The following is a 130,171-nucleotide window of genomic DNA, read 5'->3' as shown; positions in this document are numbered from 1 at the left end:
CCATTTGGAACGATGTCTAACAGATAATGAAGGTGATCACTCAGAATCATGTTGTCATTAGTAATCAATCATTCCTTTTGCCATGACATCAGTATATAGATTTATAAAAACACACTTGCAGCTGCCCTATCCTACTGTGAGGAGATCATGCTTTTCGTCTTTAGACCACACCCTGTAGTTGTTTTAATAAGCCAGTGTTTGTTTTTAGAAAATTCAAATTAATGCCAGTATTGTTTATGTCTTTGTATTGGACACTGTCACAAATAACAATGACAATTTCTTCTGTGTTTGTAGGTACAATGCATGCATCATTTTTCTGTGAGTCATTTTTAAATCTCTCTTTTGTTGTGAGATACTAATCATATTGTAAAACACAAGGTGTACTATGAAACTAAGGCAGATTGTGTAAATGGTCCATTCAGATGTTATTAATAAATATTTCTATATATATAGCATGGGTTGGTTTATGGGGGGGGGGCAACAGAAACAGAAACAGAAATGTTTCAGAGAGAGTGAGAGATTGAACAAGGCAGATGATATAAACACAAACATATCCCCCCTCAGGCTTTTTATTTCTTCCACCTCACACCTGTGCTGTGAGCTCTCCCAACAGTCCGCTGTGATTGAAAGACCTATGAAAAGCTTCTGACAACATACATACACACCTTCACTAGTGCTGACACTGACATAGGACCTCACGGTGGCCGAGGTGCTGAAAGGCAAAGTATTGGTGTGTCTTGTGGTGTGTATGTGGAAATGTTCCTGGGATTTTTCCCAATAACCTAGAAGTCGAACTCATTAAAGATCCCCTCTAGGCATGGTTTAAGATACTGTATTAGTAATACTTTGAAAAATAATTTCTCTTTGACATGTTTCTCCGTAGCATTTTTCATTTCTGCTCCTTCATCATTGCAAAATCCAGAATATATAGAAATATTTTCATGTCAAAAGTTTAACTGCTATACACAAGATGTCACCTATTTAACTTTAAAGTCCATTCTTAGTGTGTGTACACCGCAGACTTCACAAGACTTTAGTATGTCCTCTGACCTCAATCCAATAGAACACTTTGAGTATTTTAAAGAGGAATATAGAGCAGCAAAACCCCTCCAGCAAAGAGCAGCTAAAAAGAATCATATATGAAGAACAACAGAACATCTGTCCACATATTGGTGCTAGGCTGGTATAGTCCCTGCCCAGGAAGATTGAAGACTGGCATAAAAATGTTGGAAAAAATAAAAGAATGGAGCCTCACTAATGAAGTGTGCTAACTTTTGCTACAGTTCGTTCTTAAATATGGACCTTGCATTATAGTTTAATTAATCAAACATTCTGTTTCTCAAGTGAATGGGCTTAATTCTTCTTGGGGTCTAAAAAAAATACAATGTCATTAAATGGAAAGGATTTATAATTATTTAATGGGAGAGAAAAGAAGAAAAAGTTCTGATACAAAAATGTGTTTTCAGTTTTTTTACTTTTTCTTTAATCTTTGATTTTTGCTGAAATATTGCATCATTTGAACATTTATTGAAATGAAACCATGTGAAAAGTTTAGAAGGAAAAATCACTATTTGGTGGAGCTGTTAACTCATAGTCATCTGAAATGTGAGCCTGACTACACACTGCTTTTTGTAAGACTTCAAAAGACAAAAAGGTTAGAAACCATTGGTTTCATCTTTAACAATGTGTTGTATTTTAAAAGCTTGTTATATTATCCATTGTGTCAAATCTTCATCTCAAAAGTAACTAAAGCTGTCAGATTAATGCAGTGGAGTATAATAGAGGGGTGGAAGTATAAAGTAGCATTAATTTTGTCCGTCTGCTGTTTGTGCTGGTGGTATAAAGTAGGTTTATCAGAGCCTCTTTTTTGCTGAAAGCAGCTGCATGTTGTGTCTAGAAGGAAGGTTGACAGCAGATAGAAAATGTTCCCTGTCTCGAAATGAAAACAGCCTAAAGATGCAAAAGAGAAGAGGGGAACTATAGATTTAGGTGAAAATTCTTTGAATGCACATCACTGAGTGACCCTTATCACATTACACATCATTTGATCCATAGTTTAGCCCTACAAAAATATTCGTCATTGCAGACTTTCACTCTGACCATCTCCATTCTGACAAATATATCTCAGCCCATAGTAGTAGGTAAAATGTATTTAGTTGGTGGTGGTTATTGCTTTTTCTAATGTCCTCAAACATCTGCATGCTCCCACTGTCACTTCCCGATCCATGTGCTTTTGTAGGTGTCTCATTGCTAGTCTCTCAGATTCAGTTTTATCAGCAGCTGCGGCGCAATCTGGGAGTTACAATCACAACATCATCAAGATTCTTCAGGCGGCATCCATATTTTCTTCTTTGGTAAACTGTTTCCACAGTAACTGAAGGTGAGTTTTTCTCCTTCAGGATGTTGGGTGGTTATTAGTGTGTGTCTCCAAAGGCAGGCTTTGTGTTGGATTTAGGATTTATGTTGTCCTTTGCTACCTAACCTCCAGTTTTATAATAGACAAAAGTTAATCAGTTAATCATAAATACAGGTCATTTTAATTTTAGTTTATCACATAACAGCATCATATATTTGTCTCCCAAATAAGGATAGATCTGCTGCATCAAACCAAGTCCCCCCTACTTACAGGTTAACTGCTGCTCTGACCAGTGGCAGGTATTTGTTTTCAGCACAGGATGATTAACAGTATGTGCTACACACACAGCAGCAACTGTAGGCGAGAGCCACCTGAAGTAAATGAGTAAGAGCTCGTTAGTGCAGCAGCAAGTTTACTGTGACTGCCAACACACAGCTCATTACAGGGAGGATTTCATTTTCACCAAATATCTTTTATAGATATTTTTGATCACTTGGTCTAACAGTGGTATTTGAAAATACAACTGAGACTAAACAACAGTACAAACTTTTGAGTACAAACACAAAAGATACAAAGGGATCTGTTATTTACTATTTGGTGGGAAACCATCAATCCTGGTAACACACCAGTTAAACTCCTCCTGCAAACAATAATTGTCCAGTCATAGCTTAGCAACTGATGCGTGGCATGCCTGGTCAATTTTGGTGTTGACGAGTACAATGTTGAAAATGAAAAAGATGGAGTTAGAGAGAAGTGAAGTAAGTAGACCTCTGTCGCCCATTTTTCATCACTGCTGGAGCACTGCTGACAGTCAGCACATCTTTCAAACAAATAATTTTCAATTAGAAGTATTTTTCATGCCTGCACTAGGTTTTTCTGCCAGCTGCAATTGGGAAACCATTACAAATCACTTATTAAAAATAATTATGTTATATGGTGTGACAATGCTGTGGTTAAGGTCTGGTTAGGTTTAGGCACAAAAACTACTTGGTTAGGGTTAGAGAAAGATCATGCTTTGGTTTAAAATGTTAAATGTTAAAATATTATTGAGGTTACTTCCTTAAAGTTGGGAAACCTTTGTCATCATGGCAACATAAACGCCACAACAACAAAAACTCACTGATGAAAACCTGCCACTTCCAAACATGGTAATTTGTATGTTATATAGATGATAGATAGCATCAGTCACTCAAACGTGGCGTGGACACAAAATATACTTCCAGTTCAAATACATTCGTTTCAAAGGTGTGTTAAGTGTCAAATAATTTTTCGACTCTTTCTCAAACTGCCGTAAGACTGGGCTGGCTGGAGGCTAGTAGCTTCAGGCTACATTAGCCGCTACCAGCATAACACACCAAGTACAGAGTGGTTGTCAAATCATGGACAAAAAAAAAACTAATTTTCTCAGTTCTGACTTAGAACAATGTGTGACACAAAGTTTTCTAAACATACTCTGCTCAATTATTTTTAGCACTGCAGCACATACAGAAATACATCTTTCTCATACAGAACAAAGGATCCTGTTGCTATGATATCTGCAGTATGATGGACACCAGTGAGTGCTTCATCTAATTTACTTAACATTACAAGTTTAATAAGACAGGTGGCATGCAGAGAAGTAGCAGCAGGGCCACAGAGTGTCAGATTAGGGGAAAGGTTAAAATCATGGTGCAGATCGAGAGAGAGGCACACAAAGCTGACACAAACTCAAATGGGATGCCTGCGCTGTATGTTTGAACAGTTTTTGCTGGCAAACAATCTTCACAGTTTACAACAATGGCTTGTCCTCTAAGATTAAAAAAAGGCTTTTCTCTTCACACCCTGCAAAAGACCTGCTGAAGAGGCACTTTTATGTTTGACCTGTAATAACACTCTCACTGTCTATTATTTTACCCCTGTGTAATATCATTGATAACCTGGTAGAGCAAAATGAGAAGAAAAGAATCTGAAAAATATATTAAGCCATTCAACAAGATTTCCCCTGTTGTCTTGCGGTTGAAAGTATGACAATGCAGGGAAGACAGGAACAAGACTCTCAGTCGAGTGAAAGCTGAGCCAACAGCGAGACTATAAAGCCACAATGATGTGGAGTCTGAGTGATGTTTGGGATAATATTCTGTCTGAGTCTTCCTGTGTTCCTAATACAATGAGGGTGACAGTTCAATTTCACAGTGTACAAAGGCTCCAAGAGACCTGAAAAGTGTTTCCATGATGAGACTGCTACAGATAAAACTAACCAGACAGAATGCTGACACAGTATTTATGCTGATTGTGATGAGATTATCCGTCATTTATTTCTGCAGTTCCAAATCTCAGCTCATACATATCTCTGAGGAATCTGCCTTGTTTACAAAATCGGGGGCATTAGTGAAGATAAAGTACATCTTGGATGTAATTCAACTTATCAAGAAGCACTAAAACTGATCCAACATTGAAGCACCTCTAGCCTGCATATGGGGCTCATTTGTCCATCTAATTTATCCCTCTTGAGCTCTCAAAGGCAATTTGCAGAAAGCTGCTGCCAAGCACTTTTGGTAAGGTGTGTATTGCTCTGTGGATTTTTTTTTGCACTCTTCTTACCAAGGCTGCTGTGGGCGCTCAGAGCGGATGAGACTCATGATAACATGTATCGTCCAAAAATGCCTCATGATAGGTTGAGCTGCTTTGCCACGGGCTAAACTCTAATTTATCAGTTCAAAGTCTGACCTCAATAAACTGCTGCATAACTGTGTGTTCAGACAGAATGCCAAACAAATTTTAGAAGCAGCACGATTACATACAAAGTCAATGCAAAGACGCAACTGAAAAAGTGACTTGCAACCAAGGTAAGACAATCAAGAAGTAGAGTACAGTGACTTTGAAGGAGCCATGGTACAAATTCTAGATTTGTAGACCAGGTACCAGCGCAATGAGATAGAGCGCTTGACAGGAGGTTTCTTTCTTTTTTTTCTTTTGTAGGTAAACAGCACTTACAGGAGCCCAATCCACAGAATGCTTAGCCTAAACTGACGCTGAGTCAAAGGACCAGTGTGTGGGATTTAGTGGCATCTAGCAGTGAGGTTGCAGATTGTAAACAGTTGAATACCCCTCCCACTGCCCTTCCAAGTCTCTATAGGAGAACCTGGTTGTGAAATGCAAAAGTAATGCAAAAGTAGCCAGTGTTTGGTTTGTCTCTTCTAGGCTACTGTAAAAACATGGCGGTGCAACATGGACTTATGGTGCACATGGGGACCCGCTCCCTATGTAGACATAAAGGGCAAATTCTAAGGAATGAAAACAACAATTCTCATTTTGAGGTGATAATACACTAATGAAAACATACTTGGAGTCACAGAGGTGCAGTCGTTAGCAGTGTCGCCTCACAGCAAGAGGGTTCTGTGTTCTGTGTAGAGTTTGCATGTTATCTCCGTGCCTGTGTCGGTTCTCTGTCGGTCGGCCAGCTTTCTCCTACAAACCAAAAACATTCAGGTTAGATTAATTGGTGACTCTCAATTGCCTGTAGGTCCATCCATCCATCCATCTTCTTGCCACTTATCCGGGGTCGGGTCGCGGGGGCAGCAGCCTAAGCAGGAAAGCCCAGACTTCCCTCTCCCCAGCCACTTCGTCCAGCTCTTCCCGGGGGATCCCGAGGCGTTCCCAGGCCAGCCGAGAGACATAGTCTTTCCAGCGTGTCCTGGGTCTTCCCCGGGGTCTCCTACCGGTGGGACGTGCCCTGAACACCTCACCAGGGAGGCGTCCGGGAGGCATCCTGATTAGATGCCCGAACCACCTCATCTGGCTCCTCTCGACGTGGAGGAGCAGCGGGTCTACTCCGAGCTCCCTCCGGATAGCTGAGCTTCTCACCCTATCTCTAAGGGAGAGCCCAGCCACCCTACGGAGGAAACTCATTTCGGCCGCTTGTACCCGCGATCTTGTTCTTTCGGTCACTACCCAAAGCTCATGACCATAGGTGAGGGTAGGAACGAAGATCGACTGGTAAATCGAGAGCTTCGCCTTTCGGCTCAGCTCTCTCTTCACCACGACGGATCTGTGCAGAGTCCACATTACTGCAGACGCCGCACCGATCCGCCTGTCGATCTCCCGTTCCATCCTTCCCTCACTCGTGAACAAGACCCCGAGGTACTTGAACTCCTCCACTTGAGGCAGAATCTCATCCCCGACCCGAAGAGTGCACTCCACCCTTTTCCGGTTGAGGACCATGGCCTCGGATTTGGAGGTGCTGATTCTCATCCCGGCCGCTTCACACTCGGCTGCGAACCGATCCAGTGAGAGTTGGAGGTCACGGTCTGATGAAGCCAACAGGACCACATCATCTGCAAAAAGCAGTGACCCAATCCTGAGGTCGCCAAACCGGACCCCCTCTACACCCTGGCTGCGCCTAGAAATCCTGTCCATAAAAATTATGAACAGGATCGGTGACAAAGGGACCTGTTTGCCATGGGAGACCCTACCAGGGGCATAAAGCCCACGACAACTGAGCTCCTGGGGTCAATGGGACACGCAAACCCCTCCACCACGGTAAGGTAGTAGCTCAGGGAGGGGAATTGCCTGTAGGTGTGGATGTGAATGTGAATGGAAGTCACTACAATACTTACTAGCTCTGTGAATTACTGGTGACCTGTCCAGGGTGTACCCCGCATCTCATCCCAGTGTCAGCTGAGATTGGCTTATCCTCCCTAGAAGATAAGTAGTAAAGAAAATAAAACATACTTAGGAATATCATGTTCCATTTCTGTCAAGTCCATTCCCCTTGATGTCTCAAAATTCTACACATTGCACCTTTAAATATACTTCAGAAGAGCGGGGAATATTCAGTGAGAAAAGCAAAACAGTGAGCTCCCCAAAACCATGCATGTATGCACACAAATTGAAAATGTTTCAACTTGACTGAAAACCAAATGGTCCAGCGGTGAAAAATCCATAAGTAATGTGAGGCAAAAACATTCTGTCTGAAAGACTGATCTGAAAACCAGGCACTTTGAAACATAATAAGTGCCATAATAAGCCACTTCACTTTTGTGTTTAAGTACTTACAGAAAGTTGCCGCCGTCGCTTCCAGTGTTTTTTTGCTGTAAACAAGATGGCAGCTACTGAGGAAAAGGCTATGGCAAGGAGAGAGAAGGCTTCTGCTGCTCTAATGAACGCACATGGTTATTAACCTCAAAGTCTGATTAGCCAATTTGGGCTGAAACACTTAATGAGAGCTACACTTGCCATATTGGTAGTCATTTCCTCTAGATCAAATTACAGCCCACTCTATTTTTCTACAGTACATGATGCAACATATGTGTAGAGGTATCTTTCAGTTGTTCCTGTAGTAACAATACAAGCTACAAGAAAGATGCAGACATATGTAAAATATCTACTTCTGGAATACCATAGTCAAGCTATAATATAGTTATGTTGCAGGTGTGACTCGAATGATGAATGAATGCACATCAATAACACATGATTCAGCTACCATAGTGATGGAAACTAAGATATGCAGTGTTTGGTGTTTGACTTAACGGGAGATAATAGTTAATTGCAAGTACTATCAGGATCAAAATACTGCATATTAAATTAAGAAACTCTACATCTATACTGGACTGCTGCACTAACCTGTGGGTTGAAAGGTACAGCTACAGTATGAACTTCCAGCCACAGATCACAGCTGGGTGTGGTTAATTGTGGGCTGTTGCACTTGTGACCGTACTGTGCTGTGATGCTGTGCTGACAGTGCATGTGAGGTGGTTTACTGCACAAGGCGTGGAAAGACTACCAATAATTAGTAGTGGATGTGATAATTAGCCTGGGTGTAGTTACTCCTTACGAGGGAGAAGGAAGATTGCCTCAAAGAAAATAATATTTAACTGGACAGGGACATCAGCTGTTTATCTCTATGGAAGCGTGTTTGTGTCTGTGTTCTTGTACTGGAAGAGTGTTTTTGAATTGCATCATATTGACACGACAGATTCTAAGCAAAAGTACTCAGAAATGACACCGACTTTATTATTGATGATTTTCTGTGTCTGAATATTTCAAGATTAAGGATGTTTCATTTGAGTCTCATAACAGTAAGCTCATTCTCACTTAAAATTCCTAGTAATATTAAATACAATCAGAGAGTATCCTTTTGAAATGTGAACCATGTTTTAATGTTAAGCATTAAAGTATTTAAGCTTTTAAAGTGAGCAAGAGTGTTACCTGAATAATGCTCTATTTTTGTATCAAAAGAGATAAAGATACATTGAGCAAATACAGATAAACAATGGACTGAAGAGGGAAAAAAAGAGTGGACAAATATAACTAACTAAACAGACGCTACCACACAAGGCAGAAGGGATTACTTAATGGTTTGATGATAATGAGAAATGTGAATAATCAGGAATGGCCTCGTCACCCCCGTTTGAACTCCTGCTTCTGTTGCTCAAGTTTTCGAGTTAATCAGCTCTCTCCACCACCACCATCAAAACACCAAACGAAGGAATATCTTTTTGAAGAATGTTATTCTTCCCTCCAGCAGAGTTCAAAAACTCAAGGGGTACTGAGGCTGTGCTTTAGTTTTACTGGTGAATCAACACCTTCCTACTTGTTGGTATTTCAGATGATTTGTTATCCATCGGTGCACAGATGGATAATAAATGATGCTAGCTGAAATAGCAGGGTAATGATATGCCAAAAGCAAAGCAGGAGAGTTAAAGCGATGAAGAATCCTGTCAGTAATGACAGAAGAACAGCAGGCAAACATTGTTATACATTATTAATTTAAAAAATGTATATTGGCACAGGCTTTGATTTTGTATCTTCTGTAGGTGTTGTCCATATGTGGATACAGGACCAAAAATGGCGTCCATTCAGTTCTATGAAAATCGGTTGGCGCATACGCCAAAAGAAGTTTGTACTTTCCAGGTTTACTTCCACATTACGTGGCCCACCGAATATGCTCAGTAGTGCTTCCCCTGCTGGCCCTGCCTGCAAGTTCCTACTCAGCCCATAGACTTTGTGATGACGTCAATGATCTTAATTGTAATTCTCAGCTAAAGGAAGGTTTTACAAATACAAAAGCTCCATGGATCAAAAGTATGCTGTGGGAGATGTCCTGTTGAAAGTTTTACAGATGTCTCTTTTACAATTCAGGTCTATGGGGAAAATGCTTTTTGAGCCAGGGGGACAGGGTTTTTTTCTGCTGAAACACCACAAGCGACCATTGAGAAAAATCGTCTTATAGGCTAGGTGGTGGCACACCAGCTCTTAAAATACATCAAAGCCGGGCTGCCATGAAATTCTTTACAGACATTAAAGTTAAGATAAGGTCAAAGTTTAGATTTTCAAATACTTTGATTCACAACCAAACACTTACAAAACTGACATTTCTATCAGCCTCAGCTGTACAGTAGTTAAACATTTGATATGTCAATATGGTAAAATATAATGACAACCATGTGGTAAGCAGAACAGCTTGTAAAAATATTGGGAGGTCCATCGTTATAATCATGCTAACATGCTGATATTAGCATTTAGCTCAAAGCACAGCTGTGCTCATACAGCCTCATAGAGCTGTTAGCATGACTGTAGACTCTCCTTTCCACCCTCATCATTCTGTGTTGGCTCATGTAACTTAATTGTGTTGCAGTCTCAGCAAAGACTTTATTAGAAACACATTCTCAATGAGCCTCTGTAGAACAATTAAATAAATACATATATATCTGTGCACTTGTTTCAGCTTTGGTCAGCTCAGGAGACCCCTGCTGTATAAAACTAACTACAGACCTGTCCTCTTTAAACACTTGAGACAGATTGTAATATTATGTACTGTTTGATTGAGAGAGGGGTCTGCAGTATTTGGATGTCCTTATCATAAATATTGTCAGTTACAGTTGAGCCTGTTGTTAATTCTGCTTATGCAGACGTGTAGGTGTTTAGCTACAGCTTAATTTGAATACACTCCCACACACTGTTGCTTTGTGCTGTTTATCCCCACATTCCCATTTTAACAGATCGCTAAGGATGCCACATCCAACCAGCGATAGATCTATTTTAATCAGTCAAACATTTAATGTAGGGTGGAAGCAAGCGTCTGATTAAACAGAAAAGCAACACTATTAACTTTTAATTGCTTAAGAGACTCCTTTACTCAAACCTTTGAATATACTTGATAATGGACTGAATCGAATTACTGGTTTTCAATTGATTGTTTTTTCTGGGGGTTTTGTGTTTGTGTGTTACCCTGTCTCAATTTATCCCTCCAGGCTGTAAAAGTCCAGCCCTTTCTCATTGCCAGGGTGTCATATAGTGCTATTTTGTCATGCCTCTCTTCTTAATGCATTGGTTACTCCTTAGCATCATTTTTCAATGTGCAGGGTAGTTTAATAGACTTCTGTAGAACTCCCGCAACTTCAATAATAGATGTCATGAAACCAATTATGTCTATATAAGGTGACAAATGTCCTTTTTTTGGAGGCGGCAGGTTGGGTGGATGGCTAGATAAATAGTTAGAAAGTTGGACTTCTGCAAGAGACTACTGTTCACTTCCTGCCTCCAACCTCCTTTTAATGGTTGTAAAATGCATCTAATAATGAGGCTGATGAGTTTACATCATAGCTGAAAGCCAGATGCGTTGCCTTGTGCATCAGTATCAGATGCTGAGGGGCGCGACGAAATAATAAACCTCAAGCAGCAGTGTAAATCAATGGTAATTTGATGTTCTGTATGTTTTTGCCAAAGAGGGATGAATGAATGAATATTTGGGTGGTTTGTCTGAAAGCTCATCACCAGAGGATAGTGGAGATGCTCTGTTTTCACCATCTCATCTTAATGGAGACACTGCTCCCCCTGCATTTATATGTGTGTATGCCTGTGTGTGCCTGATCACAAAAAGAATAAGGAAAAAGAGAGAGGGAAGGGCGGGTGGAGGTTGTCCTGAGATCGTCCCACCAGTAAGAAGCACTTAGTTGAAAGAGCAGCAAATGAGGTCAATTAGTCTGCAACCGCACCACCATCAATTGGATTCCAACGAGCCTCAACTGCGATACACACAAACATGTGCACACACTTACACGTACTGAAATTGCTCAGGCATGCTGCTAATGGTACCAATATGGAGACCTATTCTCTTCTTCCTGTCATTGAGCGGTGAGTTACTGAGTTGTTTGTGGAAAAAATGCATAAACATGAGCTGGATGCACGATAATAACCCTCAGTAACTCTAAAATGCAGTCATACTGAACATAAACTGAATGCATGGAAAAATGGACATTCAACAACACAATGCAAACATGTAACCATGTAATGAAAGAAGTAGCTTGCACAGTTGATTCTGAGGTATACATATACATTTTTGTAACATGAGTTGCTTATTTACCCACCCAGCAGACTTGGAGCCACATTAGCATTCTTTTGGAGCCATGTTTGTGTCCAACTGATGAATTTAAGTCCAATACAATACTTTCTTTGAAGCTCTGTTTTGGTCTAAATGCTTAACTATGATAACCAGCTAGTTGCAAGTCTGTAATTTGGTGTGGGACAGATAGCATACAGTGGGTTTATCGGAGCCTTTTCACTGAAAACAGCCGTTGGAAACAAGGTTGAGAGCAAACCAAACAGTATGGTTTGGACTCTTTTCCAGCATCACCTTGAATAATTACAAGTACTGTGCAATATCACGGAAATTCTAATTTTCTTTTGTTGTAGTACAGAGCTGATTGGTTTCTTAAAGACTTTGGTGGTGAATACAAATCACAGGACTTACTGTAAGATAGCATGTTTAAAGAGGAAAAGTGATCCTTTTTGTGATTTCCTGTTATACTGTTATGATGCCAGATGTCCATATCAAACATGGAGAATATTCTGAACACTGTGTTTGCAATGTTTGTTGTTTAAAAAAAAACTTTTCTGGATCTGATTTGGACTGAGTACAGATGTACTGTATGTGAGAAATTGTTAATTTGAGTAAAGGACGTGAAATACCGCTACTATTGTTTGTTTACTTTCAAGTCCTCAATGCCAAATGTAATTAATTAGTACATTTCTCTCTCTGTGGTAGTGTGTCAATCAGTTGAATCCATACAGGCAAGTAGCAACACCTAATGCAAAGAGGGAAAGAGAATGTGTTTCATTAGCCTAGTGAACCAACAGTCAATGAAAGAAATGTGGCAAAAATATAGGCAAATGATAGCATCATCTTTTTTGAAAATGCCTAAAAGCAATCTAACAAGGACATTGTTGCTATGGAGCCTCAAAGTCCAAAAAGAAGGAGGTTGGGGTTGATGGATGGGTGAGGCCGGAACTTCTCAACCTCGCGCACTAGTTCAGGCTCCTTCCCCACCAGAGAGGTGACGTTCCATGTCCCTAGAGCTAGCTTCTGCAGCCGAGGGTCGGACCGCCAAGGTCCCAGCCTTCGGCTGCCGCCCAGCTCGCATCGCACCCGACCCCTTTGGCCCCTCCTGCGGGTGGTGGGTCCACTGGAAGGGGGTCCCATGGGTGAAGGCCCAGCCACCAGGCACTCGCCATCGAGCCCCACCCCTAGGCCTGGCTCCAGGGGGCGTCCAGGCAAGGGAACCGTAGAACCAAATATTGTGCTTATCATAAGGTTTACTGTGAGCTACGTTTTGTCTGTTTGCCTTGGGTGACCCTACCAGGGGCATAAAGCCCCCGACAACTGAGCTCCTGGGGTCATTGGGACACGCAAACCCCTCCACCACGATAAGGTAGTAGCGGAGGGGAGTTCCCTAACCTTCACAAAGTAATTATTTGAACCCGATTAACTCTCTATCCCTCTCTCCCTAACCAGGTTGTTTTGGTGCCTAAATTGAGCCAAACCTCAACCAAAGCTATGTCAGATTAGAAAAGTCACATGTTTCTGTAATGATTTTGGTTGGCACAAATGATGTTCTGCTAAGGCTGTCCATTTAGAAAAACATGGGTCAATTGTAAAGGCAATGACAACACTATGTCTTTTGTGATACAGTTTTGAGGACTTGCTGATAATATAGCATTGGGTGGGGTTCGGGTCTCAAATTTAGCCAAATTCAGTCAGGTCCAGCTTGGTTTTAAGGGTTTTTGGATTTGTCAGAATATGAAATCTATATCTAAAGGCTTTAGAAACGCAGAATAACTCCTGTCATTGAGGCTGGATTGAACCTGGCTTTCATTTACTTTTCAACAGCGTTCAAACAATTCTACAATGTACTACTTCCCTGCAACACCTCCTTCTCTTTCTTTGTGTTTATTAATGATAAATGAAGGATAATGCCTTTCACCTGCTTGGACTCACATCGTCCTTGTACTTCATCAACAGTAACGGTCAAAATGCTTTGTATTCATTTTGCACAACTGTGAATAGGAATGACAAAGCAACAATAGAGTGTCTTTTGGAGCCTCACTTGATTATTCAGTATCTCATAATACACAGTCATTACTCAATTGTTCATCTTGCTACTGAATGCACGCACTGGATCCCCTCTGTCTTTACTGAATCACATCCTCTAAATTGTTTTACAGATATATTTCCAGTCTGTAGTGACGAGTTATAGAGGAAATCTCTAATTCAACAGATGAAACATTTACATGCCAATCAGTCTATAGATTGATGTACAACAAATAAATCCCTTGTGGTAAGAAAATACAGAGGCATATATGTTTATTTTTATATTGTGTCATGAAATATGTAGACAATAGATTTATGCAGATGGGACCATTAATATTTCACATTTGCTGGCAAATCAGAGCACCCCTATAGACTTTGAGCTGTCAGTTGCTTTCAGCTGTCCACCAAACACAGCCGACAAACGTAACTAGATAAAGCTGAACCTATTGGGACTGCCTGACTGTCAACGGAGAGCATGCTGGGAAGGAACCCCTGAATAAAGCCCAGACTTCAAGAAATCTTTTGCTGTACCAGAGTTTCAAGGAGATGCATATTTACATATGTGTACTCAATATGCATACTGTATATAGACTGGCTGTTTGAACACAGTCTTCTCTAGGGAACATGGCTCAGTTTTACATATTACCTAATCTGCATCCTATAACATGTTAGTATTTGCTTGAAGGCTGTGCGCCAAACCTCCAACAGCTGAAAATTGGCCAACAAAGCTTTACACATTCCCAAGCCTTGGTGTTTTTACAGGACTTACAAGGAATCTCTCTTTGGTAGAATAAAGATCTTTATCATCTGATAAAGCACAAAGGCCTCATACTGCCTCATTACTCTGAAACTTAAAATCCTTAAGATTGTTATGAAACCAAACCCAATTTTTTATGCTATTTATGGTCTGCATTTTTTCTGAAATAGCCATTCAATTTTTCATTCACTAATTACCTCTCTATATAGTAGTTTTCATTGTTTGTGGTGCGCACCATTCCTGCACTGAATTCAAATTGCCTTCACATGCACACAAGGGATATAGAGGAAACAATGTTGCATGTAATCAGTGTATACATATCTCATTGATAACAGACACAATATTTACTGTTCACTTTCCTAATGCTGTGTCAGAGCTGTATTATGTTACTGCTAATATAAACACAATATCCTACTGCCACTGTTTCACGTCAAAATAAATTAGACTGGCGAAGAAACACAGATTGGCTTTTATTATGAAGCAGCCAAGGGAAACGCAAAAGGCTATTTGTCATAGCTGTTGGTGCTTACTGTGATCTGTAGGCCTGTCACAATAACTACATTCAAACTTATTGTACAATAATGTAATTATCATCATCATCATGTCTGTACAGTATATGGACTTATTGTATGATAGGTGACATTGACATGACCTTGATCAGTATTGCCACACTTCACATTAGCAGCTAAGATGCTATTCGTGTCACATGGCCTAGTGATCGCTCATGAAAAATGCATCCACAAAACAAGACAGCAGACATTTTTTAGCATTCTGTCACCAGGTCAGTTTTAAATATCGCAGAGAGTAAAACAAGGAGACTTTGTTATAGTGCGTATGTTTGGCTGCACTATAAACAGATACACAAGTTGCTCTGCTGCTGTTCTATTAAATACAGTGTTGAATCAGCTTGCTCAACCTCACACGTTAACATGCTATTTTTAAGTTTATGGCCTATTTTCTTCTTTGCTGTATCATCTTACTAGTGATGTTGCAATGTACCAGTTTCTCCATGGGGACCTCACAAGTTTCTTCTTATCTTTACAAGCAAAATGGGGAAACAGGCAGACTGACATGGGACATAATTAAAGAAGGGCAAGAGTAACACTTTGAAGTGCAGTTTCGTTGCTGTAGTACACTACTTTTCATTCATCTATTCAACTACTCCTGTCCCTTTGGCACTGCTATGTGCAGTGTGGCGGGCATGGTGCCAAAATGTGAGGAGAGCATTGAAGAAACGGGACTTTCATTAGAAGGAGGCAGCAGGAGGCATGTTCCCCGGGTCCTATGTTCCTAGTTCCTAGTTGCTAGCTCAGTGCTAACTCCGCTGTTAGCTCGGCGGCTAACTCGGCTGCTAGCTCGGTTGCTAGCTCGGCGGCTATCTCATCTGCTAACTCGGCGGCTAACTGAGCTAACAGAGCTCACATACAAAGCGGAGAACATATGACCTGGGGGAACATAGGGATGATCCCTGTTTATGTTAGCTACCTACTGACTCTCCCTGTGACTGTGGCCTCAGGTGAGAGGAGCTTTTCAGCTTTGAAGCTGATAAAGACATATATGAGGTCCACCATGAGCCAAGAGAGACCCACAGGACTGGCCGTTATGTCAATTGAGCGTGATGTTCGCCGGTCTTTGGACATGGAGGACATTGTGGTTCGCAAACAGCAGATGTAGATATTTTGCATATTTTTTAAAGGTTAATCTTATATGTGTGTGTGTGTACTTTTATCTATGTTGGATTTTATATTTAATACCGAATTTGCACTTTGTTTATATGTTGATTGCAAATGTTCAAATAAAATAAGTAAACATACTATGTGTGCAGTGGCCTATATGCAACATTTGTAAGCAGTATTTGCACTGTTAAGAAATATTTTATTGATATAATGTATGGTTGAACTTCAACAGTGTGTCTATGCTGTGGTTCCTGTAGGCTTTGGGCGCGCGGGGTGGGATGGTGAGGCGTAGGTTTTTTTGCTGTGGTCCAGGTCCATTTTGCTTGGGGCCCCCAAATTCCTTGAAACGGCCCTGTGTATTACCATAGCATATCGCTCCCTAGTCTTAGCAGTTATAGCATTAAAATGGAGCACATAGCGTTTAGATGGATGAATAAAGTTAAGGTGAATGCTGACTGTAGGCGTAACTGACAAGATTTACACCTTGTACAGACTACTGTACAAAGGTTGTCAACCATTCACATCACGTTAACTTTGTACTCACAACTTCCCTTCAATTTTGACAGATTCAGAATTTTTTTAATGAGAGAGAGAGGGAGTTGACGTCATTCAAATCCTTTTTTTTCCACCTTAAAAAAATGTCTGGAGGGCAGATTTAACTATAAGTGCAAGATCAGAAAACTGATTTTTGGAACAGCAATGTTGTCCTCTCGATCGGGGTGTCAGATAAGGAAACTCTACTATGTGTTGTTCTGTAGTGCATGCTACAGAATAGCATGCATGTTTAATTTGGATGACGTGTTGGAAAGAAAATAAGACTTATAAAAGGTAGAAATATGTTAGAATTTCCCTTTAAATCTTAAATTTGTCTCATTGAATTTGTTAAAGGAGTTGTATACAGATCTCTGGCTGCAGTTTTTGAACTCTGTCTTACCGTCTATCCATCTCCTCCTCCTCTTTAGCTATCTTATAACCCCCCTCGCTTTTAAGGAGGGATGCTGATCCCAAGGGTAATTTTGTATTCCCTGGAAAAGTCCCAGTAAAGCAATTTAGTATACAGAGGCCCCAGAACAACAGGAATGTGAGGGAGGGATGGTAATAGAGGACAGAATTGGAGGAAGTACACATACACAGGAGGAAAAAGACAAGACAGGGAGAGCAGTACAAAGCATCTCCTTTTTTACCACGACGTGTTATGTAATACTTAACTCATTATAAGCCTTTTAAAAATGGAGCATCAGAATCGTGTATCCCAGCCTGGAACAAACAGATATTGAATAACAGATGTTGTACGCTTCCCCATAGAATAATTCCTGTTTTGGGTGATCTCCTGAGGTTTAATCTAGCACCACAATGAGGCTGAAGCTTCCCCTTAACCAATACGCTACTCCATAGGTATCTAAAACATGAATGGCTAGATTTCCATTATATTTTTTGTGAATATTGGTGGTTGACATGGTTGGCTTTGTACAAAAACAGGCCAATGACATTTCAGATTTTTAGGTTAGAGTAGGCTCACTGCTGTTAATGACATTAACCCTTTAGATTATAATGACACCATGACCCACTTTCCCCGCTCTTGAATAAAGGTGTGATACCTGCAACTGTAATGGATATAAAAATGTGCACTAAAAGAAACAATGGTTGAGACAACAGTTAAAATGCACTCTAATTTTCTTTCTTTGATGTTTTGAGAAAATGTTTTAAATTTTAAAATGTTCTTTATTTCTCCAGGTTTAATTATCAGGTGTTTGAGTTATCTGTAATCCATTATTTCAGTAGAGATATATGATTTGATTGATTGCTCTGGTCTTCCGGGTTCTGCCTGTAGGGGGCATGTTGCTTGCTGACTGAACGTTCAGTGTCCTGCTTCATTTCTATTTCCCCTTTCAGGTGAGGAAAATGATTGTAAATAATGTTTAGCTGAGTATACATGTTTCTATGTTACAATGAACACACTGCTGATAAAATATCTGTGTCGAGAGTAACTTTAGCGAGTGAATTTGTCCAGCTTTAGCATGCTTGCTAGTTTGAGTCACGTAGACGTCACAGAGACGTGCTCAGCGTGCGTTGCTTTGAAAGCGGGTTTAGTCTATATTCATTTTGTAACGTGTGAGTAAAATAACTGAATATGTTTCAGTTTAAATAATATTGTGTTTGTTGAATGTGCAAATGCTTCGTTGATATGTGTGACAAAGTTAAAGCAAGAGCAAAGTTTGTGTCTTTCTGTATAGTAGGGACAGTAGCCTACACATTTTGAGTTGTAGTTTATTTAAGAGAAAGTATGTGTATTTTCTTTAATGTTAGCTGTTAAAAGATACAGTGATATTTTCTATTGTGTATTTTGAAAGTGAGGTGTAAACATTTGGAGTTTGGTAAACACGTAATGTGTGTATTGGGTTATGTATTACAGTACAGTTTGAACCTGAAGCCAGCTATTTCCCCTTTCAGGGGCATAACACAGCAAACTGTAGGGGTCTTCGTGGCCTGAGCTATGTTTCACTAAGTTAACGAGAATTGAAACTGAATGTGAATTTCAGTGCATTCATATATTGATTTGATTGGGGTAATATACATTTTGGTAAGCAGTTGCTAAGATGCGAAAAAAAAGTGCACTGATAATTGAAGACATTGACATTAGACACCCACATGCTTGTGCAAACACGTGCACAGTGAGCACAGGAACCATTTGGACCAAATTTGATCAATTTTACAATCAATAGGGAATCTGTCAAACTGCAACTCATCAGAACAAATCCTCATCTGAACTAGATCTAATTCTACATTTCTACACTCAAGGAGGTAAAAGTTCATCACACTGACCTTTGAGTCCTCTTCACTAACAGATTCAGACTCTTTCTCAGAGTGGAAATAATTTAACAATTAAAACTGTTCATGGTCTTCATTGTCCTGCTTCAGCTGGAACAGACAGGAAACTGCAAACAGATGTGGAATGGAAAGAGAAGGAAGAGGGAGTCTACCTTAAAGTTGGCTTTAATATAGCCTGCAGCTAATCGCTTCAGTGGCATCTTCAAGCCTGTCTTCACAAAAAGCCCTTGGAGCCTGTATACTGCTGTTAACAGAAGAGCTGCCAAAGGAGGGAAGGAAACAAGAGGTAAGGAGTAAGGAGGAGAGGAAAAGAGATATCCAAATAGATGACCATGAAATGCGTATTTATTTGTTTCACTTGCCTGAAAAAGGAATTAACTAGCCTACCACTCATTTTCAATGACAATGCTATTTTACACCAGACAAGTTTATTGTTGTTAAGCTTCATGGTGTAAAATAGCATTGTCATTGAAAATGAGTGGTAGGCACACGTTAGGCTTGTAGCTATATTGAGATGTTTTAATAGTGGTTTTATTGTTATGCTGTATGCAGGTATTGTAGTAAAAAAGTACAGGTGCTCATGTATAAATTAACTTTCCTTTTATTCGAAAAGTAATAAAAATAGAAAGAGAAGTACATTTAATAAAGACCTGCAGGGAGTGAGTGGATGAACCCGATTAAAGAGTACCCACCCATATGGGATGCTCTAAGAAGCAAAGCAAACATGCCCGCAAAGAGGGATCATTTCATTGGTCAACACTACACCTAGCTTTCTATCGGTTGGGGAAGTTTGACAGTGTTGTTGTACAAAAAATCCAAGAGCAGAACTGAGTGTGAAGAGAAGAGCTTCAGCTGCAACAATAAATCTGAGTGCAAGCACACAGCCTGAGCAGAAACAGAATAAATCTAATCAAAAGCAGAGGCTATCTTTGAATACCAAGGCAGGTTTTTCAGGGACAATTTTACAAAATCTGAATATGAAATCAATAAATCATGCTCTCAAATTGATATACACGATCTTGAATAAGGGCAGGAACAAAGCTCCATAACACAGGGGCTTGTGCTGTCTTGCACCAGAACACAAATGCAGCCATCAGATATTACAACATGCTCTTAATTGAGAATTGAAGAAATATCCTGTATGATTACTTATTAGTCATTATAGACATTTGTTTGAACTTAATATATAACATTATTGAATATGGATTTATTTTTTTATTACTGATGGTGTTTCACTTATTGTTTTGTTAAGTGTTGATAGATTTTTGTGTGTGGGACTTCAATTCTGAATTTTTTCCTTTATTGATTTTAAGGTAATTAAGTTTGATCTCACAACCAAAAAAGGGAGACCTTTGGGGGTTGTTTTTTGGTCATTTTCTATCCTGGGAGCAGTAGGTCATGACCTGTCTCTTTCAGAGCAGTTCATCTCCCTGACGTTGGCTGGGGGAAGTCTTGATAAGGTTGGTCGTCTCTTATGGTAACCAAGGTGGGGTGTGGTGGGGGGTTGGGCTGTGCTTTGTGAAGATGGTCAGGCTGGTCTCCTCTTAGAATGGATTGCAAATGACCTGTATACAGTCTACGTGATTCCAGTTAACATGAGTCAGCATAGTGTCTTGTTTATCGTTTGATAACCAATGGGGTTTAAACACTCTTCTCTGGAGGTAGACTGTAGAATTGAGTGGTATTGCACAGTGTTTTCACTTGTACTATAACTCTGATCTCATCAATTGAGTTTCAGTTGAGGTTCCTGTACAAGACATCTTGGTCTTCTTACAAGTTTCTCACTATGGGTTAACCAGCTATTCATCAACCATTTATCTAGTCACAGGCCAAAAGGGCAGGTGCTTGAGCCCCACCTATCTGTACACAAACCTGGTTCAATTTAACCAGAGTTCTATTAAAAGTTTTTTTTTGGCAACTTAGGGTCAACTGAAAACATAACAGTGGAACATTACCTCACACAATTATCACAATATACACAGAGAGCAGACAGAGAGCAACATTAGCATTTGTTTGGGCTCATTTTTCTGTCCACCTGATGAAAGTGAGTCCTATATTCACTTTGGTTTGCTCTCACGAACTGAGGGAAATATGTGGCTCTTTATCTGCTAAATGTTCCAGGTTTGAAAATGTATACAGACAGTGAAGAAGTGGAAGAAGCTACATGTATGTTTTGTTTCTACAAACACTTTCTGTCACAGGTGTATACTGAGCAAACATGAGGAGGACCTACAGCAGACACAAGGGCGGGACAGGTTGATAAAAAGGAGTTTTCTAAACCGGCGAACAAGCTCAAAAAGCCAAGATACATGGACAGGTCAGAAACAGAGGTCAAAAACAGAGGTAGCAGATAATTAGATGGAGGAATACGGAATAGTGAAAGAGGTTCACAGTAGCAGGAATGGGTAACTAAGCAACACTGACAAACTGTCAAACAAGGGTATAGCTGCCTTTGGGGAGGATGTGATAATGAGCAGCATGTGAAGATAATTGAAGAGTGGCAACAGCTGAGCAGGTGGGTGTGGGAATCAGGCAAGGTCAGTGGACAGGTGGAGAGTGGCAAAATCAATGGGGGAGAATGGTTGTGGCTGTGGGAAAATTGATCATTAGTAGATATAAAAGCTGTTGTACTTCATTGAGCATTATTACCCTTTACTTGTGATATGTGGGCTGACTTAATTACATTTATAGTGTCACTGTGTGCCACCATTCTCTTCAACAGGTTGCTGAGTGGAAAAGGTGCAACATCAGAAACCTTAGATTCAACAGGTTTATGAGATGTAACTTCTATGTAATGTGCACAAAATTTAAGATTAGACTTAAATGACAGGTTCACGGTTTTTCAAGTCTGTCTTAAAACAACAGTGAAGTCTCCATATGAACACTGAAGTAAGTTTTTTACTCACTGTAATCATTCTTCCTGTTCATACTGACTAGGCCTATTAAAAGATCTTCAAATGTGCTTTCAATGTAGGTGATGGGGGACAAAATCCACAGTGTGTCCACACAGTTATTTAAAGGTTGATCTAAAGCTTATGCGAGGCTTCAGCAGTCTGAGTTAGTCATATCAAGTGGATAGCTACTATTTGTATTTATATTTCAGTTATCTCTGCCCCTGCTGTACTTACTTTTATCTTCTTTTTTAATCTGTCACTCACAAGCCCCAAAATGTGATGGAAGTGCAACAATACATTGATGGAATGCACCTTAAATAAGATATGTCAACATATTGATTCAACTCGTATTGTGGTTTTAATTGATTTATTGTAATGTGTGGGAAATGTTAGTGAAAACAGTATCCAAAAAATAATGTAAGTTCAAGATAAATGATAAATGAATGATAAACTTCTCTATCAGTAGATCTACAGACAAGGTCGAGCTCTATTTCAAGCTATTTCTTATACTCCTGGTATCATTATGACCATGATTTCCTCATGAAATACATTATTTTACATTCTTTTGTCTCCATCTAGTGGAGTGAAGTTGTAAATACACTTTTGTGGCCAGAGGAAACTGTAAATGGCCACCCAATCATCCAAAAAGGGGTATACGTTCTTTTCCAACAACCAAAAAATTCTATGTCAATGCACAGTTATGCTAAAACACAATTAGCTGCATTTGAGTGCTTACCTGTTGTGGTTTAATGATTACTCCTATTTTGTTGACATCAGTTTTACATCCTCGTTTGAGCTCACACAGATGGCCATACTGTAAAAGTAATAATAATGATTGCAAATTCAACACAATTTTCCTTCAAATGTTTTTTTTCTGAGCTCATTACAACCCAATATGTAGAAAACATATTGAGGTGGGAAAATACAGAGATGCCGATGACAAGCATTTTTATTACAAAAATGTAGTAGATATTTGAGAAATGTATTAAGATATATATCATCATATAAAGATTGTGTATTCTGCAGCGTCATCAGTTCAAAATCATGTTTACAAGAAATGAAATTCTTCAAAGACAATGTATATAAAAAGTCAACAGACAGTACCTGAGGTCTCCTGGATCCCGAACAGAACAAAACCACTTCAGAGATGTTATGATTTTAACATTTACTTTTTTTTTTTATTGTAAAGGTGGTTTCTTACAAAACAGTCATGTTATACAGCGGCAAAGAAAGAGGCCAGAACACAAAACAAAAAGAGTGAGGGCAAGAAAGTCAGAGAAGACAAAAACAGAACTTTGGCGGTGACAAAAGAAAACAGCAACATAATCTGCTACGCAGTAATCCAAAAAAGATTTTACGAATCATTTATTAGCATGGCAACACAATGGAAAGCACAATAAAAATAATAATAAAAAAAGAAACAAATATAGGAATAAAGTGTGTTGTAACCAAGGCCCCGGTAACAGTCTACTGTATGTTGAGCTGTCCTGCAGTTTGTAATACTGTAGGAACCATCTCTTTTGCACCCACAACACTGCATCAATGCAGCACAGCACGTGTAAGACATGACACTTGTAAGGCTCCATCTGTCTGTGTTTTTAAGGAGCCAACAAAGGCAGATATAGTCATTTAGCTATCTGTTTTTAGACAACAACTACAGCTGAGAAAGCATACTGTCCAATCAAAAATAATCATCTTTGCACATGCTAAAATAAAGTCTTCTGACAGAGTGAGAGCTATCGCAGGTTTAATGCTACATCAGCTGAAACGACAGAGAAACAGCAGTACAGTATATAAAGACTAATTTTAACAGTATAAAACATCTCCATTTAAATGTATCTGTTTATTAGGGAAAGTGGTTTTTAGTAATTACATAGTAGTGTCATTTATAAGTGTTGGTTAGATAGTAGATATACAGTACATCCACGAGTCTTGACAGACTTCCTGTGTTAACATCTATGTCTTGCAAAAAAAAGAAAAAAGTCTAACATCTTTCCAGTTTAGTCTGTTTATGAATGTTTCACTCAAGTGAGTAACTGTTTCCAACTTACAGTACATAATTTAAAAGTTGAGGGTTTTCTTATGATTTTAAAATTATGATTTCCTGGGAAATATATCACTTAGCAACACTCACTAATGTTGTAATATAGGCCTATTTAAAGTGGAAAAAAACCTGCAAATGTTAACAAACTGAATCTTCTGTTCTTCTGTTTTTCCAGCACACCGTGTTAAAGTTTAGAAAACATGCATATTCACTTTCTTGATAAAAGTTTGAGAAGATTGATATCATTCTAATGTCCCTACGCTAAAATTGAAGCTAAAGCTAGCCGGCGGTTAGCACAGCTTAGCAAGAAGCAGCTATCATTCAGCCTTTGTAGAGATTTTTAAAAAAACAAAACAACAATGATGTAATTAGTGAGCTGTAGTGATGCTGGTAGGTGAAAAAGCCTAGTTAGCGATTTACCTGTTTTCACTCTTTATGTTAAGCTACATTAACTGACTGCCACCTGTAGCTTCATATATAAGACGGGACATTTACTTATTCTGAAAATACTTGGACATTCTAGCATGAAAAATTGTTGAAGTAACTTCTACAGCTAATTCATTTATATGACCACTGTTATGTCATTTCAGGGTCAGACTACAGCTAAGACAGTTGCATGATAGCATTAATGACATTTGTAAAAGGGCGTCTTTGTTGACATGCCTAAAATTCAGGGCTTTTTCAGAAGCCTATTTCATTGACAATTCCTGGTCAATAATGGATTCCTTTTCAAAATTAAAAATACTTGCAAGGAAATATGTTGATGGGAAAGCTACTGCACTATTTTGTCTCAAAATTCTTAAAAAGGACTTTTCTTTTTGCAGGACACAGACATCACTCTCTAATACTTCCATAGTGGTCTAAAGTAAAATGTCTACAATGGCTTGACTAACAAAACACATCATCTTCTCCTCTATTCCTCCTCTTAAGTCTTCCTTCTTCCTTCTCAACTCAACTTGATCCAGCTCCTTTTTTCTCCATGACAAACTATCTCGTCATCAATCCCTCACCTTCCCTGTACACAAAAAAGTGAACCCCCCTCTTCCTCATCTCTTATCAAATAAACCCAGATTACAATCCGCTCCCCTCCTCTCCTCTGTAGCTCAGTAGTGCCCCCTAGCAGGGATGAACGTTACAGGCACGGATCTCCTTCCGGTCCTTACAGCTGGCCGTCATGGCGCCCTTAGCTCTTTTCTTCACCAACATGTAACGCTCCTGGATCCCCCCTCCGCATGGTTTGGTACAGTCCGTCCAGTTGGTCCACGGCTGCATCCTGCAACCTGTCGCAACAAATGCAAAGACATCTCACATGCAGTCTCATGTAGCTGCTTTAATTAGCTACTAAAAGTGCAAAACTAATAATCACCACCAACCTGCCTGTTCTTCCACGGCTGCATCTTTTCCCTGTTTGCCCCTTCTTCTCCTCTTGCCTCCACCACCACCTCCTCCTCCTCCTCCTCCTCCTCTCTCCTCCTTCGTTTTTGTCCGGCACTTCCTAACCTTGCATTTCTTCCTCTGGATGGTTTCGGGACAAGCGCTGCCCCCGAGTTGAGGCTCCAGTTTGATCATGCGGGTCCTGATGGTGTGTCCTTTACCGCAGGACTTGTTGCACTCTGACCACTCCGACCACTCAGACACCATGCAGTCGATGGCTGGATGGAGGAAGAGAAAGAAGACAAAGAATAGACAGAGGGGGACAAAAGAAAAGGGGGAAATGATAGAAACAGAGGAATAAAGGAGAGGCAGACAATAAAAAAAAATGAGATTGAAAGACTAAGACCAAATATAGGTACAGAGGAAAATGTTGTGAACTGTTGGGTGCATGTTAAATAAATGTTAAAATGCACTATAGGCAGTGGTGGAATGGAACTAAGTACATTTATTTATATTAATATAGTTTATTATAATAACACCTATTAGTAGCATAATAAGCACATTTAGTTATGATACTTCCTGTATATTTTCTCACCTACTTTTACTTACAATAAATCAAATGTTAAATAGAACTTTTATTTATAATGGAGTATTTTAACACTGTGGTATTGCTACTTCTACTTCTGTAAAGGATCAGAATACTTCTTCCTTCTTCACTGTCTAATTGTGTCGAATAAATGTGGTCAACTGAAGTACAGCAGGCTTGGAGAACATGAACCCATTATAACATAATTCCTTTATGTAGTTTAAATAAATAATGTGATTGTACATCTTCTCGCCATTATAATATCTGAGTGCTGAGGATGTAGAGCAGAGTCTGTTAGAGAGAGCAACATGAGCAGGCAGATAGCTGGGCAGGTTATTGGTGTTAACACTACCGTGAATGCATCACAAATGTACATTTCTATAGTCCATTGGTTTCTATAGTCTGAAACCAACTGCGTGTAGAAAGTTTGATAAAGAAAGTTATTCAAAAGTTGAACCACAAAATGAAATTGATATTTATAACAAAGTCTGAGTGACTATGCTACTCCCATGAAGTGGTTTAAATAATATGGTGAAATCAGAGCACACCAGGAGGCTTATATTAATCATGAAGGTCCCGCTCACCCACACATGGGTTTTAGCTTTTCAAAAGCTGCCGATTAGGCCTCTGCTTAGGGGGAGTTACACATTGTGTGCAGACCACATATGCTCTACTCATAAGTATAATAAAAGTGTCATTTTCCCTCTGTGTGACAGGTGCAACAAAGCTTACAGAACAGTGAGGAAGACGTCAGTCAACCCTAACCCCACAGTCTGCACTCATGTGAAGGGAATTTTAAAAATGAGTCATCACTTTTGGTTTTACCTTCCTATTTATGTAATGAATCTTCACTTACGACACTCGGGCAGCATGCACTTCTCTGTCTGCTCCAGCTCCTCCGTGCACTGTGCAGGATCAGACTTCAGCATCCTCTGACGTGTTCGAATGCCCCGGCCGCACGTCACGCTACACTCAGTCCAGTCCGACCAGGGAGACAGCATGCACGGGATGGTATCTGTGAGCAAATAAAAACAAGCATCATATCATATCAGCTCATGTGTTACACTCACAATATGATCAAACTGTTAGAAGTAAGTCATTGTGAACTCACGGCACTCTGGCATCATGCATTTCTCCACTTCCTCCACCTCCGTCTTACACATCGATCCGTCTATAGGAGGCATCTTCACCATGCGCTCACGTCTCCTCATGCCCAACCCACAGGTGACACTGCAGGGATCCCACTCAGCCCACTCAGTCACAACACAGCTGCTGGGAGCTTTGGAGCAAATATAAAATGACACAGGAAAAGAACAATATCAGTGTTGCTCACATCAAGTTTCAAGGTTGTTGAATTGTGAGGGAATGTATTCATCATCACTATTATCTGTCTTTATCAGAGTTTTACTCAAATGACTGAATGATAGTGAGTATAACAAATTAAGTCTCATATTTTAGTTTTAGCTTTAGCTTCCCATTATGTATAATAATGAGCATGCATAAATGCAGTGGGAGGCTAATAGTGGTCTGTGGGTCAAATCCAGCCTGCAGCCAAAATACTTGGCTCCCTGATGAAAGTTTTGACTTTAATAGTTTACATCAAAACTTACATAGTGGTTCACACATCTTTTGTAGATAACGAAAATTAACCCATGGTTCCTTAAAATCCCAATTATTGTAATATAGCCTTGTTACATCTAATATTGTCCCGAAACAAGGACAGACATCAAAACTATGGTTATGCTATGCTATTTAAACATTGAATTATGCTGAAATGAAGTCTAATAAGCCAACCATGAATTATGCTTTAGCCTGTGTGACCAGAACAGATTTGTTCTTCACAAACAAAAGTGGTTATCATTTCCCCCCTAAACAGTATTATAAATACATTTAATTCTTAAATGAATTAAAAGAAATAAACACAACATATAAGGCCTGCCTCTCCACTGTACTGGTTAACAGCCCCGCCATGACAAGAGAGGTCCATGGTTGAACCTAAAAGTGCAGCTTTCTTTAATTATGCTGCAAAATAATGGAATTTTCTGCCGAAAGCTAAAAGCATATTTATTTAATCTGGCTTTTAATTAGTGTCATTTTAACTTATTTTACTAAATGTCTAGTTTTATTATTTTATTATTTCTATTTGTTTAGTTGCTGTTTTATAACTGTATTGTATTTTTCTTTTTCTCTGTGAAGAACTTTGAGCTTCATCCCTTGTATGAAAGGTGCTCTATAAATAAAGGCTATTATTATTTTGAATAGCTGACCCCTGCAGTAATGCTTGTGGGTTTGTTGGCTGTTCCTCTCTTCAGACTGAAATCTAAAGGAGACTGTGGAGCATGGAGGTTTAAAAAGCAGCTCAGGTCTAGTTTATGAACCACTCAAATGTTTGAACATAGGACCTACTGTGTTTGAACATTCATGATTCATGATCAGGCTTCATGATAATACAATAGTAAGGTTTTAAATGTGACATTTTAAAACAGCCACCAGCAGTGTGTTATATGTGGGTTACATATTAACACACTTTAGAACAAAAATTTAAACGCGCTCCACTTCATGCACCTGTAGGGGTGAATGTAACTCACAGTTGGAAGTTCAATTCATTAGAAGATGTAACAGCTGAATCAAGTTAAAAGCACAGTGGATTTGGCCGACTCAGAAAAAAAATCATTTAGATAATTAGAGCTTCTTGTGCATGTTGCTTTGATTGGTTCAAGTTTTTTAAATGTTACGCTCCTGGAAAGAAAAAAAAAAACACTCACACACCCACACACACACACACAGAGCATTAGGAGGGACTCACAGCACTCCTCGTTGACGATACACTTCTCTGTCTCCTCAGTCTGGAGCTGGCACAGCGAGCCGTCCTCAGGATACTGTTTTACATAACGCTCTCTGGACCTCATCCCCATCCCACAGGACACACTGCAGGCTGACCAGCTGATCCACTCTGACATCATGCATGTTGAAGGCTCTGTCCACCGAGAACGGGGGGAGAAAAGGAGCAAAATCTATTTAGCAACACATACTATAAGAATATCTCATTTCTCTTTGTTACACATTGGTTATTTAAGTTCTGCATTCTTTGTATCTCAGCTGTACTTAAAACTTGTTTGTACTGCTGTGGTATGCAGGTGCAGCTTCCTTGTTGCCATTTCTCATTACAACCAGTACATAAGTAGGCCTACTGCTGGACTGCACCATTTATTTCAATGAGTAATACCAATTAACCAGTTTTGGTCCAACAAAACAAAAGAGTGTTCCACAGAGATTTAATTAAAGACAGGTGATGTATTAAATAGTATGTTATCACTCAGTGTGACTCCCTCCAGTGACCCTCACACTTTTTGTTAATGTTAGTTATACTGGATTGAGTGTGAGAAGGCTCTTTTACAAGACCCAATGTTATTTTTTTCCCAGTATGGTGATGTCATGACCCGCCCTACTCTGCCTCTGATTGGGTGATAACCTTACTCCTCACGCCTAAACCTAACTGAATCCAACCGACTAAGGCAACAAGTACCAGCAAATCAAAGGCAGAGTAGGGCAGGTCATGACATCGCCATCCTAGGAGAGTTTGCTTTCACACAAGTGGTAAAATGTGACTGTGGGTTGGGCTGTGTCTTTCTGCTAACAGTCCCACAGTCCCACAATGCAATGCTCCACATTTTAAAGATGTGAAAACTACTGTCATGTGACTCTACAGCTGATGATGATGATGACACAAAATGACAAAAACATTTTTAGTGTCTGTTCACTGTTGATTTAACTAACTAATGTTTATTATAAAGCCCTATATCAATAGGTGGACCACAGTCCTGATCCAGACCCAGACGCCGTCCTGTCTGGACCCGGAACTGTAACTCATGAAATATTGAGGATTGTTACATTTTGTCTGAACATTTCTATTTTAACGGGCACAGCTTCACCAGTTATTACGGTAAAAGTGGAGCGGCCCTCAGAAACTCCCAGATCACTAATCAGTCAATCAAATCTGTGCATTCAGACACGTGGAGAGACTTGACTGTCAGTGAGATACACACGGAGAAAATAGTTCATGTGTTGATATGTTGTTAGAAAGTTATTAGATGTGAAGTTAAGTTTATGGTTTAAGTTAAAAGTAAAAAGGGATTCAATTTATTTAAGAAGCACGATCAAGAGCTTTCTGTAATGCACTTTATTTTAAAATGCCATCTTTAATATAAGAAAAGAACATGTACTTATCTTCTTTTTTTATTGATTTTATTATTGATTTGAATCCCACAAGTTGAGTGTAAATACTAATAAATGTTATTGCTAGATTCTAGAATACTACTGTATTTATATGAGTTTACAATCTAGCCAGAGATGCTGATGGAACTACAATGCTACTTCAAGCTACTTCAAGCTACTGAAGAATAACACAGTCATTATGATGTTCACGACCCTACTGATAGAGACATAAAAAATGAATGCCACTTCATTTTAAATTTGATCTCTCATTCATCTATAAGCTTTTTATACATTTGTTCTGAATTCTATCCAAGAGAAGCTAAGTTCATATTTCTGTATGAATAATTTGTCATAATACATCTGAGAAAACATGGTCAACTTAAGTCTGTTGTTCATTAATAATAGTAATATTGACCCCGTTTGGCCCTCGACTTGGACCTAGTTTTTAATTGTGGCCCCCTCTGTGAATGAGTTTGACCCCCCTGATACAGGGAGTACTGATTGAGTGAATAAGGGAGAGATTTGGGACACAGCCGAGGAGTTTAACATTTATTTTTTGTAGATTTGAGTCATTTGCAGCTTCTGTGTGCCACATTTACACTGCATCATCAATACATTATAAATCAGAGAGTTTGCAGGTTATAGTGTAGCTATGTATTTACATTATATATTAATGTTTATTCTTGGAGAGGTCTAAGAGGATTCTGTTTTCTGAGGGTTTTTTTTCCTCTGCCTTTGCCTCCACACCTCCCCTGCACACCTGTTCAGTGTTTAGTCTCATTAGTGTCGCCCTGCTTGCTGCCTGTCACACCCTCGTTGTCTTCATTGTTAACCACTGCTTGCTTTTCCCTCCTTTTCCAGTGCCTGCTCCACTCCAGCTGTGTCTCATGCTGTGATTAGTTCCTAGTATATTTACACTTTAGTGTTCTTCGTCAGTTCGTGATCAATGTATCCTGGTGTTTGCAGCTGTTGTTTTTAACTTCTCGTGTTTCTGTTTTTTTTTTTAACTTCATCTGCCTGTAACTAGACTCTGGCAATCTCTAGTTATTTTCTTCAGTTCCTGTCGCTTTCTGCATTTAGGTCAATCTGCTTTGATTTAGTACCAAGTGCCAGGCATGATAACAACTGGATGAATGATTTACAAGCTAAGGATCCTTCAGCTGTGCATATCATATGTTTAATGAAAGGACAGTAGATATTTATACAATTGGAAAATTATAGTAGAGTATAGTAATATATATAGAGTTTAATTTTCCATTTGCACTTAAGTGGTCATTTCATATCACTACACTTTGCTTGGTCACATGTTTCTTTGGTCTATAAAAGCATCAGAAAACTGTCAGAGAAAAATGTCCCTTCCAGTTTCCCAGACAACAAAGTGACATCTACAAATGTCTCGTTTTTACTGACTAAAAGTCCACAATGCAAAGGTGTTCCATTTACTATAATAATGTAAGGTCTAGAAACACCTGTCACAGCTGAATTCTTGACATGTTTTTGACTGATTGACTAATCATTGCAGCTCTAGTGTTTTAACTTACCTTCTCAGATCAAGCTCTGTATTATATTTACTAAGCTGGACACATTTGCCAAAGGTGATTTTACATCTTTCTCCCATACACATTCTTTACATGAAGAGCAAGTTCATTGTTTTTTTAAGAACACCTTCACACGTGTACATTGGGATCCAACCAACACCACTCCCACCTTCAATGACAAACCCACTCTACCACCTCCCACAAAGAACATGAGGACAAAATATGACTAATTAATGAGCATATAAAAACAAATCCTGAAATGAAATGCATTTATTCTTTTTTTCTTTCTTTTTATTCTTTCTTTCAGTCTTTGGTATTCCTCGCTAACCTCATCATGTGTATTTATTCTTGTATGAGTCTGTGTGTGTATATTGACATGTATGATCTATGTGGAGCCCAGGAAGAGAAGCTGTTAGTATTTGTAATAGCTAATGAAGATCCTAATAAAATAAATGAAATGTACATATGCACTGTGTATAAACTAATGCTGAAATATGACTAAACAGATAATGAAGAAGTATATAATATTAAATCATGTTGGTAATTCATGCACAAAATAATGCTTTATGATTTATTCTACATTTCTATACATATACATGTATTGATTTGTGTTTGCTGCTGAGGGAGGTGCTGCTAACCTCCCTGTAAAGTAGAATTGATTACCTTGCCTTACCTAGTGGAGTATAAAGCTGAGCTGCCTCTTACACCTGCTACAGGTGTCAGCTAGCTGCAAGATCAATCATCCTACAGGGAGACTGGTTCAAAGTTGGAAGGTACCATTTCCCCCCCAAAAAAAAGCTCTTCCTCAGAAACTGCTTCAGCTCTCCTTTTTTTAATAAGGTAGTAGCCTGAGGGACAGTCAGCGTGGGGCTGAGGGAGTGGAAGTCAATATGTATGACCCTGGCTTGTATCAGCTGTAAAGTGAACTTCAGCTTTTCAGGCTTAACAAGGCTTCACTCTGGTGTATTTTATCACTATTAGCCAGCATGGCGTTTCAAGATCTCCCTATTCTTCACTTAGAGGGAGCCGCTGTGCAAGTCCAACTGTGCCTCTTCTTTAAAAAAAGCTTCTCTTAGAGTGGAGCGTCGGTTGGATATAGTAGGCCTACATTATAATGAGAAAAGTGATGATCATGCCAGAAAAGACCTTGTACACAGATTTATTTATTTATTTTAAATGATGGATGAACTTTGAGCAATTTAGCTTTTTTTTTTTAACTCCAAAACACTTGACTCTCCTCTACTCTCTGCCTCCTGCAACAAACGTGAGAGCAGAGCTGCTTACCGGTTGTGGCCTAATCAAGCAGAACTAAGTGAATCATTAATAAAAGATACAGGTATCTCCAGCTCGGATGAGGCCTCCAGAGAGCCAAAACGTTACCCGGGAATATTAATCACCCTGGGCGTCGGGCCCTCGTCCTGCCCTAGCGTGAACCCCGCAATTATCAATCTCCCGGTGCACGCTAACGGAGCGCTAAATGAAAACAAAGGAGAGGTGCTCGGGAACAAAAAGCTATCCGTGTTGCTGTCTGATAATCGATATGAAGAGCAGTGGAGGGTGGGAGCATGTCTTAGTGTATGTGTATGTGTGTGTGTGTGTGTGTGTGTGTGTGTGTGTGTGTGAGGAGCTTCTACAGCCGGAGCTTCACTCTCATCTGATGACTTGTAGACATATTGTGGGAACGAGGGAGGAAGAGCGAGGAAGAGGAAGACAGACGCTGCCTCTCAGCGTTTGTTCCAAATTGACAACTTCACTGGAAATTGGACAAAAGGAAACTCCAGGGGTTTTGTGCTAATGTGAGTTTGTTTGCAGGACAGTAAAAGGAGCATCAAACTGGTAACTTTGACAGAAATCAGAGGGGAAAAGTTCCTCCTTTTGACGACAACACAGAGAGACCGAGAGAAGCGGGAGAAAACAATGGAGGGAAAGTCGACGCTAATTAGCTTCAAACACCTCCGTCATCAGCTTTGACACTTGGATTAGCGTGAAGTGTGAACGTACGCTTTAATTAACATGTTTGTGTCTTTGGATCAGTCTTAATTAGCCCATCATACACAATCCTCCTGTTATCTTTAACACAACAATGAAAGCATGGCGTGTTGATTTCCTTTTAGTTAAAAGACAAACACAATCCCAGTTTAAGCATCCTGGTTGCAGGAGGCTGCTCAGCATTAACAGCTAATCCACATAATCTTTTATGTTTCAGTGCAGTAATTAGGCTATCCAATCAGCAGTGTTTACTCTGTCTAATTAGGGATTTACTGTATTTTGTGACATATCGTGTTGTTGTAAACGTATCATCTTCAGGGATCTATCCCATCAGCTCCTGGTTACATATTCTCCTTTCTTTTTAAGTCACACAACTGCCACCCGTTTTCTTCACTGTGGATAATCCCTCACAACAATAACCCCAATTGTCATCTAATGGCTACACAATTAAATTCCTGGATAAAATCATTCCACCGGGCCGTGAAACACAAACGAGGCAGCGGCTTTGCGTCCTCACCGCAGATTCCATCGATTTAAGCCAAAATGAACCAGCAGTCGCCCAGGCTGGGGTTTTTTTTGTGGTCACGATGAGATAAACACCTCAGCTTTAATCTGCTTATTATTTTGAGGGTTCGCTCATCGCTCCTTCTTGTTAATAAGAAATGAACGCCCCCAAGTCTGAGAAGATTAGAACGGAAGGGAAATGTAATATTTGTTAGTTTGATGCTTCTCTGTGTGATGTATTGAAGCAGCAGAGAAGGATGTCAGTGTGTTTATAGTCATCCAATAAAATGTTTTTTTAAAGTTGGAGGTTAAAGAGTTCTGTTAGCAAAAGCACATCTTTCTCAGAGGGAGTTTAGCAGTTTACGCTCTGAAACTACTTGGTAAGTGTGTGCTTGTGTGTGTGTGTGTGTGTGTGTGTGTGTGTGTATAAATTACAGTTAGGGGCCTACGTTTTGCATAAATGCAACTTTTTTAACATGGCAAGTTATTTACTAAGACTACAGCAGGAAGTGAGCCAAACCGCAGTTGAAGTGATTTGCATAAAGTACATATATAAATAAGATCTGATGTTGGACTGTATTGGCAAGTGTAGAGAGCAATCAAACTCAAAAGAAAGGCGATGCTGTATGTGATGAGATGTGAGTTAAATATCCTGATGCTGTCAGCTCAACAAAGAAGACACATGATTGAAGGAGTTATGGAAGATACATGTGGGAATTTTCTGATTAATTCTTGAATTAAATTGTGTTATTAGTGTAAAAAAACAACATAACAGCAACATCTAATATGTATTAATGAGCCATGTCTCACTCATTGTTTCCATCTGACTGTAATCCCTGTGTGTGTGTGTGTGTGTGTGTGTGTGTGTGTGTGAGTGTGTCTGATAAAACAATATGTTTACCAGACTTTACACTTACACTTTTCCTCTGAGGCTCTTGTCAGTGTTTCAGAGATTTGTCTTTGAAAATAACTGTCTACTGCTGGAAATGAAGTTGATAACAGCTGTGAGACTGAGCCAAAGAATATCATTTGAGTCAATGTTAATATAAAACCATTCATATGCAGCTTTTTAATGGTCTGTGTGTGTGTTTTTAGGGTTAAAAAAACAAACAAAAAACACTCAAGACTTCTAAATCAGAGAGCTGTCAGCTTGAATGTAGCATTTTATATTCTATTTCTTAACCCTTACATACTGTTCAGGTCAAATTGGACCCGTTTTGACATCAGACAGCTGTAAAAATACTAACTAACCCTTTCATGCATATTGGTCACTACAGTGGACAGCTACGTACGAGTAGTGTCAAATCTCTGTCGTACGAGTTCTACTGACTTACTTCCCTTTTCAAATTCCCCAAACGACCATTGATGAACCTTTTCATCACAAGAAATGAGGAAGTAATGTTTGTCGCTGCATCGCTTGCGTAATACGGGCCACGGGCCTGTCGGACACTTTGGATAGATGTGCATTGTCAAATTCACACTTCCACGTTCCCTGTCCCTCTGTGTGTGTGTGTGTGTATGTGTGTGTGTGTGTGTGTGAGAGAGAGAGAACTCGTCATAAGTGGTAAAAGCATATACTTGTGACATGACAAACTCATGAAAATCCAAATGGCTCTTTTAAAGGCACAGTTTATGAACACTGTGTGCATTTTGATACAGTATACTTATATATAAAATCCAAACTATTCCATAAAGGGTTCATGTGGCTGCTGGTTTTCATTCCAACCAAACAGGAGCACACCAGACTTCACTCATCTGATCAGCTGATCTAAGTCTTCTCTCAGTTGATTGTGTGTCTTGATTGGTTGGAACAAAAACCTGCAGGAACATGAACCTTTATGGAACAGTTTGGACCTGACTTAGCACCTAGACCTGCTTTAGAATAAAAAAAGCCTTCCCTTTCTACAAGATGTCACTTTTAATACATGACCTTCAGAACCTGGAGCACCAGTTAAGTGCTTCAATACCCTAAAATAAATCTTACTAATGGAAGGAAAACAAACCTCCTAATCCTCCATTGTTTATTTGATTTGATAAATGAACTGCATCCCACACAACCACAGCTAAAGACTCAGAAGTGGTTGTTAAGCAAAGGTAGACTGTACAGATCACCTTCCCTAGCTAGATGATTGAAAACTGTGCTTCTGTTACTTTCTGTTACCTTTATACATGTCCGTGTGTGTTTGTGTGTGCTCACCCTCAATACTGCATCCCTGGCCCATGCAGGGCTGGAAATCTTGAGTGTGGGGACACGGGACACTGAGGTCCAGCTGGGCTTTAAGCATCCTCTGCCTCATCCTGCGACCTTTTTCACAGGTGGCGCTGCTGCATGCCGACCATGGAGACCAGCCTGAGTAGATGCACGTCTCCGGTGTGTCGTCTGAGAGAGGAATACAAAGGGATGGTGAGACGATGGAGGGTGGACAAAAGAAGAAGAAGAAGAAGAGGAAATGTAACACTTTCATTACGTTTCTCTCACATGGCCATCTTTAGCATCTTCTGTTTTTACAAAGCTTCATTTTCTACTTCCAATAAAGCATGTGAGCTCATTTGTCAGATGGGTGGGGAGGGGGTGAGGAATGGGGGCTGAGCTGACATTGATTATTTAACATTGTATCCAAAGGTGATTACAGCTGGTGGAGGACCACAACAGAGTGGCATGTAAAGGGGGGGGAAAGAGAGAGCAGAGGGGAAAGAGTTGGAGAGAAAGAGAAGGGAGTGATTTGTGAATGTCTCGTCCAATTATCAGCAGTAGCAGCACTACAAGAAGTACTGGCGGAACTGGCTTGAATTAATAATGCTCTCTTGGGGGTTGAGAGAGGCAGAGAAAATGAGAGGAGAGGCGAGAGAGAATATACCGTCAGGCCTCAGGGACGAACCTGAGCGGGTCCAATTCCCTAGGATAAGGGTTTAATGACAGAGGGGAGAAAAGAGGATGAAAGGAGCTGGAAAAATATAGAGAGGAAGGTAAGAAAAGAGTTGGGTTGATGTGTTAGTGAAAAGCAGTGACGCTCCATACGGACCACCATGAATGGATACTAGCTCCCTGTAGTGTCATCTCACACAGAGCAGAGGGGGAATGAGGGAGAAAGAGAGGACGGGTAGAGTGAGAAAAGGAGGAGGGAAAAGAAGCAAATGGTTTCTGACTGACTGAGGAAGACATTTATTAGGCAGCATGAGATCCTTGTTAAGAAATCTGCTGGGTGAGCAAAATCCTGGACCATACCAGACACTTCAAGTAAAAATAGGAACAATGCATGTGTGTGACTTTTTTTGTTGGACGATGTTGTCCTACAAATAATCATGTTTTTTATCTGGTCTTAGCTCTGTTATAAAAGTCTTGTCAAAGCTTATATCTCTTTATATAAGTCAAGTCTTTTCATGGTTAATGTAACGTATGCAAAAGATGTGGCAGAGACAATATTTCAGTATTACTTTGAATAGACATGATAATGCTGATAATTACGTTATTGTACGATAAGTTGATGATGTAATTATTGTGACAGGCCTAAACCCATTTGCAGAGCGTCAAGTGTACTTTTCACACCATAAGAACACAAGATAAGAGATGGGCCTGTTCCAAAAACAAAACTGGTACTGTATACTAATTTGGTTTAACACATTTATTTGGCAGGAAGTGTAATGCATTCTTTTCGTTGGCAAGGTTTGTCTATTCTGAGACCTTTGACATCTTTACACAGCAGAGAAGTCGACGGGAGGAGGCGGAGTTGGAAGGTGGGCAAATGAAGTGCAGCACTTTGACATCAGCGACCGGGGGTTAATGTCCCATAGCCTCTGTGCTGCTTTGGATACTAAAACATTTGCTTTGACCCCTTGAAAGATTGTGGTTCTAGTTCAGTATTAAACAAGTATTAAAGAACACTCCCTAACATTAATGTAATAGTTTGTAGATAAGTTCCATATAATCACTTAGAAACAGTAATCTGGACAGCCTTCTGCATCTAGAGCAGGTAATGTAGTTTTTAGCCTGTGCTGACTGGTTAAAATGACAAACATTAACCACCTCAGATTATATCAATTGTTGCTAATTAACTCAAATTACAGAGGAGCTAAAATGAAACTTGGCTGTCATTTGTTTAATGTGCTCTCAGCAAGCTGGTGTGTGTATTCAGCCACAAACTGGAAACATCACACTGTGGACTGTGTGTTCTTGTAGTTCAACGACTCCAACAGAGCGATGAGCCTTAAGATCTGTTCCACATTAAATTACTCAGTTAAACTTTTGTGCATATCACATCAATATCTTATCAATTTAATAGTCATACATAAAGATCTCCACTGTTTGAAGAAAATAGCTTGTGAAAAATAATTTGCAGAAGTCCAGCAGGCTACATCTCGTTAGATATAATCAACATCTCATATTTGATGCTGCTCATCTTATTTTCAGGTTGAAATTACAGGTTGTGAAAATTAGTTTTTTAGAACTTTAGTTATTTCCAAACATTGAGAGCTAAACCTCATCAGGTTCAATAAGACATTCAAATGGATTTCCTTGCTAAGCGGATTTAATACTGGGTCTAGATGAAACAACTGAACCCTGAACCCTTATAATTATCAGGAGACAGGGTTGAAAAACATATCAATGCTTTGGTTCAGGTGAGATCTATTTATTTATTCTCCTCCTATAATGAGAAAATGAGAGGAGAAAGGTGTGAGACAGGAAGAAATCAAGACAAACTGAAACTTAACTTCTTAATTGGGATTATTTACTACATTACAGGTAAACCTAGATATTTTGTACAGGTGAAGGCAGAATGCTTCAGAATTCAAAGGATCTGTGATGCATCATAAATATTAAACATGTTGAATGAGGACAGATTTGATATGAAACAGCAGGGTTCCAACCTTCTCACAGGAGGGTGGATAGAAAGACCTGCCAGATGTGTGTTCTGACTGTCTGACCTGAGCTTACTTGAGACTCAGCCTGAACCAGTTGTGGCCGTAATGAGCAGTCAGCTTAACAGTCGATACATGTCAGCAGATTACGTGTGTGCCCTTGAGCATCCCGAGACACCGAATTCCTGCAGTATCTACTTAGTTTGAGAGCTACATGACTTGACAGGACAAGTGAATGTTTAGCAAACACAGAGTGGACCGTGAAAATAGTCAAGTGCAAATAGTCCAAAGGAATGCAATATCATATAATGATAGGGTTTGAATAATTAGTTTAACAGCCCATTAAGTCCTTCAATTTCAACTACTGGAACTTGTTTGGGGTTTTTACCTGAAGAACTATAATCAGGTGTGTGTGTGTGTGTGTGTGTGTGTGTGTGTGTGTGCTTTGACTGTACCTTCCTCCTTCTCCTCCTGTCCAATATCAGCTACAATGTCGTCTATGCTGTCTGGCACCACGTTACATTGTTCTCCCTATGCAGACAAGGGAAATTGGGGTCACACACTAACATACACAAACAAGCACAACGTCTATTAATCTAGAGTTTTGATCTCAGCAAAACAATCTTTGAGCGGGAAAGTTCATATTTGACATTGGAAATAGTGGTTTGTCTGAAAAAAACAACTCAACGTCAACACACAGAATTAGCTTCTTTCAAAGCCCTAAATCTTATCTCACTGCCTTCATCAGAGTTGGCTTGGTTGACATGGAAATTGTTTAGTTGTCATCCCGTAACTTAAGCATGGAACCTCACTTACATGATAACAGGTGGTTGCATATGGTTGAGAGCTCTGTCAAAATCAAGTAAGTAGATTGTCAAAGAACCATCTTTTAAAGTAATTAGTTTTATACTGACTAATAGTTTTGCAGGTATTTGGTCATGGACAAATTAGAATTTGATGTGATGATGGTGTTTTGGTGATGCCCAAAGCTCTTAGAATACAAATTTCATAGTATCCATCAATAATTATCAGGAAATTTGGCTTAAATCCACAAGTATTAACCTCATGGTGGCACTAAAAATTGGGATCCCCAAAATCAAAATCATCACCTGGAAACCGTGAATGTCTGCCTAAATTTTGATGCAAAGCCATCCAGTAGATGTTAAGATACTTTAATGGGTCAGTCATGGGATCACCAAAGCAGTTTGGTTTCATATTTTTGGACCATCTTGGACCAAATGTCAAATGTCCTAGCATCTAAAGGTGAGATATTTCAGTCTGGAGTGATGGACTGACCAACAGACACACAAACACATACTGTACACATTCTAATGGACTACATTGTACCTTCCTAGCAATGCGTTCCACCACCACCTTGGCCAGAGGGGTAATTGCCCCTCCTTCAGGGTCATAGAAGGGACTCTGGGGATGATCCAAACTGGTTAGGGGTCTAATCTTCTCCTGAGGAAGGGTGGGTTTGTTCGGTGACTGAAAGAGTCCGAAAAGGAGGTAAGTGAGCAAATACGATATCAAGTCCTGTACAGTATAAACAAAAGTTAAAGCAGCAACAATCAAATAGCTACATATAATGTGAACTGCGACAAAGCAAAAGATAATTATCTTATTTTGCAGTTCTCATCAGCTCTACTGGCAGGCAGGCAGTTGTTTTCAGCAATGAAGCTCAATAAACCAACTGTAACTACATGCTCAGCACTAAATGGCATATAGAAAATGCTAGTGCATAAGTGGTGGACTTAATTGAGCATATAGCAGCTAAAAAGCTAGACATTTTCCAATGGAATTGGTGGAGATCACTACAGAGCTTTAAATGCATTCTCCAGATGGCCAAAAAAATCTAATAACATACTGTAAATAAAGCTGATGCTTCTGGGACATTTCAAGCTTTTAGTAACAATATTACTAAACAAAATGAGACACCAGGTGGACTTGAATTTATCACCCAGCAGAAGCCCCCGTTTGCTCAGGTTTCACTGTCGTCTCCCTAGGTGGTTGCCTTTGAATTTGCAACGTGATTCTAAAGGTGAATTAACTCTGACGGCCTTTTAACAATCAGAGGGAAAAGAACGTGCATAAATAAGACGCCACGGGTGAAGATCAGGTCATGATTTGAAGGAGAGCTACTCCCAACCTCCTACATTAGTACTGTGCAAATCACGCTTGATGGTTGATGTCCTCAAGGAAATATCTGCTTCAATATATTAGGTATCAAATTTGCCTGAGGGAGGAGAGTCTTAGTCTTCCTCTGAGGAATGGTTAGAGTAATCAAAGTTAAACAGACAAAATTTAAGGCATGGGAATTATTTGTGGGACAAGAATATTAATCCAATAGCAGCATATAGTGTGTGCATGTCTGTGAAACAGGCTTTTAAAAAGAGAATAACATTATTTCTCTTGAGGGAAAGAACAGTAGAGCGGCAGTAAATTCACTGATGGAAACTGAAAGTAATATAAAGTAATAGCATGACAATTGCTGCATTGATTTTATGCTTAATTCTGCCCAAAATGGTGAGGTAGGTAGGTTTTCAAGTGCCTGACAGAGTCCTGTGCAGTCACTGTTTCTCCCATCCACCATCTGGTCGAGTCTCTTTTCTGTTTGATCTCACTATGCATGATTTATATATCTATTTTAACAGCTTTTTAACAGGAGATGTGTGGCATTGTTCCAAGCTGTGTGTGTGACAGCATGTGTGTCCATGTATTGTTAAAGCTTTAAAAAAAAAAAAAAAAAAAAACTTCCACAGAGAGAAAAGGTAAAAAACACATGACAAACATGAATCATTCTCTTTGTACTTTCAGGTTAACTCAACTTTGTTGTTTCAAGTTTCAAACCAACTTTTGATTTAATATATTCAGCAGTCCTGAATAAGACAAAAGGAAGATATCTACAAAGGGAGTATTAGGGAGATATGAAGTTATATCCGCAGTGCTATAACAACAACGCCAACAATACTCCTTTTGTAATTTCAAGTTCACTTAGAGTTTCTTCTCTGATGTTTTGGTTTAAAATATCTTGTGCCAAACGAGACCAAAGAGAATACATCCATCACTTGCTTGAGACAATTAGAAACTACATCACTTATAATGACTGGATTGCAAATGAAAAGTAAATGACTTGCTTTTCATACAGTGCAAAAACATACAAGCATCAGTCTTGTAGACGTGTACTTCCACATCTCCGTCTGTAGGTGGCAGTCATTTAATTTCTGCTCTATAGCATGGTGTGTGCATTACATGGTGGCAAACCTTCAAAAACTACACACTGTGTTTCCAGGAAGCCACTTACCAGAGCCAGAGGACAGGAAGCAGACTGTATTGGCTAGAAAACTGTAGTTTATAAGACTGCCCAGGTCTTCAAAAGTATATCAGTGTTTAAAGCAATGCAGGGTTATAGGAATGAGTTGTATTCCATTTATGTGAAGGCTGGTTCACATACATATTGCACAATACAAATGACACAAAAGCACTGAAATATGAAAAATATTTGTGGATAAAAAAATATATTAATAACAAATTCATCTAATGGAGAATAAAATCCTGACTCTCATACACATACTGGACAAAATGCAAGTAAATTGAGTACCAGAGAGCTGTGGAGACCAAACAAAGGGACTGTTTGATATGAGACTAAAATCAGGGCCATAACAGCTGAGAAACCACGTTTAAAAAGTAACACAAGATGAATTAGAAGAGCTCTGGTTTTATATTAGTTAAGCTTTTGAAAAGTATTTACCTCCTTCCCTCAGCAGGATGAGCTATTTGCTTATTCATGAGGTTGTAAACTATAAATAAATTGCTGTGGTCTCCAAACAGTAGGTGAATATGGATGAGCACCTTTCATTCCAAGGATGTATAAAACTAAAGAGGATGTCTGTCACAATAACAGACAAGTGGAAGTCAAGTGTATTGTGACGTGAGGGGTACATATAAATTCAGCTACACAGTCGACAGCTATAGTTAGCAATATAACTTATAATTATACGTGATGCACTTAATGATAACTGTCACATTTGATTTATCTCCTGCAGTCCCACCACTAGTATATCTTTGATGAGACACAGCCAACATTTGTGCCTCATATGCAGTAGTATCAGGTGATGTAATATATTTGAATGAATCTTTTGCAGAAAAACAGCAAATTAACAAAGGAAGCTTGGTTATGGTAGCAACGCTTACATTTTCAAGCTAATTATACTAATGCACACAGTTCTTTGGGGTCAAAGGTGCTGAAAAGAGAAATATAACATTGCAAATATGAAAAACAATAGCTTCTGTGATTATGTAATTATTTAGATAACAAGGACAACTTTATTTATGGTGGTTAACTAGACTGACATATCTCAAGCTAACGTTACAGCTAATGGACAGTGTTTGGGGCTAGAGCTAACATGACCAATCTGACATACTGTAGGCAGCAAACATAAAAATCTGTATCCCATTTAGCTAGCTTTTGTTTGGAAACAGCAAACTCATAAAAAACTTATAAAACTTGGTGCTTTGACCACTATATAGCTACTTAATAAAGACCATTTTTTATTTATGGTTTTCAACAACACTGGCATATCTCAAGCTAATGTCACAGCTAACGTACAGTGTTTGGGGTCAAAGAGCTGCTGGCAGGACAGTAAAAATGACACACTGACATTTCTAAAGCTAATGTTAGAGCCAGTATACAGAGTGTCAGACTGAGTTGTTGACACTATAATGAAACTGACCTCTGACTAAAATCATTCACTTCTTTTAGCTTATTTCGCCATTTTATGTTTTACAGTGAATTCTCCAGGGGTCCTGCATGATGGAAGCAGCTAGTAGATTTTGATACAACTGTTAAGTGCCAACTTGATGTTACTCATTCCAGGTTTCTACATCTAACAACATAAAGTACCAGTCAAAAGTTTGGACACGCGTTGGGATAGTTTGTTCTAACTATTGACTGGTATTGTACATTTGAACTAAAAAATGCAGATTATAATATACCTCATATGTGACACCATTGTCAGTTCCTGCATCCCAGGGAATAAGGTCTGTCACAAGCCTCTGGACCCAGCCACAGTCCTTGGTACAGAGGTCCTCTCCTGAAAGCCCCACGTTCCAGTCCGGACTGGGCCCGAGCATGGTGAGGAAGGACATCAGGTGACGGGTGCGGTCCACTGAAAACTCTGCTGATGGAGCTGCTCGCCTGATGGTGAGGATGAATATAAGGAATAGAGAACAAAAGAGAAAAACTAAGTATCTATCCATTTATAAATTTAATTTTTCATATTATTTTATTGAGACTCAAGTATGGCTGCATGTTTTGAAAATCATCTCAGGAGAAATATTTCCCTATAACACTTTGCTATTGCATAACTCAGTTAATTACTTTCAAAATTTCTGATGTCACGACCTCTGACCTTTGTCATGGTCAGCTAATTGCTGCATAACTGAAGCTCCAAAATATCCAATTAGTGTCAGGAACACTGTAGCTCATGGCATATTCTCTCTGAATGTTAAATACCTGTAGAGAATAATCAGATGTTTTGAAGATATGGTATCTTAATAATCACATCTTAACTAAGTCATAAGTACAAACAATGATTTTATAAACTTCTCACAACTTTGTATGCAAAATTGAACAAAATTAGCTAATATTTCATACATCACACTGACAATGTGAGTACGTTATTATGGGAGCCTATTCTGGTGTGTGAGTGTTCTCATTAGTAAAAATAATAGTGGCACAATATATCGCAAATGACAGACAATGCTAGAAGGGGTAATTAAACAGATGTTTGGTGAAAGATACCGCACATTAGTGTGCGCTTGTGTGTGTGTGTAGGTATGTGTGTGTGTCTGTGTGTTCATGCACATGCAGTGCTGAGGGCTAGAATTGCGATAAGTTTGTAATTGCTCTTGAACTAATTCAAAAGAGTGCACAGGATGCCAAAGCATGTGAGTATTCAGACAGCCGGGCTTTTGAGAGGTTCATAAAGGAAGGCATCCTAAAACAATTAAGACTACTTTAGAATAAATAAATAAATCATACAATAGTTTCAGAATTTTAATTATAATATATTTGTTAAGTCTGTCAGATATTGAACAATTTCCAACTTAAGTGCTTATTCTGCTAATTAAGAATTTGATACTGCACACAATGAAGTTGAAGTATTATTGTTCATGGACAGGTCGTGCTATCAAGGATTTCTGGAACAAAGTTTTTTGTTGATCATCCAGTATGTTCTAAATTATGTAAATCTAGTATTTTTAATTTATTACAATATATCACTAAACAAGTATTGTGTTTGGCTTGGAGGAGCGCTGAGGCTGCTTCTCAGTGCCAAAAACTGACATACATGTTTTGTTTTGTGTATCATCAAAATATCAACTTTTGAACAAGGCCGCCAGACCAAAAAAACCTTTTAGAAAACAGTTTTTGTACAATGTTCTCCTATGTAGAAGCTAAATAAAGGCAGTATCAAAGTTGTAGCAGTTTCATGCGGCAGGAACACACAACATTGACTTTTTAAAGCATAGTCATGTTGAAAACATGAAGAATAAATGATGAACACATCTGTCAGGAACTAGGGCGTGGATGACGTGCTCATGGCTAACCAGTCAAAATATAATACATCCATTAGGTCAAAATGGGATTTAATGGTGACCTGTAATTTGAACTCTCCCTGCTTTTTGTGTAAGGAAGAACTACAATGATACTGAAGCTATTGTGCATATTTTTACATTTTTCAAGAGGATTAAACTGATTTTGGAGATATGTTTGGAAATACTGAGTAAGCTCCAAGCCTCTTTGGGCGTTTCCCATGACAGCGGTTGCTAGGAGACTAAATTGTATTTGTTTCTTTTTTCAATGAGTCCAAATAATTGAAGCTGTCAGCAAGTTAGTTAATAAAGTGTAACTAGCATTAGGTGTCTCTATGTGACTGACCTGTAACCTCAGGTACAAGATGTTACACTCAATTACTTGAATAACGACACGGATTAATGTTAAGAGTGCTGAAATTACAGATGGGAGAAAGCAGTAACATCACCCCCTATATTGGTGACCTATTTTTATTTTCTGTCCACACAGATATGAAACCAATCAAATTACAGAGCTGACATCATCATTTGCTTATTTTTATTTTTTATTTTCAATCAGTATCTCACAGAAATGTTTTTTCCTTTTAGTGCAACTGACATTGAGCGATACTCACAGGTTGAGGGGCTGCCACGCCGGCCACTGAGCCTTAGTTTTAATGACAGTCAGTACTTCATCTCCCTGGGGGGGGGGGGGGGGGCACAGAGAGAGAGAGACAGAGTGAGAGAGAGACAAGAAGCAATTTGTCACTAAATGGATGACTATACAAGGAGAGAAAAAACATTGACAGAAAAAAGTCAAAAATTGACATGACTGAGGGTGAGTACTCTCATCCAAGGACAGTAAAGTGTATTCGACTTTTCAAAGGCTTAAGAGCCTGGACAAAGTGTGTCTCTTATCAGGACAAAATTGCTCTGTGCTGTTTTATAATAGCCGTCTGTCATTCTAGCCAGGAACCGCACTTGGCACTCTGTACAGCACCCACAACTAGTTTCTCTGCAGCATTAGGGACACTTTATGGACAACACAACACATTATCTATCATAATGGATCGGATGTAATTATTCAGCCAAAAGCTGGAAGACAAATGGTGGATTTAGTGTGGCGCAGCAGTTGATTAGAACTGAATAGGAAAGACCAAATGTGCCCTTTTCTGGTTTAATAAGAGCCTTTATTGTGTTTTCTCTTCTTCTCCATTTATTGTCTCTTTCTCTTTTAAACGCTCACACACATCTACTAACACACACTCACAAACACACACAATAACTCCAGTTTGGGATATGCCAAAAAAAGAAGAAAAATCCTTTTTTCTGGTTGACTGAAGGTTCCATAGGCTCCTCTTTTCCCTGGAGCAGTGTGGAAAAAACGAGTGTGTGTGCATGTGTGGTCGGGTGGGTGTCTGCATGTATGTGTGTTTGTGTATGTGTGTGTGGGTAAAAACAAGTTTACAAGTCAATGTCCATCTTCTCTTCAAAACCGCCGGAGCTCTGTGGCCTCCCCTGGCTCAGACCTCACTCCATCCTCTCACACATACAGACACAGATATGTATATTAATATAGACAGCCACAGGGACAAAAACACAAAAGCCAGCATGGAAGCAAGAAGACCCAAAAATAGAATGACCGATGTGCAATGGACAAATATTCATACAAGTGAGATGCGATAACAGCCCATATGTGGAAGAAACAGAGGATCAGTGGTGAACTGGATTTTGATTTAAATTTGTAACTTGTGATCAATTTAGTAGTGATTTGTAGTTATGATGTTGTTTTATCAAACCACATGAACATGTTCTCACACATACATCTTAACTGGAATGTGTGCTGCTAAAAACAATCATCTGAATGTTTTTGAAAGTTTCAGCATAATAATAATTGTGCAATAAACTGCACAATTGGATTTTAAACAGGTAACAAGCTTTGTCCCCTTTCTGTAGTTGAGAGGAAATCATACAAGCCATGCACCAGTGGACCTCACCATTAAATGAGCTATGACTGCAAAATGTATTAATTGTATTTATATCTATATTTTTTCTGAGCTGTCTTTAGACTTGTTTTACCATCGTCTGATACTCCATTAACATGTGGCATTAAAACTGCATGTTAATACAAGGTGTAAATACATGCAGAACACATTGGGATTGGTTCTCAGCTGTCTCACCTAAAGAACCTTCTAAAGCAAGTTGAAAAGTCATTTAACTCCACCTCTGCCTCAAGACACAAGTGGTACTAGTAACTAGCAAGTGTTCTCTGGCAAGAAAGTGATTGAGGATGTCGGTCTCTTATACGCCTTCCCCACCTCGGTGTTGAGATTCAATCAAAAATGTATTTTAAAACAAAAAACCCTGTGGTTCAGATATATGTCATATCCAGATAGAGACCACATGTTAACTCCAGGTATAAATGTGACCTGAGACTGTAATCCCAAGAAAAATTACCTGAAAGGACTTCTAGTGGGCACATGAGTGATGACTGTTGTTCATGAGTAACAAAGGCAGGAGTAGCATAATGTTGTTGGATCAATAAATGAAGTCACACGACTGTGACATATGAGGCATCTACCCGTTTCTGACTTTTCCCCAGTTAACCATGACAACGATCATCCCCTTACTTTAACCGAGTAGTGTTTGGTCACTCTAGACTAGAGGCTGGGCTTTAGGAAAAGTATCTGTTTGACACTTGATCCAGAACACTTATTACAGCTTTAACACATTATCGGGCGATGGATCCTACTGATTGTTTGGATCCCCTGACTCTACTATTTTTCGGTGAAATATACAATTTACTGGATGGATTAAGGTAGCCAAAGTTGTTAGATCCTCAATTTGAATGACTCTGGGAAATGACTCACTTACTCTATCACCAACCTGAGTGAATTGTCTCAACAAATATTGGATGGATCGCCATGAAGTCTGGTTTAGACATTCACATACCCTCTTGATAAATTGTAATAACTGTAGTGATCTTCTGACTTTGCTTCTACCACCATCATCAGATGTCCCTAATACTTTGACTTATGTCCATATACCTGCAGAACTAATGATATTCCTACTTTGCGGTTGGTGTGAATTCGAAAACAACTAAGATGGCAACCTGTTAAACATCAACATGGTGTTTCTGTAACTTTAACATATTAGTTTGACAAAAAGTCTTAACTCAATGTCCACTTGTTTTGTCCAGATCTGTCAATTGCATTTCACCATCTTCCCCACTGGATGGAGCTCATCTTTGTGCCTAAATCTAATGAAACTCTATCCTGAGCAGTGGTAGATCCGAAAACAGTTATCTGAATCATTTTGTAACAATCATTGTACATAATTATTATGTTGTTGTGTTATGTTGCTGCTGACAGGAGCGTCAGAGGAGAAAACACTCCAAAACATTGCTTGTTTCAGATGGCAGTGACAAGATAACATATTCTGTTGTTTAGTTTGGGGGACTTGTTGCGCTGTCCATCATTTCTTTGCAATTTTGTACACGTTAATAATCAAGTTAACTTCATCTGTATAGCCCATCACATATAACTCAAAGTTCAAGTGTGTTTACAGGCCTTCAGCAATAGGTCCCATCCCAATTCTAGCCTCTTAAGAAGACAAAACAATCTACCACAAGACAGACAGACGCTTATAAAGTCCAATAAAATCAACCCAATGAAAGAGATTCAATATTAGTGCTATATAGGGGTGGGGGTGGGTGGGTGTCACTGGAGGAATTTTACCATTTTTCTGATATAATAGTACGATACAGTTCAATTACTGGTAGACACAACTAAAGATTTCAAAGCAGACATGTTTTCCAACCTTGGCTCAAATGCAAGAAATCCAGTAATTACATGTTTCCAACTTTCTGGATAAACACGATGAAAGGATTCAAACATTGAAAGTACTTTCTCAATCTTTTCACTTCCTCCACCATCTGCCAATACCAAGACCAGAAAGAAAGAAAGAAAGTTATTCCTGTGACCGAGACCTCAACCGGTATCATACAATACAGAATGCTTAGAGGAGGCTGGTGAAAAGCAAATCTTCCTGTAATGGTCTTGTTTGTTTATGGTAATTATAGCAATGGCACAAAATGACTGCTATTTATCACTGTTCAAATGTGCATTATGTTTTCATGAATGTTTTCAAGGAGGAGAGAAAGAGAAGGACAAAAGGAGTGGGAGGTGGAGGTAGAGAAGGTCGGCAGATGAAGACAGAGAAGAGGAAGATAAAAGTCGAGAAACAAGAAGAAAAAAATGATGAGTATGAGTACACAAACTGAGACGGAGATTGTGGGAGAGGGCAAGCATGAAAAAGGGACAGAAAACAAAGACATCAAAACAGTGAAGACGAGAAAATGACAACATGAGGGTGGAGGTTACAAATACACATATCCCTGTACTTTTACAATAAAAAATTCACTCTGTTGCTCTCCATATAACTCATTCCTCCATCATTATCTTATTTCTTTTACCTCCTCAGCTACATGTAACCCACATCTAAACATACACTAAATCCTACGTAATAGTTAATAATTGACAAAAAATATGATAACCAATTACTAATTTGAGTAATTGTCAAGCAAAAACAGCAAACAGCTTTTCAGTTCAATTAGCACTGAACACAAAGTACTGCTTTTGCAGGTATTTGGTCAGAAACCAAAGTGTCGGAACATTAATGTCTGTGCCAAATTTCATGGCAATGCATTCATCCATAGAATCATGCTAGGCCAAAAACTGATGGATTAATCAATTTGAAATTATTCGTTTCCGCCATAATCTCATTTACTCTAAAGAAGTGGGCATTGACCAGTAATCCACATGACGTAGACATAATTCATCTATCTTTGTATGTGTTTGGGCTCCTGTTTCACTGACTGAAGTCTACTACAGTGAGTCTCTCTTACTTGAGTGACTCTCTGTCAGAGATCCGCTGCTATTCATGTTCTGTCAGCAACTACTGCAGCAGGTGTGACAGCAGTAAAAATGAAGAGGAAAGAGCTGAAGCCTAGGACACATTTCACAAATAAATTACAAAGATTAGTAAGTGACACTACTGTCCAGCCACTCTGGAACATGGTGCTAAGGTGAAGGTGAAAATAAATAGTGCTGTGACTCACATCTGTTTATATAGCCTGTGAGCTATGATGGAAACATAAAATCTATATCTAGACCATGACAGGCTAACAGATAGGAAGGCGGTGACAGTGTAAAAGAGATAATACAGGCAGGCAAAGATGACAAGTATCAAAGCACTTGATACTGGATGGAAACAGGCTCAAACAGCAGCTGGGTTATAATCCACACATTTTTTGCTAATTAGAATGTATCCAATTAGAAGAGCTGAATGAATAAAGCAGAGGTCGGTAAAGTGCTTTCCCTATTATTGCCAACACATTTCATATCCTATTCAAATGTTAATATAGAAATAATGTGATAATCAGTGACAGAATTCAAACTGTTGAATGGCCCAATAGTATCCTGAATGTCTGAGCCTTGGATATCTTAACTCCACTAATCTTCTCTTTTTCTTGAGCTTTCAACCACGTCATGGTCTTTGCCAGTGAATGGAGTTTGCTAAATTATAAATTTCACGTAAGCAGGGAACCTCAGTCATATGATAATTGGGCAATAACATGACTTATTTGCATTTTAGTGATGATTAGTGTAAGGGATTACGATTTGAAATTCTACCTTCCAGTTAGTAATCCCAGTATTTCTCGATTAGCATCAACTAATGTGTTAGCAAGATTGCTGTCTCTCCAGGATTAATGGAGGGTTGATATCAGTGAAGTCTCTGTATTCAGCTGACAGACAACTCTGGAGGAGGAGAAATGTGACTTGCAGTAATTCCAAAGTCTTATTCTCATGTTGTGTGTTCTTAGCTGGCTAGGTGTGTCTGTGGCTAACATTAGCTACATTCAAGAGTGAGGCACGCTAATATTAAATGTTGAATGGTCAGTAAATCCTTACTGTCTGCTTGAGCTGCAACGATTAATCAATTAATCGATTTGTTGCCAACTATTAAAAGAATTGCCAACTATTTTGATAATTGATTCATCATCAAGTCATTATTTTAAGAGGATAATTTCCAGAAATTTTGATTCCAGCTTCCGAAATATGAGTATTTAGTCATCCATGATGGTAAAGCGAATATCTTTGGGTTGTGGACTGTTGGTTGGGACAAAATAGACTTGGGGACACTTTGGGAAACAGTGATCAACATTTTTGACCATTTTCTGGATCAAAAAGCTAATCAAGTTGTAGAGAAAAGAATCAACAGATGAATCAATAATTAAAGAATTTAAAAAGTTCTAGTTTCAGCTCTAAAAATATAATTTTTCTTTTTCTTTGTGTGTGATTTTGAATAGTTTGAAGGCAACTGAGATGGAGCTGATGGGTGTGAGTAAATGAGCTGTAATTACTTAAGTACTTAAGTACAATAAGTAATGTGTCATCAGTAATTGATTACAATTATCCAGTAACTTGTCCAACACTGGTGATAACAGGAGGTGGAGGTAAGTGTAAGATGGTAACTTCTGTCTGTATTCAAACATGGTCTTTGTTATCTAATGTTTCCGGTGTTCCCCACAGCTGTCACATGTGATGTTGAACAATCCGGTCTTCCTCTGAGGATTGTTCCTGTCTTTAGGGAGGATCAACTGAGATCTGACGGTGTTGAATGGCCGACTCCATCTATATGCGCTGACAGCCAGGTCACATAAGGAGTCTCAATGGGATGCTTCTGGCTGTTGACTGAGCAGTGTCCATTGTGGTCTTGAGTCTGGGTGGGATTCACACCATCCATTCTTTGTCCCCTGGATTACCCACTGGGCCTCTATCCTCCTCTTCACTTTGACATGTTCTGCTCTGTGTAGTAATATCCCTACCACTGAGTCTTTATATTGTAAGTAATCCTTGAAATTAATATTTTGATGAAGACTACTAATGAATGTCCTTGAGATATACTGAAGTTGAAAGTTCTGGAAAAAAGTGAGTGACCCTGGACCATTTCTACAGTCAAGAATAATCCTTCATGATCATCAGAAAATACTTGCTTCCACTTTTAAGCTGAATTTAGCATTAGCACTGTAATATTCCAAAATATATCTTTATCTTCAGATGGAAGCACGAATTTTGAAAAACACAAAATGACACCACAGAAAAAGAACAACTTACTCATTTAGAGAGATATCATTCATTTGCATAATTTTAAGCATTCCACTGCTGCTTTTTAAGTGACATTTCAAAATTTGGAAGACATTTTTCTTCGACAGCTGGCAGAAAACACACGTGTGAGCAGGAAAGTGCCACAAAGACAGACTGCACCATTCATTGGCAAATCCCCTCAATAGTCTCAATTCTGCCCACTTATCACTCGCTCACTTTGGAATGATGTTTCGCCTGGAGGGACTCCGCGCACGGCAGCCACGTGAGGTTCCGTATTGTCTTTCCAGACTTGGTCTAATAAAGGAAAATGAGCCTGGGGACTCTGGGAAAAGGTGTCTAATAAAAATCAACACTGCACTAATGCAATTACAATTGCATGGGGGCTGTGGAACAGATGGATGACCGGGCCAATACGTTGTAACTCAGTCAGATAAAATTCATAGCTTAGGTAAAAAATTTGGAACACATCCACATACATAACCACTCACACATGTAAGTATTCATTTAAGAGTCATGATTCACAAAAAACACAGCTTCTTCTAAAGTTGACCACATGATGAAACAATCTATCCTTGTGGAAATAAATTGAAATACCCTTCATCTAGCAAGGTGTCTTCAATCACTTGTCAAAAATGATATCACAAAGACACACACACACACACACATCAATTTCTGCTCAGCAGGTTATTTATCAACCACCTGTGATATGGTTATGAAGCCCTGAGCCGTGCTGTATCATCCATCCAATTACACTGTAATTTACTTGTCCCTCAAGCTAGTCGCTGTAATTGTACTGTACAAAATAACAACCTCTCTTCCTGTATAGCAAAACCATAAACAGATTGCAAATAAACAAAGCCCATATCTTCTCTCGCCTGAAGGCTTGCTAGTGTCAAATCACAATTTAATATTTCATAATCTAACATTTAATATGCAGTATTATCATTTCAAGTCATCTGAATAACTCTGACAGTGAAAAGCTCAGTGTTTGAAATGTTTCTAATTCTAGTGATAACTTGATAATTCTACGCTGCAGCCCCTGGAGATATGAGCGTGTTCAAACCCGTCTCCATGTAACCTTTAATAGCTCATATTCCACCAATCTGTGTTAAATTTTAATACCTAACATTAAACACGCACTTTGAGCTCCAGCGTAGTAAACAACGCAGAACCAGAACCCGCATTAAAACCGAGTTTTTATGATACTTTGATGACTGTGTTTCCAATTGTAACGATGGCAGCAGTGACGCTGCTGGCAAAGGTAGTAATATCAGGGTATAAAAACATGCAGTTTTATTTCATGCAGTTTTATAAAGTAGCCAATTAAAGTCTTGGTGCTGGTGTGGGAGATGAATTCCCTGATGGCTTCAGATTTATGGATGTTATATCTGCTGCCACTGCAAAAACCCCACCCACTGTTTTTAACCCCAGTCCTCATTAAAGCCCTCGAAACTTGGTCTCAATGCTTAAGTATTTCTCTGTAACATTAAGTATTCATTAGTAAATAAAAGCACAATCACAGTTAAAATTCAGGAAAAAACTGTTTCAGCGAATGTACTTCATCAGGACTATGTGGGTGTGGTTTGATCAGATTAAGGTACACTTTTACCCCTTTCCAACTGAGACCCCCCCTACTTTAAACCGGGGGAAAAACACAAATACAAAAATATCTTAAATTGTAGCCAGATGGAGCAGTTTTCTGTCCAATGTGACATGCCTCTTAGCTGCTAATGTGCTAATGTGAAGTCTGGCAATGTTGAGGTGAAGAAATGATCAAGGTCATGTCCATGTATCATACAAGTCCATTTATAGACATGATGATGTTGATCATTACGTTATTGTACGATAAGTCAATAACACAATTATTGTGACAAGCCTACAGATCACAGTAAGCGCCAACGGCTATGACAAATAGCTTTTTGCATTTCCTGTGGCTGCTTCATAATAAAAGCCAATCCATGTTTTGCCAGTCTAATTCATTTTAACGTGAAGCAGCGCTATAGGATATTGTGTTTATATTAGCAGTAACATAATACAGCTCTGACACAGCATTAGGAAAGTTAACATTGTGGCTGTTATCAATGGGATAAGCACACACTGATTACATGCTACATTGTTTCCTGTGAATCCCTTGCGTGTGTGTGTGTGTGAAGGCAATTTGAATTCACAAACAATGAAAACTACTATACAGAGATAATTAGTGAATATAAAATTGAATGGCTATTTCAGAAGAAATGCAACCATAAATAGCATCAAAAATGGAGTGACATGACGATGTTGACAATTACTTGACAGGTATTAGTTATTGTATGATAAGTCAATAACTAATTAATAAATCATTGTGACAACCTAACTGGCCCGAATATTATAATACATGATATTTTATTCTGGAAGTATTCTGGAAACCATTACTCACAGTAAGATGTCTGAAAATTTGGTTTATGGGACATTTAAACGTGTATGTGTGTACATTCACCTGCATATCCTGCTTATGCTTTCTGCTGTCAGAGCTCAGTGTTTTATGACTGTAGCCACAATGCTGTACGTATTTTCGATGCAGTGTACTATGTGTGTTTCTGTTGCCAAAATGATTTTGTGTGTGTGTGTGTGTGTGTGTGTGTGTGTGTGTATCTGTATGTGCATTTCCTCCTAACCTGCGGGCTTGGTAATCCATCACACCAGTGTCAGGTGTAATATGTGACACATTCACCTGAGGAAACATTGTCACATTAGTCAGCATGGATCAATGTCACGCTTGGTCTGGGCAAACCTCTCTCTTTGTTACAAAGAACCAAACAGCTGCAATTAATAATGGCTGAAGAATGAGGCGGAGGTGTTTTATACATCAGGCACAGCGCTGTGTGATACAGGCCTGTGTCTACATCAGCATTTGTTTTTCAGTGGAAGTAATATGAGCAAAAACACATCCACAGATCTTACCATTTTAAAGCGCTAATATACCTCTTGCCACTATCGCTTGCTGATCTGTTTATGTGTTTACTGAGCCATTTAACTTTGAGGTAGTTTGGGAAAATGGATGACTCTGCTGAACAAGCAAAGAAGCCATTTTCATCAGTAATGTACTGGTGGAGGGTGTGTGTGTGTGTGTGGGGGGGGGGGGTTAAAGCATACTACAATTTGACAGATGAGAAAACACATGAAAAAAAAACTTTCAAGCTGAGATTAAAAAAAAGAAGATGTTGTCATTACAATGAAAATAAATCAACTGGCATGAAAGTGCTTCTGAAACTCGAGATTTGCTGCAGAAGAAACGTGGAAGCTTGAAGAAAGGCTTTTGAATGTTCGTTTGAAGTGGATCTGGGAACGCAGATGATGTTTTAAAGACTCCTATCCAGCAGACTGCAGCTGCTCATCCAAGACACCTCAAAGGCTTTTGGACCAGAAACTAAAGTTTAAATTTGAAACATCATTATCACAGAGATCTTCCGGAGGGCGAGAGAAGGAAAGAAAGGGAAGGGAGGGGAAGGGAAGAGAAAAGGAGAGGATAGGATAGGAGAAAAGAGGAGAAGACAAACAGAGGGAAGAGAAGAGGAGAAGAGAAGAGAGGAGAGAAGAAGAGAAGAGTTTAAGGGATAAGAGAAAGAGGATAAGAGAAGGAGGGGTAAGGGAAGAGGACAAAAGAGGAGAGAAAATGAGAAGAAGAGAGGAGATAATGCAAGAGGAGAGAAGAGGAGAAGAGAAAAGAGCAGGAAAGGAGAGATGACAAGAAGAGAGGGGCAGGGGAGATAAGAGAATAGGAAAATAGAAGAAAAAAGAGGATAGGAGAAAAGAGGAGAAGAGATGGGGAGGTAAGAGGTGAAAAGAGGGAATAGAGAAGATATGAGGACGTGAGAGATAGGAGAATAGAAGAAGAGAGTAGAGAAGAGAAGACAAGAGGAGAAGAGAAGGGGAAGGAAGAGGAGAGGAAAAGAAAAGAAAATAAGAGTAAAAGAAGAAGAGAACAGAAGGGGAGGAAAGAGAGAAGAGAAAACAGGAAAAGAAGAGAGGAGAGAACAAGAGAAGAGAAAAGAGGAAAAGAGAAGAGGTGAGGAGAAGAGAGGAGAAATGAGGAGAATAGAAAAGGACCAGAAGAGAAAAGAAAATAGACGAGAGAAGAGGAGAAGATGAGAGAAGAGAAGAAAAGAGAAAAGAAGAAGGTGGATCATTTCCTTTCGACCCGTGTTATTTAGCACCTTATCATGTGTAATGACAGTCTTCTACCATTAGGGGGCTGCTGTGTCCTCTGTCTACATTTCTTTGTCGTGCTCTGTGTGACCCATGAGTGATTTCATTCTCATGAGTGCCATCTCTTTGCAATCATTCAGGTCAAGTAAACCTGAACTGATTGGCTCCATTATTTAGGCGTTGGTGAAAAGAAAGGTTGTGATATTTTTCTAGGTAATGTATGTCCTCTGTAAGCCTTTTCTTGGGCAGTCTACTGATAATTGCTCAACTCTGCAGTCTTGAACCTTTCCTGAGCTGTAATTTGGAAAGAAAGCAAAAGCCATTATGTGCTCAACTGACAACGGCTTCTTTGCCTCTGGCAGCTGAGGTGATGATTTTGAAATTGCTTCTGGCAGTTTCATTTTGTGTTATATGGGCTGACCTGAGAAAACCCTATGGTGAGAAAAAAAGAAAAAACAAACCAAAGAAATAGATCTGATGACCTCATGTTGATATTGCTCCTAAAGGAAAAAGACTAAACCCTTTCCTTCTGCTGATATACTCTGAGTTTAGCACCACAGTTATCCATCACCTTGTGTTCCAGTAAATTCACAGTGTCAGATTGAAAATTTGGAAACACGGGTGTTAGATCAGTACTTTGTGTTCGTAAAGTTCCCTGAGAGAGGAAGTTGGATCAGTGGACTACCCTAAAAATTGCAACCCTTGGCCTTGTTTGCAGCAGAGATGCATTTATAATAATAATAATAAATGTTATTTATAGGCGACTTTCTTGGCACTCAAGGACATATTTGCTTGATAATTGAGACTTTCTTCAAAGTTTTCACACTTTCTTCTCACTTTAGATGAAAAATCTAATCTTTAAAAAACACAAAAACCTCCAGTGGCATTGGAAACTTGTTCTTGTGGTCTGCACATTGTATCTCTGCAGTCTCTGTGGTCTGAAGTAGGCCTGTCACTTTTGTTGGACGATATATTGTCTCAGAAATAATCGCGATAAACAATAATATTGTCATTTGAAGAACATTTTATACCACTGATATAATGTCGTGACGGGCACATGTCGACTAGCTCCTGCCACTATGCACATAGATGCTTAACTTCTCAATGCAGAACTGTAAATGCAGCTTAGGTTTGTTTTAAATGGCAATATGAGCTTTGTAGCGCTCCTTACATGCACCTATATGAAGACTGCACTTGGAAACATGGAGGACTGACAAGCCAAACAAAAGTGAAATTTATGATCTGAATTATATTTATAAAAAGTGTTTTCCAGCAGTATATTTCACTTGAACAATAAACAAAACTAAAGAGCAGAGCGTTCTTCTATCAAGGGAACCCATATGTTTTATATTTCACAGGAAATGAAAAGCATAGACTATTGTCAAGGCTATTAATGTATGTCTGCTCTGTATTATTTATTATTATTATTCATATTTTTGACTGCATTTTTCTCAAAGGTCTCCTGCTTTTTATAAACCTCTTTATGTTTGCTGGCCCTGTCTATGTTATATTGTCTACATCCTTGTGTAAATAAGAAAAACAACAAAAGAAACATCTCTCATAGAGAAGTTGTTTCTTTTCTTGTCTTTCTGAGAATGTCTGTTATTGATGAGACAGTCTCAAACAGGGCTGATCTTGTATACGAAGGACAGTATAATCAATCTTAACAGGGTAGAATCCCCTAAATGTGATGTCAATCTGTGGTGTAAGGATTACTTCAATGTTAATGTGAACATAATTAGAGCTGAAGACTGACAGAAATCTTGTACAGCAATGGTCTCCAATGGCCAAACCAGTCTGCTGGTCTCTATGCTAGATATCTATTCAGGGACTCTTAGGACATTGGATTACTGCTGCTGAGATATAAAAAAACTTTAAAAAACTACTTACTCAAAGCATGTTTCACACAAGAGCAAAATGATGACACCCAAGAAAAAGAAAAAAACCCTGAGCAACGTGTGCTATGTGAGCAACGTGTGTCAAGTAGAAAGACATAGCAGAGTGAGGAGGAAGAGAGGGGAGAAGTTCACAAAGTTTGAAAGAAGAAAAAGCAACAAAGGAAAACAAAAAGCACAAGTGTGTGTGTGTGTGTGTGTGTGTGTGTGTGTGTGTGTGTGTGTGTGTGTGTGTGTGTGTGTGTGTGTGTGTGTGTTGGAGAGACAAAGCGTGCAGAGTGGCGAGGGAGATGGAAGAAGGGTCAAAGGTGGACTGGGTGAGGGGAGTACGAGAAGTATAGTGTTTTGTGCAGAGGAGAGCGGAGAAAAGGGAGAAGAAGGAGGTCAGGGTGGGAGTGAAAGTCCAGTAATTGCTTTGAACTCAGTCAAAGTGAGTGATGAATACCGTGCCCCCGGCCCATGTCACGGGAGTAAAGTCACCGCTCAGAGGGATTTTGTTTATGACCACATGAAAAAAAAAAAACATGTGGAAGACAGGAGACTGAAGCTGAGAGAAAGCCCAGGAAAACAGTCAATGCAAAGGGAGGGAGGACTGGAGGTGACACGTAAAGGCCACAGAGGTAGAGAAACTGCAGTAGAAATACTTGTAACATGTTCGGGACAGATGGATTCTGGTCTGTGTGACCTGTCAGATGGATGATGTTTATGACCACAGATAGACTGAACAATGGGAAAGGATTCAGAAAGAGAGAGAGAGAGAGAGACAGAGAGAGAGAGAAAGCACTCACACTGCATCTCTTTGTGCTCTCTTCGGTAAGGTTGGAGTTTTCCAGCAAAGAATACATTAACAGGTTTTTCCTGCTCATTAAACTTTCATAAGGCTTATAGCAGCTACAGGAAAATATGTCATATTCTGAAATGGCTTGCACCATGTAACCCACTGTATGAAAAATTATCATTTATGAGCCTCGCTTTTTTTTCATTCTTTTCATGCTGTTTTGGGCACTCGCAGCATGTCACATATTTTCAGCGGGGGAAGAAGCGTTCTGTTACTACTTAAAGTTTAAAAAAAAAAAAAATTAAAATGAATTTCCGTGAAGAAATCAAAGGGTATCTTTATAGAGCTTGTTCTGACATGTGTATTTATTCTGTCAAAAATGTAACTGCAGAAAAAAAAGAAGAGACAAGGAACCATACATGATTTTTTTGTTACCAACTGACAATGTGAGTCTGTGTGGGTGAACACTAAAATTAGTCTATAATATATCTTCAGTTTCAACAGCCCACCAGCTGAGGTGGTCAGCTGCTGCTAGTCCCATCTGTGATTTAAGCCCTGCTTCTTCCCTCTGTGTCTTGATTCTCTTGATTCATGCTGAGGTCATTGTTCTAGCCATTTGTCAGTTTTGGTCGTTTGCCATAAAAAATAGATACTGCTGATCTTAGCTGCACATGCTCCTGTCCATAATCCAGAGGGAACTTAAGTGTGCAGGAGCTCCCGATGAGTCAGCAGGTGTTGGAAATAATGTGAACCAAAAGTAACACGTGTGGGGATCAGTGCTCATGCTCGCAAACTAGACTAACTAACATCCACTTTCTGAGTGGGATAAACTAATCAGCACAATGTTGAATGTTGTTAACTTGTCTTGAATGGCTAACTGCTACAGTATGTGGATTTGTTGAAAAAAGTCCACAAAAGAGTTGTATCAGTGTATGTAGGATAAACACTCTGATGTTCTCCAGGCAGTAACACATGACAGAAGTTGACATCTGTTTGAAACTGAGAGGCCTAGGTAACAATATTATAATATAAAAATACTCCATTAAAAGTGAAAGTACTGAATTCAGAATAGTTTAGTACAAAAAAGTACAAAAAAGTATGATAAGTAAAAAGTCTGTCAATGTAATATTATCATACTTTTATAGAATTTGTGTTTTCTCTGAGTTTCTTGATGGATGTTAAACCAAACGCATGATATGGATCACATCTGCCATGTGTATGTGTGGGTTTAGTAATGTGCACCACTGAAGTACAATCTAAACTAAAATAATATTGGCATTAAAGTCACTTTATTACCTAATCTCAAGTGTCAAAATCTATTTTCATCATCTTTAATTATTTCAATTCCTGTTCACATTATGCATTTCATATGCAAATAGTTCCTTGAATCAAATGATTACCAGACTAACTTGTGGAACCCAGGGGGGGAAAGCTTTAGTGATTAGGGGCCCGCAGCTCATCTTTGCCTCAGGGCCCTCCAGTGGGTTAATCTGGTCCTGACTGTTAGATGGTTTGATCTATAGCAGTGCATGTTTTATAATCTCATCACGTGTTTTGTATATAAAATCATGATCTGCAAAGTAAGCAGTAACTGTAGCTGTCAGATAAATGTACTGTTAGTAACTAAAAGTGAATGAAGTGAAAGAGGAAGTGTGTAAAAGGGATCTAAGTATACTCTGAATAGATTTCCTTACATAAAACATCTCAGCTCGGATTTTTTTGCAAGATTTTTCACTACAAGCTCACAACAGCACTCCACAGTCTTTGCACTGACCCCTACTGAAAACGTTTCCGCCTACCTGTTTCTAAAAATAGCCTCAGAGAAACTCTGATTAACCTGCCGGAAAACAGATTTACATTGTACTCTAATGTTGCAACTGCTACAACTCCTATTTGAGTTCTGTGGTCCTCCCCACTACACGACTCCCTCGGGAACCCATGGTAATTATCTTGTCATGGGGCTAGATTGGTGTGTTGAACACAACTGATTACACCCAGGCTGATTGGCGCAAAATATAACTGGCTCCAGCGTCCATAATGAAGAGGGATGTGAACTTGTGTCAAGCTGCTGTCACACAGTAAATGCCAACCCACATGTCAGCAGTGACACGGGCACTGAGGTTGAAATGGTGGGGGGGGGGCCCTGATTACATCTTATCATCCAATGTCCAGCAAAGTCTGAAACAACAGCAAAGTGACAAGGATAACAGGAAGCAGAAGAGCCGGAGGAGGGAATTGAGGAAGAAAGGAAAGCAGGTACAAAGGGCATGGAGGGTAAATGACAAAATCTGTGTGTGTGTGTGTGTGTGTGTGTGTGTGTGTGTGTGTGTGTGTGTGTGTGTGTAATAGGAGCAAACAAAGTAGAAATTAGTGATAGTGAAGCTTCATGTGTTGCATTCAAGCAAACGCAACTCGTGCCAACTTTGGGTGCATTTGTTTAATGGCTTCCACAGCTTGCAACGCATGGTGATTGGTGGTTAAAAATATCAGGTTTTATGCCACGTTCACGTCATGTCAGAGTTAACGTAACAACGACTTGTAAATAGCGTTCATGTCAACCTATAAGGTGTAACTATAAGTGGGAAACTGGGACTCTTCTGTGAGCTTTGATATATCCAGCTTGACACTCAAATGGAAGCACCAGAAAACCAAGCAAACTCTCATCAGCTGAAGTCCATCACTCAATGGAATTAAACCAAGATTGAATGGATATAATATGCACAGTATTTAAAACTCTCATAATTGATTATCATACAACCTTTCTGAGTACTTGTGAGTCCTTAACATGGGAATCATTAGCGTAACATAGCATTAACACTGCATTACCCATGCCAGCAGGATGGCTTCATTGATAACAATGTCAGTCCATTGCTTTGAAACACTAAAATATGACTGCTGGATGGATGGGTGTGAGATTTTGTACACTGACATTCATGGTCCCCAGAAGATGATCTTACTGTTTTTGGTGTTCCCTTTACTTTTCCTCCAGCCACACCATTGGCTAGATTGGTATTGAATTTGGTACCGTACAGACATTGCTGTACCCCCTCAGGATGAACTTTAATAGGTCAAAATTTTAATTTGTCAAGCTAGCAAACACATTCATATTAAAACTGAAAAGTAATCAGTGGTATATGTACATGAGGGCAATGAACAAGACTTTGAGAACATTTTGACAAGTTTGGCTGGGCGGCCCACACACACACACACACACGGACAGGCACACACACACACACACAGCAGCAGCAATCTAAACCAAATGCAGCTCATCAGAAACTTCATTTGGAGTTTATTGCCAACCCCAGGAAAAAATGAAGAGAGGAGGTTGACATAATTCAGACAGGGTTCGTTAGAAAGGAAGGAAATGAGTGAGGCAGGAAGAAAAAGAGCAATGGAGGAGTAGAGGAAGAAAACATTGAGGAAGGATGGGAAAAAGTGACAGTCGAAAAGAAGGAACGAAGGAGGGAAGAAGTGTGGGAAGAGAGCGATAAAGAAATGAGCAGGCGCATATCAGGGGAAAGTGATGGGAATAAAGAAAGAAATACATAAGAAAGAAAGAAAGTGTGTAGGTGCCAAACAATGCACTGTTTAGCATATGTCACACTGCTTATGCATTGGGGATTGTTGGGGACATGAAAGAAGCAGCCTCATTATAAAAGTTTCCAAACATATTGTTACCTGGTAGGTGTGTGACGCTAACAAGCTACTGCACAACCCCTATTTGCTGCCAGTCATCTGTGGATTTCTTTAACCATCGAACTATAAGAGAACTGATCTCACCGTCTGCATGCAAAAGCCTGTACGCCCAAACACACTGTAACCCAGGTCACAAAGAGTATATGTGTGTGTTAGTGTATGTATGTCTTCAGGTTAATGGAGTGGACGATGATATAGCAGTAAGGCTTATCAATATAATGTAAAAAAACCTAAAAATGTAATGTTGGCCAGTGAGTTTATGGCAGGTGTTTTATTTCACTGGTATAGTAATTCTGATTTAAAATAAAAAAAGATACAAGAATTTTGTGTCAAATTTAGACTGTGTAGCTTAATTCATGCAACACTGGCTTTGCCTTGATCGAAAAAGTAAGTTAAACAGAAATTTAGTTTCACTTTACTCAGAAACGAATTTACTGTAACTGTTATTTTAAACATGCTGATTGTAAAGTTGTATATATAATTCATTGAAGTTAAAGTAATGTACAGTTCCTGACAAATCAGAAATTCTACAATTTCTTTCATGTCAATTAACTGCAGGTCAGGTTTTTCCAGTTGATTTGAAGTTGATGGCGAGGCAACCTAGACAAGACCTGACTGAAGATCCCGAAACTGAAGACCCAAGAAGCTAAGAACTAAATACCTTACCCCTCTTCTACCACGGTGATGTGGTTAACATCATAAACTGCACAAGGCCAACAGCACTCTTACACTTAACTCTCACAACCACTTGCACAACCCCAAAATCCAGACTCAGACTCTTACCTCTTACCCTAAAATATTCTGTGTGTCTGCAGAAGCAATGAGTTGTAACCATCACTGGTTTATATGAAGGGGCTGAGTATTTATATTACTGATATACTGTATTATTGTGCATGTTGGATCCAAATATTGAGAACTGGCCTAGGGTGCACCCAGTCAGACAGAAAAGTAGGTGAGAGGAACTCAGTGGTTCAAAACTGAAGAAAAACTGACAAAAGAAACACACTGTTGTTGAACTGAGATATCTTTGTGGAATTCAACTGTATACTGAATTTATGGTTATTTTTGTTATTTTGTTTGGTATCCTGATTCTAGTCCAGTATAATTGTAACATTTCCTAACTAATAATTAATATACTGCATTACTTCACTACCAGTAGTGTGCTACAGCCCTTCTGATCAAAACCTAATCTCTCCTCTGCACTCTAATGAGATACAAAGCAAAATAATAATTAGGATGAAAGTCCACGGTGGGAAGTGTGATAATAGTGTGCAAAAAAATAAAATCTTTTCATTATTTCAAAACTGGGAGACGGACTCGGATTTCGTAGGAGGGCAGCAGTTGGAAGATTCATGATGTGATTGTGATTATTGTTGAGAGAAAGGAGGTAATGGTTGGAGTCCTGAGTACAGAGTAAAAATAAAATAAAAGAAATAACTAAATAATAATGACAATGGCAATGACATAGCGATATAACATTCAAATAATAATAAAGTAGCAGCTGACAAAATACAAATAAATGCATTCTACACCTAAAATCAACACAAATTTTAACCAAATGTCTGAATTGCCACATTGATATCAGCAGGGACGTGCACATGATTATAGAGGGGCAGGGGCTCAAATTCAGAAAAGGGTAGCATTTTTTTTTTCAGTACACAATATGGAAATTAATGTAAAATTAAAAAATAAAGTGCTAATAGAAAGCTAACTACTTAGCTGTGTGTCCTGTGTAGGTGAAAGTGATATGAAATTGCCATTTCTTTTGTGTCAACAAATTATTGTCAACATGAGTTCATTCACATTATCATAGGCTTGGAAGACATGTAGTGAGGGAAATATGATCCGCCGTAAACACGGTGCATTTTATTTTGAAAATTAACCCAGTGTTTTATTTTGTATTTTGTGCACGATTTCCTGTCCCGCACGATCTGCTCTGTGCTCAATTGATGCACCATGCTCTGACATCTGGCAAAAATAGAAGCTGACACATTGACTAAAATAGAGCGTTTTTCTGAAATATTACCCATATTTAAACACGTTGAATAAATGGACCACAACTCACAGGTTCAAGTTCCTCCACTCACTCACTCACGCGCCCCCCACTCTCTTTACAGGAATTTATTAATGTTATTTAAAAAAAAAAAAAAAAAAAAAAACACACACACACAGCACTTTTTAATACGAAGCAAAAAGGGCAGGGGCTCAAGCACCCCTAGGGCCCTTTGTGTGCACGTGCCTGGATATCAGTGTGTTAAGTTTTATTCTACTCTGCACATTACAGACAAACAAATGGGGCCAAATATCTGTCTTTCCAAATTTAGGATTTACTGCAGGAACATAGTGTCAGCCAGTCCTGAGAACGGGTGATAAAAGTAGAAAGACTTCAGCTGAATTCACACCAAATCAGGTGATGATTCGGCCTGTCGAATGCCGTTAGTCACTGGAAGAAAGTCAGATTTATCATCACCCATTTTCATACTGTCTGAGAGGTAGTTGCTAATCCACCTCAAAGTGTTTGAGTCCATGCCAATATCTGATCATTTTAGAAGTGTGAAGTGATCAACAGTGTCAACATTTTTTTCATAGGTTAACTGAAAGAGCTGTACAGTCCATCTTAAGTCTACAGTGGACACAATATCATGTAAGACAAGAATAGCAGCAGATACGGACGCTATGTTCTGTTCTAAATCCAGATTGAGGGGGACTCAGGATGGAATATTTGGTTAAATAACATTTCAGCTGGTTATTGAATAAAGATGTGAGGATCTTTGAGCAGCAGGGCAGTTGCAGAAGCAGGGCTGATAGTTATGTAAGTCAGACTTATCTCCACCTTTGTGAAGAGACACAACATGAGCTGCTTTCCAGGCTTTTGGGATGATGCTGGTAAATACCTAAGTTGAAAAGATGAGTTAAGCAGTGAGTGATTAAAGGATTAAAGGAGATTATAAGAAAAAAATGGGTCTAAGGTTCTTCTCCTCTTGCTTTCTTGGCACTGCTTGTTTTAAGCGGTTCAGCAACTGAAGAAGAAGAAAAATGATGAAAAACAAAGAAGTTCAATTTAAAGGCTCTGCCTTAATTTAGCAGTATTAGGTTAGTAGAACCTGAAGTAACTTCTTCAAAAGGGCAGCTAAGTGCAGCAACATGCTCATTAAAAGCTGAACATATTTCCTTTTGTCCTGATAGTACAGTGTCTAGTACAGTGAAGTAGCTTTACTTTGCTTTTCTTATTGAGGACATATATTGATTTCTTAGCTGTCTAAAGGCAAGCTAGTGAGAGGAGTCCCCAGTTCGTTTATCTACGGCCCAAGCTTTGCTTCTAACTGAGGTAGGTTAGATAGTTCAGAAATGAACCAGAGACTGGATTGAACTTTCAGTCTAAAGTTTTGGAGTTTCTCCTGTGGATGTACTGTTAGCTTGTGCAGATCCAAGAACTACAATGGTGTCTATTAGCTTCTCTGCTTTCTGGAACTGATACAGTGTGGAGGTTCTCTGTTCCAGTTCCACAATCTTCTGACCTAGACAGATGCAACCCTAGTAGCCAGATGGGTAGGTGAGTGGACCCATGAAGTTTTGATGCAGATGGAGTATTGGTATGGGCCCAGTTATAATGCTTTGTGTCAGGTGTAACAATGTGTTAGACAGGGCAGTCCGGTAAAGGTAACTTACAGATGTTTACGATCGACAATGATTAAAATGAACTTAAAACAGCACAATCGAGGAAAACCTGATTTGGAACAAGTTGGTAAACCTATACAATTCTGTAAAATAGTCTAGCTAATATTAGGCTAGAAACAGAAACAACGTCCGCTTTCTTGCACATCTGTTTGTTGACCTGTCGACCCAAACAGATGTGAACCTTCATCTCGTGTTCATTCAGGACTGTTAATGAATAGCACTTGCCAATTAGGGGGTTAGCTGCGAATGCAAATATGTAAAGTTGACAGCTGGAGAAGTGCAATAGTGTTCCCTGTGGAATATAAACCCTAAGCAATGTGTTGGATTAACAAAGGGAGAGTGAAGATATGCAATCATTTCTCTACTCCTTCCCACAGGATTAATCTTTACTGTGGAAAATATAGATAATAACTAGTCTACTTAAGGCGATAGATATGAAGCTTAGCGAACGTTCAGTCAGGAAGCCTATATTTAACATATCAGGCATAGTTGTTGCTCATTCACCCTTGTCTCTCACGCATGCTCAGGGGGTGTAGTTTCTATTTCTGTTGTCACCTGCCGATCACATCTAGCACAACACATTCTCATCGTTAGTCTATGATTTGGTCTCTTTCTCTTCTCTAGTCTGGCAGTCATGGCAGTCAGCTGTTATACGTGCCCACCACGTCCTCATCTCCATCCAGTCTTCACAGGGTCAGCAGTCCTATCACTTCATCAACTTTTGTTCTCATGCAAAGTAATCAACCTCCAGTGTCTGGACTCCCTGGGAGGTCTATCTTGTGGCTGTTCTGGGATAAAGTCCTTGTGGAGGCCAAGCGCCAGAGACTTTATGACTATCATTTCTATTCATATAATAATCATGATTCAGGTGTGACCTTCAGGTGTGAATATATCTATATCCTGGCTGACAGGATGATGGACATTTGAAAAGTGTTTCTCTTTGCAAGTGGAACCTTACAGAAACACCTTGATGACAGTAGCTAGAGGAAGTGGTGGAGGGGGGTGAGAGGGGCCCTGTGTAATAATGCTGGCTTTCCTTGTTATTGACCTGGTGTAAAGCTTAGATTACAGTCTGATCAGTAGCACAACAGAGTTTAATTTTGTGTTGATTGGTAAGGTTATTGTACCAAGATGAAATATTAAAGGTGAGTATTGATTTAATGAGTGACCTGTAAACCATGTTCACAATGTCTTCATTAACATTAGAAGTCTTTGGTTTATTCAGCAGGTGGAGGCGCTGTTGGGCTTTTTTGTACACTTGAGCCAGCATACTGACAGAAGGAGAGAAAGGTGTCCAATTCTTTCCCCAGGTGTTTGAAAGTGTCCACCTGCTCCACCCACTGACTGTCCAGCCTAATGACTTCAAAGAGTGGTGGTGGCTACTCTAACAACATAGTTCTTTGGTCTTGCTGATGTTCAGCTCCAGGCAACATCTTCTTCCAAAGCCCGGACTAGGTTGTTCACCAACTGATGGTATTCTGACAGTTAGGTGTCAGTCAGATGTGCCATTAGAGCCATGTCATGTATATATATTAAGAGTTGTTCTCCCACTGCTGCAAGATATACAGTTTGTGTAGATGGAGAGGAGAATCTGAGATATCTAGCACATCTGTCCAAGTCAAAAATAAGTGAAACTGAAAGAAGATGCGCTGTAGATGGTGTGCAAATCAAGGGTCTGCCAACAGTGGAAAAGATCAACAGGACAATGGATGTGTTTTCTGTAATGTTTTCATCCTTTTATTTGGTGAAAGGACATCACATGACCTCTCTAAGATCAACTCTTTAGTCATGTTTTGCTGATATTTTCTCTTTTACATTTTTCTTAAATAAGCAGACATGTAATAACATGGAAATAGCCAAACAATATGAAGAACTGGGACTTCTTCGTTATGAAACTAAGCATGGAGAGTTAATATAAAAAACAGAACTTCCAGGTTCTGTTTTCCAAGTAAGAAAACAATCAAAATCTCATTGACTTTTTTAGTAACATAAATAACTAAAACTTCAACCTTTCTTAACAGTATTCCGTGTTGTCCGGTCCATATGTTTCGACAGGGAAGATGATTAAAAAACAAACCATCTAGTGTTGTTGCTTATCCAATATTACAGTTTGTTGCTACCTTTGACAGAAAGTGTTCCCATAAGTGTCATGGATTGACAGACACATGGCAACAAGTAAACAAGAAAAAGTTAAAGAAGATGGTGAAATTTAAGGATAGGAATGAAATTTACGATGATGCAAGTACCTGTGCTACCATGCTGGTAAATTTTCATGAGGGCTGTAGTTTCTCGCATGCTTGCACATTTATTATTGAACTTTAAACTTGGGGCCAATAAAGTTAGAGTGCAAAAACTCTCAAGGTAAACCATTCTCTTCAGATTCAGTTTAAAAACACTTAGAGATTATGAGCTGGAGTTTTAGAAAAAGTGCTTAAAGATATAAAATGAGCTGAAACTGTAAGAGTGTGAGATAAAAAATGTGGTTTAGAGAAGTGACAGGGACCCCCAAATCATATGGAAATGATCCCAAGTGTCCTTTGGACTTGACAAGAAAGTTCTGCTTACACTCACACTGAGCGATAGTTTTCTCATTCCATCTTTAAAACTGGCAACTTCTCCAAAATACAGTGTCCTTCATACTCACTTTTCAACTTTTTCCCTTTTTCAGACGGGCTTAAGCAAAATCCCCTTTACTGCCCTTCCTTCCAGAAATAGAAAAGAAAACCCTGACAGAGAAGTAAAATGACCAAACAAAATAAAACAAAGTAAGATATGCCAAGGACAAGCCAGGCCCCACGGTGCCAGCCAGCCTAACAAACCGTCTCGCTACAGCCTCAATCTCCACCATTGATTTGCTGACAGGGGATCTTTAGCCCCGAGTAAAAACGATCCATTCTGGACGCCACTTCCTGTCAGCACCGTGCATTTTGAAATACCTTATTAAACATTTATGACTGGCTAAGAGTTATAACAACCACAATTCTATTAGTCTAATACATCACTTATACAGCATTGGTTTATCCATTTGGTTTTGCTGTCACATTATTTTTACAGACAGACTTTCATTGTGGCCATTAAAAAAACAAAAAAAAAGCCATCAATTTGCAAAATATTCACACAAAAAGTGGGGTAGGGGGTATCATATTTGATATCAGATAACTCAATAGACAGCGGAGGTGTCCCGTTAGGCATCAAGGAATTAAAATGTGAGCAAATGATGGAATAAAAGGCACTTAAGAGCCGGCAGTCATCTTCAGAGCAAAGAGGATGTGATACAACTATGACTTGAGAAAGCAGAAATCCCCCTTAGTGCATCTGAGCGTTGAGCCTGAAGTGAAGTCCCACTACAAAGTGGAGCGTTAAAGCCTTTCAACATTATGATGAAAGAAAGACAGAAACATGAGATGTGCTACCAGAGATGTCATCATCCTGTCTAACACCACAATATAATTGAGTTGTAAACTGGTAGGTTTAACAGTGTTAGTCCATTGCAACAAATATCCTTTTATAAAATTCTATTTGGAGTATACAGGAATCTGTCTAGAAATAAGAATATTTGTCTCAAAGGGACTCTGTACTGAAAGCATTTTAAAGCTTTACTGATGTTTTATATGAGCTTACGTATTACATTATATTGCTTTATATGGCAGTAGACTGATTGAATTTCTCTACCCTGACTTGAATTTTAGCATCAAAAACTCTGTTGATGTCCAAAATCTGCACACCGGCTGCCATGTGCCGCTTTATACCGAAGGAGGTGAAGGAGAGAAATATCTCATGTCAGTGAGTCCAGCTGTCTCTCTGCAGTGAGCAGAACTCTTTACGGCACTTTGCTTTTGACTTCTGAAGCTGGGATTTGTCTCTCCTTTGGGGACATCCATACCAGACACCAGAATTTCATTTGGGCAAACAGAACATGTTTCAATCTGGGGGAAAAAACTACAGCCATGTTGATGAGTGTGAGGCTGTAATTAGGCACAGCGGTGCTTTGAGCTAAACACTAATGTCAGCATGCTATGATGTTCATGACGCATTATGCATAGTAAGTCATATTTACTATGGTTTCCATCTTAGTTTGCTAGCAATTGTTAATTAGCACTAAACATAAAGTATGAAGGGTGTGTCATTAGTTTTGCAGGTATTTGGTCATAAAACATTATTACAATTCATCCTGAGAGGGGCATGAACGTCTGTACAAAATTTCATAACAATCAATCCAACAATTGTATAAAGTCAGGGGATCACTAAAATCATGAGGAATCATCCTCTGCTCTGGGAACCATTAATACCAGTAAAAAGCATCATATTTATTGATATTTGAGTCTGGACCAAAGTTGTGTAAGACAGGCGCTGCCATCTCTAGAACCATGCTACTTCTCAATTAGGGGGAGCAAAGTTATGGTCTTGCTACCCCACTTTTTACTTTTTACTGTCTCCGCAATTGATTATGACAAAATGAAGTAATCACACATTTTTGGACCACCCATTGAGTTGGTTCAGTCCAACCTGTCGCTGATCAATTGGAGCCGACTGACAGCACAGTGAGAGACAGACAGACAGACAGACAGAGTGGAGCTTTTCCTCACAGCATGAAAGTGTCTGAATTAACAAATAGTCAAATGTTCAGCGGTGGAAAGTGATTTATTTAGACTTCTACACACTACTTTGTTTTAGTTTCAGAGCAGATTGACAGTTTTTGTCAGATTCTCTAAGCAATTCTTTTTGAATACGAAGATGCATCCTTCCGTGAAAAAATCTCTCCTTTTATCTGTGTGTTCTGCTTTTATTATTATGATTATTCACTCATTTTCCCATGAAGGGTAAATGTTAACTCTAAAAGGTGTTTTGGCAGTAAGGTCTAGTCCTTGACTAAAATGTCCCTTTTAAATCTTGAGAAGAAAAGGTCACCTTCTGAGCTGTGCATTAAAAGTAGTTCTTGATTTGAGATAATGGAGTTTAAAATGGTGCTACTGAGAAAAGCTACCAGTAGAACCTGTGTGTAAAATAAACAGGTGAGATTGGAATGAAATGAGACGCTGTTTAGTTCATCTAAATAGTTCGTACTTTGTTGCAATTTTTAGACTTTGAAGATGGCCTTAGGAGTATAGAGAATAGCAACACTCAAGTTTAACATTAATAGCCTGCAGCCTACTACCATTTTCAGCTACAGTACATAAGTATTTTATAAATATAATTTCAAATATAAAATAACCAATTATTCTGATAATTATTTCTTACGTTTATCCACCCAATAGTACACTGTTCTTGACACATTCTTGGTTTTTATTGCACCCTCAATCTATAGTGCTGTTTCTAGACTTAATCCAAGAGATTAGGTGGTGTAGAAATACAAGAAATGTGTTTTAAATATTACTCTTTTTTTTCCTGGTGGAGGAGGACACTCAGACCCCTCCCCCCCCCCCCACATCAATTATGTATCTTTCCAAGCTTGGAACCCCCATTTTAAAACAAAACCAGGCATCCATGGCTGTGGCTATAATTTATTTTTCTTCAAAAAACAATCATGTTCATAAGAAAACACTTAAGGAGTCAGGCTTACTATCTGTATGCATCCAACTATCATTCATTACGACAGCTCTGTAAATCAACAGTCATTCTAATTCTCCCATTATTTTGAACAACAGGCTGCCTTCCCATCTCACCTCCCTTGGTGCATTTGCTTTATGCCTGTGGCAAAACTAATGGCATCTTTGCCCTTAATGTTTCCATTAAAGCAGCAATCAAATATCCTGTAAAAAGCAAAGAAACTGAATTGATGTTTACATTGTTGGCTGCACTTAATACATGCTTAGTTCTTCCATTTGACATGTGTTTATTCAAACAGCTACACAGTGCTTATTAAGTCGAGCATTTTCAGTGACAAATAGTATTAATGTGTGTGCCAGGGCGAGGACACTATGCGGTTTATATGGACCAAATACTACAAAGCTTTGTAGAAGAAACATACCTTTAACAAAAATATATATTTCCTGGTTCTAATGAATCATCATGGACATGTGGTGTTTATGTGCTCAGTGGTATACTTGTAATGGCAGTCAAGATAAAATAAATCTGTGGTAACAACATTTTCTCTACCGTGTACCTTTCTTCATTTTTCATTTCACACAAACAACAAATATGAAAATTACATTTTACTTATCGGCAAAGCTCCCCAGTGATCATTCAGCCAGAATATTAATGTTAAGATCCTATAATAGTTTTCTAAATTAAACAAATACACTAGATATTACAGAGGTTTTAAAAAATAAGTCCACGTCAGGCTGCTGAAATTGGTTCTATTGGAGTATTTAATATGTCTGTGATCTTAAAATGACAAGTATAATAATCATTTTTGTTAGTTTATAAATTTAAGCAACTTTTTCAATGACAATCAATAATCCAAACTTTATTACAAGGGAACAGTGAATAAATTTCAAACGCGTAGAGTGCATAATACCCAAAAAAGAGTGTAGAGTTCCTCTGTGTATGAAGTCAGTACTGTAATGGGAAAGCTGTACAGTAGAGTTCCTTGCAAAGAAAGCCTGCTGGCAAAAATATGAATGAAAAATGAGGTAAAAGAGACTTAAGGATGTAACTTGGACCTAAACAGAAAAAAAAAAAATCAATAGATCAGTTCCAGACATTCTACCTTCTCTGCCTCAAATACCTGTGGTATGTCCATCCATGAGTGACCCATGACTTACCGCTGAATTATTTTACCCTTCATCCCAACTTGACAATGCACATCTGTTTCCACTATGACTGAGAGAGCTAATGATCTGCCCCAACATCACTACATTAGAAGACATCAAACCACAAGTCATACTGTTTACTAGGCTTGTGACTCTTTTCACAGTGATGAGGCAGGATTTAAGAGGTAATTACCGTAACTACAATATAAGAGATGCGGTCATTAATTGGGACTAAAACTCTGAGATCCCTTTGCAGCAGATGGTAACCATGTGGAGAACAAACAAAACTACACAACTGAAACAAGCTGAAACACTGGATTAAATGAATGATTTGACCAAAAAAAAAACATACTAATGTTGGGAAACCAGCCTTGGTAAAAAGAAAACAGCTTTGCAAAAAGCACTGCTAAAATTCAATTTTATGACTACTACTTGCACAACTAATGACATTCCCATCTGCCCCAGCTGTATGAAGTTTGAGTTTAGTGCTAATTAGCAAATATTGGCATGCTAACACATTAAACTAGGATAATGATCATAGTAAACCTTGGATCAGCATGTTAGCATTGTCAGTATATTAGAATCATGTGCTATCTCTCAAATCTCATACTTCTATACTTACACTTCATATTTTGAGTACATAAGTGTGTTCACACTGAGAAGTATGGAAACATGCAGTGCACTATGAGTACCTGGATGGTGCACTCAAAACGGACAAAAAGTTGAGTGTGGAACTATGGACACTTCTCGCCCTCAATGGTCGCCATCTTGGCTATGTAGCAGAAGGGGAAGGACCACGTTTCAAAATGGAAATGGTGGCCGAGGATGTTGTAACTACAGTGAACATCACTGCATTATACACATGTAAATTATATATGTATTTTTAATTTAAGCACCACTATACTGTTGTCAGATAAGCCATCAGTATTGGGTTAATTTAACAGTCTGTAATGTTTTGGTGCCACGAACGATAACAGGAATGCTAACACTAGCTTGCTAACACTAGCTCACAAACTAGCTAATCGTCATTTCCAGTAAGTGCATAACAGCCGTGTTTAATTTGAGATAACACTAATCTGTCGAAATGTGTGCACTACACAAGTAAATACAAAGAGTACACAGTGTACTAAGAGATGAGTAGTTAGTCAGTAGAAGTATGTGATTTGAGACACAGTAATGGATGTGGCTCAAAGCAAAGCTGTACCTATACTGACAGCCTCACAGAGCCACGGTGACTTTTATTTTTATTTCACAGTGATGGGACAGGAAGAAACATCAGTCACACAGTCATTAATTAGTGCCTGAAAGCTAAGGTGTGAGGGAGAATGAAATTAAATAATCTTTAAAACAATAGAGGATGTATCCTGGCTGTCACTGTCTTCATCCTCCGCTTCATTCGTCCAGTTGTCTTCCTCCTGAAACTCCCAGCCAATTAGAGTCAGTTGTGAGACTCTGTCCGTCTGTCAGCTGCCAAAAGCTTCCCAAAAAATCCCCGGAGGACCAACTCTGTGAGTGCGATGTGTGAGTGCGATATGTGTGTGTGTGTGTGTATGTGCGGCGTGTGTTTGTGTGTGTGCGCATGTCCTAATGTCATCAGCTACTTCCTGACTTAACTACCTCTCAATGTACGCACATTCACAACGAGAACTCAAGATCGTGCTACATAATACTTGTCCCACGTGTGCACAAATCACAAAGATACACACACAGTAAAGGGCACACACACACACACACACACACACACACACACACACACACAGCCAGCACTAGGCTGAGCTGTCTCTCATTTTCCACCCACCTCTCGCTCTCAGAGACAAGTGAAGTTAAGCATGGGCGCCTGGTTATATTTTAAAATGGGGGAGAAAACTTGGAAGGATACATAATTGGCAGGAGGTTTGAGGGTCCTCCCCCAGAAAAAAAAAAAAAAAGCAATTTAAAACAAATTTCCTGCATTTCTACACCACCTAATCTCTTGGATTAAGTCAAGAAACAGCCACCTGCACTAGATTAGTTAGACTGGGGGTGCTATGAAAACTAAGAATGCATCAGGAACAGTATATTATTGGATGCATCAGGACAGAATTTGATTATTAGAGGAATGGCTGTTTCTTATATTACTAAAAACGTTATGTAGTCTAAAATAATGGTAGTAGTTTGCAGGCTGCTTATCCATTGTCAGGGTCAAACGATATGTATTATAACAGAATGGATTTATGTTAGAGTTACTGTAAGTATCATTAGTTCAGTGCAGACAGAAGGACTGTTCAGTTGAAGTACTGATATTTCCACAGTGTTAGTGAACATGTTGTCAGCTTAGACACCGTGAAGCCTGTCTGTCATTTCAGCTACATGTAATAATGATCTGTGAGATCACCTGTAATTGGCTGAGAGCTGGCAGGAGAATCTGTCTGTTTCTTCTCCTAAGGGACTCGGGGGAGTTAGTCTGTTATATGAGAGGCTAGTGTAAAGCTTACTCCAGGTTTTTGTTGTTTTGGCATTGGCTATGTTTTTGGCTTGTGTTATTGTGTGAAATAAAGTTGCAGCAAAACCAGCTAACGTCTCATTGTGTGCCTGGCAAGGGATGTTACAATACAACACATCACAGTATGATTTGGATAATTAAACCTGGTTTAACAATGTTGAACCTGAGTGTTGCTATTCTCAATACCCACAAAGTTATCTTCAATTTCTAACAATTGCAACAAAGTACGAACAATTTAGATGAACTAAATCAGAAGGTGACTTTTGCTTCTCAAGATTTAAAAGGGACATTTTAACATCTACCCTGTGTGAGAAAATAAGTGAGTAATCATAATAGTGAAAGCAGAGCACATACAGTAGATGAAAGGAGAGATTGTTGCATGGAGCGATGCATCCTCGTATTTAAAAATAATTGCCTCTTAAGTCTGACAAAAACTTTCAATCTGCTTTCAAACTAAAGCAAAGTAGTCTATATAAGTCTAAATAAGTCACTTTCCACCGCTGAACATTTGACCGTTAATTCACTTTCATGCTGTGAGGAAAAGCTCCTCTCTGTCTGTCTGTCTCTCACTGTGCTGTCAGTCTGCTCCAATCGATCAGTGACAGGTTGGAATGAACTAACTCAAAGGTTGGTCCAAAAATGTGTGATTCTTTTTTTTTTTTATCACATCCTTAGTCAGCTACTGAAAATAGTGAAATGATCATTGATGTAGGCAGCTTAAATATAATCAGTTATGATAATAAGTTTAATTAAAAAGTCAAAAAATGGTGTTGCAAAACCATAACTTCATTCCCCCTAATTGAATAATAGACTTGTGTTTGCTCCACTTGCTCAGGTGCCTATGAAGTTAAGTCCATATATAGTTCAGCTGACAACACCCTTCATAGCAACCTGACAAACACTGTCAAATCACCGCAAGGCCTAATGAAGTGTATGTGTAGCTCAGCCAGGCATGTGTCTGTAACTATAGATGCTAAATGCATAAGATGTGTGTGTGCGAGATAAACAAACCATCAAAGCGTAGTCTTCAAGAGAATTGAGGTTAATATATTCCATTCAGTTTTTATCGAAGATGATATGTATCTGATTAAAAAGGAGATGCCTCAAGGCAGAGAGAAGTGCAAGGCATCAGACTTGTGTAAGGCAGCCATGTGAATTCCTCAAGACACCTCCCAACCAATAGTTATCAAGATGGGAGTCATCCTGTGATGCATAACAAGCACGGAATGAAAATAAAATTGTTCCCCATGTTCCCATCAAGAAATGCTGTTGGCATCAGTGTGTCAGTAGCCTATTTATGAAAGCGTGACATGCTGCCTATCACCTCATCTTTCCTAAAGGGACAACATGATGTGACACAGACACTCTTTACTTACAAGTAATTACTTTTGTATAATATTCACCTGTGTGTGTTTTCTTAGACATTAAAATGTTTTTGTATCATTGCAGTATGATACCCACCCTGAGGTTTCTAAATGGAAAAAAATCTATTTGAAAGTTAGAACAGCCAGACATGTTTACTAAAACAGCCTTTTTCCCTGACAGAAATGAGATAAAACCAAAAATAAACTGTTACCTAAAAAAAATCTATATATCTATATGAACAAATATATACTGTATGTATATGTATTGTATATGTAATGAATTACAGTCTAGTATAAACAGATTAACAATGCCTTTTCCAGGACCTCACTATAAACCAGAACCAAACCTGTGAGCTACCATGCACCAGAAGCTAACGCCAGCATGCTAACAGTTAGCATCAGTAATTAACATCAGGGTTAGCTTGTTTTACTCTGCTATTATTAGAAGCTTAATTATTGTCACGCGCACGTCAGCCTCCTCTGGGGGAGGGATCTGAAAGTTGTACTTCTTCAAATTTGATGCTAAGTCCTCTCTCTCCTCAAAGTTACCAACTGCAGCTTTAACGTTAACTAACCAACAGTGCGCACTAGGTATTTAGCTAACATTACCCCTGAGTATAAAGCCTTATAACTAAGATTGCAATACAGCAACAAAGCAGATAATAATGTTAAAAAAGTCAGTAGAAGCAACCTTGTCGTTTCAAGGATATTAAAATCGAAACTGTACAATGTAAACAAGACTAATATTTACTAAAAAACTAGACCAAAAAAACAAACAACTGACTAAATGAAATTTAACTAAAATCAAATCAGAATCAGGCGCTGTAACTTTAAAATGGGTTTTTAAGTTTGAAAAAATGTGCACCTCTGTATGTCAAATAAAATTAAACAGATTTCAGACTGCATTTAATTGTTGTTACATTTTTCATGATAAAAAGATAAAAACATACAGTGTAAGAATTATAGGAAAGTAGCAGAAAATGCATCACTACAGACAAAAGGGCTTCCACTCAGAGTGTGAAATGCAGATTTAGTTGGAGGATGACACAACTATGGAGTCTGGAGTTGAATGTTTCCTCTACTCCTCTCCACTGCACGCACATCGAACACTGATTCTGGCTAACTACCGGTCCGACAGAGAGAACATTTCCCTGCTCAGGCATTTTGAGTAGCGCCACAAAAACATTTCTCTCGGTGGAGTGTAGATGCTGTGACGGCTTGACAAAACATCTCGGAAAGCAGCGACGGTTTGTGAACATGCACACAGGGATACACTCAGAAAGAGAACGTACATCACTTAGCATTACTTCCTTGGCTCTTAATCTGACAGGTGTCAGCCATGAGAAAGGAATGGGAGGGAGGCTTTGGAGTACTCTTGGAGCGCCTTGTGTTTTCTTTCTCTATTCAGTGGTGCGATCCGGACTTCTACAGGAAGCAATAAAGATGTAGGGAGCGGTGTGTGTGTGTGTGTGTGTGTGTGTGTGTGTGCGTGCATGTTTGCCTGTTCGCCTTTCTGTCTATCTGTGGCATGTCTGCAGCAATTTCCTGTGAAGTGTTTCGAGTAGAGAGATGAAAGTGAAGGATAGTTCTTTTGCTTCTCTTCCCCCCACCCTGCCTTCTCTCCCTTCATCTCACCCTCCACCCTTCTCTGACGACTTTGTCTGAAATAAGGCTTTTCAAAACAGAGAATAAAAAAAAAACACACTGAGAAGAAAGAGAAAGAAAGAATGAGAAAGAGAATAGTGGAAGCAGAAAAAATGAGGGTAAAGAAAGCCTGAAAACTTATATGCCTAAGAGCATGAGGGAAAAAAAGATGTTTCCGGTGTTCATGAAGGGAAAGAAGAAAGGAGGTAGGAAAAGAATCACACAGGGCATGTAGGCAAAGAAAGAAAGATAGATGGAAGGGTGGAAATGGGAATGGATGAAAGGGGATTTAATTGCTTGACCTGTTGCACTAATAAAGTTATGTCTCAGCCAGTAAGGAGAACTAACATTAGTGGTTCTTGGAAGTAAAACACAGATTTATGGACTAAATTCATAAGAAGAAGGGAGAGTTAAATGGCACGTAAGATGCTGGTAAAGGTAGGAAGTAGGGAAAGAAAGAAGGAAGACATTCATAAAGAGAGTGTATGTAGCCCTACAACAAAATTTGTACAGAAATACTTTGAAAACAACTGTGGAGGAGAAGGTTGTGTGTGTGAAATGGCCTCAAACCAACAGAAACCCACAGATGCATCTCTCCACAACGACTGATCTCTCCAGGCACAGAGAAGGTCAGAGAGACATCTCTAACAGTCAAACTTTTTGTCAAATAGAGGCTTTGTAATGGAAAGAAGTGTCACTTTGTACAAAGGACATATCTGCTGCTGCTTTCCCCAGAGAAGCCTGATAGGTACTAGCCCAGGGCAATATACAGCCAGGCATGAGGCTCAGGGCAATGTTTGGAGGGAAAATCTGTGACTGTGTGTCCACCTATCTTTATGCTCCTGCCTCCCTTGTCTTCCTTTTTTAATGAAAAGGTGAGCTTCTTACTGTTTACCACAGTGCTAAAAGCTGAGCCAGTTTTTTTTAAAAAAAGTTAAGCTTCTGCAAAAAGTAGTCACACATCAAATGGCTCTTCCCATTTGATGTGCTGCCCATTGATCGGAAGGAACATTATTCTGAAACCCCAAAAGTATGAAAAATGTCTCATTGGACTAAAAGTTAAGTTAGGTGGGCTACCTCTGTCATTTTTGGATTAGGGTAAAGGTTAGTATGTGCTAAATGTACGAATACACTAAGATAGTAATGGCGAAAAACTCCTAGGAGAGTGTGTATTTTCAGTGCAACAAGCCATCAGAGCAGTGGACTCATATTTTAGAAGAAAATGGACCATCAGACCAATGGCATGACATCTTCACAACAGCTGTTGCCATGACAGAAATGACCCTGAAGCACCTGTTGAAGGATACATGCGGAAAGAAGAGGAATCGAATTGTCAAATCCTTTAATGGGTGAGCAGGAGCGCATGGTGGAGCGAGCAAGCTCCAGTAAACTTCGATATTTTGGATGTGGAAATGACGAGAATTGCATTAACTTCATTAAAATGTTATTGACTGGGCCTGTGATCACACTTCTCTCCTTTTAAAGTTGATACAAACGGCTCGTTGGCCGGCAGCTCTTGACATTTCGCTGTCTGATCTCGGTGTAATCACACCTGGCTGAGAGCACGTGGCATTTCACAGGGAGTGATAATTAGGTAGTGACTTTTTTTTTTTTTTTGCCTCTGCCAGTGCACTGTGGCATTAAAAAGGTTGAGGATTTACTCTTTGGCCAGCAGCTCTTCACATTTTACAACCTCCACTCGTGTCATCATTATGCAATCTTGGCTGCATGACATTTCCAAGCAATCAATAATTAGATGTGCTGTGTAATTTTGTTTCTTGAGAGTGGTGACATTAAAAAAGATACTATTAGTTCCTCTTGACAAAAAGACACTAATTTGTGTTGTTTTTAACTTACACTTGTAGCTTCAGTTCAAAATGAGCTCAGTTAACTTTCCTCAACTAAATTAAAATAAAAAGCCTTTACGGTGTTCCAATTTGAGATATCCCACAAATTGGCTTCTTCTGTAATCTATAAACAGATCAGTTGAGAGCAATAGGTGTTTCACATGTACACACTACTAAACAGAGTAGCAGTGTCATAAACTGAAAAGGGGGAAATGGGAAACTGGGAACTTGGGTCTTCTTAAAGCAGTGTTATACATGAAACCGGCGATCAGTTACTCGTAAGTACAACTCATTAAAAAAACTCTTCCATTTTGAATTACTCAACAGCATGACATTTGTTACAAAGCCTAGCTGGGTCAAAGGCCCACAGACTTTACATTGTGATCGACTTTTAAAGCTTTTCTCAGCTCGAGGAACATTTTACAAATATAAAACCTACATAAATATAGTTTTATCTCTTCAAAATGTTTTATGGGTCTATGGGAAAAATGCTTTTTTGCCCGCTTTTGTCGTTTTTTTGTTGCTGCAATACCACGAGTGGCCACAGGGAAAAATCATTGGTAGCAAGGCTAAGCAGCTGCACCTTGACCAGCTCTTATAATACTTCACATACTCTCCAACTCTGAACAAAACCAGCAGATTCCAGAGTGTGGGTTTCAGCAGTGGGTAACACTAACAAGCCAGCCAAGAAGACATCACGTGTAAATAATTCGACTTTTGACTTAACAGGAGGCAGATTTCTCTTTTGGTGTAGAGAGAAACCGCCTGCCCACACACACAAAATAAATCCTCCTACCAGCCCCTCTAAAGCTCACTGATTAAGATGTTATATCTCATTTGCTTGATCCACATAAAAACCAAAGAGGAAAAACATGTTTCATAGGGTTAGATGTTGGAAATAATCCACAGCAGGGATATTGTAACACTAATTGCGAATGATAAAAACAAGCTAAGAAATTATTTCAGAACATAAAATCACAACTAATTGATGGTGTGGGAGTGGTATTGATCTCTCTACAAGAAACTCTCTACAAGAAAGTGAATAAACTTGTCCAACACTTCCTTTCAACTTAATATGACCGCAGTTCTTAGTCCTCACCTTGCAGCTCTAGTTGATAAAGCATGTGTACCTTATTCTGACAGCTTCAATGAACTGACAAAGGAACTTCAGGATCTTGGCACGTTCAAACCTGTTGCTGAACGCTGCCGGAGTCAATGGGTGCCAGGGTTTTACAGAGATCCATTTTCAGAAAGCAGCCTGAGCTGTGACTCTCAGCTGGTGTGCAGCAATGCGCTGTACGTGCTGCGGTATGAGCTGATGTGTGCCTGGAGCTTTTCAAAACGAGCTTTATCACACATATTTTCCACAAGCTCACGCATGTCGGAGCCCTATCCAGTGGGCTTTTGTGCTCACATGCTTAGCGTTTAAGCGTTCGACGGCCAAGGTTGACATCAACACTAACAAGCAGGAGGTCGTAGATTTTAGGTCGTGATTTAGCAAAGTCATGCACGCAGCAGCAATTCAGCTTTCACCTTGGTGCTTTCAGGGTTTACACCGGTAAGATGGAGCACCCCGTTGTGTCAACATCTATTTAGCATATAAATATTTGCTTCCAGAAAAAAAAAACAACCTGCGTCTAATTTCTGATTGGTTCAATTAAATGTTGCTGCATGACTTTCTGAACTTTATTATGTCCTTCAGTACTGACAGCACCTCTTCTGGCAGAGATGTTCTGGCTTGTACTCACATCATCACAGCGAGGGCTCTAAGGTCTCATCTTCCCTGCCTGCCTGTCTGCACCTCTGTCTGCCAGTCTGCCTGCCTTGTGCCGAGCTTAGGCCCCGTGTTAGTTAGGGGAGCGGAGGTCGGCGCTGGGCTGGAGAGGCTGGTCTTAAGGCTTTGTCCACACATCACCACAGCTGATTGCTCCTCTGGATGGTTGGGATTCTCAGCTAAGACAGGGATTACTGACCCATGTCGGCTTCCCACCTTTACAGCGGCCACTTCGATGTTCAGCCAGTCTGAACTTAGACGCACAAGAGAATTGAAAAGATGTGAGGTTATGTGTGTGATTTAGTTTGCTTGTGTTTTAAACCTCGAAAAGATAACTTTAATATGTCTGGGGTTAGGGTTAGGGGGAATTTTCTATCTAAAGGGTAAAGTGTGTGCTTGTGTACAAGGATGCACACAATCATTTATATTAACTGAAGGAAAGAATAACGCTGATGAAAAATACAGTGATACACCTTGACTGCAGGATTTAACAATTCAAGACAATCCAATGTTGTGGAGTAAATGATTAATTGATTAGTAGATTAATTGAACAATTCACATACTTAAATAGTAACTTAAAATACTCTAATCAATATTTTTACATCAAAAACAGGTCAGGTGACTGTAAGACATGTAGGACTGGGTATCGGTACTCAATACCTTGGTATTAATCAATACCAAGTAGTACTGAAACATCTCATGTCAAACAGTACCTGTAATTGATCCTTTCTGCACCCAGAGCTAGAAAATATGACTATTTGTATGGACTTGCTCACAGTCAATCAATGCAAGCATTTAATATGAATAATTCAATGCTTCTATTCACATGATAGATATCAGATGAATTACTCAGTAGGTGTCTGTATCACTGTACTTGGATTGATACTAGTATCATCATTTTTTAAACAATATCCAGCCCTAATGACATGGAAGGCATCACTGATAGTGTGAACCACAGAGAATCAGTTCCTCTCAGCTCTACAAAGTGTTTTAGCGTCTTTCGGCTCATTGTTTTGGTTGTGAGGCTTTATTGTCTGGTTTGGTCTCACAACTCTTATCAGCGTCGTTCCAGACGCAGCAGCAGGTGAATAACTTTCTCATTCAAGTCAATGGGAAAGTGTGTCCAAACTTCTGACTGGTATGCACACCAAAACAGAGCTAAAAGGAGAGTTCGTGCTGGCCTTAACACAACTTTGAATGAATGCTAATGCTGCTCCACATTTGCTTGAAAAAACAGTTTTCTTAAAAAATTGCCACATCAGCTTTACAAGGTTATTGCTGTGTTAACAGCTTTTTACCATAATGAAGCTAAACCTTCACTATTCCAACTTTTCAAATGTGGTGATTTGCCATTTTATATCATTTTAAATGGAGTATTTTTCAGTCTTGCATTGTTGATCTGACAAACCTAAAAATGTTGAGATGTCTCCTTGGGCTCTGGAAACTTTTCTTTTTTATAATTTGCAGACATTTCATATACTTAATGACTACGACTTTCAAGTTAATCAATGTTTAAAAGTAAATTTGTGTGTATTGTGAGGTCTTGTGGGTCGATACTGCTTCTTACGTTGAAAAGAAAAACGCCAGCTATGACCGTCCACAATATCTTCTTGAAGGATGAGACACTAAACACATTGTGGGATCTATATATTGCCGTGTGAATGCGACACAGCTCAAGACACAAAACCTTTTTGATTCCTGGATAAAAAAGTTTTAAGACTCCAACAACTCAATAGCTGACATTCCAGTGAACAGTGTACAATCGAGCTGTTTCACTCTACAGCTCAATAGCTAACATTCCAGTCTACAGTACACAATCAAGCTATCTCATTCCGCTATGAAGCAGGCTGAAGTTTCCATTGTGTCAGGGTAGTTATTAGCCCCAGATACAGACAGAGCCAGCCAAGAGAGGAGTTAGGGCTGTCCGTCAGCCTCTAATGTCTCCACACAACAGTCCAAACCTAAACTGACAGGCACACACCAGACTGACAGCCCACTAACAACACACTATTGTTCCCCCACAAATGGCCAGGACACACCTTTCAGTGGCCAGAGAGAGAGACAGAGTGTGGCAGAAAGAGGACACACAGAGACAGCCGTAAAGTGGAGGTTTTGGACGAACCGGCACACACACGTTGTGTACTTTACACTATACTGTACGTACAGCTATGGGTAGGGTTTGTAGTAGTAGTAGTAGAGTAGGTAGAGCAGGTCATCCAATAATTGGTGGTTCAGGCCTTGGATTTTCTTCTCCACATACTGTATCCTTGAGTAAGATAGTGGACTCAAATGCTCCTGACAGTCAGGATAGCAGTGAATGTTTGTGTGCATTGTTGAATGAAATGCACATTATAGAAAGTGCGTTTAGTTTTAGTCACTATTATCAGTAAAATATGTGAAACTGTTTTTCTGTCCTTAAGACCAAAACACATCAGTGACCTTCACTGATATTCTCTGCTTTCCTTAATCCTCCTTATCAAGACACGCAACAAAAATCAGCTTGTGTGTGCGACTTATTTAATTCTTCCTGACTGCTACAGGCAATGGAAATTCAGGTTTTAAATAATGTCTGTGGATTCATGTGTAATCTCTTTGTAGTTGTAATCCAGTGTATTGATGAACAGATAGATGGTCAACTGAAAAGACGTGGTTGAAACATGTCTGCTGTAGACACGGGGGAGAGATAAAGAGATAAAGAGACTCTGGAGCAATGTACTGAGGTATGCGAGCGCCAGTGTTCGAGATCTAACCTGCTTTTTTGAATTAGTGAGGGAGTCGTGTTCCAGCTCAAATAGATTAGATTTGGTGACACCTGTGGTTGCTGGTGATAATGCTAACAACATCTTAATATTAAAGTCTTGTACTATTTGAAATGACACCTGACTTGAAGATGGTTGTTTTCTTTTCTCCAGTTGTTCAGCCAGGTTAAAAAAAATGGATGTCTTATCTACAGATTGCTTGCTATTACAAATTGTAACTATGGTAAAGCAAATATGTCTCCCCCTCAAAATGCTTGTGAGCACTTGTTCCTCTCCTTCAGATAACTTTATTACTCACTCATGTGCACAAATAATGAGCGCCGGCTCTGGTCTTTTATGTTCTGTCCATTATAGGTATGTTGCATTTTCTGCAATTACAACCTTTTTAAAAGCAGCGTGGGAATGGCATACTCCACAACAAACAATTTAGCTGATGTAGAGATGAAACTAATCAGTGTGAAGGGCTACAGCAAAATAAACTCCATCCATGAAGAAAATCAAAATGGGATTTGATATGACGATGAAAATCTTACGGATTATAACTTTAAGGGAATTTGTACAAACCAGAGTATGAGTGGTATCAAAATATCTCAGAGGATAGACAGATTTCTGAGTGTCATTGTATATATCATAATATTGCCAAATCCTAAAGTGGATTTGAATAGACATGTAAGTATTTAACTCGCCTACACACACACACACACACACACACACACACACAGTATGCTCAATACAGCTCTCAGCTATGCCCTGCCCTGCACTCACTCTTTCTGTCCATGCCATGTTTCACACACACACATACACAAACACTCCTAAAGGAGCTGAGGCAACAGCCGTCTTTCTCAGGGTTCTATACATGCCTTCTAAAAATATCTGACACCCTAAAGGCACAGTTCGCTCAAAAGAAGTTTGCTGATTGTCTTCCACAGGAATTTGATTTCAAGCTGTGTCCAGCACCACCGATGTCTATATGCTTCTGCTGCTTTCATTAAAGGATAATAAATTAGTATGAGTTTGACGACGCCCTGTGTCACTATGTAAATGCTTTACCCGATGTGGAAATGGGAATTTCATTGCATTGCACAATCATCAGCAGGATTTTGACAGAGAGAAATTAGTGTGTGTATATGTGTGCATCATTGTGCATTCATATTGCCTAACCCTGTCATTAACCTCACAGTATGTTGTATAGCCCCCAACAAATAGTAGAGCGCAATCATGATTATACTGTGTCTACACTCAGAATGCACTGATGAAGGTTGCCATTTAGGAGTTTTGAGAGACTTTTTCTTTTTTCTGTCTTTTTTATTTTTGCTTTGTTTTGCATTCAACTCTTTTTTTCACCCAATATGAAGCACAGTCTTTACTGCTCATGGAGAAAAGGAGAAAACAGACACGTTAAATGCTCTGTCAGATGAAAATGGAGAGACAGAAGACCCGCAGAGGCTCTGTTTCATGTTGGCCTTACCTTCTGTCGAATCTCTTCTTCCATCTTGATGGGGGAGCCGAGCTCAGCCACCTGACGGACTCCCTCGCTGGCGTAGCCTCCGTACTCCCACAGCACATAGCTTCTGGAGTGGGACGCACCAATCAGAGCAGACCAGTGGTTGGCTCGTCCTAGAAGACAGGAGCAGAGGAGGCAAAGATATTTAGATCCGAGTGGTTTTAAATTCTATTGAGTGACTCAGGAAAGGAAGAAATACTAGCTGATTAAAAGAATAGATGCTGCTTGACTTCATCCATGTTTTCTGATATAAACTGTATTTTTCAGTTGGTCATCCAGTATGATTCTTTTACTTTCCCAGTTGTCCCTTGATTCTCCTACTTATCAGATCCTATAGAATATGACATTACTACTACTCTGAAATCTTCAAAATTAAGGTAGATATCTCATTAAAAAGAAAATATTACCTGCTTACAACTTAAATAACTTGACAAAGAGTGATCATGTTCACCAGTTAAATAATGCATGATATTAAAGGTTGAATATGTAGAATATTTATTAAAAATAATACAGCCACGGGGCGTTTTGAGGGGTACAGAATGAAAGTATTGCTTTTCCATTAAAAACAAATGTAGTCTGAATTAATATTTTTAACATTTTTTGATGGTTCGACAATGACGTTCTGACACGTTCTGTGTACATTGTACCAGCCATTTAGTGGCCGGAATTGCGGGTTGCCAGGGTTGTCTGTTGTTCCTGCGCAGCTACTGTAGGCTGGCACTGGGTGAAATGGAGTTGTAAACAAACACAGCCGTGTTGGACTTACTAAAACCAGTGTTTTTTGCTCTCAAGTACAACTTTTCATCACAAAACTTCGAAGGTAAGACAGAATATCTGTTAGTCGCTGTAAATAACTGGTTGTTTACCTTTGTATTCTTTGGCTGCTGGTTCACTGAGTTTTTAGCGCAATAATAGTGGTACTGTTGAACTCGCCAGGGTCTTAGCTTTCATATGAGATGCTTATTTGTTTGTGTACCATGAAGTATCAAAACGGTAGCAATGGAAATGTGGAGAGTGGGTTGGATTTTGATTTTTGATCATTAATATGCTTGGTGTTTGAGTTGTGTTTGGTGTGCGTAAAAATGACGTGCTTGTAGCGGAGTTTCTCCTATTTAATTTGATGTGCAGTATGACTGTATTGCTACATAATTAGGGGATCATCCCTATGTTCCCCGGGTCCTATGTCCCCCGCTTTGTATGTGACCGGGGAACATAGGGATGATCCTGTCTACAGTTAGCCAGTTAGCTGAGTTAGCCGCCGAGTTAGCAGATGAGTTAGCCGCCGAGCTAGCAGCCGAATTAGCAGCCGAGCTAGCAGCCGACTTAGCCGCCGAGCTAGCAACCGAATTAGCCGCGATCGGGGAACATAGGTACGCTTCCCAGGTTTAACTGCTACTCCCACTGGCGTTACAATGTAATGTACCTCGGTGGTTTCAAGTCAGTTACAGCTAGGGTATGTTCGCTTCCTGTTTTCAAAATAAAAGCACCAACTCTATCGTTATGGTTTTCTTAATAATAAAAGGCAACGGGTGTTTTATTTTGTGAAAATTACCGGAAGTGCATTACTCGCTACGGCTAACTTGAGTGGCTCCGAATTCGCAGAAACAAAAGCAGATGTTATTTGGACAAATTAGCGTCACATTGTGGATCTAAAGGGCTACTTTCTCGCCTAAAAAGGTTAGACATGTGGATAAAGTGGTATATTTACAGAGTTAGAGCTAAAATAAAATCCGCTTCAGCCTGTTGATTTCAGCTTGGGTAGGAACGAAATGCATTATGGGTTATTGTGTAGTTCACTGACTGGTCTGCTCACGCCGATAAGGCTACAGAAACAAGCAATCATTTTGAGTTGGGAGCTAGCTAGCTAATCGATTACACACCACTCAAAGAAAGACTTCCAGTTGAAGACTGGATAACGTTAAATACTGTTGTAAAATTAATTGGTCGAAATTATTCGTTACCCTGTATGATTCGTCACTTGACATGGCACAGGCTGATCAATTGACACACTCAGCAACGAACCTGGCAACCCAACGGCTGGAATTATTTTTGGTTGTTGCGACTACGATCTCGAGACACTAGATAGCGGTGTTCTGCTCATTCTCCATATTCAACCTTTAAGTCAACATGGTTTATATTCTTCACAACTTAATTTTCTAATTTTTGCTTTGTTAATGTGGAAGCTAATCTATATTAAATCTATTTGAAAAAAAAAAAGATGTGATATACAGTACAAGTCAAAAGTTTGGACACACTTTCCCATTCACATCAATGAGAAAGTGTGTCTAAACTTTTTGACTGGTACCATATATAAATATATATTTCATACTTACACAGTTTGAAATAATGAGCTTGTTACATAATGATACGATCAAGTGAAGAAAAGCTGATGGTGTTCATATCTAATTAATTGAATCTCATACAAGAGATATGATATGATAATAGATGGTGTGAAAATGATTTTAAAATGTTCTGAACCTTGATCCTTGAACAGACTCCTACTGACGAGACATATAGAAATACTGTTTTGAATAATAATATGTGTCTGTTTTTGCACAAAAAAGCTGAATTATGTACTGTAGTATTTTTCTCATTTTCTCCCTCAAACCCAGTTGGAGTGTTGTCTCAACTATTTGCGACATGACAGTATCACGATTTTATGCCCATGTCTTAAACTCTGATTTAAGGGAGACTGTCCTCAGGATCAGTTGTTTGTGCAGGTGCGTCAAAACAACATAAATTAATGTTAGTGTAAGGGACAGAAGAAGGGGAAGAGGTCATACACTTTCTAATGAGTAAATGTTATTGTCCTGCCAGTTACGGCCGATACGGGGCGTCACATCATAAAATGCTTGTTTCATTGTGTCATTCTGGAGTATATTTGCTCGTTTAGTTTGGAGGACTTGTTGATTTAATGTCACCGCAACCTCTCCTGCAGACGAATTTTTAAAAACAGTCGTCTAGTGTCGAACTGCATACTGTAAGTCATTCTGCAAAGTGAAGGTCTAACAGTGAAGGTGCACTTAGCAAAACACTTTGACTAGAGGGGGTCTTTAATCCTACAGTACATTAAAAATTAAAAGTGTCTCCACCGTGCATGAAACATGAAGAAAGATTATTTTAACATGTTTTGGATGGCCACACTCAGACAGTTTCTATATGATGTCATATCATAACACATCCACCAACACTGACCAGTCACCATGACTATTAAAAATAACTCGACAAGTTAATCACAGTGCTGTGTAAGAAACACCTAATTACTGCAACACTGTTACAACTCCTAACAGGTCAGTGTTTGTAAGACTCTATACATTATACTATAAAACTGGTCAGGTGCAGATGTCAGCCTACACAGTGCAGAACAGGAGGTTAAAAGACTAAATATTACATTAGCTACTTGTTGCTAAAACACTTTAAAGGTATAGTAAGCGACGTGGGGGAAAATGAGGAGAAAAGTTGTTGATATTTGAGTGAAAACCAAAACAAAACCCCCCAACCCTCCCTTCATGCTCCTTTTGGGGCTCCACCCCCGAAGTTAATGGACGCTCATTGTCATGGTAACGGATGTAACCACTGCGCAAGCTGACCAACATGGCAGAGTCTGAAGCGTCTGCTGCGGGACGGTAAGTAAGCTGAGACCAAATATGATGAAAGCCAAAGTCAAAGCAGAGGAGTAGCTCAGCCTATGTATAAATTATGTTAGCATCGTTGCTAATGCTACTAGCTTCACAGTACTAACCTCTATTCTAACATCAGTGATACATGTCACGTTAGTGATGCGGTTTATTGACAATATTAAAAGATCTGGGAAGAAAGCTTCATACAGCAGCCTACTCTGACATTATTTATATTATTAATGTCAGTTAGTTTCATCCTGTTATGATGTAAGAAGAGAAAAGAGCAGATAGACGAGAGGAGTAACTTCACACAGTGGAGTGTTATTTAGAGGGAAATAACATTTATACCAAGTTTACAGGTAGCCTAATATGTCTGATGTTATTTATGTGTCATAACTATCATTATAATGGCTATATAAACTCTTATGAGGGTCTTTATGAGTTTTAAGGCACATCTACACTACATTATATTATCTGCTTCTATGGTGAATGGGCACAGTATACATGCATGCATGAGTGCGTGCCTGTGATTTAAACTCACTGGGGTAATCTTTGGGATGCACTTTCTCCGACCAGTTGCCATGGAAGGTGAGTCTGTACTTGGCTGTTCCACAGGCGCAGCACTCGATGGCAGGAGGTTCCGTAGCTCCACCAAACACACGCTCTGCAGGATGGCACACACACAACACACACACACACACACACACACACACACACACACACACACACACACACACACACACACACACACACACCTCAACAAAATGTAAAGATATAAAGGGTGAAGGGGATAAACCTAAAAAATATAGAAAATGCAGTTCAGGAATTACGAGGTAAACGGAGATCAGCCAGATGTTTAAGCTCTGGCACAAATGCTCACCTTCATAAATTACCAGATGAATGACTACAATTTGGAAGCAGTAAGAATGTCACAAAATTACATCCGTGGAATAAACTGGTATTTAAATGACACATTAGCCTTGACACAGACTCATAAATATTCAGATCTTGCCCTCGGCCAATGTTTTGCAAAGATAGGTCAAGGGGAGTGCTTGGATATTTATGAGTCACCAAATTATTCGGAAGAAATCCTCACTTGACATCTAAGTTATAGCAGGATGAGTCAAACATCGAAGGCACCTAACTTATGTCAGCAAGTTGAAGCAGGGTGGCTTGATTGGCCTGCATAATAGACTGGAAAATTAGATTTCGGAGGGAAGAGGAAGATCCTATGAAAGTAAAATTCTCCTGAGATTAAGTTTGAAAAACCATTTGTCCATACTCTTGTTTTTTATTGTACAAATAAAAGGTAAGAGAGTCCTGTCGCCTCTTTTTCTCATGAGTGTTCAGTGTTCATTTGGGGAGCCGGCAGCTTTCCAAAACTGGTGTGGCATTTTTTTCCTCTGCAGTTAAATCACAGGTAACATAAAAGCTATGTTGAGGCTCTGTGGTGAAATACAAAGGAATATTTAAATTCCACACAGACTCCCATGAGATCCATCAATCGTTGTACTCGCAGCTGCCTCTGTTGGCTTCATATATTTTTAAATACGGTATGAAAGACTGGGAGCCGTTTTGCTCCAAAAAGAAAGAAAAAAAGAAAAACCCTCCAACAGACAAAGTAAAGGATAATGACACCATGATAAGCACTCAAGGATGAGAAAATGAGCAGCCATCGAGAGAGAGTAGAAGATGATGGGCAGCTGTCATTACCTTTCTCACACAGCCGAATGGTGAGAGAGCCTTCATCCTGGAAATAGATGATTCTCTTCTGGACAATGCTGGCCCTGGAGAGACACAGAGAGGGAAATGTGAAATCATGAGAGGGAGCAAAAGTAGGAGAGGGTTGTAAACAGGGCATTAGATGGATAATACTGATGGTTTTTTTTTTACTTCAATATCTGATCCATGTAATCCTCAGCTAAAGGAGAAGGTAATGGGTTCCCTGAGGTTTCATAATGGACACAGAGTACACATCTTTTTTTCCCAGAAACAGCACCGTATACTCTGAACCTCACGACACAATCCCACTGCTGTAATATGAAATGTAACAGAGCAATCATGCCCACGGACATGAAGAAGAGAGAGAGGCTGGATAGCTGCAATTACAGTCGGAAGCAGAAATATAGATCCTTCTGGACGGAGCTGAATTCTAACTTATGAGCTAATATTAAACTTTCTCAATGAAAGTAGATTGTTATTTCAATATCATTTACATTCTTGAGTAAAAATGTGCCAAATGTCATATTAAGTGTGCAATACCGCTCGTATGGAAGTCTTGGGTTGACAAAACAGGTTGGAAATTGTCAGAAGTCTGATCTTTTACAATACGTTTACAATAGTTACGTCTTAAATACACTTCCTCTGAATAGTTCAGTGAGTTCGCCTTACACTATTGTGTTGTTCTTAATTGTGGAATGTTTCAAAATGTGCTGCAAACTAACAATTACATCTCTAAAACACTGATTTTTAACCCATCAGTGCAAAAGGTCAATAAAAGTAGTCCATGGCCTCCCAAAACTCTTCCCACACCCATCTTTGCCTCAGCAGTCTCCAAAGCTGCTGCCCTTTTGGCCCTTCAGCAATCCACGAGTAACACACAAGTCCAGTAATACACCACTCGGTTCCAGATGAGGGAGGCAGTTTTCCCCAAGCACCCACCTCCAAGTTTCTCTGTGATTGCCCTCTTGAGCATTGAAGTTCCCCAGCTGAACTATGGACTCACCAGGCCAAGCTGCCTTGAGGTCCCCCACCCAGAGACTCCAAGAAGGCAGCATACTCTGAATTGCTGTTTGGAGTTTTTTCTCTCAGCATTAAGTAGCCCCTCTCCAGGAGTTTGTCTCAGAGCCGGTGCTGTGCATGAAGGCGAGCCCAAATGTATCCAGTTGGTACTGCTCTAACTCCCACACCAGCTCTAGCTCCTTCTCCACTAAGAAGGTGAAGGTTACTCTAACCAGGGTCAGCAAGCCCAGGTCCCTGCTTCCATCTGCTGCCCATTTGGTAATGCACACAACCCCTGTCTTAATCCAGGTAGTGGGCCCACAAAGCCACTATTGCACTCATGAAGACTGTGTAACCCACCCCTTATTTACGCTCTACAGTGAGATGCAAATTAAAACAAATCTATAAATGAGGATATATCACTAACAGTAGATCATGTCTGGATAAAGACACATTGAGTGCTGTAACTATTTTCTTACTGCTTACAGAAAATCATGTGCATCTGCAGTGTGGTCAAAATGCTGAGGACTTAGACTGAGACTTAGAGCTACAATTACAAGAAGTGAATCACTGGATGTAAGATTTACTACAAATTCATATCACACTGTAGACTCAGGTAATCTTACAAAATTCTAGTCAGTGTAATAACTTACCAGACTCCAAATTACATTTTATCATTTATCTATAATAGGCGCAAAGTCTTAGGATGGCAGACAGTCCAACTTTTATTACTGCAAATCCCAGATTAATACCTAAAGGTGATTAAGCTATGTAGTCAGAATGCATACAATTGGAAAAATGGTGTTTTAAACATTGTGACTGTAAATGTAAATATTGATGCTTATGTAATTAACATACAGTAAATGTAAAAGTAAATCTAGCATGACTACAACAGGGTCTTAAAAGTGGCAACACCTCATACAGTAGAGACACATAAAACTGGGTAATGAAAGTGAGCTGAGCAGGCCCAGATTAACAGTGTGGTGCCCTATGGTGACCACATTTGAAGTAAAAAAGTGAAATTTACTATGGCTATAAACACCATTTATTTACTTGAACTTATTGCTGAAGGCTCAATACACATACTACAGAAAAAAGACACAATCCAAAAAATGCCATGTTAGACTTTACACTGATGATCACAACTGAATGCAACACACATCCCAATGCAACACATCTAAAAAAAAACAAAAAAAAAACAGTCACATCAAATAATGCAGCCCAATAACAACTGTTGCAAGCAACCATTTCAACAGCTGAATGATCACAGAGTGCCAGGTGAGGTGATGAAGAAGTGAAGGTATAAGGAATAGCACATTAGGACAATGTATTGCAATATGTAGGCTATTAGAAATTATGACTGTTTTGTTGTTCTGTTGTTTTCAGAAACAGAAATTAAAGAAATGAAAATAGTATAGTGATTTCCTTTTTCATTTCAAAAACCACAAACGCAAAAGACATTTTCATCATAAATTGCAGATACATTTATGAAAGACAGTTTTTTCCTTCTCGCCTTTGAAACACAGAAAATAAATTAGTTAACTAATGTATAAACCATAGAAGTCAGGAATATGAAGATATATTTATTCCACACAGCAGGGCGGATAGGTAAAATGATCATTGAACATTTTCTATCAGCAACAAAGTGTAGTTGCTACTAATATACTGAAACAAACAGCATCTGTCTACCTGTCTGTCTCCACACATCTGCTGTCTAACTTTCATTATTAATATTCTTATTTCTAAGAATATTGATGAATAAAAGGTAAATCAAGTTCTTTATAAATGTAGTATCTGACCATGAAAGCTATTGACGTTTTTCTTTATCTTTTTTTTTTTTACATTGGTGCCCCCAGCATGGCAAATTGACTGCTGCCCACAGGCACTGGCCCGATGCAATATATGGATAATCGGGCCCAGGAGCTGAGCAACACTGACTGTAGAGACAGAGAAGGGACTGGAGACATTAAGCAGGAGTTATTGGTTATATTGCTCCTATAAATCTTACACAGACTGAATGGTGCAATATACCCTGCAACATGGGTTGACTGCTTAGGCATGAAATTGAAAAACAAAAGTGAAATATACAGACTATTATTGAGCTGCCATCGATGGTTTTTAAGTAAATTTTGTAACAGCTTCAATGATCCTAATGGCCAATTGGTCAAATATCAAATACATTAATCAATTAATACAGCAGTAAATCTGGATATGTTTACACCCTCTTACTATCAGCCTTCAGTAAGAATTATTGATACTTAATGCCTATGTTTCCTCTAACTATCCCTTCCTTACTGGATATATCTGTTGTCTCTTCATGCAGTTCGCTAGTTTACTCTTCTTTCTTTTCAAAATGTGTCAATTACAGGCCACCATACCCCCAAGAAGGTAAGGCTGGAATAGAAAGCTGTATAAGAAGAACTAATTTTAACAATATTCTTACATTTCCTTGGGGTCTTAAAGAGCTCACAAATTACTTACTATATCATATCCTGTGAAGTATAAGTGTAGGAAGTAATACCTTACACAAAAGTGGTAAGACTATGGACCTATCTACTGTACATTTACCTTTAAATTATGCAACTAGTGTTCAGTTCCTAATTAACATTTTCAACTGAGGTTATCATTTTTAATTCACTACAACCAAAACTGTCTTTTTCACAGATGCCTAACCGTATGAAGAGATATGCTTAAGTTAACTTTTTAATTGGTAACATTTGCAAGGTGGTACAAAGAGAAAGAAGTTTGAGAAAATACCTATACAAAATGTTTTATGTCTATGTAAAATTTCATGGCAATACATTTCATGGTTGTTCAAAAATGTCTGGACTAAGTAGTGGACCAACCAACTGACCAACAAACAGACTGACATCACCATCCCATCTAGCAAGCACAAAGAATATAATAAGCTAGTATTGAACCACCAACCCTGAGACTCCTGGACAAATAATTTGTCTCCTATTGTGGCTCAGTAAATACTCATTTTGTTTAGCTTATTGCACCATTTTGGGTGTCTCGATTGTAGCCTGTAGGTGACCATAAAATCACATAATAAACTGACATTAAGTGCATATTACATTCTCCAAACTGCCCATCAGGAAAGACAGAGTATAACCAAATTTACAGAGGTCTGCATGTGGTCCACAGCCTTTCCGCCAGACATCCCCTCCAACAGTGAGATTTAATCACAGTTCTTTCATGTAATACTTCCCCCCTGATTTTGGGATTCTCCCTTTTTCTCCCTTTAGATCTGGTTTCTTACATCAGGTAAGCACAGTCTGTCCAGCTTTCCTCTGGAGACGGCCGATCTCTCTTACAGTTCTGTCAAATAGCACACCCATGGAGCTACTGTGGCTGCAGTATATCCCTCTAACACTTCCTACACTGTAAACGCTTAGCAACAAGACAAAGAATGTCTACAAGATGGTGCCGAAAATATATTACACTTTATGCAATTGTGTGTCAAAAGTTTCATACAGGCAGGACAAGTAACAAAAAACAAATCTTAAAATAGTTCAAAGTACATTAATGCATCAAATTTTACATTTTCCCACGTGCTTCCAACCTGCCATTCAGCTGTTGACTGAATTTTTCTCTTATTCCCTATTCTCCCCTGCCTCTTTCTGTTCAGGTACCTTATTGATCGTACTTCCAAAGGCATCTCTTGCCTCATGCATTGTATATATTCCACATCTCAATGAGATGACTGCCAACTCCTCTTCTGTGTACCCTGGGGAGCTAGACAGCACTCCATGCTGAATCCTCAGCACACTGTTAGGATTCATGTGGGGAGCTCCAACGCATACATCTGTTCGTACAGTAATGTTTTCACTTCATGACAAGTGCTCCTGACTCCAGAAATAAACATCACAGACTAGAAGAAACTGACTCCAAGTTTTTAGGAAACACATATCAGTTAATCCAGTTTACTTATATGTTGTTTATTTATCTGCACATATACAAAAAAGGGGAAAATATGACACAACAAAACACAATACATACGTCAGTAGGATTAGACAGAAACTACACTGAAAATGTGCAGAGTAATGTTGATGTTTGCTGTGAGATTGTTATTTGATTCACAGGGATTTAGTCCCTATATCAAAATATGCATTTCATTAAGTTTGTTTCTCTGTATCTGAATGAGAATTTAACCAAACTGCCCACAAGAGTTTTTACACTATGAATAAATATTAGTTTGTTGAGAAACAATTATGAATTGTCTTGGGTGCAGAAGAAGGCAGGGATGCATTTCTACTGGTAAATAATTCCGTTGGCTATTTATATTAGAAGATTGAAATCTAAATAGAGTTATTAAGAAACTTATTTTAAAAAGGTTAAGGGGTTTGATATGTAAATGCTGAAGTGTTGGTAAAACAAGGATACCTTTAACTGCAATGAATATTACTGTTGTTTTATTGATGTCATTAAATTTTGATTAGGGTTGATTTATTACAGTCAGCACTCGTGTGGTACTGGGAATGTGATGTTTACAACATGGTTGTCAGTATAAACTATTCAATGCAGCGCTTCAATAAACACACACAGTGCCATCTTCAGAAAGAAACAAATTCAACCCTTTTAACACATTCACATAGCAGCAGGACTTTGAAACATCCAGTGTCTGATTATCTGTTGCCTTAAAGTCGGTGAGTAGTTTATGCAACAGTTCAAGGAAATTTTGACTTAATGGCACTGGGGAACCGTCACAGCCCACAGAGAAGCCCTATGAAAAATCAAAATCGAATTGTGGATAAAGAGTTTCCTCTGATTTGATTTTATTCATATTCTAGTCTAAATCAAATTAACCTTCTTGGCAACACAACAGTTTACTCTGTATTGGAAAACTTAAGAAAAACAGAATACAGCAGGATCTTACCATGGTGGTTTACAAGGTAAAAAAGCATGTCTGGGAGCTTTGTGATTGGTTGTCCCTATATAATGTTCAGATGGCCTTGACAATATAATTAATTTAAGCTAAATGTTTGTGATATTAAAATAAACCAATCACCTTTAACCTCTAATGGTATCTTAACAAGACAGTTCTCCCTGGGCAGCACAAAAAGCAAAGACATACTTAGCTATATGAAAGCTTTATGACATGAATGAATTTAGGAATGTGCAGTGATGAGGACAAGCTAACAGCTAACTGCTAGCACCTGTGTCAGTGTATTGCCCATTTGTGGCAAATACACATAGACCTAAAAACACTCCAGCCATCACATTTGCATGAATTACACAGGGAGAAAACTCCTCTTTCAGTTTAAGTCAGTATATTATCAATAAATTATCAATGTTTCTTAAGAGCCATAACTCCTGAGGGAAGCTAACAATAGCAGCTTCTTGATGACTGTAAAAAGTTGGTATATTGTTGCTAGCTTGTTGGTAACGCCACTTTCATCTTCAAATTGGTACCGGTGACAATCAAAGACCATCAATGGCACTGGGTAACTTGGTGCAGAAAATAAGATGTAAAAGCATTTCCATCAAAATAATTCTCAAATACACCAGTGGATGACAGGATCATCATCAAATGACTCTTGTACTGCTAGTGGTAGCTATCTAGCACAAAAAGGTGGACTGTTTGTAAGAAAAAGCTCTCCCAACTTGGACAGATTGAATAAAGTCAGCTTGATTTAATTAAAATTAGTCTGAAAAGTACATTTTCAGGTACCTTTGACCTGAACTTTGACCTGCTGGTGGTGCTGTTACATGAGATGTCAGAAGATCAACAAAACTATTAGGATTCATCCTCTAGGAACCATGGATACCTGTACAGTATTTCATGTAAATACATGCAAGAGTTGTCTAGACTCTTCATTAAAAACACTAAATGTCTACAAGCTACATGGTGGCAGTAGAGGAGAAGTCAATAGATCATCAAAAGTATTAGGAATCGTCTTCTTGGGAACTTGAACGTCTGTATGATATTTAATGTCAATGCACAATTGTTGATATATTTCAAAGTGGTGGATCAATTGAACCAGTTGACAGACCAATGCTTCTATATATGTATATTGTATATATGTACAGTATATGTACTGTTCTGTAAGTACCCTTTGTTTGACTTTTGCCTTTAGTTTGTGACACAAGTTGCATAACTAGATGTGTTGTTGTTTGGGGTGGAGGGTGGATAAAATGTCTTAGTCTGATGGTCATGGTTCATCACTGCCTAATGTGGTGCTACAAAAAAGATTAGGAGGGCATGAGAACAGTCATTAGCAATTATTCTCTGAGAGCATAAATTTACATCCAAATTTAAGGCCAGTAGTTGTCAGTCTAACCGACATCCTCAGGCTCCACTGGTGGCCTTTATATCAGCTTGAATTTATTTCTTAAAAGCCAACATGAAATACCATGGCAGAAGTTGTTTCTGACAGCTGCGCATACTTGAAATAATCTAGTCCTGTGATCAACACAAAAAGCCTGCCATTGTCTGCGGCTGTGTCAAGAGCGAAGAGTTTAGATCCAGTTGTCAAACAGATTTCACAGTTAGACTTGTGTTGTCACTGAGCAAGCGAACGACTGGTGGCCTCTTCCTCCTCCTGGAGTCCTCTCAGTAACAGCACTAGAATACTGATGGGAAGATCGAGCCCAGGGTCGATGTGAGGTGAAAATGTGATGAACAGACGGCCGGAGGGCAGTGATGGAGCGAGAGGAGAAATGTTAAGTATGGACTTGATAACGAGATGAGAAGTGATCAACAGGACAGCAAAACTTAGATTGGAAAACATTCAGCCTCATTTTTCTCTCAACTTTCTCCCCCTCTGTCTGTCTCGTTTAGCTCCAGGTGGTTTCCAGACACTGAAAGACTTTTCAAGAGTTTCTGGAGATTAAAGAACAGATTTGGGCTGAGCTCATCAGATCTACCAGAAGGACCTTGGTGACCTGGGGAGGAAAACAGACAAACACACTCTCTCTAACTCTTTCACACATTCGCATGGACACACACACACTCTGTCGCACCCTGAGGAACTCGTGTATAGAGGCACATCACGCTCGCACAAGATAAAAGTCAAAACAAGGTAGAACTATGAAAACCTTTCAGCTGAAAATCCTTCTCATAACATGCGCCTGTTGAAACCTGGATGATGCTTTGAAGATGGAAAAAGGAGGGAAATTGTATGGCTGATTCACTACTATTAAAGCAATGTGAGAATATTTGACAGTTTCTCCATGAAACAGTAATGTAATCAAGATGTTTTACTAAGGTGCCTGAGGAAACATAATGCTCTAACAACTGCTATCATCTACAGAGGTTGTCAAACTTGTGGTTAAAGGATATTAGATTTAAGTGTTTAAGAGATGTTTTCTTTCAAAACTGAAAGTTTTTTGCGAGTACAATCACATTTCAGCATTAGCATCTAATAAAGTTTGCTTTGAAAAGAAGTCACCTTATTAAAAATTTCTTAAAGCTACATGAGTCAGTATTTGTTACTGTCCATCCAAGAAAAAATGACACTATACATCATAATGTCATCCTAATGCCCGAAAAACCACATAAAGTTACGTTTGAGTGACAGATACCATCTAGTGGCTGTAGTAATTATGACCTGGAGCAGTGCTGGAGTTGAAATTACATCTACTGTATATAATGACAAATGTCCTCATGTGGAGGCAGCTTGGGTGGATGGTGTAACCCAACAGTGGACTTTCCCAATCTCAAGTATCACATTTACCTTATCTTAACCCTTTGGTTATTGTAGCCATGACGACAAAAATGACACGTTTCTCTAACCTTAACACAGTGATTTTTTTAAAAATTCAAACCTTAATCTACCTAACCAAGTGGTTTTTGTGTCTGCCTAACCAGACCTTATCCACAGGTCACAGCATTGTCACATCATAAAACGTCCTTATTTTTTCTAAATGATTTGTAACAGTTTTTGAAAGCACAGACAAATTATGTTATCATGCCAATTACTGCCGATAGGAGCTTCAGATTGGTAAACGCTCCTATGTGTTGTTCTGGAGTGCACATGGTCAAATGACTTTAATTTGGCCAACCTTCCCTGTTCCCCTGAGCTAGGCTATGGAACATTTTTCTTTCTGCTTACTGTTTTGGTTTTACAGCCAACAGCTTTACTGTTGTAATTCAGTCTCACAACTCTCATCAAACTCATTGTCAACAGCAGCAGGTGTCTATTTTCAACAAAAATGTTCTACTAAACACACCAGATGCACAACAGACAGTCAGATTAGCAACTCTGTGATGAATATAGAGAAGCCAACTCAATATATTTCAGTCAATAGAGATCAAAACAGATTGAATACTGGACTTACGTTCATTCCGTAGACAGAAGCACAACTCGACAAAAAAAGCCAATGTTGCTTTGCATGTGCTGGAATTATGTTTAAACTGCTAACTGTAATACTGTAGGTACATAAATACTGCAGGTAAGCATTGAAACTATATAATGGAGGACACCTCAAATATATGTTGTTGTAATTGACTGCACAACGTAGAACAGACATATTGCATGTCAGCGTGGCATCACAACTTCATGAATTAATTAACTTTCAATGGAAGGGTTGGGTTCCAATAGCTGTTCGTATTTTGGTTCTGACCAGTTTGTAAAAAAATTACATTGATCAAAATCTCCTCACTATTTCTTTTCAGTAATAAGCAATACACAAAACATTTTGCAGGCAATCAAGCCCCTGCTAAAAACAGTTGTGGTTCTGCCTTCTCAGCTAACAAATTGTGACTGGACATCAAAATTTAATCTTTGAGTTTTCGTTATTTAGAAATGTGGTTACTTGGAGTTGAGAGATAAACAATTCATTTCAATTTGAAAGGATTTAGATTTGATAGGTGGAGATTATACTGGATTCAGACTCAATAAAATGCTACTCACTAGTAGAATTTACCCAACCATGAACTGAACAGACTATAAATGCACTTTAAAAAGGGTAAAAATATGGAAATGGCTTGTATTTTTGCCTGTGGTAAGATCTCAATAATACATTTGGTATAATCAACTGATAATGGACTTGGTGGAGAAAATGCCGTCTACACCTTTATTATCATTACTTATGTAACAATAAGTAAATGGTACTTGCATGATCACTTATTTGCTGCCCTGTTTGACTGTTTACCTAAGCTGAAACTTAAGTCACAAAAATAGAAGGAACGGAGGGAAGTGGCATCAAAATATCAAGATGGTGAAGCTAAATATGTTGCTGAAAAGCTTAAAACATGGTCAACACCTACATGTTGTTTCAAGGCTGATAGCTCAATAGGATGAGTGACAGGAGTTGGGTCATAAACTTGATCAACTGAGGAGGAGGAGGGCAGACGTAACAGTACATACTTCCCGCCTCAAGATGAGACGTTGCACATTGTATCTCGAAGTTGTTGTTAGTTCCAGTGCCAGTAACAGCTGAGAGGAGTAGAGATAGCACTTGACAGATAGAGCTATTTAAAAGCTGCTGACATGTTCTGTTGCCAGAAACTGATGAGCATGTTTCACAGCTGACTTCTTTCAGGTGTTCAGCTCATGCATCACTTCACTGTTTGAACTTATGGAAAGAAAGTGCAGTCAAAACTGGAGTTTCACAGTATATGATCTTAATGATATGAGTCTTAAATAAGGCTGCAACTCACAATTTATTTTCATTATTGATGAATCTGCAAATTACTTTATGGACTACTTTATCATTTGTTCTATAGTATCAGAAAATAGTGAGAAATTCCCATCAAAATTCACAGGATCAAATAGTTTGTATTTGTTTTCAATGTACAATCAAGACTAAAAGAAACCTGAGGTGCAAGTATATGCACTGATGATTTTCAGGAAAGGGAAACTTTGCCAATTTACAACCAGCATTGTATCATTACAATGTGGGTAGTATGTTGGCTGCACCCAGAGCTCCACACTGATTTGCCAGCAAAAGTCCACCAGGTGATGTAACTTTGGAGATCTGCCTCAGATTACAAAACTTCAAACCACGTTTCTTCATTTTCGGCAGTGGAGCCTTCATAGACGGTAAAATGTGAGTCTCCCAAAACACTCCATTCTCCATATTACACAAGCGATAAGAAAAAGCAGGCACTAAAATATCATGCTACTAGATACTCTAAAATATCAGCATCTTTGGGAAAAAGTAGTTTTATGATATGAGGCAGAATTTCGCACAGTTGAATCAGATACAACTAAGTCTGGAACTGGAAGCAACCATGGGTACGATATATCCACATTCAATGAGGAAAAGCCTTTGTAAATGAAAATAAGCCTCAGTAATGAGATATAATGCTGCTACTCACTAACTTTGTCATTGGTGCTCGGCTGGCATTGTCAGTAGTTACTCTGATTGAACAGGAGGTGTGCAATGCATTCTGGTTGTTGTAGGATTCCTCCTTAAGAGCAGTATGGGGAGTCTGCTGCCACCAATTTCAATAATAATTACACATTTCTACTGAATAGGGGACCTAGTTTTAAGAAATCATCATATTCAATCCCTTAAATTGTTGCCCTATAACCTGCTTGATTGGCTATTTGATTTTTGGACTAATTGTTTTAGCTCTAACCTTAACAGATAATTGTAGTCTATGACAATGTGTCACCCTTGGTTACGATATCATTGTTCAAACCGTAGTAATTGCTGAGGTCTGGGAACATGGTGATATTCCTACTTCCAACGTGGCAATGAACAAGAGCAGTCAGTAAACAATCCAACAGTTTGAACTGAACCAATTTATTATGAGGTTAAACCAAATGTAAGTCTAAACAAAATGTCAGTAATATGGCGTCATTTCACAGGAAACATGACTACATGCATTGTACGGTAACTACAGTTGGTCACAGCTGAACTAAGAGGTCCCTCCGTAAACTATGATGGAGGTTTACAATGGATAGTTTGGTTAAACATTTTGCGTTTGCCTTCATTTGCTATTTCTAATAAGTTTGTGGGTTTGTATAAAACCTGTCCAATTGTTTGACTGCTCAAATGCTTTTCGGGGGTCTGGGTTCTTTTTTTTCTGATGTCCTATTCCCAGATTGTACCAATTTTCTTGGTAAGTATAAAGTAATTGTTACTGATAGAACTGAGTTGTTATAAAAAAAAGAAAAGTTTGTTACAGCTCATATAATTATTCATGTAATTGTTCTATCAGTACTTATAGCTCATTGAATTAAACCATCTGTCCCAGCTGGTGAGGTCAATGGTTAACTTTCAACAGTCCACTGCACTGTATTAAACAAAATCAAGAAGGGCCCCAAACAAAGCTCATTTTCAGATGTATGGTTATAATTAAAGACAAAACCTTTAGCTCTTAGTTAAAACCCAATACGTTAAGGTGAATAACTTTACTAAATTCAGATCTCATATTTTTTCCTCTCTGTTCCTCAGTTATCAACACTGAGTGGGCACTACATATTCTTCAGCTCTTCTACCTTACTTTTTGTCAGGCAAAATCTGAAAGTTTGAATCAGAGCAGATATCACATCAAAGAATGAAAAAAATATTTAAATAAAAGTCTAAATCCTTGGCTTATCTTTTAATAAAAAAATAGTCCCTCTTTTTAAGCGGTACAGCTGTCACCAACCGTTATCAACCATCCTCCTGAAAAAATAATTGCATTGATTTTGAAATAGCAGGTTTTGGAGTTGGCACCAAATTTACAACATAATCCTGGCAGCCTGTTACACACTAGTGAAAGGACCAATGGGATTCCCATGGGGGAAAGTACTGGAGCGCTCCCAGTTTTTCCATTTGATGCTTCTTGGATTGAGCTAAGAGACATGTTGACATCCTGGAATGGCAACATATACCTTACTCTATAACAGTGCTGAGGAGTATGAAGAAACAGACTGGGCTAAGATAAATTGAGAGAAATGGTGGCGAGGCGAGAGGTTTAGTTGAGATTATTTTCAATTTTAAAAATGGAGGATGTGGGAAGTGAGTGAAAGTGTGTCGCTTTGGTGTGAAGGTTCACAGCTGAAGTTTTCTTTTTTCTTTCCTTTAACTAGCGGCCACTATAAAGCAACATGATTCATAGAAGACAGACACTGATGTTGTCCACCAAAGGGCTGTTATAAAGCAAAGATGTTCTGTGTAATATCTCCTCCCTGACTGTCATGAATTTCCTTCTCAAGATTGTGCCCATAGGGGGGGAAAAAAAGAAAAACGGTCTCAACAAAGATGAAGTGACAAGCGAGTTACAACAGCAGAGAGCAGACAGTTAAGGAAGAAGAAAGAGTGAGAAAGAACGGCGTACAAGTTGGATGAGGTAATGCTAAATCTCTATCTCAATGCTGACAGACAAAAGTGACAGTAATACGAGGTGAATTTGCATAGCAGATGTTCCCCTACACAGGGCTAGATTTATTGGACTAGCAAACACTGGGATGGCTACGTGCCATCTGTCGTACAGCAGCGGCAGATAAATTAAACGTAACAGCTGTGAGTATACTGTGGAGGTAAGGGCAAGTTATAGCATCTCGCTCAGAGGAGGAAGAGATGCGTGTCAGGGAGGTTATTCCCTTCGGGAAGTCGGATGAGGAAATGGAAACGCGAGAGAGAGAAAGAGGGGGGAAAAAAGCAGAACTGTGGAGAAAGAGAGAGAGGGAGGCAGACAGAGGGGGAGACATTTTCAGAGGCGTGTTCACTCAGAGTTATCTCTGTTTATCATTTGTATTCTGGACTTGTCAAAAAGTGGCGAGCGGTTACATATTGCGGTAAAGAAATGTCATTCCTATATGTGTGAGATGATATAAGTTTGATATGTGCACAGGTCGAATGGATTACACTTTAAACCTCGTCAGGTATAACTGAAACAAAGAAATGAGCATGCTGATGATATTACATTTGTGGAGCCTTTTATTATAGTCATCATGCATAAAAATCTACTTTAAGTCAAAGTAAAAATCATCTGCTTTCATTCTCTCTCTGCCTTTCTACCTAAAGATTTTCTCCTAATTCCACAACAGCCTGTGGCTCTTGTTAGAACAACATTAAGAATTAATGTGTTCATCATGACATGGGCGTCAAAGTATTGCAGTCCAGGGGCTAAACGCATGCTTCACTGCATCCCTCTGTGTTCAATCAAGCAGCCTGAATGATCATGAATACACTAAATATAACTGTGCAGTATCTGGATGTGATTATAGCTCCTGTAAATATAATGAGCAGTACATATGCTGGGGGGGGGGGGGGGGGTTAGGGTTAGCAAATAATAACTTTTAATCATCAGTTGTTGTGAATATGCCACAGTGATTCAGAGAACAATTGTTTTTAAGATTTTCCTTGTTCAAAGTTTGGTTTACTACTCTGCGGATATTCATGTTTCAAAGCTTTTAAGAGTGTCTCTCAACATGCACCTGAATTTTGTGCATAAGCCCAAAAATAGTGCGTCCAAAAAGGTTAGTGTTCATAACCGTGGTCTCATGTAACTCTTTCAATTTTACAACCAAAAAGTCAGAATGAATATAAGTGATCCTGAACCAAAAATACAGAGGCTCAAGTATCCCACGCAGGGCTCGACTTCAAGGCTCGTCCACTTGTCCAGAGCGAGTGGATTTTTTTTCTTCTTTTTTTTTCCTGTAGAGCGAGAGGATGAGAGATGTATCTGCCTCACTGCTACACAGGTGTTTAAAACGAATGAACGCTCTGTGGCTGAAGCTAGCAGGGAATCTGGAGACACTTTCATGAGACAGACGAATGAATCAGAGTTCAGAGGTTCATATATGACATTAACTGACAGATCTTCAGTCGAGTTTTTAAAATTGACATTAGTGTAGTTGAAAGGAGAACGTAAAGAACAAGTTGAGGATTGAAAGAGAAAACATAGAGGCAGGCCTGGGGTCAGGTGGTAGAGAGATATACACACATCCAAAACAGGAGGCAGAACAAACTGGTAAAGTGACTTACACCTGTATATCTAGATGAATTACTGTTCTATAAATATATTAAAAGCACTATCTGTTATCCAAATGTAAGATAAAGGACATCCTAACAAACTAAAGTCAAAGCACAAGATTAAAACCTGCTACAAAACGACTTGTTTTAATGCAGGCACACTTTTGAAAATAAAAGGCTGCAGAACATTTATCTTATCTGCCAGTTTCAAATTGTATTTCAGTGGAGTAAGGACACCAGTGAATGGTTTGTCACACAGTATGCTGGAGCAAGAGACTGAAAATAGTGCCCTCTTTTCTATCCATTCAATCAAGAATCGATTATCAACCAAATGATCACCCAAGTATCGTGACTGTATTTCGTCAGGGGATGAGTATATCGTCCAAGACCTACCTGAGATGCTATGGTTTCTATGGCTGATATGCTAATACTTCCCATGTATGACAAATAGTCAACAACTTAGAGTTTGTGAATCAAGTTCAAACGCAATTTGTTTTGAATTAATTCAAATGCGCCGAAAAATATGCAGTCAAACGAGGTTGTACATTAGGTGGTGCTCTGTTCGTCTGTGGTTCCTGTCTCTGTTAGCTGAGTGGGGTGGTAAGCTAGCCTTTTACTAACTTCACAAGCAACAAACTTTGCCATCTACAGTGTTGAACACAAAATACTTCCACATGCGCTTTCTCAGTTGGTATCATGATTGTCTACTCAGGACTCACTATTGTTCTCCATTTAAAAAAGAAAAAAAACAATAACTTTAGCTTAGTTTACAGAGGGTCAACAGAGCATGTAACAGGTCAAGCTAAAGTGACACTTAAAACGCCCTCTGCTGGAACACAAGGGAAACTACTTCAAATGGTCTGATGCGCTTATGGAGACGAACAGGTTATTACAGCTCAAATATTAACGTTTCACCCTACATTCAAACCAATGTCCGATTTTTGAATACAAAGTGACAGCCCCACTTGTGACCCCAATCGGCTAAGTAATCAATTTATACTGCTTTGAAAAAATATCATATTGACTGATTTTTTTTTCCACATAAATGCACGATATAAACATTGGTAAGGATTCTTTTAAGCTGTCTTTTAAAGAATTTGTGAAAACTACTTTTGTTGGACGATATATTAAATGTGACTGTGAAGTATTGAGGAGGATATTTTACAGTTAAATGACTTGCTGATGCTCTCTGGTAGACATACTATATAATAACAATCAATAGTGTTTTTGAATTACCTTGAACTGCTGTAGTGTAAGTTCATACCATTCTTCTCTCTTTATTTTTCATATTCTTATACACTAATACCATTATCTGCAATAAGCTGATATTCACTGATATACTGGATCTGCCTTGGCCATTTGTATTGGGCAGGCTCTATTTTTAAACACCTAAGTCCTGTCCTTCCTATCATTCATACTCATCAAATAGACACTTCCTCAGTTACCACTACACCACTAGTCCTATCTTATTTCTTGACGTAACACTCGTATCAGTGAAAAACGAGCAGTATCACAGCCGTCTCATGGAACCTTTAAACTGACATCTTAATTCTCTTGGAATGTGATGAAACCCAGATGAAACAATACAAACACTTTGACCTGACAAAATGTTCAGGAATTCTGAGTTTCACAGTATTCTTGGAGTCGTTGTTGCCATTTCACACAGTCACGTCCAACAAAGCTCTCTTTCTCTCTCACACACTCACACACACACATACACACACATACACACACATACACACACACCACGCTGTTGAAATAACAGTGCAGGTTTAGAGTCAAACCTGCTTCAAACCACAAATTGCACCCCGTAATCACCATCTGTCTCTTTGTTGTAGAGCCGGTCCCTTTACACAAGCCACAGTGTGTCACGGCTTCTGGAGAAACACCTGGCATTACCTTACTTAATGTGGTGTCTATAACCAATAACGACTATCTGTAAAAACAACAATGACCATGCTGGGTACAATATTTGCTGGTAGTGAAGCAGTCCAAATTTTTGCTTGCTGCTTTGTGTAAGTAAAAATAGAAAAACTGTGCAATTGTATAACTTGAAAAGTGACTTTTAATTTCACCTACAAATTGCTTTCCATTAAACTTAATCCAGAGTGTGCCATATGGCTTTTTTGAATTGGAGTCCTTTCTTTCAAGCAGCCACCTATTTCCATTCATTTCATCACACTTGAAACTTGTTTGAGTAAAGTTATCTAGCACAGATGTAGTTTTAATGGAGTTTAGCATAAGTTCAAGTGGGAAGACTATCTATTACTTGTTCATTCATTCTCATCGACCCCCAACCAGATCTCAGCATCCTCTTTATTCATCACCATATCCATCAGGGGATATCCTGTTCTACTCTCACCATCACTCCCCCCTTTATAAATGTAATTGACTTCATAATGGGGTCTAATCACCCAGACCCAGACTTTCTCAATTTCATCTTTTATGCATGTTCAATAAAAACAATAATTGTTCACTTTTTCAAAAATTGAAGTCTCTCCTGACTGACTGCATCACTGGTGAGTTTGGACTATTGAACTTTGTTCTCACTACTAAGTAATGACATCTTAGACTTATGAGTCTTCTGTTCTTTTTAATGCAAACACTGCAATTAACTCATTAATACTCAATCTCAATCATCCAATGCTTTGCCTTGCCTTGCCTTAATTCAAAAAGTGACAAAAAATCAATGTGGTTCTAGTAATGGCAATGTTGCTTCTAAGACATTATTATCACTGATAGGTCTCTTAAAAGATTGGATTAATTGCTATTAAATTTGGCAGATATCCTCATGCCCCCCTCAGGGTGATTTGTAATCGTTGGTAATGCTTTAACGTTTCATCTAGCTAATGGTGTTCCCGTGTTTTGTACGAATTAGCAAATATTATGCATGCTAACAGACTCAACTAAGATGGCAAATATAGTAAAAAGTATACCTATTATCTGTATGCTTGATATTAGCTGATATGTTAAAAATCAGCTTGATATCATTATCATTTTGAGCACGTTACAAGCTGATGTTTAGCTCAAAGCTCCACTGTACATAACTGCAGCCTCACAGGGACGCAAGCATCACTGTAGATTCTTGTTTTAGTCCTCTGGGATTTGATTTAGCACCAACATAGCTCGTTAATTCAGTGCTTTTTGGAAGCTGATTTTTAAATATTGGATGTTGGTGTTTTGGAGAATTTTTTAAACAGTCCCCCCATGGCAAATCAGTTATCGTGTGATGGTTACTTCATTCACACGTTAAAAACATGAAATAAATGTATGTTCATTGTGATGTATGATCAACTGTACCTCTCAATTATCTAAGTTTCTGCAAGTGAATTTTGCTATTGCCCTCCCAGACACAAATATACATTTTATGGGAACAAGAGCATCATTATTCAAAAGAAAACCTACTTCAGTATAACGCAGCCAGACCCAGTAGGCGGCGCTGTCCAGAACACTTGTATCCTGGTGCGTCTACGAGGTGTACTCTCCGTCACTGCAGGGGGACAGTTGGTCATGAACTGTGTGTCATCCTCATCAATGATCTAGAAACAAAAGAATGGAGGACAAAGCGTTAACATTGAAAAGCAACTGAACTTCATTTGGAAAATATCACCATGATATTTCTGTCCAAATCAGGAAGTTTTCCTAGTTTTTCCCAGAAAAAATGATTATCTAAATCCTTCTAAGCTCTACTGCAGTAGGCAACAGGCCTTGCATTGCCACAAGAGCTTTTCTCTTTCTGTGTTCTGGAAAGGCTCAATATTGAGACAGAAGTTATTTCTGGTAGCATGCAGAACAGATGACTGGTAGTCTGTTCTTCTCTCAATCAACATGAAAACTTCTGACACCTAATTGGACATATGCACCCCTTGTTTCCAGTTTTGAAACAGGAAAAACATGATGGCTCATCTGGTGGAAACATTGTCAGATATCTCCTGTCCAGTTTATTTTAAATACTGCAAATGGTTGTTAATCAGAGGTTGGCAAGTTAGATCAACATCATAACAGTCACTGTAGTTATCTGATGGGTGTGGCACAGATCTTTTTTATCCATGCTAGCAGCATGGCTCTATGGATGGTGATGTGAGTCAGTCGGTCAGTCCACCATTTGATCTAGATTGAAATACCTTAACAACATATTGGGAGGATTGTCATAAAAATGTGTATATTCATGGTCCACAGTGGATGGCTAACTTTGACGACACGTGAGGTTGACATTTTGTTTTTTTTGCGGGGGGTAATCAAAAACAACTATTGGATGGACTGGCATTAACATTGGTACAGATACAGTATCTATGGTTCCCTGAGGAAACTGTAAACCTTAATGACTTTGGTGATCACGTCTTTACCGCAAGCACAAGGAGCAGGTTGACATTTGTGTCATTAATTACGATGGAGTTTGTTGCAGACATTCATGGTCTTTGTGAATTTTGGTGATCCTGACTGTTCATCAAACACAGGTCAAAATTTCAATTTATCCAACTGTTAGCATGGCTATACAATCTGAGTCTTTAGAAAAACATTTGACCTTGCAAGATTGAATTTGTCTGTCAAGTCTACCTATGTTCTGCACAGCAGCAACAATTTGTTGATTCAGCGATTAGTCAACTAAGAAAATAGATCATGAACTAGATAATTGACGATAATAGTATTTTTTAAAGCAAAAATTACGATGTCATTTGCTAGGATTTGAAACTTTCTTTTGTCGTTAGATTTTGAACTGTTTATCAGACAAAACCAGACATTTGAAGACATTACCATGAAATTATAACAGGCATTTTTCACTATTTTACAGACAAAAAGATTAGTCAAGAAGATAATTAGGAGATGAATCATTATTGAAAATAATTGTTAGTTACAGCGCGATAATAATTGTGCATCAACATGAATTTTACAATTAAATGTAACCATTTGACTAAACATAACTTATCCAAGAGGTTTACCAAACGGAACAAAGTAAATCTAGGGAAAAGTCTTGTCTTCTGCCAAAGACCCCATCAAGGAACAGGTAGATAAACAATACCATAATGGAAACCACATCGACTAAATGACTAAAAGTGCTAGCTTCTATTTATTTTTTTGTTTGCTTTGTTCTTTTGCTTGCTCACATAAAAAACACATTAGTAGGGGCTAGGTGTCTATGATTTTATCAGAGGAGAATTTGTGCACTTCACATCCTCTTAAATATATTGTGAGTGCAAAGAATGAGCAGTCTTTCCCCTTCATCAGTGATAAGAAAATAGGAAAAGCAGAAATGTGTGAATGTGTGCATTCCAGTTTTAATATGGTATACGTTTGGGGAGTGAGCCATTAAATGAACTCATAAGTCAATGGCTGATATCTATCCTTAAAACAACACCAGTAACAGTTACATGGCCTATCTGAAATTCTGGTTTAAATCACAGCAGTGGCACCAGCTTGAGCCAAATGTAAAGTTGGGTGAAAAAGGACATTTTTCAAATTCCCAAAGTGAAGCTTTGTATAATAACAGCCTTGTGTATTCAAGATGCGTTGATCCCAGTCCCTGAAGTAGTTGGACCTTGTCAGACATTTTAAAAGACTAAACACACAGACACACACATGCACACATGGCCTATGACCTTGTTGCTAGTGTTCTCCAGCTGCCTCAGCTCAACAATAACAATGACCTAAGATTCAGTCCCAGTGTCCTCATAGGACATAAAGAGAGAGAAGAAAGTCACAGAAAGCTCTTTCTTTCCTTCTTTTACATTTTCTTTCTTTCACAAACACCCCTTTTTATTCCACAAACACAACATCCACACAAAAGTACACATATGCACAGATCTGGAAACGTGCGTACACACACACACACACACACACACACACACACACACACACACACACACACACACACACACACACACACACACACACACAGAGACACACAACTCTGCATTTCTGTGTTGACTTCCCCATGCCTCCTTATTCACTGTTTGGTTTACTTTGTGTCACCAAGTCTCAAGTTCTGTCAGTCAAAAGCAGACATAAACAACTGGCTAAAAGGCACATGAAGAAAAACGGAGAAAGAGATGGAGCGTGGGGAGAGACATAACAAAGATAAGGACAGAAAAGGCGCGAAAGACACATAAAAGAAGAGGAAGGCGTAGACTTAAAGAATAGACAGACAGAGTTCTGTGAGAGAGGGTAATATGGAGATAGAACAGGTCTAAGATGATACATTGAAATGGAAACTGCACAAGGATAATACTTAAATAAAGAACTTATGTCTAGACATAAGAAAAACAGCTTATTTTTGTAATGAAACTGAGCTTTATAGCTGATATACATTTACCCGCTTGCTAAAGCAATGGCAACAACACTGACAGGGAAAATGAATGGCTTGGGATGGGTGTCCATCACTGTGTTCTCTAAGACTGCATTTGTCCTCTGGAAAACTGCAGCATGTATGATAACAATGGTATTAATACAAGTAAGACAGTAAATCAAAACCAGAGTCATGGCAGTCTCATCCCAAGTAATGTTCCACATTACAAGGGTCAATGCCAAGTCAAGGCAGACAAGACCCACGTCAGAGCAGGCATGTCTGAACTCATGACAGTTCGGTACAAGGTCGGTACAGTCATATATGGCAAGTCAAGACAGGCAAGTCCCTACTTTAGTTATGTGAGTCCTAAAACACTGGGTTCCAAGTCAAAAGGGTCGATTCCAAACTCAAACCTGTCATGTCCCAAATCATCATAGAAGTCATATCTCAAGTCCTGTTCCAGGTCAGGATAGTGAAAGTCAAGACAGGCAAGTCCCAAGTCAGGGCAGGCCTGTTTGAATACGAGATATTGAAGTCCTGAGTCAACATAGGTGAATCAATTAAATCCAAAGTCAACACAGTCAAGTGCCATGTGAACGACAATGTTTCATTCTGAAATGCCAACACACTCTAGTCCAAGGCAAATCAAAGTCAAATTCAAGACAAGCAAAACCCAAATTAAGTCCCAAGTTAGGATAGTAAATTTTAATGCAAAGTCAAGATAGTGAAAGCCAGGTCAAGACACTCAAGTCCCAAGTCCAAATCGTTAGGCCTCTAGACTAAACTTTGGGTTCCAAGTCATAGATTCTGTTTTTCTTTATTAACGTTAGACTTTAAAATAGAAAACCAGTTGAGGACTGGAAAGTCAGCATTTAAGACAGACCCAAGTCAGGACAGGCATGTCTGAACGCAAGACAGTCAAGTCCCAAATTGACTTACTCAAGCTAATTAAATCCCAAGTTAAGACAGTCAAGCTACATGTCAAGACAGCTAAGTCCAAGGTTAAGTCCCAAGACAAGACAATCAAATCCTATTGCAGGTCCAGACAGTCAAGTACCACAACACTTCCAGGTCCAACACTTTCAAATTCTTCTGTGAACAATACTTGTTTAATGTAAACTGTCCATCCAGTGTGAGAGTATCAGTTTGGTAGTTTGCCTGTGCTCTCTTTGCTGCTGGTTTAGAAATGATGACTTCGATTGTGTCTTACAGTGGGGAGATGAAGTCATTCAAGTCACCAAGCACAGGCCTCGGTGAAGTTGAGTCTTTGCTGTTGTCTAAACCGAGTCCCATTCTTTCTTTTTTTTATTTCATCAAAGAAAATAATTCGGGGTCATCGGTCGAGTCTGACTCACGTCCAGGTAACACGGTTAGAATTTCAAGCTATATTCTTCCATCACTTGTTAAAGGGTGTCTGTGAGAGACGGAGGGACAGACAGAAAGAGAGACAGGAAGAGAGAGAGAGAGAGAGGTAGAGAGAGAGTGTGGGAAGACTGGCAAAGGAGCGTTTGTTTTCACTGCAGAGGCTGGCATGTCTGTGTGTGTCCACGGTTTGTCTATCTCAATCTCTTTCCCTCAATCTCTCGCTCTCTGTTGAGACGGTAAACACAGATGCTTCAGAGTGCCTGCACAAGCAAACGCCGGGCCCTGTTCAAACACACACACACACACACACACACACACACACACACACACAAAGAGACTGAGAGCTGGAAACAGACAAAGGCAAACCCAGGCTGGAACAGACACCCAGTATCCCTGGAGAAAACTGATGATAAGAGTGTTATTAGTGTGTGTGTATGTGTGCGTGCATGTGTGCGTGCATGTGTGCGTGTGTGGGCGTGTGGGCGGTGTACGCACTCATTGCAGGTTACTAATTAAATGCAAAGCAGTTACAAAGGAGTGAATACAGTTACAACCTTTGGGACTTGAGTGTGGAGATGAAACCTTTCAGAGGAAAAAACACAGACAGACAGATAGATCGAAATGTCACGTTAACACTCCAAGATGAGCTTATTTCAGAAAGTAACAAACTTCTCCTGCTTCGATGAAGACCTCGGAGGCTCCGCCATTTTGCCTTGAGCTTCCTATCAATCAAAGCCATACTATTACTGCAGAACACCGCTGAGATCTTGAGGCTATCACCAATATTGCATCATATTACATTTTGTGTCTGAGCCACCCAACCAAGGCAGCGGTGTCACACATCCAAACAGCTACTCTGTAAAAAAAACTGTGTGTGTGTGTGTGTGTGTGTGTGTGTGTGTGTAGGTTTATTTCCAAGCAAATGGAGCCAATTCTGTGGCTTTTGGCGTTCAATTACACAAAACAACATTGGAGAAAAGGGAGTATGTTGTTCAATGGGTCTGTTTAATGTAAAAATAACCCAAAGCTGTTTCTAAAATGCATTTTTTTTACAGCTATATGCACATTTTTAGAGTTACAATTCTTTATAGAGGTAAATCTAAGAGAATTTCTACATACTACAAGGTATAATGCTGTTGTTGCTGTCAAACCCGAGGAGAGTGTGTGCATGTGTGTTTGCTTCTTGTCTCTGTTCATGCAGACAAATGATACATTTGACTTGTAAAGGAAGCTCGGATGATTTCTTCCCTGCATTTCTTTCAGTCTGTCATGTCCTTTTCTCATCTCTGTTCTTCTTGTGCGAGAGCTCTGACGTTATCGGAGGGGGTTTGGTGTGAAAAGCTCTGACAATGACAGGAGAGTCTGACACCTTGACTAAAGAGCGTACTCAGGGAAAAGGGCTAAAATCACACATCGAGATATACAAATGCAATGTGGACTGTTCATAACATGGGCTGGCCATTTACACGCACTGAAGTGTGATTTTTGCCTGATCTGTCTCTGAACCTGAATAATCCAGTAAACATACAGCATTTACTGACTGCTGTGTGCAAATAAAAGTAAACCTGTATCGAAACAAGCAACCGGTATGATCATTTCTTTGCCCTCAAAGACATGTCAAGCCATGTGCTTAATTTGACATCTGCTTTGAGTTGCAGAGATAAAACATCTCCAATTTCAAAACACAACTTCATATTTGCTCCACGCGAGTTACGTTCAAGTTTTTTTTTTTTTTAAACAGTAAATGAGTAACCGTCACCTAACCGCCATCAATCACTGGCATGTTGACGTTCTCTCTTAAACAAACAAAACCCTCTGGCTCCCCCGGTGCTAAATTCAACTTGTGCCTAATGAGAGTGACGGGTGTAGCTCGGAGCCAAATTATTTCATTTTCTTTTGTGGCTTCGGATGGATCTGTTTTCTTCCGAGGAATTATGGATGCTGGTTTTTGGTTTATGAGTGGCAGCAGGGAGCTTCACTCGTACCACAGTTTCATGTAAGCAATTTAACCTTAATAACATCCTAATCCCAGAGTACGGCCAATATTTTTTCTGAAGAAGTAAACATGGCCTTTGTGTATGTGTGCACATGCAGGCTATGTATGTGTGTGTGTGTGTGTGTGTGTGTGTGTGTGTGTGTGTGTGTGTGTTTGCAAGCGTGTCTATTTTCCAGCCTGCTATAGCCCACTCAATTTGTTTACGCCATTGTCAACGAGAAACAGCATGAATAAACTAGACAAGCGCCCGCTCAAATCAAGGTTGAGTCACAGAGCTATTGAGACGGCAACAGTCCTCCTCAATATGCTTTCTGCTTCCAAACACTAACAACTGAGTGCTGAGATTTTGTTAAATGACATCAAACAGCAGTTTCCTAGTTTCCTTGTTCAAGCTATTTGACCACGTAGTATCGTTTATATAGAGTATATCGAGTTAGCATATTATACCTTCATTTCACAAAATGCATTATACATTAAAGTATGAAAATATAGATACATGAAAGGTGAACTCTGGATCTGCATGTACTTTTCATCTTTAGTGCTAAATATCATAGCTGTGGTCTTCATGTAGGCAGCTTCCGCATCAATTGTCAAACAAACAGTGTGAGCAGTAATGTGCAGTAATGTTTTCCAGTTTCCAGTTGGAGTTTAACAATGCCTTCAATTTGATTTTGCTTGCGTTCAATCAGACTTAATGTTTGTGGGTGGGAAGCCAGTGAGGGATCAGTCATTGCTGCTGTATTAGTGACATCTACTCTCTTTCGCTTTACCACGTGTGAATGAACCTCAATCCTACTGGCTACAGGGAATGGGAACATGACATCATCAACAGCAACTCGACCATTGCAAGACAGAATGTTTTTCATTTTGCCAGATACCAGTAGATTAAATTAAGCATTTTGTTAGCATTCAATTAGCACAACATTAGCTAAGTTACCTTGGTCCTGATGATTGTACAGTTGGCATTAGGCCTGTCACAATAATTACCATCGACTTATCGTACAACAAGGTAATTATCAACATTATCATGTCTATATATGAACATGGACATGACATTTTTTTAACCTCAGTATTTCCACACTTCACATTAGCAGCTAAGAGGCTATTCATGTCACATTGGCTAAGCAAGTAGTGTCCTCCATTCCTCACTGTGTATGTCCTGAGAGGAGACTGTGGAAGTGAGCGGCGCTTATATGGAATTAAAGGTGAATAACTCTTTCCTGACCCATAATGACAGTCTGTGTTTTTACAGAAGTGTAGCTCCCACTCTCCAATCCCAGCCCCCACATCCCATTGCATTATTATGTCATATTATCATTATAACAGTGCTATAAAATGATCATCAAATGACAACAATATTGTTTATCCGATTATTTCTGAGACAATATATCATCCAACAAAAGTAGTTATCGTGACAGGCCTAGTTGGCATTTGGCTTGAAGATCTGTACCTGCCCATTTGTAAAATGCGTCTAAAGATTTAAAACATTGAATCATGGTGTTAAGTTCTAACGGCAAAAACCAGAAACACCAACATTAGTGGTTGTAACAGGTGGCAAGCTGTCAAGATCCTTGGCCTTTCCTTGTCTTGTCATTCGAAAGGATCGTTAACATTAACTTAATGTTAATTTCGTAATAGACCGCTCCTTTGCCTCTGTTAAAAGCTTCTATTAATAAGGGCATTTGTCTTTTGCAGATACTTTAAGCATTTTTGATGATGAACGATTGACCGATGAAAGATGAGAAATGATGGCGACAGTGACAGATGTGGACAACATATGTTGCTAGGGACGCTATCCTGCAAAGATTGGCCCGCTGCCCCAGAATATTCAGCTATTCCCATTCCCTATACCTTGGGTACAATGGATGTATAGCTTCTTACATTATCTGTGATATAGATTATCATAGCGGCCAATTATGTATATAAAAATGCTTTGCACTTGACTGTAAAAATCTATTACTCTCACATTCCTTACATGAAATTGCAAAACCCCTCAGAATGATTTGTCACTTCCCTGAGCTCATTTTCTCAGACACTTGAAGAACTACAACTGACTCCCTAAAGAATTGTGGAGCGCAGTAAATAGGAAATAGTGTCCTCACACTCAGTCTTGATGCATTATGTATTTAATAAGCCATGATCAGTGCAATCAGTGCAGAGCACGGCATTATTTATGCAAACCTCAAGCATTTGCAACAACCAGCTTGTCAAGCATAACAAATAAATAAACTGTTCAGTGGCTCCACTGAAAGTTACTTGAAGATGTCCTTGTGAACTCCTCTTAATCATGAAACAGGGAGGGGAGCAGGACTTGGGCTCTTGTAGGATTTAGTCGTCTTATAGTGCTTATAGAGGCAAAATTTATGTTAGGATCACATTTGAGTGTGATTATACTACATATCAGATCACCATCATTTCAACCCTAAACACATCCTACATGTCCTTTTCTTTAAAGCCCTCTAAGCTCTGCTTGACTTATGTAATTGCTTCAATGTAAAAGCGATGACTTAGCTGTGCCACTTTAAACTGATTTGGTTTGTTTATCCCCAGCTAAACTCAGAACCCTAGATAATCTGTGCAAGAAAAAAGGAGATAATATCTCGTGTCTGCTCATCTCTCCCCTTATCCAAACAAACTCCTCTTGTCTCCCTGAGCAATAACACGTTGCTGGCCTAGATAAATACGACCCACGTCCCACACCAATGCAAAGAGGGCTGGGAAAAGCACACATGCAGACCCACACGTATACACACACATGCCCGTTCGGTGCATATACATATAAGTACAAAGACACACATTCCCAACTAAACAATGACTTGCAGACTCAGAGGGGTATTGAGTCTCATATACATGCGTACATACTCTCTATGCTCTGACACATTAAGACAGAAGTCCTTTAATGGTAGTAATGGGGACAAAGAGCAGATTATTGCTTAAGCAGAAAAAAACAATGAGCAGTGACTCTTGCGGTTGTGGTGTTTTAGTGAAACAGCAGGCGGGCACATTCCAGGACGGACGCCAGAAACAACCGAAGTACCAGAGAGCGAGCGGAGAGAGAGAGAGAGCAGCCGTACAGGGAACCACAACTGTGTTCATTTGGCTCCTCTTCCACTGCACAATAACAATCATGACATGGCAAAAAAACTAGCTGCATAATTAACTTGCAGAAAAGTAAACTGTCAGGAATATGAATTATTGTATAAACTTCACTTTACATAAGTATTATTATGTAAACCTCTCTGATAAAAAATATGCTGAGTTTGATTGATTGAGGTCATTTAGATAAAAGAGCCAGACCGACTGTCATGCTCCGTCTCCTCTTATCGACCTGCTAATATAACTGGGACTAAGAGGGACGCCCATTTAATAAATCAAATCATTGTAAAACTAATTTCTGTTACTATTTGAACCTAACGTGAAGCTTCTGCCGAGATAACATTGTGGCGTCAAGAAAGCTTTTCAGAACTTTTCGGAACTATGTATATTCTTTTAAAATACTTGACAATGTTTTGGCAGCGGCTTATCTCCAGAGGCCTTAATCGTTTTCCACATGTGGATGAAAGTGTCTATTACAGCTGTCAATTACAGAGCGAGGAGTGTCTGATGGATTTGCCAATATGTATTAAACAGACTGCAGAGCCAGACTGTCAACTTTAATTCTGCTGGAGCTCAGCCTACAATGTTCCAGCCTCCGCTCTGCTCCGCTCCTGGCCTCCGTCTGACTCGGGACTCCGTCGGGACTGCGAGGTTGAGACTGGCGAGTGTGTTTATTGTGCAGGAGAGCAGGAATCAAATAGAGCAGAGTGAGCCTGAAGTGTTTAAACTAAAACGATCCGAGCATGTCGACAACACTTTGTGACTGACCGGATGCTTTCCAGAGTGGACCTGTCTTAAAATGTCCTTCATTGTGTCTCAGACAAAAGCAAAAATCCTACTAAAGACATATTTTTACAGATAATTTGTTTTAATTATCAGTTTTCATTCTCAAATGTCACTGAATTAATTCATGGCACTGTTATCAGGCCTGTCACGATAACTACTTTTGTTGGACGATATATTGTCTCAGAAATAATCGTGATAAACGATATTATTGTTATTTGAAGATCATTTTATAACACTGATATAATGATAATATAATAGCATAATAATGCAAGGGGATCTGGGATTGGAGAGTGGGGGCTATGCTTCCAAAGACCTCAGAGCTGATGCTGCTGAATTTGGATTAAAAAATACACATGAGATACATGTGGCAGTTTTCTATTTGAATCAATGCAGAACTTCTAGAGAAACATTTCCATAATTGTCCATCTTGCAATTACTATAAATTCCAGCATCCACTAATGACTTGTTCTTTGGCCCCGTGGCTGAACTTTCAACTGCGTTTTCTTTAAATTCTGTAAAATCCCAATTTGCAGACTAAAACTGAACTGAAAACTTCCTTGGTGAAAGTAAGAAATGAATGAACGGATCAGTTACTTCCAGATAAAGTCAACGAGGAGTGAGTTTCTAACTTTGTGGCAACTCTTTTTCTTTTTCAATCTGATATTACTCCCCCGTGCACAAAGCCGGGTCCATAAAGAAATCCTTCTTCCAGTTTGGTGTAGGAGAACTGGACTGACCTCTGGGATGGAACGGCAACTGTGAGCCAGGCCTTATCTCCCCACATCAGTGGTCAAACCTTAATAATGAATGGGAGCAAATCCCCACAGCCAGCAACCAAAATTCTGCAGAAAGCCTTCAGTGGAGAGCGCTGTAACAGCAGCAGATTCATGCTCACAGTTTGGGAATGCGTCTCATGTTGGGTTGACTTACTTTCAGCCGTACAGTGTACATTACACTCGGTTGCCAGTTTATATTATGTCCACCTCGGCTATAACACACGCATGCTAACACGACAGCGCTCCGATAAATCCTTCAAGATTCAAGATGTTTATTGTCACTGTGGTTGAACAAGAACAGTCCTGTGAAATTCTTTGTCTGGGAGGCTCCGTTACAGAAACCACTAAATGATAAGCCATGTAAATATCATAAAACATGCAGCAATGAAAGGCAATAAAAGGCAGTAAATAAAAAACATAATAAATATGGCAATAAAAAGTTTAAAAAGCAATAAAACGTGCATGTACAATAATTAGTTAAATATTGCACTTGTGTGTTTGTGTGTGTGTGTGTGTGTGTGTGTGTGTGTGTGTGTGTGTGTGTGTGTGTGTGTGTGTCCTTTACTTGCAGGCTTTTAGCAGATGTCTAATGATGTTAAAAGTCGTGTTTCTCAAAAACACCAGCCATCTGAGTTGTACTCTTTCAGGTTTTAGAATGCTGTTATGAAGAAAAGAGTTTGCCTGTATGTTCACATGTCAGCTTTTAAACTCAGAATCTGTGTGTGAATAGATACAGGAGAGTGTCCGTGTTTCAGGGGTATAAGAACCATGTTGAAGGGACATTCTGAGCCTTAAGTAATGCCAAAAAAATGGTCATAATCTAGATCAAAGTTTTTGGACTACTGTTCCTGTACTGTAATTTTATATGGTGGGAAGTCATGTTCCCATGGAGTCAGTGTGAGTTCACTGTGGCCTACACCTCCATGTTCCTTTAGCTTATTTTTGTTTACATTCTGGCAAATTGTCACCATGAATAGTCACGAGTGAATTAACGGTTAGCAGTTCCTGTTTGCACTGTGCTTACTGTGACACTGAAGTAAACCCAAAACCTGATGATTCCAGGGGCAGCTATGAAGAGTGCTTTTATTTATCTGTGAGCGGGACATCTGAGATATTTATGGCCCTGAGAAATTGAAGTCATTCTCAATGAAAACAAGATGTGAATCATGAAGGAATGGGTTCGTTCACACCAGTCGTATCCCTCGGGTCTAAAAAGGTTCAGAGAAGTAGCGTGAAACTGACTATTTTCCCTCACACCCGAAATGGAAACTCTGTCATTGTCACACAAGCCTGCACCAGCTTTGACTGCCTGTTCATTCACATACCACCAATTGATTTGGTCACTGTAGTTTTTTTCAGTGCTTCATCAATCAAAACCCTGACCACAGTGGACATTTCACACCACCCACACTGTTTAACTTGCCAACAAATGTTTCCAATGTGATTTCTTTGTTTAAACCTACATTCACCATTCAGTTTGCATGTAGGGAAACTAACATGACATGATGTTGAATCAACATTATTATTTGTTTAAAGGTCAGAAGTCTGTTGGGACCAAGAAGCACGATCTTTCTTCTCCTGTCTTGAAGCAGCTGGTTTGATAAAAGCAGCCTCCTGCTCTGTTTGGTGAGAGTCTGGTTAGGGTTTGCGTGTGGAAACACTGCTGCATATGTGTGTTCCTGTTTACACTGAGCGGGAGGTAATTGAGGAAGTCTGGCTCTCTCTTCGGGAGCTCTCTGCCGCTCAGCGGGAGCTGTGTTACTCCTGAACGCAACATCTCACATCTCTCTCTCCCCCCCTGCTTTCTCTGCGACTCCCTCTGTTTATCTCTTTTTTCTCTCTGTCCTCACATGCCTCTTTCCCTCTCCATCATCCTCGCCCTCTTCTTCCTCCCCTTCTTCCGCTGGAGGAAATATCTGCTACTTAGAAAAAGGAAGGATGCCATATCTGCCTCACCCTTAAAAGAGCTGCACCAAAGAGGCGGCAGGATTTTTCTTCTCTCCTCCACAACAGTGTTCTAGCTTCATCTGTCAGCTACACCTCCGTCTAACCTCCATATCAGGAGCGGCTAAGTCGACTCCCAGGTGCATTAAAGCATGCAAATGGGTTCATCTTTGTGAACTTTCTCAGAAAGCTCAGAGCGTACTCGGTATGCAGGAACCCCCCCCCCCCCTCTTTTCCCCTCTCCCTCCCTCTCTCTCCCTCTCTCTCTCTCTCTCTCTCTCTCTCACTCTCTCTCTCCACACCTGCTTATCCTTACCTGGAACTGGCCGGTGTAGTCATCATCCGTGGTGCCCTCTCTGCCCTCTTTCAGTGCGATGAGGGTGAAACCTCTGAAATAAGCAGGGCTGGCTGCCAGGAGGACCACTGTAAGAGAGAGGGGGGGGTGAGATAAGAGAAGTGTGTATTCACTCCACAGAGACACTGAGCGGTAAAAGAGGCTTTACATTGACACATCAGGGTCGCGCCGCACCACGCAGGGTCACCCCCGGATGATGCAGAGAGGAGGGAGAGCAGCAAATAAGGGGCTTAGCATCTCACCTTTAGAATAGCATAGAGCCTATACATCTGATGCAGGGAGTCTGGTGAGGGGAGCAGGCCACATAGAGGAATGAGTTGAGTGTGACAAACCTTCTTTTTAAAGCTGGTGTAGCATTTTTGCATCACCTCCTTGCAACCGAGAAGGACAATGTCAATATTTGCAATTTTTAAGAAAGCTTAGGGGATAACTTTTTTTTGTGTGTGTGTGTTGCTTGGATGGTGTCCTTCACAGGTCCCTGATAGCTGATTAGAATGTACCCCCGGATTACTAAATGTGGTGCCACAGCCAAAAACTGCAGGATCTGAAGTAAGATCTCAGTGGGGAGGCTGTGCGAGACAAGGTGACCCCCTTCAAGGATTGTGTCAAATCTGGAGCATTTCACATTTCCTTAATGTAAAAAATCCTGCTCTCGTTTCCTTGGACTTATTTGAATCTATATGCAGAAGCTCTGAATGGAAAAAAAAGAAGAGAACTGTTGTATTTTGAGTTGAAAATAGCTTATTTGAGAGTTTTTTTCATTAAGTGGCCAAATCCAACAGGCAGGATAGCAACTTTAAATGTGTAGGGGTCAGCTTAATTGGAGACAGATCTGTGTGTCTCTGTGTGTTTGTTTATGTCCACTTGCATACAGGGAGAGCGGAGGAAGTGAATATAGGTCAGACATTATAACAGTAAGTAGTCCTATCAAAGCGCAACCCTCTCTGCAGGAGCTCGGGTACACAGACCGACTTGTTTTGGAAATGATGTTCCCCTGGGCTGCAGTTTTCTAATCTATTTTTAGAATACTGGGGTCAAATGTTAGTGAGAACATGGTGCATTCATCTGCTCAAGTTTTCCATGATTAAAATAAAGATATTAGAGCGCACGTGCACCGTTTTCCAGCTCCACTTGTTAAATGTGGTGCAGGTTTACGCACAGATTTGGGCAGAAGGAGCTTGAAAACAAACTCTACCTCTGTAGGTGCTGCCAGGCTGGTAGCTTTCTGGGTCCCCATCCATTCTGAGCCTGAACTCGTGGTGCCCATCCTTCCGGGTCCCCTGGGTCTGCGCCCGCAGGATCCGCCCGCAGTACCCGTCCGACCTGCCTCCAGAAGGCTCCTCCACGAAAGCGACGGCGTTGCACACCAAACTCGAGACTAAATAGTACTGCAAAAGCAGCAGATGCAAATACATTCCCATGTTGGAGCCGTGTAGCCCGGAGATGAGCCTAACAGTGGCAGTTCAATCAAAAAAAGGAAAAGAAAAAAAACCCTCAGTAGTAGAAAAAGCGAAACAGTGGACAGAAGATCAGTTCCAGCTCCTTCCCCTCCAGGAACTCCCTCCAAACTAACAGCAGCGTCACAACTCAGCGGTAAAGGTGACGAGAGTGAGACGGAGACGAATCCATCCTGAACTGGAGAGGAGCGCGTCTTGGGGCGCACCACAGAGAGAAACGGTGCCAGAGAGAGAGAGAGAGAGAGAGAGAGAGAGAGAGAGAGAGAGAGAGAGAGAGAGAGAGACGCCCGGATCACCGTGGTGTTGATAAGTGAGCCTGGAAGCAGCGGGGGGCCGTCAAATAATCTAGCGGCTGTCTCCTTGACTTGATGTGAGGGAATATCCAAACGGGAGTTCCGCACTATAATAAGAGTCAGCCACCCCCTCTTATACACACACACACACACACACACACACACACTAAACACGCTGGCTGTGTGTGTGTGTGTGTGTCTGTGTGTGTATGAGGATCTCACACATGGAGCTGCCTCTTCGACAACTGTGTTTTACTTGTGTATAGACAGTGAGCTACATGGGAATTGAAAGACACGATGAAGCTGGTATGATCATTACAAACTCAAAAGTGAGTGTAGTTATATTCAAAGTGAATGAGGAATACGGTTCCGTTTGTGAATCCTAATCTGTGCCCATTTACGCACATTTTCCTCCATAATTACCCTATTTCATGAACAAATACACGAAAATGACTTCATTTTTCTGCTCTTTATAGTGATTACTGTTGGCTACGTAGAGATTTAAAGACTTAGGGTTATTGTCAGCTAAACAGTGGGCAGCAAAAGTTTACATCGCATTCACAGTCGCATTTACGCACAGGAAGAATTTATCGCGATTAAAGGGGAAAAAAGAGAAATCATCATCACTTAATATCAGTTGCAAGCATTTGATGCTGTGTAGTTATAAATATAAAGCAAATGCTTTTCCTAACAACTAACTTCAAATATGGATCCATTCTAATAAGGCTTTAACAGAAGGAGCTCCACTATAACCTGCTGTGTATATATGCGATTATTTCCATATGGATCACACACACATTCTTCTACACGAACATCTGGTGTGTGTGTGTGTGTGTAATGCATCCTCTCTGCTCTCCTCGCAGCATCTCCTCACACACTGACTATAATCCCCCTTGTAAACACTTCTAGATACACACACTCGCTCACATTGGGAGTGAACAGTGTATGTGGCGGCCAGCAGGTGTCGCAAGAGTATCTTTACACCCCTCCGGTCGTCTGGAGCTACTTAGTAAATTTGTCACTCTTCCTCATCACTGCAACTCCTTTACTCTTCCATCTCCTCAACTTTTATTATGGTGTATAGAAAAAGTACGGGGGGGGGGGGGGGGGGGGGGGATTATGGAAATTCAGGGTTTAAGGTCTCATATTAAATGAGTAGTTTGGAGCAGGCTGAAGCAAGAAAGTTGAAGGTAGATGATATTTTGATCTATTTCCCTTATGGCGTTTTGCAATCCTTCCTTTTCTGACATAATTACAAAGAAACATGCACAACTTTCCTTGTTTATCTAAAAAACTACTACAATCAGGATCGATGTCAGTGTTTTTTAGTTAGAAAAATGTGTGTGGGTTTGTGTGTAAATAATAAAACCCACACGGAAATAAACTGAATGAAATAAACTGGCTTTGTTTCCGCATTGCCAGACATGTCTGTGTTTTCATGCATGCATGTGTGTGTGTATGTGTGTGTGTGTGTGTGTGTGTGTGTGTGTGTCTAAACCTGGGATGTATTACCTAACTGAAAACTCCTCTCAGTGCTGGAGATGGTTAAACTAACAGCATCAGCCTGCATGTCTCTGTGTGATGGATCCCATCTGGAGTGACTGCACTATAAACTGTCTGACGGATGGCTGACGTCTGGAGTGTACCCTTGACCGAGATTTGGAGTCTAAAAAAAACAACCCACCGACCTTTCCGGAATGAAAACAACCTGTTTGCACACCAGCCAGTAACATTCCTGAATTCAAAAAAAAAATTTTTTCTTGAGTGTGAAATCTTCAACTCTGTCCACTTGAACGTCATCGCCAAGGGAAGTTTTATCCTATTCAAAATTCACATTCAGGCTTGTTTACTGTCTCAGGGTAGTTTTCTTTACTCATATCGCCTACATATTTGAAGTAAGGCATATTCACCAGAGTGCGAAATAGTCTGTTTCCTGTGCTGCAGCCGCTCTAATAACACACACATTTGTCTTTTGTCAACTTGCCTGCATAAATAAGACTTTCATGAAGGTAATTTGGTTCTGATGCAGGAAGCACAGGCCAAAAAGGGTGTATTAAATATGAAAATTGCACTGATCTTAGTGTGTGGAAGTCATTTCCTATAATGCCTCAATATTGTGCTAGTGTAATAGAATTTCTAATCATTTTACTAAGCTTTTTTTTATTATTTTGCTCAAACATTTCATTTAAGGTCCCTGATGTTATCTGATGGATTGAATGTAATGAATTGCTTAGGCCATGTGCTCATTGTTAAAACAACACATTCCTCATTTTGTAGTGTATTTAAAGAAACAGTGATGGAGAGATATTCCACTGAAGTCGAAGTGCCACCACTTCATATTCATCTCACTTATTTCAGAGTGCCTGTCAAAGCAAATCCAGAGAGCTTTCTATGCAGTGAAGTGCTTTAAGGTCACAGGTCACTTGTGTGCCAAAATGACTGGTAGAAAAAGAAGTTCAGTGCTGTCTCATGTTCAGTGTCCATACCTATTCTTTACATGAGCAGATGCTACAACCTGACTGGCTATATGTCAACCAGTTAGCAAAGTCTGCAGTTGGTTGGTAGAATGGTGGTTGTCTTGTTATTTATAAGTGATGTCACCCTAAATTCTTAAGTCACCTGCTTTCGTTCAGAGTTCACAGCAAAGACAGGACCTCTGGAGTACTGTGTGTAGTGACCGAGCTAAACTAGCAGTCGATTGTCCAATTTCATGTGTAACCAGATACAGTATCATGACTCAAATGCTATCGTTCAAACTGAGAAGTATGGAAAAATGCAGTGCACTATGAGTAAACTATGAGTAACAATGGACACTTCTCGCCCTCAATGATCACCATCTTGACTACGTAGCAGAAGCAGACTGGAAATGGACGCTGTACCTAGAGTGAACTTTGCTACATTATACAAATGCATTGTACATGCACTAAGCACCACTATACTGTTGTCAGATATGAGCCATCAGTTGGTTTTGTTGGGTTAATTTAGCAGTACGTAATGATTTGATACCACGAACAATACCATGAATGCTAGCTTGCTAATTAGCTAATCATCATTCCCACTACCTTGTCGAAATTTACCCACTACACAAGCACATAATGAACACAGTGTACTAACAGAAGTATGTGATTTGAGATAGCAAAATTCTTGTTACATCAATACAACACATTTCTATATTTGGTGATTTGAAGATTTTCAGATGACATGAAGGATTTAATGCCTTTTTACTATTCTTCTTTTCTTTTATGATTTATGACCAAAAAAACACTGAATACTCACTGAATTGCCTTAAAGGACATTGTCACAAAGTCTATGAGGAAACCTTTTAACTTTAATCTTATTTTATTGGACAGCCACATTGGATCTCAGTTGTTTAAAAGGACAACTTCATATGCTTTTTTTCCTTTTTGGTTGTTCAAATGGAAACATCCACTCAGTCACATCCACAGTATCCTCCTAATATACGTGCTTGCTGTATGTTAGAGCTCAACAAAATTGTCCATATACACTGGGAGTGATGTTGCAGCACTGAGCCTGAATGTTAGGTATCTATGAATGCAGCAGAAGGGACAGACAGCTGCTGAATGTCGAGAGCTCTGGAGCAGAAAGCTGAAGCTTCAGGACGAATAACACCTGCGAGATTCTGCTGAGTTTACTGACTGGAGGAGAGCTCAGAGTTTATATTTTAAACTTTTAAATCTCCGTCTGTGTGCGTCTGTTAGCACATTTAGCAGAGCAGCAGCATCAGTGAGCGCTCAGTCTGTGTGTGTCTATTTGCATGTTTAGCAGAGCACCGGGGACAGTGAGTGCTCAGCCTGTCTCTGTGGCTACTGGCTAGGCAGGTTACAAGGTTTATATCCGTTTATATGTAGCATCATCATCATGCAGAAACCTACGTTGGGTCACAGGGGAAAACATTTTAGGGAGGCCTTGAAAAAATGGCATTTTGATGCTAAAACACATACTTTGACTTCAGGTGCATATAGTCCTATCACGGGAAGTAGCTTCTAAAGTAGTGTAAGAAGAATTTATAATGACTTTCACCACTGTAATATGGACTATAGGCTTTCTATGTTATCCATTTAACAGTGGATGGCTCAGAGCCAGATGGCCACCAGAGACAAATGAGGTCTATATATCAAATTAAAGCACTTGATGAAATTCACTGTATCTAATACTGAGAGCAAATTGGCCAAAGTTGAATTAAGTGGGAAAAAACGGGATGCTAAGGAAGGTGTAAGTATATTGGCTCTTGTGTAAAAAGTTAGCTGAAATGTCATTTGTAACCTTTTGGCCTCGGGGCCAAGCAGCAAACACTGTTATCTCCGCTGTGTTGAGGAGACATCCATCAGTCATGTCATCATGTCTTTGCTCAAGACAGCACACTGCTGAGCTCAGGGATGGACACACACAAACACAAACAACAGACGACCACACACACCTCCGACATGCTGGCAAACGATCGCTGATTGTATCACTGCACAGATAAGAGAGCACCAAACAGGTGTAATCAACTCTGCACATCAAACACAATTACAACAGATTGCGTGTGTGGAACGTAAGTGGGGGTTTGTATTTATTTGCACATGCATATGTATCTGCACAAGTGTATTTAG

At 39.3% G+C, this 130,171-nt stretch overlaps 1 protein-coding gene across 1 annotated transcript; it reads right to left on the bottom strand.

The window, feature by feature from the left end:
* Window positions 1-24,997: 24,997 nt before the first annotated feature.
* LOC128358335 (spondin-1-like) lies at window positions 24,998-125,229 on the bottom strand. Its single transcript, XM_053318574.1, has 16 exons — window positions 125,004-125,229; window positions 123,770-123,876; window positions 110,613-110,746; window positions 92,340-92,413; window positions 91,168-91,290; window positions 86,971-87,119; window positions 46,175-46,239; window positions 43,962-44,163; window positions 40,314-40,454; window positions 39,422-39,497; window positions 36,307-36,489; window positions 28,670-28,840; window positions 26,975-27,142; window positions 26,720-26,878; window positions 25,277-25,555; window positions 24,998-25,183 (listed from the first exon to the last, which is right to left on the bottom strand). Exons 1-16 carry the CDS (start codon window positions 125,227-125,229, stop codon window positions 25,020-25,022), a joined length of 2,421 nt encoding a protein of 806 aa, XP_053174549.1. The 3' UTR covers window positions 24,998-25,019.
* Window positions 125,230-130,171: the final 4,942 nt, after the last annotated feature.

The sequence above is a fragment of the Scomber japonicus genome, chromosome 5 (genome assembly GCF_027409825.1).
Source record: "Scomber japonicus isolate fScoJap1 chromosome 5, fScoJap1.pri, whole genome shotgun sequence".
In the NCBI taxonomy this organism is placed as follows: Eukaryota; Metazoa; Chordata; class Actinopteri; order Scombriformes; family Scombridae; genus Scomber; species Scomber japonicus.
This window is presented reverse-complemented; position numbering and strand designations above follow the sequence as displayed.

Bases quoted from the DNA above. Each gene is read 5' to 3' on its own strand.
- LOC128358335 (XM_053318574.1), bottom strand. From the start codon at position 125,229: ATGGGAATGTATTTGCATCTGCTGCTTTTGCAGTACTATTTAGTCTCG. The intron at 91,291-92,339 runs GTAATGACAGCT...GCCATCCTGCAG, and splicing joins CATTCGGCTGTGTGAGAAAG to AGCGTGTGTTTGGTGGAGCT. The intron at 87,120-91,167 runs GTGAGTTTAAAT...CCTGTCTTCTAG, and splicing joins GCATCCCAAAGATTACCCCA to GACGAGCCAACCACTGGTCT.